Below are 121,896 nucleotides of genomic sequence, written 5' to 3' on the forward strand. Positions count from 1 at the left end.
CACAAACCTGTGTTTTGACAAGTGCTTCTGATGCACTTCTGAGTTTTGAGAATGACTGGGGTGCCAGATAGCACTTAGCTTTGTGCCTGGATCCTAGGAGGAGCCATGTCAACCTCAGATGGATCTCAATCTGAACCTGAACCCCACCAGCCACATGAACTTCAGGCACTTGTGAGCAAAGTGCCACCTGTTGGCTAATGCCCACTCCACATGCACACACGGGGATGCCAGGCTAAGACGGTGGTGCTGGACACCAGGGTAAATTACACAGGTGTCTTCTGCTCACTGCCCTCCTCTCCCTGGAGAATCCAGTTAAAGTGAATGTCAAGGGCAGCTTTAAATGGCCAAAAGAGGTCACCGAAAGACAAGTCACTCGGTAGGAAAAATAAGTACACAAAGGGCATCCCTCATTCCTCTGCCCAGCTCATGCACGTGCTCCCACAAGGGTCACAGGGCAGCAAGAGAGGACACCCACAAGGACAACCCAACAGTGCCCCATGTGGTCCCATGCTCTCTTGGGCCACCGGGCTCTCCTGGGTGGGAGAGCTTTGCATTCTCCTGCTCCAATTATTTGTGTGTATGTCCAATTATTTGTGTGTATGTCTGTCTTCCACACAACTGTGAGCCTCTTGCAAGGTTCCTTGGCTTGTACTGAGTGGCGCCCCCTCGCAGTGTTGAATTGCATTGGTGGAATTCTTTGCTGCCCTTAGCTATTAGAACAAATGCTAAAGTTGTGAACCAAAAGGCAGGAAGATAACAGATGGGGTAGCCCAGAGAGAGACAGAGAAAGCAGGAGCCTACCAAACCCTCTTGAATGGCTCAGAAAATAAACTAAGGCAACAATGAAAAGCGGCAGGAGATGCTCCTCTGCAGTGAGGAAAGCTGAAAGGAGTCAGAAGGCTCAGTCTGCAGAAGACAAGATTGAAGACATTCCATTTTCAAGAATGAGAAGGGAGTATAAGTGCGGTGGCTCTTGCCCGTAATCCCAGCACTTTGGGAGGCTGAGGCAGAAGGATTGCTTGAGCCCAAGAGTTCAAGACCAGCCTGGGCAACATAACGAGACCGTGTCTCTACAAAAAATCAAAACAAAAATTAGGCAGAGCATGGTAGCTCACGCCTGTAATCCCAGCACTTTGGGAGGCCGAGACGGGTGGATCACAAGGTCAGGAGTTCAAGACCAGCCTGGCCAAGATGGTGAAACCCTGTTTCTACTAAAAATACAAAAATTAGCCAGGTGTGGTGGTGGGTGCCTGTAATCCCAGCTACTCAGGAGGCTGAGGCAGAGAATTGCTTGAACATGGGGGGCGGAGGTTGCAGTGAGCCGAGATCACACCACTGCACTCCAGCCTGGGCGACAAAGCAAGACTCCATCTCAAAAAAAAAAAAAATTAGCCAGGCCTTGTGGTGAATGCCTGTAGTCCCAGCTACCTGCTACCTGGAAGGCTGAGGTGGATCATTTGAGCTCCGGAGGCTGTGACCTATGATGGCACTATTGCACTCCAGCCTGGGCGACAGAGCAAGACCCTGCCTCAGGAAAAAAAATAAAAAGAAAATGAGAAGAAAGTGTCCCACTTCTGAGAGTAGCATTAGGGCTAATGATCCTATGCTGAGATGGAAGAGATTCAAAACAGCAAGTCTACTGGGTCCCCACTCTGTGCTTAGACCCCTGTTAGGCCCTGAGAACCTCGTGCAGGGAGCTCACTCCTTATTAAAAACCAAACCTAGAACTGTAAGGCTTTCCTCTTGAAGGTGGGCTCTGCAGGTGGGGAGGGCTGGTGAACAGGTCGGACCTGGCTGGCTTTTGCTGCCCTGACCCCCAGAGGTGCTTTCCTTCTCAATTCTCTGGCCCACATGTAATGGAAACTTTACCCTTGGTCCACAGCTGAGATAGGCTGTGGCACCAAGTAAGTTTGCTGAAGACCAAAAGAGCTCAAAAGGGAAAAAGCAACAGAGTGCAAGTCACTTGGATTGTTGGAGCTGGCCGCCCCTGTGGCTGGCTCACTGGCGGGGTGCAGTGGGCTGCCTGAGATCCTTTGAGGACCAGGACTCCCTCATCTGGTGCCATCACATCCTAGCTCATGTCTCTACTTAGAAGATGCAGTATCTCAGCCCACCAGGCAGGAGCCACTCCAAGGCATCTGGACACCTTTATGATGAGACCTTAGAGACTCATCCCTAAAACTAAACCTTCCCGCAGCCTGATAACCTCAGCATTAGATTAAGTTCCACACCTTAGAAACAATAAGGTTAGGTATTCATGAGTCCACTAGAGACATGGACTTTGCCCTTGAGGAACAATTTTTTTTTTTTTTTTTGAGATGGAGTCTCACTCTGTCGCCCAGGCTGCAGTGCAGTGGTGTGATCTTGGCTCACTGCAACTTCCACCTCCCAGGTTCAAGCAAATCTCCTGCCTCAGCCTCCCAAGTAGAGTAGCTGGGATTACAGGCATGTACCACCATGCCCGGCTAATTTTTTTGTATTTTTAGTAGAGACAGGGTTTCACCGTGTTGGTCAGGCTGGTCTTGAACTCCTGACCTCGTGATCCATCCCTCTCGGCCTTCCCAAAGTGCTGGGATTACAGGTGTCAGCCACCGCGCCCAGCCAAGGAACTTACACAGTGCTTGATGATATTTAAGTACTAACTTGTATTCATCAATAAACTCAATATACTGAGCACTGCTAGTGCCAGGAGCAGCACTAGATGCTGGGGATACTGTGATGAGTGAGGTGTCCTTACATTGTGGAGCTTATAAGTTGCTGGGAGAGAGATGTAGACCAAGTAACACTAGTTGGGGGGAGGGAGAGCAGCAGGGACTGTGGGAAGCTTTGCAGGACCTGCTGTGGCCTAGCAGGTGAGGGATGTCTGAGCTGAAGCCTGAGGATAAAGAAGAGCCTGCCACAGAAGTGGGAGAGGTAGGTATGGAGGAGGAAGAGGTCTCCAACCAGAGCAGGGCTGGGGAAGGCTTTCCTGTAGAAGCTCCGATCCAAGCTGGGCCTTGAGTGTGAGCTGGCCTAGGGGAAGCCAAGGGGGCCCAAGCAGTGAGGCGGGGATGAGTATTTGGGGGTATTTGAGTATTTGGAGCCATTGCTCTGGCTGCTCTGGCCACACAATTGTGTGAGAAGGAAGTAGGGGAGAATCATTCTTTTTGGAGAGGCTGGATTTGAGTGGATGGCCAGGCAACCACGTGGACATGTCCAGGAGGCACTTCCAAAGTTAGAAATATGGACCCCTGGTACAGGTGAGCATGAGGGGCGACACTGTCTTCTGAGGAAGAAACTAGAGAAGGAGGACTGGAGAGCCGACGACAAGGTGGACAGGGAGACAGCTGGGGGGAGGAAAGGAGCCAGTGTGCAAGATAGAGGATCAGAGCACCTTGTTCTGCACAGGCTCAGAGAACGATTCTCAAGGGGAAGGAGGGAGGAGTGGCTCATCTGTGCCAAATGTGAATGAAGTTTCCAGAGGTGTGGGAATTGGGCAGAGGAGCACAGGATTATCCATGCAAGGGGGAGCATTCATAATAAATTGCCTGGGTCTCTTCCTCTCTCCCAGAAGAGCACCTTTTCTCACATCGCTGGCAAAAAGCATCCCAGAGGCCCCAACAGCAGGGCTCAGAATCTGGCCATACCTGGGGCTTCGGAGAGAGGAGGCCCAGGCTCTCTGACGGGTGCCAGTGTCCACCCTTCCCATACAGCTGACTAATGATGGAGCATGAGCATGGCCTTTGAGCTGCTGAAATGGAAGTGGCCACAGTCTGCCTGGGGTAGGCAGGTGGGGGCAGGCCTGCCTGACAGCTCAGCAATGAGGTGGCCTCTGCCTCATCCCTCCAGGTTCCGGAGTCACCTCTGTCCTACAGCTTTGCACAGAAGGGCTCACCTGGAGTGAGGGGAAGCCTCTCTCCTTGAACAAGCCTGGCCGTGACAAAAGCTGAGCTTGACCTTTTTCAGGACAGGCCCCTTCACATATTGCTGACGCCAGGCCCCAGGCTTCCAGCTCAGCTTTTCCCGGGACCTGTCCTAGCTGTTGCTTTCGGCCAGGCTGGGCTTCACAAGAGAGGTGGGGTGGGGTTCTGGCCCAGGGAACAGTGAAAAGGCTTCAGAAACCAAGGTGTGGTCAATCTGATCCAGGAACATCTGCCCCACCCATGCCCATTAACCTTTTTTGGCACCATGGTAGCTTTAGCCTACTTAGCCTCTCCTCCACCACCACTCTAATAGAGGTGAAGTTTGGGGGGTACAACTGGGAGAGGATAAGTGGATGGGGAGAGTGGTTACAGCTATAAGGGAGGCAGCTGTGATGATTCACGCAGAAAGAACAGGGTTTCCAGCCAGAGGGGTCATTCTGAGCAACTCACGTCTCTTCCCAGGGCCTTCATTTCCTCATCAACAAAATGCAATTAGGAGTATTACACAGCCGGCACATTTTAGAGGACTGTCACAGGTAAACGAGAGAGAGAAGGAACTTTGCAAACTGTCAAGGTTAAATAAGTGTTGGTGGGTACCTTGACCACTGTCACTTAAGGAGTTTTCAACATGAAGCCTGTGGAGCCTGAATCTGGGGGATCTGTGGGGTGCCCGAAATAGTGTGTAAAATGCACTTGCAGCCTCTTCAGAAGTGTGCATCAGTTTCTCAAAGAGGTCAGGGACCCAACAAAGTTTAATATCCAGACACGGCCCAAGTCCATCCTCCTCACTTCTCCGATGAGTCAGCTGATACCCAAGGTCACACAGCTTGTCAGAGGCAGAGCTAGGATGTGGGGCCCTTGTTCTCTGCCCTCCCTCCTGGGTTAACCATTGCCCCTTCCATGTCAGATGAGGGAGAAAATGTTAGAAGGGAGCAAGTGTGGGGAGAAAAGCCAGAGGAAGAGCCCAAGCCACTATCCCCACTCGGGGTTTCCAGAATGAGGACATCATGGTAGAGGTGGGGGGACAGTGAGAGGCAGGAAAATGAGGAGGCTCCAAGGATGGGAGAGGCCCTTCCTGGAAGCCCAAATTTCAGAGTAAGTGAGTCATCCTCCCTTTCCCATAAAGCCCCCACAAGACTCAGAGGAGGAAACACAACGCTTTCTCTAACACTGTCTCGAGATGACTTTTCTGGTTGTTTACTTTTCTGGAAAAAAAAAATTGGGGGCCGGGTGCGGTGGCTCACGCCTGTAATCCCAGCACTTTGGGAGGCCGAAGCGGGGGGATCATGAGGTCAGGAGTTCAAGAACAGCCTGGCCAACATAGTGAAACCCCATCGCTACTAAAAAATACAAAAATTAGCTGGGCGTGGTGGCACGTGCCTGTAGTCCCAGCTACTCAGCAGGCTGAGGCAGAGAATCGCTTGAACCTGGGAGGCAGAGGTTGCAGTGAGCCAAGATCGTGCCACTGCACTCCAGCCTGGCAAAAGAGCAAGACTCCGTCTAAAATAATAATAATAAAATAAAATATTCTAAAAGTATGACGTCAAAATGGCCTTAAAAAAAAAAGCTTTATGGAAAACTGTGACAGGCCACATACAAATGTGAGGTAGTCATCACCCAAAGATGCCATTTGCCGAGCAACTACTAAGCGCTAGGCACGTGCTAGATGCTTTGCCTAAATCAGTATAAATGTCACCACCACAAGAGGCCTTCCCTGACCACCCTGTTCAAGTAAATCCACTCCTCTCCCCACCTGCTATTTATTCTCACATTCCGTTTTTTCCTTCTTACTACTTGTAATTTATGATGTTTTTGTGTGCTTTTTCAATCCTCTCCTCCACTAGACAGACTATTAGCTTGCCATGAACAGGAGTCATGTGGGTGAGCTAATGGCAGTCTATTCATGCTAACCATAGTGGCTTGTATCCAGTAGTTACCCAAATCCTTGTTAGACAAACACAGCCACGGAGCTGGAGGCCAGTCCAAACTGGCCTGTTTATTTTCCAAGTCAAGTGAGACTCGGCCTTCCCTGCCCACCCCAGAGCAATATACAGCTGACAATCTACGCCCCACCCCTCAAGCCTTAATGGAGCAGATATATTAATGTTCTCTTTTATAAAACATTGTACAGGGAAAATACATACATACATAGAGAGCTAGTGCTGGGGCTGGGGTGGGATTTGCTTCTTGAACACAGATAACCAGACCCTACCCCATCAGGGTGGCTGGCCTTGGTCACTGGGCATCCACCCACCCCTGCACTTTCTTCCCTAAAGTGGCTCACCTGCTGTCCTGACAACGCAGTGCCTCGGCTGATTACCACAAATAATAAAGGTCCAACATCTTCCCCCAAAGGGAACTACTTTCTGGCTGGCCCCCACCAGCCTGCTCCTCTGAAATGGGCCACTCTCCAGTCCTTCCTTCTTACTGAGGCAGCCCACCTTGGCCTGGTCCCAGGAATTTGGCCCACCAGTACCTGAAGATAGGGAAGCAAGACCAAAGAATATTGTTTCCTGATATGTTTGGTGATCATAGCATCTAAACCAGGACTTTTTTAAAAAGTGGAAGGAGGTCTAATTCACTGGAAAACAAGCATTAACCTGGACTGCCCAGGCAAAGGACACGTGGTCACCATACTGATAGGTCTCCCTTGCTGGTTTTTTTTTTTTTTTTTTTTTTTTTGAGACAAGTCTCGCTCTGTTGCCAGGTTGGAGTGCAGTGGTACAATCTCGGCTCACTGCAAGCTCCGCCTCCCGGGTTTGAGCGATTCTTCTGCCTCAGCGCCCCAAGTAGCTGGGACTACAGGTGCCCACCACCATGCCCAGGTCATTTTTGTATTTTTAGTAGAGACGGGGTTTCACCATGTAGGCCAGGATGGTCTCAATCTCTTGACCTCGTGATCCAGCCGCCTCAGCCTCCCAAAGTGCTGGAATTACAGGCGTGAGCCACCGTACCTGGCCAGGTCTCCCCTGCTCTTAACTGGGCCAAACCTAGCACTCTTTTTTTTTTTTTTTTCCATATTTTTAGTAGAGATAGGGTTTCACAATTTGGGCAGGCTGGTCTCGAACTTCTGACCTCAAGTGATCCACCAGCCTCAGCCTCCCAAAGTGCTGGAATTACAAGTGTGAGCCACCGCGCCCAGCCAACCAATCCTACCACTCTTGGCTTTCCCACACACATTCCCCATCAGCAGCAAGCTTCTTCAGACCTCCATTCCCATCTCTGCTGCCTCCACTCTCCAAGGCTTTCTAGCATCTTAAGGCATCAATAGTATTGGTGACTTGTAGTATCAGTGTTAGGAAAAATGCCCTCTCCAAATCCCGTATGAGACCTGGCCACGTAAGGCCCCTAGTGTCAAGCCTAAGACTCATGACTCCTTGGGCCCAGTCCCCAAAATCAGGGCTGCACGGGTCTGAATAGCAAAGCCAGGCTTAACCCTGTTTCCCATCCTAAACTTGCCAAGTGTCCTCTCTCTAGGCCTCCCTGTAGCTAAGGGCTAGGGCCAAGGAAAAATGAACCATCAATCTCCCACCTCTGCCCTTGGCCAATGCAAAGGGCTTCCATTCCACATGTGGGAGCTTCACTCCCCACCCCACACATGGTCCTTCTCCACATGTTATACATACACATTCCTGGTCCCACCTCAATGCGGCTAGGAACCCCAGGTGTCCACTCTTGCTTGGGATGGCAGGTGATGGAGGCTAAAGATCTCCCTTCGGTGCCCTGCACACCCACCAGGACAGAGCTGGGCCTCAGCCCTTTGCAAGGGCCTGACAGGCAATCACAGCTATCTCGATGGGTTCCAGTTCAGAGTCAGTGCCCCACCCCTTGCTTTCAGAACCTGCTCAGTAGGCTGTGCTCGTACAATTGTTTTAAATAACTCTTGCTAAAGCAGATAGTACCAGAGCGCAGAAACTCAGAGCCCAGGTCCTTAATGGTTCCTTCTCTCTACCCTCCTTCCCCTCCCACCCCCTACGTGTAAACAGTCCACAGCCACACCAGCGCTTTGGGAAACAGAAGCCCACTCTTGGTCTTCCTGGGCCACTGCTTCTCATCGTTGGTCTTTGGGGATCAAAGACTCCTCTGTGTCTAAGTCAGGTCGCCTAACACCTGCTGTGTACCTCCCACCCCCCCACAAGAAACAAGTGCTCAGATCCTTAAAGACACAGTTTGTTGGAGTAGAGCTAAGAGAACCCCTGGCTCAGGAGGTGGCTTTCCGATGGGCCCCTGAGCAGGCATAGGAGATAGGATGGCGGGTCCCAGGCCTCACGGTGAACGTGTTGATGGGGCTTCCATAGCAGGTGGTGGTGTGGGGAGACCTGGGGGAGAGCAAGAGATGTGAGGTGAATATTTGCAGCTGGTTAGCCAACACGCCTCCCATCTCCCCCAGGGACCGAGAGGAAAAGATGCTGCTCATACTTCTGTATTTGCCCCCACAAGCCCTGGGCTTATCGACCCCAGGGAGGGACCGCAGACCATCACAAACAGGGCTCCCATTCTGGTCTGGGCCCTGCTGGCGGAAGAACATACCTAACATCCTTTCACTCAGAACTCTTTCACTCCTGGCCTGTATCTGGATCCAACTCTGTGTTGGGAAATCCCTCCACCCAAGGACCACTCAGTCTCTCCCCGCCCCACACTTAGCCTGACCTCTGGGATCTAGCAGGTGGGAGAGAGACGAGAGGAGCTGGTGGGGAAAGAGAACAAGGGAGGTCTGGAAGCAGGTGAGGAAGGCGCCAACAGCGCCCTCTCCCGGTAAGTGGGCCTCCCTCCCCCGTTCTACCTGCAAGGCCGAAGGGAGAAAACCAAATGTTTTCTCTTGACGGATGGCCGGGCCTCCTTGGCCCTCGCCTGGCTTTCCACCCCTCCTGGCTTCCCGCACCAGCCGGGCCCGCAGCTCACCTGCCGGCAGCTGGGGCGAAGCCGTAGTCGGCGCTGCCGGGCGCTTTGTGCTTGGCCTCCGCGGCGCCCCGGGCGGCGCCCTCCTGGGACAGCCTCCGCGCGTGCAGGCCTCCGGGGGGCGCGCGACCCGCCGAGTTCACGCGCCGCATCTCGGGGCCTCCGGGCTGCGACCCGAAGCAGTTGGGAGAGCTCAGGCTGCGGCCGGTGCCACCGTGGGGCAGCCCTGGGCCTCGGTGCGGCTCCCCGACGTACAGGCGCTTCTTTATGAGCGAGCGGCCCCCTCCCGAGAAGCGCTCCAGGCCCCCAGTCCCGGCGTAGCGCGCGCCCGCGGGAAAGCGCGAGAAGCCGAGAGCCGGGGGCGCCCCGGGGCCAGCGTTCGGGAGCTGCCTCAAGTCTGAGTAGTTGTTCCGGGGAGGGGAGCTCTGGCGACCCAGATACTGGAGGGCCGGGGCCGGGGGCTCAGGGTCATTGCTGAACTCTGGCGGCGGTGGGATGACCTCGAAGTTGAACTCCTCCTCCTCGTCCCTCTTGTTCGAAGGAGAAGGTGGGGAGGAGAAGGACTTGGGCAGCGGGTGGCCCTGGGGGAGGTTGGAGGGAGCTGCTCTTTCCCAGGCCACAGGGGCCTGGGGCTCTGGCTTTGTCCAGTTGTGCCTGCGGCTCTGTTCTGTGCCCTCTGCGTCTCTTCCCAGCCGCGGCCCCCACTTATTGGGTATTTCGGTCGTCAGCGGGGAGTCCTTCTCAGCCTCCTTAGGTAACTTGGGCACCACAGTGAAGGAGTTGGGCGTGCCCTGGTTGTGGAAGATGCTGTCAGAGCTGGCCTCGGCTTGGTGGCTGTGGTCACGGAGACTTCCTGGCAGAGAGGACCGACCCAGGGCAGCCCCTCCGGGCCTCCCCTTCTGCGCCCTCTGCCTGGCCGCCAGGAGCAGGGCCATCGGCGAGCCCCGCTCCACCACCTCCCCAGTCACCGGGTGCCTGAGGAGTTCATCAGTGGGCTGGGCCGAGGCAGGGGGCTTGGCTGGCAGCCCTGGGGGCTCCTTTACCTCCACGGGCTCCCCTGGCCCTGCAGCCCCTCCTCTGGCCAGGGTGGGCATCACCACAGCAACCTCACGGCTGAGGCTGCTCTGGTGGCAGTGGGGCTTGTAGAGACATGGCACCTCTCCTCCACCAGGAGATGTCTTTGGTGGGAGGGCTGGAGATGAGCGGGCTCCCTGTGTGGGCAGCCTAGTGGCCTCTGAGGGGGACCCCTCTCCCCTTGCCTGGGAGGAAGTGGAAATTTGTTGAACTGCTGGCTTCTCTGGCTGCCCAGCTGGGCCTGAGTCCTTCTCTGCCATCAGTTGGGATGTGGTGGTGGGCAGAGTTGTGGCTGTAGATGCTATGGCAGGGCCAGATGTGGCCTTGGGTGGTGTGGCTGGCCCAGATGTGGCCTTGAGTGGTGTGGCTGGCCTAGATGTGGCCTTGAGTGGTGTGTCTGGCCCAAGTGTGGCCTTGGGTGGTGTGGCTGGCCAAAGTGTAGCCTTGGGTGGTATGGCTGGCTCAGGTGTGGCCTTGGGTGGTATGGCTGGTCCCAACATGGCCTTGGGCTGGAGTGATGTAGTTGGCAGCAGGGTGGTGGATTGAGGTGGCAGATTCTTGGCCACAGGCTTGGAGAGTTTGTCATTATCCGCCCCGTTTTCACAAATTCTTCCCCCTTCTAGCCGAGGCTTAGGGGGCAGAGATCCTATGCTGGGCTTAGCCTCCTTCTCTGCTGATGAGGAGAGCCGGGCCTCCAGCTCATTCCGGATCTGCCGCACGCTGGGAGTTGGAGAGTCTTGGGGAAGGTAGTCCACAGGGGGCAGGGTCAGGCTGGGGGCAGCTTCTGTCTCTGTCAGGCTGCTGCTGCCAAGACTCTTTTCAGGAACACCTGGGGGAGTGTCCTTTGCTGGCAGGCTCAGGGGAGTCTCCTTCTCCGGCAGGCGGGGGCCCTTCTTGCCCTCCTTGCTCTGAGGGGCCACTGTTGGGCCTGGCCTGTGACTGAGGAATCGGTCCTCTCTCCTGGAGCCACAGAGATAGGCTGCCAGCTCGTTCCGCAGCTTTTCCATCTGGCTGGGGTCCCTCCAGTCCACAGGTGCTGAAGAGGCTGTGTTCTCTGGGCTGGGGGGGTTGGGTTTGGGTTTGAGAGCAGGAGAGCTGGATTTAGGGGTTTTTGTAAACCCAGCAGGTGAGTGGGCTGCCTTCTGAGCACAGGGCAAAGGAGGTGCAGCTGGGGGAAGTGGGGGTGCTGGAGGAGGGAGGGGGGGTGCAGGAGGAGGCAGGGGAGGGGCTGGAGGCGGAGTCCCAGCTTGTTCATCTGCTTGGGACTGGGACTGGCCAAGCCTTGGGCTGGCTGCTGCTGCGGCCTTGAGCTCCCCAGGGCAGTCTGGCTCGGGGGCCCTGTCTGGGTAGACCTGGGAGGCGGGGCGGATGTGGAAGCTAGGAGGCAGTGGGAGTCGGCTGGGAGCCTTCTTGGTGGTCCCCTCTTCCTTTCGGGGAGCCTCTTGTGCTTCCTGAATTGGGATGGACGAAGTCCTGACTGGGGTTGGGGGAGGCACTTTGAAAGAACGGGGGAAGGTGAGATGGGGCTCTGGGTTAGGTCCCAGGGCACTCCCCTTTGGCTCAGCAGGGCTTCTCGGGGGGCTGGCTCTGGTGGCCTCTGCCTGCCTGCCATTCAGTGCTATATCTGATTTCCACTTGGTGACACCCCCAGGGGGAAAGAGACGAGTCCCCACTGTGTGAGGAGATGCTGGAGCTGGGGGTGCTGGGGCTGGCACAGGAGGCGGTGGGGGGGCTAGAAAGGCCAAGGGTGGGGCAGGGGGAATGAAGTCAGGAGGGGTGGGTATGGATGGGGAGGAAAGAGTGTGTGGTGGGGATAGGGCCTCCAATACTGGGGGTGGAGGTGGGGCCATGCTGGGTGGGGGTGGGGGTTCCAGCAGCAGGGGAGGTGGTGGGGGTGCTGTGGAAGGTGGAGATGGCAGTGGCGACCCCCCTGGAGGTTCTGAAATGTCCTGAGGGGGCCCTGGGGCTGGGCCTGGGGGAGGTGGGGGGATGAGTAGATCCTGGCCATATTGTCCAGGCCTCAGGTCACCCACAGAGCTGTACAGTCGGAGGTTGCCATTGACTAGTGAGCTGGTACCTGAAAGAAGGAGAAGCAAAGATGGGGGGCAGGAACATGGCAGACCAGCCCTGCCAATTTCTGTTTACCCAGGGCAGGGCAGGGGCACCCAAGAGAATGACTGGATCATTTTCTCCTGAACACCAAGAGAGGGAGCAGCCCTGTGTCCAGTCTCCTGAGCTGTCCTGGAGGTGTCCCCCTTCTTTCTAGGGAGGGTCCCCTGCCTGTCCCTGGCACAGTCTTTGAAGCCTGTATGGAATGACCTCCATTTGCCTCCCCAGAGTCACCCTTTAACCTGTGCCGGGACTCCCTTGCCCCCTGAGATGGGGGGTGGGGACAAGAGGGCCAGGGCACTGATTCCTCTGGCTGCCTCCTGGCTGCGTCACAGGTTGGCAGCAGCTGTCTTTCCTGCCCCGCAGACATAGGTCCTGTCAGGGTGTCCCTCTCCCACTATGTTCAGTCCCTGGGTGTCACTGTCCCCAGGAGACAAGAGTCGCCTAACCAAGCTCACACTCTGGTATACTGTCCCTTTACTCAGCTCTCTTCGGTTATCCCCTTTGAGTACGCCATCTGCTTCTTGCTGGGACCTTGACCTTGGCCAAGCCAGAAAGTCCAGCATTCAAATCCCAGCTCTACCACTTATTAGATGAGTGACCTTGAACACACTAACCTTGCTGAGCCTCAGTTTCCTCATCTATCAAAGGGGCATGATGTCAGTGCTCGCTTCTTACAGCTGTTGTGAGGATTAAATGAGAGAAACCATGCAAATACACAGAAAGGGCTTGTCATGGCGCCAGGCCTCTAGCAGGCAGTTAATAAAATGGAACCACTTTGATTCCTACCATCTGTGCTTAACTTTTCAGACTGTGTGAGACAGGGAAAGTGGGAAAGAGATAGGAAGTCATGGGGCAGGGGCGAGAGACCTCCTCAGTGAGGAAGGCTGTGTGAGAGACCTGCAGGAGGGAGCAATTTGCACAAACTACTCCTGCTTTCTAAAGACCCTGAAACTATTAAGAACCCAGCTGTCCACTTCATAGAGAACAGAGGCAGATTCTGAACTGCAGAATAGAACAGGGGTATGCAGAAGGAAGGTGGCCTAGACAATCTGGGTGCTAAAGAGATGCTGAGAGCCCCTAGCCCCAGCAGCGCACATCCCTCTGTTGTCCTCGGACCAGGTCCCCAGCCCCTCTCCCGGAGTCTACTTCCTTCTTAGGGGCACCCATCCTTTGCTCCCCTCCTCTCAGTCCCTAACAGTGTGGCGAACCTGGGGAGTGTGCGGCTCTGAAGGGCTCCTCCCAGCTGCCTGACTTCAAACTGAAGAAACCAAGAGTGGGGAAGGGGAAAACTAACATTCACTGAGCACCCAACTGTCAGGCAGGAGTTAGGAGCTGGGGTACAGCAGCAAAAAAACCAACAAAACCAAAAACGGACAAACACTGGCCCTCCTAGGGAGCTTACGCTTGAACGGGACGATGAACATAATGTGTGAGTACATTATTATCACATTAGAGGATGAGTGCAATGGGAAAAAACACCAGCAGGGGAGGGGTGCAGCAGGTGCAATTTAAATAGGGCAGTCCGGCCGGGTGCGGTGGCTCACACCTGTAATCCCAGCACTTTAGGAGGCTGAGGCAGGTGGATCACGAGGTCAAGAGATAGAGACCATCCTGGCCAACATGGTGAAACCCTGTCTCTACTAAAAATACAAAAATTAGCTGGGCATGGTGGTGTACGCCTATAGTCCCAGCTACTCAGGAGGCTGAGGTGGGAGAACTGCTTGAACCCAGGAGGCGGAGGTTGCAGTGAGCTGAGATCACGCCACTGCCTTCCAGCCTGGCAACAGAGTGAGACTCCATCTCAAATAAATAAATAAATAAAGCAGTCTGAGAAGGCCTCGCAGAGAAGGTGACATTTGAGCAAAGAAGGGAGGAGTGAGGGAGACGGCCACACAGATGCCTCGCGGAAGAGCATTCTAACCTGAGAGGTCTGCAATGCGAAGACCCCAAGGCGGAAATGTGCCTGGGGTATTTCAGAAGCAACAGGAGATGCTTTGGCCGGGGCAGTGTGGGAGGGGAAAGCAAGCAAGCAAAGTGGCCAGACTCCGGTCAGACTCCAGCAGTCCTTGCAAGAACCTTTTCTCTGAGTGACACGGGAAGCCATTAGCGAGTTTGAAGCACCTCTGAGAGGTGTGACAGATGTGACATACATCCCATCCACCACTTCATTTACTCCTCCAAACTGAACTGTTGTTCCCATCGTTCGTTGGAAGATACAGAGGTAGGAGGGGTGAAGTGTCTTGCCCAAGGGAGCAAAGTGAATATGTGGGGAGCTGGGATTCAAAGCCAGGCCCTTCTCCCACTTTATGCTGTACTTGTTCCTGCTCTGGCCTTTTCCCCTTGCCATCCTTCCCCCGCCAGAAAGGGGCCTTCGCTGACCCTGGCTCTCCTCAACTCCCAGCCCCACTGCCCTGGCCCGCTGCGGCCAGTAATCAAGATGACTGAGGATGGCGGGAGTGGCTGTGCCTGGGGACTCTGGCTTTGTCACCAGCTGTGAAGATGAGGAGATGCTTAGCTTTTGAACTCAGGGCCCTAGGAGGAAAGAAAGATGGACAAGCCCCAAGCCCAGGGTTCACTTACCTGTCACTGCTTTGTCTGCAAAATCTTCTGGAACTGAGGGGGTGGGCACAGCCAGCCCATGGTTGTTTTCCTGGGCATTCTGAAAGAGACCAGAAAGAAATCAGGGGACAGGGAAAAATGGACAGATAATTCTCAAACTGCTGCTCTTTGAGGCCATTTTACTGCTTGAAAATCTGCAGTGATGGTCATGGTTGCATAACTTTGTGCATATACCAAAATATAAAAGGCTGATTTTAAAAAGTGAATCTTGTGGTACAGTCAACCAGTAATCACTATCTGTCATAGTTATGTTCTATAAAGTTGCAATGAACATAGTAAATACTGACCCGTTGCTCCTAGGGGAAATACAGGGTTAGGTTCCTATGAGCCTCTGGTCACAAGATTTTTGTCAACTGATCAATACATAACCATAACCTTGTTTTAGCTGTGTTTCTGCTTAAACACATTTTAATATATTTTGTTGGTTGGTTAACATTGAACTCATGGCCGATAGCACTGTAACACATGACACTAAACAGAAAAAGACATTTGTTTATGTATGACAGCTAAAACAAGAAGGCATAGAATCCTCTTGTTCAGCTGGGAACATGTGCATTGAGCAACTCAAAATTTTCACTGCTCTGTGCATGTCTGCAAATGACCACAGAAGCAACACAAGCATTGATTCTGGGGTTACAAATATGTTTTAGCCACTAAGCAAATTTGCAAATACAGAATCCATAAACAGGGAGGATTGACTGTATATGAATTCCATCTTGATGAAAACGACAAAGCAAAACAAACAAATAGAATCTGCATTGACTCTCCATGGAGGTCCACAGGTGAAAAGCCAAACTCCTCAGCCTGGCCTCCTGTGTATTCTTAGTTTTCATTAGGTGTTTACAGAAAAATAAGAAGTGATGAACTTGAATATTTTTTTTTTAAGTTGAGACAGAGTTTTATTCTGTCACCTAAGCTGGAGTGCAGTGGTGCAATCATGGCTTCCTGCAGCCTCGATCTCCTGGCTCAAGCAATCTTCCCATCTGTAGCTGGGACTACAGATGTGTGCCACCATTCCTGGCTAATTTTTTTTTTTGAGATGGAGTCTTGCTCTGTCACCCAGGCTGGACTACAATGGCATGATCTCTGCTCACCACAACCTCTGCCTCCTGGGTTCAAGCGATTCTCCTGCCTCAGCCTCCCGAGTAGCTGGGATTACAGGGGCGTGCACCACCATGCCCAGCTAATTTTTTGTATTTTTAGTAGAGACGGAGTTTCACCATGTTGGCCAGGCTGATCTTGAACTCCTGACCTCGTGATCTGCCCACCTCTGGCTCCCAAAGTGCTGGGATTACAGGTGTGAGCCACCGCACCCAGCCCTGGCTAATTTTTTGTATGTGTTTTAGAGAATGTGGCTTCGTCATGTCTCCAGGCTGGTCTTGAACTCCTGGGCTCAAGTAATCCACCCACCTTGGCCTCCCAAAGTGTGGGGATTACAGGTATGAGCCACTGTTCCCAGCCTGAACTTGAATATTTATAGCTCTACAGATGCCCTTCTGATCGCTAAGCTTAAGAGGCTATAATATGTTTACACAGCTGTCAGTTTGTACATACTATTTTGCATTCTATTTTTTTTTTTTCCAAACACACATTTCCATATGTCAACAAAGTCCACACACCTGCTGTTTTGAAGAGCTGTAGAGCATTTTAGGGTAGTTTTCAAGGTCCTCAATGACCTGGCCTCATGCTTCCCAGCCAACTGTTATTTCCCACTCACCTATTATACCCATCCCACATTGTAGCTTCACTGACTCCCTCCCTGCCACCTTTTCAACCACCCCATATAGTCCGTGTTCATCCATGATGCTGGGCATTGGTCAGCTGTACCTGTCATTCCCACTCTCCATTTATAACAATAATCATAATCATAATACTTGCACTGTGCTCTAACTAAACACATTATCTCAGTCACACCACTCTGTATAGAAGAGGATGTCATCATTTACCAGATGAAGAAACTGAGGCTCAAAGACCTTTGGTAAGTTGTCTAAAGTCACACAACCAGTACTACCAAACCCAGGTCTGTGGAGCTCCCACTCCTTAGTATTTTGCCTTCCTAAAATCCCTTATCCTTCAAGGATTAGCTGAGCCCCTCTAGGATGATGGAACAGGGGTAGGTAGGGGATAAGAGCATTGGCTCTGGCTTTCCAGCCTGTCTGGATTTGAATCTCAGCTCTGCTACCTATTAGGTGTATGACTGTGTAAGTTACTTAATCTCCCTGTGTCTCAGTTTCCCCATCTGGGAAATGGTGATAACAATAGAATTACCCGTTGTAGGGAAGCTGTGAGGATTAAATGATGCAATGCACAAAAAGCACTTGGGAGCCATCCCCTGTCCGCACCACACTGACCCACTGCTACCCAGAGCAACCCACAGCCAAGCTCCCAAAAGAGGGGAGACTCTTGTTTGCACTCCAGATTGTCCTCTAGTTCCTTCAGTGAGATCTGGGAGCTCCTTGGAACCCAGGGACCATGTCTTATGGTATCCCCCAAAGCTGGATGCATAGTAAGCCCAGTTGTTACTCAGTGATGGGCTGATGGTACTAACCCTCTGGACTTAATATACAAGAAGGGCACTCAAGGTTGATGTTACAGAAATATCTGTGAGATCCTGGGTTACCAAGGGCCATCTCAGAATTACTCTGTTCACTTGGGATCAGCAAACCACTCATCTTGTTCTTGAAGAATTCTGAAGCTGGAATGGCCTTGAGCCATCAACTTGCCTGCCTTTTTTTTCCCCTGCCTTTACTTGATTTGCATGGCCAGTAACATACCTGATCTCAACTTTTCTCAAACCCAGTGATTGGGAACCAGGGGCAGGTACAGGGACCCAGCCCATCAGAGGTGTGTCTCCCATGACATCCTGAGATGTGCCACACACACATGCAAATCACTGGTGATCTAACAACCTCCATCAAGTACACACACTCTGATTTTGATGAGATGGAGGCCAGGCCTTCAAAAGCCAGGGTTGAGATCTCTGATTAATTTCAACATAATTGAAAAGTGGAAAGGCTGGGGACTTAGCATCAAAAGTCTTGGGTTCCATTCATGCTCAGGCTTGCCAGTGGTGTGGCTTTGGATGAGCAGTGGAGATGCGGGATGGGGACAGTGATGTTGAGCCATTGTCCAGGCTCCTCCTGTGCAATAGCCCTATACTAAGAGTGTGACCAGTGTCACCTCAAATCCCTTCACAGAGCCAGGGTGCAAACCTAGGCTTTCCACCTTACCTTTTCTACAGATCACTGAGACCCATTTTCTTCACTTAGAAAACCGAGGCAGCCGGGCATGGTGGCTCACATCTGTAATCCCAGCACTTTGGGAGGCCAAGGCAGGAGGATCACCTGAGGTCAGGAGTTCAAGACCAGCCTGGCCAACATGGCAAACCCCATCTCTACTAAAAATACAAAAATTAGCCAGGCATGGTGGCAGGTGCCTGTAATCCCAGCTATTCGGGAGGCTAAGGCAGGGAGAATTGCTTGAACCGGGGAGGCAGAGGTTGCAGTGAGCTGAGATCATGCCACCGCACTCCAGCCTGGGCGATAGAGCAAGACTGTCTCAAAAAAAGAAAAGAGAAAAAAGAAAGAAAAGAAAAGAAGAAAATTGAGCCAATAGTTCCTACTTTGCAGGGCTATTATGAGGATCAAATGAGATAATATCCCTAACCCAGGAAACCAATGCTAGTTGAAGGATTATATCTTGTAATCCTCTCTTCCAGAAAAGTGAAAAAATCGTGAACAATCAAAGCTAAGCTCCCTGGAAGTCTAGTAGCACCTTCTGGGTTACCCTGAATGCTTAATGGTGTGTGTGGAAGGAAGACGGATAGACTTTATAGGCCTAAGGTAATATTACTCACTATGCCCTTTGATCTTAAAGCACTTGGAAAACACATTAGACTCCCAAGACCACAGGGCAAAAATCCATCTCTGGAGCGGCTTGTAACAATAGCTCAGTCCAAGCCCTGGCTTCTTAGGTCCCTCTCCTGACACAAGGGGATCCCACGGCACCCCCACCACCTCACCACCATGCTTACGGTGCTGTGACACACCATGGTCTGGCCCTTGGAGCAAGTCCCAAAGGCCAGCCTCATCCCTTCAGAAGCTTCCAGTATTGAACTGAACATAGTCTCTCTGGCTCTCCAAGCCCCTGTCTGGCCCTTTTCTTTCCCACTTGGGCCCACATGGGCTCGTGTGGCTTACTTAGCTGTCCCTTTCACTGATGTTTTTTCAGGGAAGGCAAATGCAAACTCATTTTAATCTTAGTCCCATAAAAACAGACTCAGAAGGTAAATTGCTTCCCACCCAGGTAGCTGGCATCAAGTGCACTAGCGTGGATGGTGACATATTTCAGTGTGCAAATGCACAGGTGTGGACAGCATCCATCTCCATGGGTGCTGAATTTCCTAACCTGCCTCTCTTCACCTCAGAGAACAAAGGAAAAGCCTCCTTAAGAAGAGGGCTTGAGGCAGGGCACAGTGGCTCACGCTTGTAATCCCAGCACTTTGGGAGGCTAAGACAGGCAGATCACTTGAGGTCACGAGTTTGAGACCAGCCTGCCCAACGTGTTGAAACATTGTCTGTACTGAAAATACAAAAATTAGCCAGGCGTGGTGGCAGGCGACTATAATCTCAGCTACTCGGGAGGCTAAGACAGGGAGAATTGCTTGAACCCAGGAGACAGAGGTTGCAGTGAGCCAAGACTGTGCCACTGCACTCCAGCCTGGGCGACAGAGAGAGACTCTGTCTCAAAAAAAAAAAAAAAAAAAGCTGGGCGTGGTGGCTCACACCTGTAATCCCAGAACTTTGGGAGGCTGAGGTGGGCAGATCACGAGGTCAGGGAGGCTGAGGTGGGCAGATCATGAGGTCAGGAGTTGGAGACCAGCCTGACCAACATGGTGAAACTCCATCTCTACTAAAAATACAAAAATTAGCCGGGCATGGTGGCAGGCACCTGTAATCCCAGCTACTCAGGAGGCTGAGGCAAGGGAATCACTTGTACCCAGGAGGCGGAGGTTGCAGTGAGCCAAGATCGCGCCATTGCACTCCAGCCTGGGCGACAGAGCGAGACTCTGTCTCAAAAAAAAAAAAAAAAAAAGAAAAAGAAAAAGGTATGTACTTAATGCCACTGAATTGTACACTTTAAAACAGTTAAAAGGCCGGGTGCGGTGGCTCATGCCTGTAATCCCAGCACTTTGGGAGGCTGAGGCGGGCGGATCATGAGGTCAGGAGATCGAGACCATCCTGGCTAACACGGTGAAACCCTGCCTCTATTAAAAATACGAAATATTAGCCGGGCGTGGTGGCGGGCGCCTGTAGTCCCAGCTACTCAGGAGGCTGAGGCAGGAGAATGGCATGAACCCGGGAGGCAGAGCTTGCAGTGAGCCGAGATCGAGGCACTGCACTCCAGCCTGGGCGACAGAGCGTGACTCCATCTCAAAAAAATAAAATAAAAATAAAAATAAATAAAACGGTTAAAGTGGTAAATTTTATTTTATATATATCTTATAATAAAAAAGTTAAACAAAACAGAAGACAAGAAATCAAATAAAAAGTGTCGGGGCAAGTTAGAATGTGTGTAACCTCTAGACATCACCTCTTTCTCTCATCCCCTAAACTCCCAATCTTAACAGTAGGAACAACAGCTGCTACTTGGCCAGCACTTATTCTGTACCAGGTACTCTTTCAGCACTTTCTTTTTTTTTTTTTTTTCTTTTTTTGAGAAAGTCTTGCTGTGTTGCCCAGGCTGGAGTGCAGTGGCAAGATCTCGGCTGACTGCAACCTTTGACTTCCGGGTTCCAGCGATTCTCCTGACTCAGCCTCCCAAGTAGCTGGGAGTACAGGAACCCGCCACCACACCTGGCTAATTTTTGTATTTTTGGTGGAGACAGGGTTTCACCATGTTAGCCAGGCTCGTCTTGAACTCCTGACCTTGTGATCCGCCCGCCTTGGCCTCCCAAAGTGCTGGGATTACAGGCATGAGCCACTGTGCCCGGCCTCTTTCAGCACTTTCTATCACTTAACTCATTTGATTTTCACAACAGCCCAATGAGACAGATGCTGTCATTGCTACCACCATTTTCCAGAAGAGGAAACGGAGGCTCAGAGAGATTCAGTGACATGCCCAAGGTCCCATGGCGAGTTATGGATCACTGTCTTTTCGGGCACCTTGCAAACCCAGCTTGTCATCCAGTTCTGCCCATCACTTCCTGACTCCTTCCTTCCTGCTGCCCCTCCACCTCAGCCCTTCCTCAGTCCTCACCATCCCTCACCCAGATGAACAGACTGTCTTTGATGCCAGATACTTTCCCAGTCTCTGCCTCACTCCATTCTCCAAAGCTGCCACAGGGATATTCTTTCTCGAAAGTATCTCAGAGCAGGTTACTTCCCAGCTCAGAATCCTTCTATTGGTCCAGAGGAAGAAATTCAAACACCTTCACATGGCCTGTGAGAACTTTCATAAGTTGGACTCTCTGCAGCTCCTACCATCTTCTCCCCACCTACTCCACAAACCCTGGGCTCCCACTGGTGGTTCTTGTCTTTTTCCCACCCCACTGTAGCTGGGAGAACCTGACCAACTCATGAACAAGTGTGCTCCCTGCAGCAGGGGTCCTCAGTGGGGCACAGAATCCACCCCTTGGAGGAATTGTGCAGAGGTTTCAGAGGTCCCAGGGGCAGATGGGTAGCTTGAAAAGCCCTCTAGATGATCCAGCTACTTCTGCCTCTCCCAACCCCCAAAAATCACTGCCCGGACTTGCGATCCATTTCCACATCTTCTGAAGCTTCCACAGCCTTGTTCTTGCTCTTACTTTGCCTAGGATTCTCTTCTTTTCCTGGCAGACTCCTAGGTATCCTTTAAGCCCCAGATTAAATGTCCTCCCTCTGTGAAGTCCTTCTTGGCAACCCCAGCCAGAGTTAATTCTCTTCCCTGTGTGATCCTCAGGCTCTATGTGCATTATTATTGCAGCTGACATTTATTAGGCATCTACTAGGTGCAAGGCACTGTTCTGAGTACTTCACATATAGCAACCCAGTCTTACTGTTAGTTTTCACAGTAACCCTAAGAGACAAGTTATTTTTATTTTATAGATGAGAAAACTGAAGCACAGAGAGGCTAAGTACATTGCCCAAGGTCACACAGCTAGTAAGTGCCAGGGCCAATATTGGGACCTGACAGCCTGCTTCCTTTGCCAGTACAGTGTTTGCTCTCATACTTTCCCTCTAACACAACTCCATGTCTATAGACATAGAGTTGATGACTGTAGTCCCTGCTGCCCAGCCCAGTCTACTTGAGGGCTTGGTGATGGCTGCTTCTTTGTATGTGCCTGACACAGACCGGGCAGTTAAACAAATGTTTTTTGAATGAATACGTTCCTGGATGAGTGAATGAGTGGCAGAAAGAATATGGGACAAGTGCCGGGCGCGGTGGCTCACGCCCCTAATTCCAGCACTTTGGGAGCCCAAGGCAGGTGGATCATCTGAGGTCAAGAGTTTGAGACCAGCCTGACCAACATGGTGAAACCCCATTTCTACTAACAATACAAAAAGTTAGCCGGGTGTGGTGGCGGGCACCTGTAATCCCAGCTACTCAGGAGGCTGAGGCAGGAGAATCACTTGAACCCAGGAGGCGGAGATTGCAGTGAGCCGAGATTGTGTCACTGTACTCCAGCCTGGGTGACAGAGCAAAACCCTGCCTCGAAAAAAAAAAAAAAAAAAGAATATGGGACAAAGATGCAGAAAACCTGTGTTATGGCTCCAGCTCTGCTACCAATTAACTTGGAGCAAAGTAACTTCTCACTCTGGTCTCAGTTTTCTGCCCCTTCTGTAAATACTCTCCAAGGATCACTTTGACTACAGCGTTCTGTGAGTCCAGGCCCAAAAAGTGTCCCTTCTGTGAGTCAGCTCACCTGCATCGCGTGGGCAGTGACCTGGACACTCAAGGTCACCCCTTGATGACAGGCTGTTGGGACAGATAACTGTATTGCCTCCAGGTTGTCCTCTGACTCCAGAGATGCCAAAGGGACAGTAGGATAGAGGCAGGGGGAGCTGAGAGGGAGAGTTCTCAAAGTTCTTTTCCAGGAGCCCCAGACCAGGCAGGCAGGGCTGGGCTTGAGGTCACTGCTGGCCTCAGATATGGGGCTCTGACTACTGCAGTGAGCTGGGGAGCCTGCTGTGTCCCAACCTTACACTGCTCCGCCCTCGGCACCAGGAAAATGACAGACTCAGGAGCCCAGCGTGCTGCTGGCAGGGGTTGCCATGTGCCTCAAACGTTCTCGGGAGTGGAGTGCATGGCCCTCCGAGTGTGGCAGCCCACATTGAAAGGGGCAGACCAACCTGTGTACAGTGAAGCAAAGAACATGTAAAAGAGCATCTGAGCGTGCCCCTGGTGGGCCGGGCTGCAGCACCTCCCTCTTTGGGCCAGCCTGGGCAGCTGACCACAGCCACTTCCTGCACTGTGGCTGCCTGGGGCAGAGTCCAGCCCTGGCTCTGCCAGCTTGGGAACTCCACGAAACTGGGCCTCAGCACTTCCTCGTCCTCACACCCAGACAACACCCAGAAGCTAAGACCATCGGTCACCTCACTCACTTCACAGAGGTGTACAAGCCAGCAACTCAGATCAGTTGAAGCAGCCCTTTAATTTTTGTGTTTTTTTTTTTTGGAGATAGTATCTGACTGTCACCCAAGCTGCAATGCAGTGGCAAGATCATAGCTTACCGCAGCCTCAAATTCCTGAGCTCCTGTAATCCCAGTACTTTGGGAGGCCAAGGCAGGTGGATCTTAGGTCAGGAGTTTGAGACCAGCCTGGCCAACATGGTGAAACCCTGTTTCTACAAAAAAAAAAAAAAAAAAAAAAAAAAAAAAAAAGGCAGGTGTGGGGCAGGTGCCTGTAATCCCAGCTACTCGGGAGGCTGAGGCAGGAGAATTGCTATCACTTGAACCCAGGGGGCTCGAAGTTGCAGTGAGCTGAGATTGTGCCACTTCACTCCAGCCTGGGCACAAGAGCGAGACTCTGTCTCAAAAAAAAAAAAAGGGGGGGGAGAATTCCTGGCCAAAAATTCCTGGCCTCCCCAAGTGTGGGACTACAGGTGCAAGCCACCATGCCCAGCTTTCCAGCTTTTTTTTTTTTTTTTTTTTTTTTTTTTGAGACAGAGTCTCACTCTGTTGCCCAGGCTGGAGTTCAGTGGTGCAATTTCGGCTTACTGCAAACTCTGCCTCCCAGGTTCAAGCAATTCTTCTGCCTCAGCCTCCCAAGTAGCTGGGACCACAGGTGTGCGCCACCACACCTGGCTAATTTTTTTGTATTTTTAATACAGATGGGTTTTTGCTGTGTTTGCTAGGCTGGTCTCGAACTCCTGGCCTCCAGTCATCCACCCACCTCGGCCTCCCAAAGTGCTGAGATTACAGGCATGAGCCATGGCACCCAGCCTGTCCTGCTTGTTTTTATATTTTTTGTAGGGACAGGGTCTTGCTATGTTGGCCAGGCTGGTCTCGAACTCCAAGGCTCAAGTGATCCTCCTCAGCCTCCCAAAGTGCTGGGATTACAGATGTGAGCCACCTCACTCGGCCAAAGCAGCCCTTTAAAAACCATCACAGCGGCCAGGGGCAGTGGCTCACGTCTGTAATCCCAGCACTGTGGGAGGCCGAGGTAGTTGGATCACCTGAGGTTGGGAGTTCAAGACCAGCCTGACCAACATGGGGAAACTTGTCTCTACTAAAAATACAAAATTAGCCAGGCATGGTGGCACATGCCTGTAATCCCAGCTACTCAGGAGGCTGAGGCAGGAGAATCGCTTGAACCCAGGAGGCGGAGGTTGCAGTGAGCCAAGATCACGCCATTGCACCCCAGCCTGGGCAACAAGAGTGAAACTCCATCTCGAAAGAAAAAAAAAAAAAACCCATCATCACAGCCTAGTATATTGAAAAGTTCCCAGCAATGATTAGGGAGGAAGCATGGGTGGAGAGAACTACCATTCCAAGAATATTTATATGTATTTCCTTCCTTGTCTCTATTGCGAGGTTCTTAACAATGAACTTTTGTTTCCTTTATAATTAAAAAAAAAATACCCAATACAATAATAGTGTGTTTTTTTGTTTTTTTTTGTTTGTTTTTGTTTTTGTTTTTTGAGATGGAGTCTCGCTCTGTCACCCAGGCTGGAGTGCACGATCTTGGCTCACTGCAACCTCCGCCTCCCAGGTTCAAGCGATTCTGCTGCCTCAGACACCTGAGCAGCTAGGACTACAGGTGCATGCCACTATGCCTGGCTAATTTTTTGTATTTTTAGTAGAGACAGGGTTTCATCATATTGGCCAGGCTGATCTCAAACTCCTGACCTTGTGATCCTCCCACCTCGGGCTCCCAAAGTGCTGGAATTACAGGCATGAGCCACCGCGCCTGGCCTAGTTTTCTTTTTAATTATTGTGATTGAGTGGAAAAAACATCAACTTAGGAGTCAGGCAGACCAGATTTGCAATCTTAACTGACTTATCTAAAAGGAGTCAGAGATAGTAGCTGACATATATAGATGGTGCTCAAGAAGTGTGTCCCTTTCTTGCCTTCTGAGGCTCAGCTTTCTCATCTGTAAAATGGGAATAATCACACCTCCCTTAGGTTTGCTGTGATACCAGAGGCCACTGCACACCTTAAGAGGTCCTGCAGAGTAGTGCTCAAGAAAGTTTATTTCCCCTGGATTCTAATCGAGGACTTGGGCCACTGCTCCGGGCACAGCCTTCAGGGTGTGTCTCTCTGGTTGCATCTGAGGAAATGGGTTCTTCCCCATGGTCAGGGACAGGTCACCAGGAATCCCCTATTGCCCTCTTGACTGCTAACATTTCAGAGTTGAGAAGGAGGAAGAAAGGGAGGGAAGAAGGCAGGGAAGAAAACACTTGCTATTCAAGGATGAGGCTAGTTTCCCTTTGAAGTTTTGTGGGGACTGGGGCCCACTGCTCACCTGTTGCACCCCTGAGAGTTCAGGAGGGCAGGGCTCACCCACTGATGGTCCCAGTCCACCCCACTGGCCTCCTCATGCCTGGGACACACACATCCTCATGCCTGGGATTCCTCAGAGCTCAGCCAAGTCTCAAGGGTGGGTTACCAGGGGCTGGGCCAGTGGGCAATGCATGGTTGACCCTGGGTGGCGGCCAGCTCGGAGTCTTAGCTACACATCGTGGAATACAAACTTCCTCACCAGACTCCTCCTGGAGCCTGGTCTGGGGCACTGGCCCTGTGGGGTGGCGTGTGGAGTTGCAGAGTGGGAGGGAGATGACCCTGCACCTGAGTTAGAGGCAGGCATGGTTGGGGGCACCACTGCAGGCTGGGAGAAAAGGAAGCTGGGAGCCTCCCCCCCCGCCGCCCTAGAGCAAGAGCTACACAGAAACCCCTCCAGGCACCCAACATATCCAACTAGATGAAGCCCAGCCAGTTGTTTTCCTGGCTTAGGGGTGCAGTATGGGGGTGCTGGCCTGGTGGACGTGGTAGAGGATCAAGGATCGAGAAAGGCTGTGTGTATCCTGCAGAGCAGCTGTGAAGTTGGGAGCCAGTGAGCAGTTTATAAAGGAGATGGTTTCCCCAACACAGCCCCACACTGTGCCACAGCTCAGACCCCTCCTAGGGGCCAGAAAAGAGTGTCCACCCATGAACCATCTTCCTCTGAACCTATCTACCATCTGAGAACCACCCTTAGACCCAGGTTACCACGGCTTCTGCCCTCCACTGGGTATTATGGAGGGCCCAGGTCTGCCCTCTCTCTGGGGCAAGAAGTCAGTAGGATCAAGGGGACATGCCCTCAGAGGGTGCACCACGTCCCTGGAGACCCTGCCTAAATGGCCCTGAGCCCATTTCAAGGGCTTCTTCTCTGGCCAGTCTTCCTGAGGGGGCACACATCTGTGAGTCCATGGGGACAAAGGGGTGGCTGTTTATGGGCCAGGATGAAGAATGGAGGTTTATGGGCCTAGATGGAGCTTTGGAGGTTCAGGCTGAGGTCCTTACTGAGAGGGAAGGAGCCAGGTGGGTAGAGAAGGGGGTGTGAAGCTCCATTTGCATTCTCGTGGCCGGCCTAACACCCCACACCCCACGACCCTTTGGCCTAACATCATCCACACAAACCAGCTAAAAGCCAGTCATGGCTGCCTTGCCTGGCTCACCCTACAGAGCTCAGATTCCAGCCCCAAAAGGTGCCTGGGCCTTGAGTTTAGAGAAAAGCTCCTGCAGCAGCGGGGTGGGTGGAAAGGAGAGATGGGGCTGACTCCAGCTGCCTCTTCAGCAGCAAGGACTAAGGGAGGGGTGCAGGGCAGGCGAGGCCTCCTGCCTGAGCCTAGGGATGCCTCCTCTGGCAGAGCCAGGCCTGTCTGACTCACAGGGTGGGGTGACCCAGGCAGCTCTCACCGCCCAGGGCACCCCTGGGGACCTGTTGGGCCAGTTTTCCCATATTTGCCACACTGGCATTTAATTTTTAATTCCTCATATGCATCACCCTGGAGATGGCTTGATTCAGACTGGGGAGGACAAGAGAGAATCCCAGAAAATACAACCCTTCTGCCACCCACTGTTCTATGGACCCAGCTCTCGGAAGCAGAGAGACAGGCCGGGTGTGGTGGCTCATGCCTGTAATCCCAGCACTTTGGCAGGCCAAGGCGGGCAGATCATGAGGTCAGGAGATGGAGAGACCATCCTGGCTAACACAGTGAAACTCTGTCTCTACTAAAAATACAAAAAATTAGCCGGGCGTGGTGGTGGACGCCTGTAGTCCCAGCTACTCGGGAGGCTGAGGCAGGAGAACGGCTTGAACCCAGGAGGCGGAGCTTGCAGTGAGCCTAGATCGCACCACTGCACTCCAGCCTGGGTGACAGAGACAGACTCCATCTCAAAAAAGAAAAAAGAAGAAGAGGAAGAAACAGAGGGACAGGCTCCAGCTTGCTCTCTGGGCCCAGTCTTCCCTGAGAAGGAGGGAGAAAGGATCACCCCTCGCTCAGCCAGCCTCCGATGTACCCGGGGCCAGCCTGGGGAGAAGGTCTGGCTCCTGTCCCTGCTTCTATTGAGCCCAGTGGCCTGGACAGGGCCCTCCCATCCCCAGGCCTCAGTATTCTCATCTTGACAACTGCTGTAGACCTCCTGCCTCTGAAGTTTGGTGGCTCAAATCCAGCTCCTCAGGGCTCCCCAAGCAGGAAGGTGGGGTTGCCCCAGTAGCTGGAAAACCTCCCTTTCTAGAGGCGGAAGCAGAGCTCAAGGAGGGGTCCATGTGTCATTACGGCCTGGCTTCTCCGGTGGCCCTCCAGGGAGCTGACCACACTGTCTACCCTTCCGTTAGGAAGTCATTTTAACACAGAAAGTCGTGGCTGGAGAGACCCTTCAGGACCATGCAGTGTGACCCCCACTGTTGGGTGAGGAGCCAGAGGCCCAAGGAGAGGAAGGGACTGGCTTGCAGCCACCCTGCATCCCAGCGGCAGAGCTGGGACTGGTGTCAGCTGCAGTATTCAGCTAATACTCAGCTGGAGTATTAGCCCCTGGTCCCATCCCAGCCACTGAGGGATCCCGAGGTCCTTTTCCTAGCTGGCCTTTGGCTTCTGGATGCCTGATAAACACTTCGTAATCCCCAGCACCCTCAGCACACAGAGCGAGGGAGCTCTGGGGAAGGGGGCAGAAGCACCTGTCGCTGCCTTGTCTCCTTCTCTCTAGCTCTGTCCCCTGGCAGGCTCCTGTAGGGCACTGATGAGGAGGGTAGGCTCAGAAGATGGCCCAGGCCTGGAGAGAGCTTGCAGGCCCTCGGGGGGCCTGTCACCTGACTTCTTGGGCACTGCTACCTCGTACCTCGCCTACCCACTGGGCAGCCTGGCCTGGGAGGTGCCTCTGAATGTGGGAAGGGAGGACAGGGAGGGGTGGAGGCCTGGCCGGCTAGGACAGTGTCAGGCAGGGCTAGGCACCAGCCCAGCTCCCCACCCACCCTGACTTGGCGGGGCTGGGGGACGGGGTGTGTGCGTGTGCATGTGTGTGTGAGCCCACACCCACACAGAGCTCGTCCTCTCTCTCCTCCCCATCCTCCCAGCCTTCTGTCCCTGCTGAAAGAAAGCAAAGGACCTGGCTAGGGCCTACAGGAGAGGAGTCAGAAGCTCAGACAGGAGAGAATTAAGCCGCCAGCCGGATTCTCCTCCACCCGGGAGCAGGCGATGAATGGCATGGAAGCTGCCCTATCTTGTGACCTGAGTGAGGAGCACAGAACAGTCCCTGTGATGCGGGCCACTGGGCCAAGGGTTCCTAATCTGAAGGCATATCATGGGTGGGCTTCAGTCGCCTGCTGAAATTGTAAGCAAAACTAGATGTATGTGGCTCACAGCCTCATCATGGTGTCAAAAGCATCTATGAGCTAAAAGTGGCAAGAGGCCTGGTGCCCAGCAGGCCCAGGCTGCTGGACAGGGATTCAGAGAGGCAGGCAAGGGAGGTGGAAGTGGTTTTGCCGCCTGGTCCTGGAAGGAGAAGGAAAAAGCTTCTATGTAGCGGGTGGAGGGAGAGTAGAACGGCCTGAATAGAACTTGGACCCTGGAGCCTGGCTTCAGGGATTCCAGTCGCGGCTCTGCCACTTAGCCGCAATACCTTAAGCAAGTTACTCCACCCTGTGCCTCAGTTTCTCTGCCTGTAACATGGGGATTAATGACAGCACCTTGCTCGGAGGGTGGCTTTGTTAACACACATGGTCCACGTGGAATGGTGTCTGGCACACAGTGAGTGCTCAGCATAGGTGGCCACGATCACAGGCTGCGCCACGGATAGGGTTGGCAAGTCACTCCATCTGCCTTTCCCCGGTTAGCCAGCACTGAGGGAACGAGTGAACTTCCCCTTCCTGGTTCAGTTCCTGCCTCTGTAAAATGAGGCCCCTTTCAGCCGTCAGTTCACCATGTGTCCATTCTCTCACCCTCACCCGTGAGGGGGTGTGAGTTTTTAGGGAGAAGCCCCCATTTCCTGGGACTGGTTCTGAGGCTTGCCCAAAAGAACTGTTCCCAGGAAGCATTTCCCCAGGACACCCTGGAACTCAGGCCTGACCAGCCAGCCCAGCCCACTCCAGGGGCCCCAGAGCCTTTGGCCAGGCCTGCCTGGGGTCTATGCAGCCCTTAAGTCATGTTCTGCCCAGACCAGATCCAAACCAGAGCCAGAGAGGGCTGGAAGGTGAGGATTTGCTCTGGTCTTTGAGGGGCCCATAGCAGATAGCTGGGGGGAGATAAGGATGCCCACCAATCAGAACAAACTCAGCTGGGCCCACATTAACTCTTTAGTTGCTGCTTTTGGGGGTGTTCCAGGTCTAGGCGAGGGGCAGGACAGCAGGAGCCACTCCAGGGGCAACAGCCGTTTCTACTGTGTAGAGAAGTATTTCTGTTCTTTTTTTTGTTTTTTGTTTTTTTTTTTTTGAGATGGAATCTTGCTCTGTCGTCCAGGCTGGAGTGCAGTGGTGCGATCTTGGCTCACTGCAACCTCTGCCTCCAGGTTCAAGCGATTCTTCTGCCTCAGCCTCCTGAATAGCTGGGATTACAGGTGTGTGCCACCACACTCGGCTAATTTTTGTATTTTCAGTAGAGACGGGGTTTCACCATGTTGGCCAGGCTGGTCTTGAACTCCTGACCTTGTGATCCACCCACCTTAGCCCCCAAAGTGCTGGGATTACAGGCATGAGCCACCACACCTGGCTGTATTTCAGTATTTTATTTTATTTTTTTTAATTCCCATTTTACAGATGAATGTTTTAGTATTTTACCGACTGGTAGAGGTGTGTCAACTCTGGGCCCACACTGCTATGAATCTGGGTATGTGTGTTGAGGGTAAGTGACAGGAGAGAATCTAATTAACCTCCCAATATAGAGTATTTCAGGCTGGGCGCAGTGGCTCACACCTGTAATCCCAGCACTTTGGGAGGCTGAGGTGGGTGGATCACCTGAGGTCAGGAGTTCGAGACCAGCCTGGCCCACATGGTGAAACCCTGTCTCTGCTAAAAATACAAAAAATTTGCCGGGCGTGGTGGTGGGCGCCTGTAATCCCAGCTACTTGGGAGGCTGAGGCAAGAGAATCGCTTGAACCCAGGAGGTGGAGGTTGCAGGGAGCCGAGATCACGCCATTGCACCACTCCAGCTTGGGCAACAAGAGTGAAACTCAGTCTGAAAAAAAAAAAAAAAAAAAAAATTTCAAACTGATTTTATCTCCATTTATGGGTGCAATCACTTCTATCAGAGTTTTATGCATTCTCTGGAAACCAAGTTAGGGGCTGACTCATTTGGTTTTTTTCTTTAAGACAGGGTCTCACTCTGTCACCCAGGCTGAAGTGCAGTAGTGCAATCATAGCTAACTGCAGCCTCAACCTCCTGAGCTCAAGCAATCCTCCTGTCTCAGCCTCCCAAGTAGCTGGGACTATAGGCACACACCACCACACCTCACTAATTTTTAAATTTTTTGTAGAGATGGGGTTGGGCTATATTGCCCAGGCTAGTCTTGAACTCATGGCCTCAAGTGATCCTCCCACCTCAGCCTCCCAATGTCCTAGGATTCCAAGCTGACTTATTTGATTTATATCTTGTTGTTGGTGGTGTTGCACTTTCTATATTTATCTATAATGTCCACGAATTGCTTTTATAAGCAGAAAATAAATTATTTAAAGTTGTATTCCCAGAGATCTGTGTGCTCAGCCCTCCACAGAGAGGCCTTAGAGATGCACCAAGGAGGATGTAAGACTGCCTCTGTCCCATCTAGAATCTTACGTCTGATTGTTGAAGTTGGACATAGCAGAAAAAAACTGGTGATGCGGAGAGGAAGGTGGTTGTGCCAGGCAGGCAGTGCTAGGCAGGAGGTATGGGGACCTAGGACCAATGTGTGGGGTGCCATGAAGTCTAACAGGCCCCTGAGAGCTCAGACCAGGGCAAGGGGCCTTTCAGTCCAGGCAATACTAAACCCTCATGGAGGCAAGAGGATGCCGTGACCCCAGTGACAGCATTGTGCCACCCATGACCCAGGTCTGACAGACAGGAGTAAGCCTCAAATATAGGAGCCTGGCTGTTTAGGCCTGGGCTGTCTAGTACAGCAGCCACTGGCCACAAGCAGCCATTGAGCACTTAAAATGTCTCAGTCTGTCAGAAGCAGGATGTGCTATATAAGTAGTACACCAGATTGTTAAGACTTAGCATGAAAAAAAAGAATGTAAAATAGCCATTAGTATTTTTTAATATTGATTAAATGTTGCAATGACACTCTTTTTTTTCTTTTGAGACAGAGTCTTGCTCTGTCACCCAGGCTGGAGTGCAGTGGTGCGATCTCGGCTCACTGCAAGCTCCGCCTCCCGGGTTCATGCCATTCTCCTGTCTCAGCCTCCCGAGTAGCTGGGACTACAGGTGCTTGCCACCACACCGGCTATATATATATATATATTTTTTGTATTTAGTAGAGACGGGGTTTCACCGTGTTAGCCAGGATGGTCTCGATCTCCTGACCTTGTGATCTGCCCCCCTTGGCCTCCCAAAATGCTGGGACTACAGGCGTGAGCCACCGCACCGGCCACAGTGACACTCTTTTGAATATACTGGGTTAAGCAAAATATATTTGTCTCCTCCAGTGGGCAGGGAGCTTCTTGAGAACAGCAAGGCTGGCCCAGTCATCTCTGTATCCAGCACCTAATGCAGGGCCTGGCACAAAGCAGACAGTCATCAGTGACTGTGGAAAATGAACCCTGCTTGGCTGAGGGTACCCACTGCTGTATCACTCCTGCACACAAGTTCTCCATAACTTCTCCATGGGCTTGGCCCTGAACGAGCTGGCATCCCTAATCCTAGACTTCCTCTGTGAGCCTCGGCCATGCCTCCTTCCAGTAGCCCCCCTTCCCGCTGGGTCAGCATCAGGAAGGAAGGGGTGGACGGAGGGTGCAGCTGATGTCCACTCGGGCTAGGGCAGCCTTGGTGTCCCCACCCAGAGCAGACTCTCCAACCTCAGAGCAGAACCATACTCACCAGCGGAAGGAAGGTCAGCAGGGGCCGGACTCTTGGCCGAGCTTTCAGCGTGGCTGTTCCTGACTCACTCACTGTGTTAAACCGATTGTCTTCATAATAGATGCCATCTAGAGAACACAAGTGAGGGGACACCATAAGCTGGAGATCCAAGGCATCCGGCCACCCAAGTTTAATCTGCCCTTCAGCTCCCAGTGAGGAAAGCCAGGGCCTGCGTGTCTCCCGGTGTTAGACTCAGCTAAGCGCCTCTAACATAATCAGATCTTATGGATGAGATGTGCGCTAATGGGGCCAGCTGAGGTGGCGCTGGGTGAGGGACTAGGTGTTCCTGGGGCTTTCAGCCCCCTGCAGCCATCTCTCTCCCAATCCATAACCACCATCCTGTACTGTCCTGAGCCTTCTCTCTCACAGCAATGGTCCCTCGTTTTTGGAGCCCAGGAAGCCCGGCTAAGGGCCCAGCCGAAGCTTATCTCAGAGAGGGAGGAAAACAAGCTGGCTTTTCCCTCGGGTGTTTGAATTTCTAATCTGAAACATGCAGAGCAGATGAGGCCACCTGCTGTCCCCAGTGGCCAATATCCCATCATCTGGACTCCCTAACTCAAGATTTCCCTGACCACCAAACCACAGATGGTTGTGTACATGGCTTGCTTTAATGCACCCTTGAGGGCAGAGCAGAAAAAACAGGACAGTAGTGTCAGTGTGACCTGGTTAAAAAATCCCAGCTCTGCCACTGACTGCCCACGTGGCTTAACCTCTCTGGGTCTCAGTTTTTCCCATCCGTACAGTGGGAGTGATGATAGTGCCGTATAGCACTGTTGTGAGGAGTGAGTGTGGCCAGGGCATAGTAAGTGCTCAGCAAACATGGTGGCTTCCCCTGTAGGAAGATGATATGAAGGACCTTCCTCTTCCTCCAGTTACTGAGTCTGTGCTCCGTGCTGCTCTATGGCAGTGGGAAGATGTGAGGGGCCACTCACATCACATCACATCCCTTTCTCAACTCCCTCATGACCCTTGATACACACTGACAAGAAATTCACACTCCCTTGGCAGGGATCGCTGTAGCCCTCCTGCTATGTGCCTCATGAGCAAAGAGGGCTTTCTTCCATTTAACGAAGTGTGGAGGACTTTCCTCGGTAGCCAAAGAGGAGAGAAGAAAGGTTAGAATCCCAGTTAGCCAGAAGTCTACTAACTGGGACATTGAGTTAATCATGATTACTTTTCTCCTTGTACATGACTTTAGGAGAAAATTGCAAGAAAGCCAAATGATTTATTTAAGAGACTGGGCTTGTCAGGAAGATCCTGGGATCAGACTACATCCATCCCAAATCCCTACACCGATAGCCGCAGCGCCCCATGGGAGCATCTGGGCTTTGGATGTGACAGGGAGGCTCCTGGGAGCGCTCCAGCAGCTGGAGGTGGTGTCCTCCATGTGCTGCCCTCCCAAGGCAGGAAGCTGGCTGGGACACTCAAGCTTCTCCACGTCTCAAAAGGGGCCCGAACGTCGGGTTCTCCGTGTGCTCTGCACGTCCCTGGAAACTCCAGTTCCCAGCACTGCCCTGCCCCATGCACTCTGGGCAAATATGATTTTCCAGTCCCAGTTGCCAGGCTCCATGCCTAAGGCTGCAGACCAAGATCGGACAGGGCATGGGGGAGGGGAGCTGTAAGATCTGACCCAATGGGAAACAACAAAAGTAGCTCACAAACAGCCACCACGAAAGCCCCCAATTCCCTCACTTCCAAGAGTCTGCATGTTGACACAAGGATCTCCTGGGGCATTCTCTAGAGAGTGCTGTGTGGATGCCAAGGCCCTAGACCTGACGTGATGTGGCTACCTGGACCCTTAACAGGACTGGGGTGGGGCAGGGATTGCCACAGGGACTGCATGAGAGCCACGCTCCTAGGCAAGGCCCTAATCATTTCATTTCATCTCTGCACCAATGTTGGGATCTAGGGAGCCTCCTTCCTACAGTTGAGTTATTGTCATATTAATGGCTACTCTTATCGGGTGCCTAGGAGCTTTAGAAGTGTTATATCTGAGCAACTTGGCAAGGATGATAACTGTAATAGTAATAATAGTAAAAGGTAAAAACTTACTGAGCATCTTTTTTTATCTTTATTTATTTTTTTTGAGATGGAGTCTTTTTTTTGGTTATATAGATGAAAGGTTTCTATGTTGCCCAGGCTGGCCTCAAAAGCCTTGTCTCGCCTCCTTATGCGCCAGGACAACAGGCCTGAGCCATTGTGGATCCCCTTGCTCTGTCGCTCAGGCTGGAGTACAGTGGCGTGATCTCAGCTCAGTGCAACCTGCGCTTCCCAGGTTCAAGCAATTCTCCTGCCTCAGCCTCCCAAGTAGTTAGGATTACAGGTGTGCACCACCATGCCCAGCTAATTTTTGTATTTTTAGTAGAGACGGGGTTTCACCATATTGGCCAGGCTGGTCTCAAACTCCTGAACTCAGGTGATCTACCCGCCTTGGCATCCCAAAGTGCTGGGATTACAGGTGTGCACCACGCGCCCGGCCTACTGAGCACCTTTAATGGTCTGGGCACTGTTCCGAGCATCTTACACGTTATTAATTCATTTAATTCTCAAAACAGCCCCATGCAAATTGGTAGTCATTATCCCTGTTTTACAAATGAGGAAACTGAGGCACAAGGAGGTCAAATAACTTGCCCAAAGCCTCATAGTAAGTGTTGAAGCCAGGGTCTCCCTAAAGGGCCTGACTTCTAAACCATCATACACACACCCCTAAAGGGAAGAGTCATAATCCCACCATGTATGGGGGTGAGGAAGGCTCGGCTCGGCTCTGGCCAAGGAGCAGCTCTGGGAAGCAATGGGAGGTGAGGCAGCTTGTTCGAAGCCTGCTGGTCAGGGTGGAGTCGGATCTGAACCGTGGCCGTCTGACCCCCAAGCAGGCGCTCTAACTGCCTCACAGATCCCATGACTCAGCCCTGACTCTGAGCCATTGTTGTTTTGCTTGCTTTGTGGTTGTTTTAAGCAGTGAAATCCTTTCTAAGAATATAATTGTTCTCTGTAAAACATATAGAAGGGTAGTGGCTGTAGTTGAGGCCGGGTTGGAAGGCCCAGGTGGCTCCTCTCCCTACCAGGCACCTCTGGAAAATCGGATTTGATTTCCCAGTCTGAAGAGGAGTGTGTAGGGGTCAGAGAGGGAAACGTGACACGGGAGCAGAGGTGGGGTGATGCGCTGTGAGAGGGGCTCGGCTGCCATGGCTGGCTTTGAAGATGGAAGGAGGCTACTGGCTGAGGACTGTGGGCTGCCTCTGGCAGCCAGAACAGGCAAGGTAACAGACTCTCCTGAAGCCTCCAGAGGAACAAAGTCTTGCCAACACCTTAATTGAGCCCACAGAGACCTGTGTCAGAGTTGTGACATGCAGAATTGTAAGATAGTAAATTTGTTATCAAAATAAGAAAAGGGGCTGGGTGCGGGGGCTCACACCTGTAATCCCAGCACTTTGGGAGGCCGAGGCAGGCGGATCACAAGGTCAGGAGATCGAGACCATCCTGGCTAACACGGTGAAACCCCGTCTCTACTAAAAATACAAAAAATTTGCTGGGTGTGGTGGCACGCACCTATAGTCCCAGCACTCAGGAGGCTGAGGCAGGAGAATCACTTGAAGCAGGGAGGCGGAGGTTGCAGTGAGCCGAGATTGCGCCACTGCACTTCAGCCTGGGGGACAGAGTAAGACTCTGTCTCAAAAAAAATAATAATAATAAAATAAAATAAGAAAAGGAGGTGTGGGGCCGGGCATGGTGGCTCACGCCTATAATCCCAGCACTTTGGGAGGCCGAGGTGGGCGGATCACGAGGTCAGGAGTTCAAGACCAGCCTGGCCAATATGGTGAAACCCTGTCTCTACTACAAATACAAAAATTAGCCGGATGTGGTGGTGGGCACCTGTAATCCCAGCTACTCAGGATACTCAGGAGGCTGAGGCAGGAGAACCGCTTAAACCCGGGAAGCAGAGGTTGTAGTGAGCTGAGATTGTGCCAGTAACTCCAGCCTGGGTGACAGAGTGAGACTCTGTCTCAAAAAAAGAAAAAAAGAAAAAAAAAAAGAGAAAAGGAGGTGTGGCTGGAATCAGGCCAACTCTCGGGGCCCCTCAGACCTGGCCCAGCTCCTGCTGGGTGGAGGCATAGCATGAGGTGAGGCGCGTGTGTCTGTCTCCATCAGCTAGATCCTCAAAGCATTCAAGGTCAGAACTGGGGTCTTCCCAGCCTCAACGTCAAGGCCCAAAACTAAACAGAAAGACAACAGAGCTCAACCTTGGGGAATTTCCTATTGGAAGTGATGAACTTTGCTCAGATCACAGGTCAGGGATGCTGAGGCCTTCCTGAGAAGCAGCTCCCTCCTCAGTCGAGGAGCTAAGGAGGGCTAGGAACATCCTGGTGTCCCTTGAGGAAGGAGGGGCGAGGAGGAGGTGAAGGGGGTGCCTGGAGAGGAGGCTGGATGATTTGCTCTCGGAACAAGACTGCAATGAGAAAGAGGGGCACAGCCCCATGTCTCATCCACTCTGAAACTTGCAAACTCCCTTGGTGTCTGGCTTTTTCTGGAAAGGTCCTTCGGGATCTCAGAGGTTTTATGCTTGCCACATGCATGGACCACAAAGGCAGCATTGGAACATCCAGGTGGGATTCAGAAAGCTGGAAAAGGAAGGGAGATGCCCCTGGACCCAGGAGCTTCCAGAGAAAGAGAGTCCTGGGGCAATTCCAGCAGCCGGGAAGCCTTGTGAAACCCCAGCAGCAGGTTCTGAGCAAGGCCTGAGCCCCAGATGGACCACAGTCCTGTCAAGATACAAACTTCTGACAAACTCACATACAAATAATGCAGTGATAAAATAGGGGTAAATCCAGGTCGGCCTCCATTGACCCAAACCTGATCTTTAAATGAACAAAATTTCCCCCCAGATGGAATCCTATTTATGACAAGATTATGCATAGGATTACTTTAGATTTTCTTCCTAACAATTTCTCCCTCATAGAAGGATGGGAAATAAAGGTAGGGCTTTGCTTTCATTTACACTCTCTCAAGGATTTGAGTTGACATAAATATTAATACCATCTAACATCCAAAAACCTGTTCCAAAAACAATTCCTGGTGCCAAGCAGGAGACTTCACCCCAGATTTCAACCTGGGTACAAGCAGCTCCCCTCCTGCCCCTTCTCCCTCAGGAGAACCTGGCTCTGCCATGGGCCGGAGGGCAGCAGAGTTGTGGCTGAGGCTGCCTGGGCTGTGAGGAGACCATGGCTGAGGTTCTGCCCTGGCCGGAAACACCCAGTAGTCGGACAGCTCCTGGCTGGGACGGGAGGCAGGACCTTATGGGGTCAAGGCTATGGGTTTAGAGCCCAGCTGAACTTGGGTTCCAGTTCCGGCTCCATCACTTAACTGTGGGATCCTGGGAGTCTCACTGGTCTCTCTGAGGCTGTCTCTTTATCTTTGTACATGTGAACAGTGGTCCCTGCTGGGCAGGCTGATGTGAGGCTGAGTGAGAGAAAGTGTGCAAAAGTCATCAGCACAGCGCCTAGCAGATATTTATGCTCAATAATTGGGAGGGTTGGCTGGCAGTGGTGGCTCACATCTGTAATCTCAGCACTTTGGGAGGCTGAGGCAGGTGGATTACTTGAGGTCAGGAGTTCAAGATCAGCCTGGCGGCTGGGCACAGTAGCTCACGCCTGTAATCCCAGCACTTTGGGAGGCCAAGGCGGGTGGATCACCTGAGGTCAAGAGTTCAAGACCAACCTGGCCAACACGGTGAAACCCCGTCTCCACTAAAAATACAAAAATTAGCTGGCCATGGTGGTGGGTGCCTATAACCCCAGCTACTCGAGAGGCTGAGGCAGGAGAATTGCTTGAACCGGGGAGGCAGAGGTTGCAGTGAGCTGAGATTGAGCCATTGCACTCCAGCCTGGGTGACAAGAGCAAAGCTCCATCTCAAAAAAAAAAAAAAAAAGACCAGCCTGGCCAACATGGTGAAACCCCATCTCTACTAAAAATACAAAAATTAGCCAGGCGTGGTAGTGGACGCCTGTAATCCCAGCTACTCAGGATACTCGGGAGGCTGAGGCAGGAGAATCACTTGAACCTGGGAGGCAGAGGTCGTAGTGAGCTGAGATTGCGCCACTGCACTCCAGCCTGGGCAACAGAGTGAGACTCCGTCTCAAAAAAATAATAATAATAATTGGGAGGGCTGGTTATTGTTGTCATCATCATTTTCTCTCTGCTCCACCTTACTTCCCTCCATCAAGAGTTTGGGCTGTGAGCTTGAGCTGGACTGTGTCACTTGCAAATCATGGTGACACCTGTCCCCATGGGGGAGAGCCACCGGGAGGCAGGCGGCCCTTTGGGCCCTTTGCTTTCTTGTTTGGGTTCACTCTGAGTCCTGATGCCTGGGGCTGAACAGCCCTCTTTGCAGCAACCCAGAGTGGGAGGGGCTGGATCAAGGTTGCCAAGCAGGGGTCAAACATGGCCCCTGACTTGCACTGCCTTACGCATGGCAGGGCATGTGGCTCCCTGCCTCTCCCCAACAGGCAGACCTGGCTCTCTCAGCCTGGGCTGGGGTGTGTGTTAAATGTGGCGGGTGGGCCAGCTCCGGGCGAGCTGAGAGCTAGGTACACGCTGCTGCAGGACGCCCAGCCCTTCTTTTCTCCCTTGCTCCCCGAGGGGAGGAGCCTCACTGAGTCTTCTGCATTTCTTTGCTTACAGAGTTCAGGGTTGGAAGAAATGTTCTTCCTCCCCCAGCCCCAAAGCTGCTCATGGATCTCCATGGAGGCTGAGGTCAGAAAGATTCTGGGACAGTTATTTAGTTCTTTCCCCAAATTCTAGCTAGGTCCAAACTAGAGAGAAAATTAATTTGATTTATTAAATACTTAAATGTCTAACATCTATTAAGCCTGTGTTATGAGCAAGGCACTATTCTAAGCCCTCACCACCCCATGGGGGAAGTACCCTTATTATTCCCAATTTGCAGGTGAGGAAACTGAGGCTCAGAGAGGTTAAGTCCCTTGCCCAAGGTCCCACAGCTGGTGAGTCAAAGGGGCCGGGATTCCAGCCCAGGCAACATGACTCTAGACTCTGATTCCCTCATGTCATAGCCAGCACGGCAGGGAAGGAATGTAGGGATTCAGCGTCTCTCCCCTCCATCTCTTGTTTTTCCTGAATGAGACTTGAAAGTTGGTAAGGCCTGGAGGGGAGGAAATGGGCCTAGGAATCATATCCGGATTCACATCCATATAATACCTGAGGACACTGAGCACTTTGTCGGGCTGTTTCCCCACCTGTAAAATGAGGATGATACTTTTCTGGAAGCCCCCCAAAATCAGGAGAAGGAAGGAAGCTAGCCGGAGTGGGAGGAGGGCTGGGGCCCCAAATTGCCAGGAGCCCCTAAATGACCTCAGGAGCACTGGCTACAGGTCTAATTGGATTCCTGGGGCTTAGGAGAATTCGGGCCTTAGCTTGGGGAGTTTTTGTCTTGACTAAGAGTAACCCAGAATCCCAAAACAGACCTCTTTCTACTTCTGCCTCACCGTAGATATAGAATGGGAGTGCTGGACAGTGAAGTATGAAGTGTGGCATCCAATCATCGGCCACCAGGGGAGCCCCTGCCTTTCAGGGAAGCAGCGGGGGCGGCCCCACGTGAATGTAACTCACAAATGGCGTTAATGAGGCCTTTCCTTGCTAATTAGCAAGTCCACAGGACAGGAGCCTAAAAAGGCCAGTCTTTCCCAGCAAGTCCCAGCAGGCCTGACCTGAGGACCACAGAGAGGCCTTTGTCCAAGGGCAGAGGGGACGCTGAAGATTCAGCTGGGGTGGAGGGGCAGGGAGCCACAAAGTAGAGGAGGAGGGAACAGAAATGGAGGAGTCTTGGGCGCCGCCCCCCCAACCCTGCAGGTGGGGACTAAGGGGGAGGAGCAGAGTGAACAGGGCCCTCTGCTTCCAAGCTAGGACTCACCAATCTGTGTGCAGACCCCAGAACTTGTGAGAAATGCTGACTCTCCCTTCATCCTGAAACTACCGAAACAAATCTAATCTTAACAAGATTCCAGATGACTGGGTGCACTTTGATGTTTGAGCTACCCCGGACTGGAATGACTGAGTCATTTCACCTATCTGAGCCTTCCTTCTGAATCTGTTTCCTCAATTGAGAAGACATACAAAGCTTTTAGTCCAGAGCCTGGTGATAATAATTATATTACTGTCATTACTCTATTGGCTAGGAGAGAACGGGCACCTTGTAGCTGGTCTGTAGGGGTCAAGGGCAGGCCTGGCTTTCTGGAGTTGAACTAGAGTGACAAGAGAAGCTTATATAATGGGGCAGCAGAGGGTGTATATGTGTGCACTGGACTGCCGGCAAACCACAGCACACCTCCAGGGAACAGGAGTAAACAAAAGTTGGTAGGCTGGTGCCAGCCTGGCCCTGGGTGGAAATATATGCTCAGCTCGTGGCTCCCAGGGTAGGAGGTGGGAGTTTCCCACTCTTTAGCCGGGCCTGAAACATAGGGTCAGGAGACCCAGGGAACAGGAACACCAGAACCTGCAGCCACACCAGAGGGCACTAGGGTCCTCCTGATAAGGAGCTGGTGATATTCTTTCCATATTTACGTAGAACCTACCATGTGCCCTGCAGGGAGTCCTAAAGGGAAAGAGAATAGCCTTGCTTCAGGTGGGGAAGGAAATACCAGGATTCTCATATCTGCCTGCACAAAACAATTCCCCTGGAGCTGGTTAAAAACCCAGAGCCCAAAGGCTGGGCGCGGTGGCTCACGCCTGTAAATCCTAGCACTGTGGGAGGCTGAGGCAGGGGCGGGGGCGGGGCGGGGTGGGCGGGGGTGGATCACGAGGTCAGGAGATGAGACCATCCTGGCCAACATGGTGAAACCGCGTCTCTACTAAAAATACAAAAATAGCCATGTGTGGTGGCGCAGGCCGGGGAGGCTGAGGCAGCAGAATCGCTTGAACCCGGGAGGTAGAAGGTTGCAGTAAGCCGAGATTGTGCCACTGCACTCCAGCCTGGCAACAGATCGAGACTCCCTCTCAAAAAACCCCCAGAGCCCAGACCCTAGCCCAGAGATTCTGACTTCCTGTGCCTGAGGTGGGACCCTAGGAATCTGAAATTAACTAATTTTTTTGGGTGGGGGAGGACAGGATCTTGCTCTGTCACCCAGGCTGGAGTGCAGTGGTGCCATCATAGCTGACTGCAGCCTCTATCTCCCAGGCTCAAGCAATCCTCCTGCCTTGGCTTCCCAAAGTGCTGGGGTTGTTTTTGTTTTTGTTTTTTGTTTTGAAACAGGGTCTCGCTCTGCCACCAAGGCTGGAGTGCAGTGGCGCAATCTTGGCTTACTGCAACCTCTGCCTCCTGAACTCGAGCAGTCCTCCCACCTCAGCCTCCTGAGTAGCTGCAGGTACAGGTGCATGCCACCAAGCCTGGCTAATTTTTGTATTTTTAGTAGAGACAACAGGATCTTGCCATGTTGTTCAGGCTGGTCTCAAACTCCCGAGCTCACATGATCCACCTGCCTCAGCCTCCCTAAGTGCTGGGATTACAGGCGTGAGCCACCGCCCAGCCCAGAATCTGCATTTCAAATAAATGTCTGAGGTAGCTGTGAGCTGTCCTATTTAGAGGAACGGGGTAGGAAAGAGAGTCCTCTAGCAAACAAGGGTGTCCCATTGCTGGTGGCGGGTGCAGCGGTGGTAGATAAAGAATCTTGGCTCAGCTAATCCAAGATGCAAGAGAGGAGTCCTGAGTGACTGGCAGCTTTGTCTCCAGTAACAGCCCAGTCCTTTATCTTGGGATTTGCGAAGATCCACATCTCTGCTTTCTCATGCATTTAAACACACACACACACACACACACACACACACACACACACACACTCGTGTGTCCTTGCTTGGGCTGGGAGAGGGCAGAAGACTTCATTAGGATTGCAAATGCATTCAGTGAAGCCCTCCTAATTGCTGGAATACATATTAGAGAAATTCTGTAAAGAAAAATTTTTTGCTCATTACCACTCTCAGATGACTGTTTGCATTTACCTGCTGTACCCAGCCTACCCTTGTGCAAACAGATTTTTACATGGCTGCAACCACAGAGCAAACAGTTGATTACTCCTTAATTCCATTACACATCCCTACATTGATTTTCCTCCCTTCCATTCCACTGCCTGTTCTCTAAGGGCTGGATATCGCCAGCATCTCACCCCAGGCTCGAGGGGAATGTCACAGACTCAGGGGCCCTATGGAACTCTAATCCCACTCTCTCTGAGACTTTGAAATAGTCTTTTCATGGCTCAGTTTCCTCTATTCTACAGCAGTGTTAGGAAGAGGAGCTGAAGCAGGCAGGGGCAGGAACTGCTCCATGCTGGGAATAATCCAACAATAATAAATCATGCCTTAGAGGAGGGGCCAGTAAACTTTTTCTGTACAGGGCAGATAGTAAATATGTTAGCCTTTGCAGGCCATAAGGTCTCTTTTGTAGCTACTCAACTCTAGCCATAGACCATATGTAAATGAGGGGCATAGTTGGCTATGTTCTAATAAAACTTTATTCCTCAAAGCAGGCATGGGCCAGAATGGAGCCAGGACTGTAGTTTGCCAATCCTTGCTTTAGAGCATGCAGCTTGTCCAACCCATGGCCCAACACAAATTAGCGAACTTTCTTAAAATATTCTGAGGGTTTTTTTCTGCGTTTTTTTGTTTTGTTTTTTAGCTCATCAGCTATCGTTAGTGTCAGTGTATTTAATGTGTGGCCCAAGACAATTCTTCTTCCAGTGTGACCCAGGGAAGCCAAAAGATTGGACACCCTGCTTTAGAGCTTTTCGTTTTAATGCTCTTCAAAGCACTACCATAAATACCGCTTCAGGCAGTTACCCTGCAGGCAGCCTGGACACTATCTCCTTTAACAGAAGAAAAAATTGAGGCCCAGAGAGTGCTTAGCCCCACGTATCGACAGAGACAGGATGCCAAGGCAGGGCTGCACCTGCATCCCATCACAGAATCCCCAACACTGGTCCCTCCTCTCCCTAACTCCAAGCAGAGCAGGGAGGAGGACTTCTGCCACGCCCAGTGGCACCCCAGGGAACACCCCGGAAACACTGAGGCGCTGTTCTGCTGGGTGCATGATGTTTTCCACCGCTCCTTGTGCAGGCAAGACCAAGCTGAGTCAGCTGGAGGCCCAGCCCTGCCTTGAGGAACGGGAGGAGCTGTCCTTTGGGCTCCAGCTCTGCCCAGGCTGATGAGGGCAGCAGCTGGCTGGAGGTGACAGGGCACCAGGCCCTCTTCCCTCACCAGAGGTGCTGATGCCCACTAGCAGCCTTCACAGCCTAGGCAAAATGCAGAAGTGGCTGAGAGGCATGGCTGAGGTCTCCCCTTGAGGGAGGAAGGGTGTGTTGAGAGGCATGGCTGAGGTCTCCCCTTAAGGGAGGAAGGGTGTGTGTGTGTGTGTGTGTGTGTGTGTGTGTGTGTGTGTGTGGTATTTTCCAGGCAGATGCCCCTCAAGTAAAATTCACCATTGGATCGCCTTCCTCTGCAGAGTTAATTCAGCAAACCCGCTGAGAGTGTGATCTCTGGAGCCTGACTACCTGGGTTCAAATATTGGTTCTGCCTCACAAGAGAGATTTTGGAGGTCATCGAATTGTTCTAAAACCAGATGGTGGTGATAGTGGCACAACTCTGTGTAAACGGTCTACTAAAAATCATTGAATTGTGGACTTAGAAAAATACTGCCTCCAGCATTGAAAGCTGTATGATCTTGGGCATATTACTTAATCTCCCTGTGCCTCAGTCTCTTCATCTGTCAAACAAGAATGATAATAATAGTGCCTGACTCTAGATGAGATTTCAATGAATCAGTAACACAAAGATTTTAGAATGGCATCTTGCACCTGAGAAAGGATTAATAAATGGTCGTTCCATGGTGCCTCTGTTGAGAGGGAAAGAAGTGTCCTGGCTCACAGGCACTTGCCCGCACACCTGTGTCTGGGAGTGCCTACACCATGCCTCCACTTGCCCTGCTCCTCCTGGTCTTTGCTTCTACTGTTTGTTTTGCCAGGAATGCCCTCTCCTGTCAGCTCGAATGCTAGTTCCACTCAGAGGTCATCTCTCTTCTCTGCTTTTATGCTTAATAATCGTTTATAGCAAAGGCTCAGAAAGGGCTAAATGGCATATGGTTAATTCTCTTCAACCCCTGATCTGATATCCTTGTGCCAGGAAGAGGCGACACTTTGTCCATCCCGCTCCTATCCATGGTGCCTTGTGTCCTGGCTGTGGCAACCTGCATACTGAACTGAGTCCAACAGCAGGCACCAAGGCTATGACATCCACTGTGGGTCCCAGCACAGTGGCTATAAAGATCAGTGAAGAGAATATGGTGAGAATGAAGGCAGGCAAGCTAAAGCAGTGATGGGTGACCTTCCTTGGGACCAGAAGCCCCCTGCCCCCCTTACCTGGGCCTTCCAGAGCCACATGTCATACACAAGAAATGGATTTCTGTCTCCAGCCACTGGCTTCCCCTAGTTATAGAGAATACAAATTGCAAAACGATGCAATGATAAGATGACCGACAACCAGAGTCTGGGGATGAGCCAGGGCGGTGCTTTTAGAGGCCTGCAGAGACACACCAGTGTGATTCCGGGGTCAGCGGCAGCTAGCAGTCAGGGAGAGGGTTCCTTGGCCTCCACTGTCCCATTTCTGGCTCCTCGGTCTTAGCCCAGAGACAGCCCAGGCCCCAGGTTGACCTGGCAGGAGCCTGTGGCCCCAATAAGTGACTTGGTGTCACAAACAGGCTGGTAACCTGGTAGCAGCTGCGCCTGTTGTTTTTTCCTGGGCCTCACCTAGCCAGAGCCAAGTTTGTGAGCACCCAGATAGCAGGCCCCTCTCTGCTACGTGGGCTGGGGAAACAGGGAGTGCAAAGGGTGAGGGAGGAGTTCTTAGCCCCTTAGCCCCCAGTTCTTCAGGAACACTTTTGCTTCAGCCAGAATGGGGGTGTAGCGGTGGGGGTCGGGGGAGACACCGCAAACCTCCGGAAGCCTTTCCGCTAACACAAGCATAGGATTCGCCAAGAGGGGCAATTAAACACCTCCGAAGAAGGCCTGGGGTCAGAGGTGGGGGCGGCAAAGTTCTCCCACCTCCCCGTGGTGCGCGGGTCCCCTCTTTCCTCACACCTCTCTCACCGCACAGCCCTTCCCAGACACCCCGGTGCGGTGCCTCCTCCCCTGCCCGGCGGCTGCTCTCGGCCAGTCCGCAGGTTCCAACGTGTCCCTCCCCTCCGCGCCTCCAGGAGACAGCACCGCCGGCCCTGCCCCAGCGCCCTCCGTCCCCGCCCCAGCGCCCTCCGTCCCCGGAGCACTCACCGAAGCCCCTGGTCCCCTCCTCCGGGGCCTCCTGGGTGAAGATCCAGGGCGGGTTGGTGGCGTAGAGGGAGGTGCTGGGGGTCGTGGTGTGCTTCTTCCCGAAGAGTTTGCTGAAGGTGCCCTGCACCGTCTGGTTCTTTTTCATGCTGCCGCAGCCCGCGCGGGCGCCGGGGAAGGACCTTCCCTCCCTCGCCCTGCCCTGCCCCGGACTGAACTCAGCACGGTCTCCCCAGGGGACTCTACCAGGCCATGTCCCCCGCCGTCCTCCCCGCCCGCGCACCGGGCAACAGGTGCTGAGGGCGCCGCCGCTTGCCGGGAAATGCGAGCTACCTGGCCAGGTAAGAGGCAGCCGCTCGGCCGGGCCCCGCCCCGCCGCCGCCCAACTCCCCAGGCCGCATTCCTTCCCGCCTCCTTCTACAACAGGCCATTGTTGGCACGGCCCGGTGGGCTGGGGACCTCGCCCGGCCCACGCCCAGCCTGGGAGACGGGCCACCCCCTCCCCCAGGTTCCCTCCCTGCACGCCTCCTTCACCCTACTTCCCCCTAGCCCGGGAAGGAGGCGGGTGAGTTTCCAGCCTCTCAAGGCGATTCGTGACCAGGTCAGTATGGGTACATCGGGGACAGCTCTAGTGTCCAACACGAGGGACAGGGATGGCCAAAGCGAGCATGCCACGGCATCGTATAGCCCCTCAAAAATGTGGGGCGTGAGGCTTCGGGGAACATCAGGAAGTGCCTGTAAGAGAAAAGTAAGCTGGGAAAAGCAAGAAAATGACAAACTAGTATACCAATCTGATGACGAGGGTGGAAAAACATCCTCATTGACAGGGCTCCGAAGAGAATGTGGGATGACGAAATCTTGGCATTCTGTGTCTGTACCTCACATTCTTTTTCTTTTTCTTTTCTTTTTCCTTTGGACGGAGTCTCGCTCTGTTGCCCAGGCTGGAGTGCGGTGGCGCCATCTCGGCTCACCGAAACCTCCCCGTCTCGGATTCAAGCGATTCTCCTGCCTCAGCCTCCCGAGTAGCTGGGATTACAGGCACGCACCACCACGCCCGGCTAATTTTTGTATTTTTAGTAGAGACAGGTTTTCACCATGTTAGCCAGGCTGGTCTGGAACTCCTGACCTCGTGATCCGCCGGCTTCGGCCTCCCAAAGTGCTGGGATTACAGGCGTCGGCCACCGCGCCTGGCCCACATTCTTTTTTTTTCTGTGAAGTTAAGTGAATATAATTTTTTGAAAACCTAAAGTGGATAGAGCCCACTTAGGGTTGGGTTCACTCTCCAGGGAGACAAGCAGTGGTACTTTAAGGCGCTTGGGGTAACATCCTAGCCAAGCCAGGGGTGGCTATCCATGGGGGAAGTTTCCTCCGATGAGGACGGGGAGAGCCTGCGTGAAGATGCTGAGAGCAGAGGTGCAGGCCAAGTGGGTGGAGTTTGATGTTTTCTGGGCAGCAGGGGGCATAGGCTGGTGCAAGTTGCCATTTCCACTGAGCTTCCTGGGGACGGGGCCCACTGCCACATTTCCCCTCAGTTTCCCCCAGATCTTACACCAAAGGCGTTTTCCCTCAACTTTTCATTCTGAAACATTTCAAACCTTCAGAGAACTTAAAAGAATTGTACAATGACCACTTGTGTACCCTTCTCCCTGGTTTCGCCAATTGTTAACACATTGCTAAATTCATCCCTCTCTCTCTCTCTCTCTCAGATTCTTTTCCTTTTCATTTTGCTGAAGCTTGGAAGTTGTAGATACCGTGGCCCATTTCTTAGCCTCCCCCAGTACTTCAGCATAGATGTCTAAGAGTAGGAACATTCTCCTACATGGCCACAATACAACTGTCACACTCAGGAGATCTAACATTGCCAGGCGCGGTGGCTCACGCCTGTAATCCTAGCACGTTGGGAGGCCAAGGCAGGTGGATCACTTGAGGTCAGGAGTTTGAGACCAGCCTGGCCAACATGGTGAAACTCCGTCTCTACCAAAAATATTTAAAAAAATCAGCTGGGCGTGGAAGTGTGTGCCTGTAATCCCAGCTACTAGGGAGGCTGAGGCAGAAGAATCGCTTGAACCCAGGAGGCAGAGGTTGCAGTGAGCCAAGATCATGCCATTGCACTCCAGCCTGGGCAACAAGAGTGAAACTCCGTCTCAAAAAAATAAAAAAACAGGCCAGGCACGGTGGCTCACGCCTGTAATCTCAGCACTTTGGGAGGCCGAGGCAGGTGGATCATGAGGTCAGGAGATCGAGACCATCCTGGCTAACACGGTGAAATCTCATCTGTACTAAAAATACAAAAAGAAAAATTAGCCAGGCGTGGTGGCGGGAGCCTGTAGTCCCAGCTACTCAGGAGGCTGAGGCAGGAGAATGGTGTGAACCTGGGAGGCGGAGCTTGCAGTGAGCCGAGATCGTGCCATTACACTCCAGCCTGGGCGACAGAGCAAGACTCTGTCTCAAAAAAAAAAAAAATAAATAAATAAATAAAAATAATTAAAAAAACAAAAAAACAAAAAAGAATTTCACAATTATCCCCTCAAATGTCATTTTAGTTTTTTTGTTGCTTTTTCGAGACAGAGTCTTGCTCTGTCACCGAGGCTGGAGTGCTGTGACGCAATCTTGGCTCACTGCCACCTCTGCCTCCCGGGCTCAAGCGATCCTCCTGCCTCAGCCTCCCAAGTAGCTGGGACTACAGGTACCCACCACAATGCCCAGCTAATTTTCATATTTTTAGTAGAGATGAGGTTTCACCATGTTGGCCAGGCTGGTCTCGAACTCCTGACCTCAAGTGATCCACCCACCTCCGCCTCCCAAAATGCTGGAATTATAGGTGTGAGCCACCTTGCCAGCCAAGTGGCTCCATTTGTTTGCAACTTCTACTATATAACTATTATTATTATTATATGTATATTTTTTAGATGGAGTCTTTCTCTGTCACCCAGGCTGGAGTGCAGTGGCACAATCTTGGCTCACTGCAAACTCCACTTCCCAGATTCAAGTGATTCTTCTGTCTCAGCCTCCCGAGTAGCTGGGATTACAGGTGCCCACCACCAAGCCCGGCTAATTTTTGTATTTTTAGTAGAGACGGGGTTTTACCATGTTGGTCATTCTGGTCTTGAACTCCTGACCTCAGGTGATCCACTGGCCTTGGCCTCCCAAAGTGCTGGGATGACAGGCATGAGCCACTGCGCCCGGCCTATAACGAATATTCTTGAGAGCCACTGTGTGCCGCATACTGGGCTGTGAAAGAGCCAGAAAAATTAAAGACATGGTTCTTGAGTCCAGGTTGCTATATGGTCTGTGGAGACACGCAACGACCTGTGGAGAGCTGGGCAGGGAGAGGTAACTGAAAGGAAGGAAATGAAGAGGGGAAGGTGCAGAGCAATTTGGGGGCTGCAGGATCTGGGGAGGGTAAGCAGAAGGCCTCTTCAGGGGCTGAGGGTGGGGGATCTGGGAATTACCCAGTGGGTGGGAGGTCACGGCAAGGTTGGCCAAGGTGTGGAAGGCTTAAAAAGGTCATCTGGGTGGCCGGGCACGGTGGCTCATGCCTATAATCCCAGCACTTTGGGAGGCCGAGGCGGGCAGATCACGAGGTCAGGAGTTCGAGACCAGCCTGGCCAACATAGTGAAACCTCGTCTCTACTAAAAATACAAAAAAATTAGCCATGCGTGGTCGCGGGCGCCTATAATCCCAAGTAGCTGGGAGGCTGAGGCAGGAGAATTGCTTGATCCCGGGAGGTGGAGGTTGTAGCGAGCCAAGATCGTGCCACTGCACTCCAGCCTGGACGACAGTGCGAGATTTTGTCTCAAAAAAAAAAAAAAGGGCCAGGCACAGTGGCTCACGCCTGTAATCCCAGCACTTTCAGAGTCCAAGGCGGGCAGATCACCTAAGGTCAGGAGTTCGAGACCAGCCTGGCAAACATGGTGAAACCCTGTCTCTACTAAAAATACAAAAATTAGCTGGGTATGGTGGCAGGTACCTATAATCCCAGCTACTTGGGATGCTGAGGCAGGAGAATCGCTTGAACCCGGGAGGTAGAGGTTGCAGTGAGCCGAGATCACGCCATTGCACTCCAGCCTGGAGGACAAGAGTGAGACTTTCTCTCAAAAAAAAAAAAAAAAGAAAGAAAGAAAGAAAGAAAGAAAGAAAAAGCCAGCTGGGGCTGGGCGCGGTGGCTCACACCTGTAATCCCAGCACTTTGGGAGGTTGAGGCGGGTGGATCACGAGGCCAAGAGATCGAGACCATCCTGGCCATCCTGGCCAACACGGTGAAACCCTGTCTCTACTAAAATTACGAAAAGCTGGGCATAGTGGCGTGTGCCTGTAGTCCCAGCTACTCGGGAGGCTGAGGCAGGAGGATTGCTTGAACCTGGGAAGTGGAGGTTGCAGTGAGCCGAGATCACACCACTGCACTCCAGCCTGATGACAGAGCGAGACTCCGTCCAAAAAAAAAAAAAAGAAAGAAAGAAAAAAAAAGGCCAGCTGGAAAAATGGGAATCAACCAAATGTCCACCAAGAGGTGAATTGTTAAATTTAAATAAACTATAGCTGGCTGGGTGCCATGGTGTATGCCTGTAATTCCAGCGCTTTGGGAGGCCGAGGTGGGCTAATCACTTTAGGCCAGAAGTTCGAGACCAGACTGGCCAACGTGGCAAAATCCCATCTCTACCAAAAATAAAAAAAAAAAATTAGTCAGGTGTGGTAGTGCATGCCTGTGGTCCCAGCTACTTGGGAGGTTAAGGTGGGAGAATCGCTTGAGCCCAGGAGGCAGAGGTTGCAGTAAGCCTAGATCACACCACTGCCCTCCAGCCTGGGTGAGAATGAAACCCTGTCTCAAAAATAAATAAATAAACAAACCATGGCACATCCTATCCACACAATGGAATAAAAAGGCAACCCTGGCCAGGCGTGGTGGCTCACACCTATAATCCTAGCACTTTGAGAGGCCGAGGCAGGTGGATTGCCTGAGCTCAGTCGTTCGAGACCAGCCTGGGCAATACGGTGAAACCCCGTCTCTACTAAAATACAAAAACTTAGCCGGGCATAGTGGCGTGTGCCTGTAGTCCCAGCTACTCGGGAGGCTGAGGCAGAATTATTACTTAAACCTGGGAGGTGGAGGTTGCACACTAAGCCGAGATCACACCACTTCATTCCAGCCTGGGCGACAGAGCGAGACTCCATTTCAAAAAAAAATTATCATAATGCAACCCTAAATACAAGTGAGTCAGCTAGCTGCTAGCTGTGTCCAGTTATCTCTAAGATAACCTGATAAACTTAGCCAAATGGTAAGTGATCCGCCCGCCTCAACCTCCCAAAGTGCTGAGATTACAGGTGTGAGCCACTGCGCAAAACGGTATAGTGTGCTACCATTTGTCAAGGGCAGGAGGTAGGGCAGAGTAAACATGATCTTATTTGTTTCTTTTGGCACAGAGAAACCTCAGAAAGTTACATAAAAAAACTAATAAAAGTAGTGGCTGGGCATGGTGGGTCATGCCTGTAATCCCAGCACTTTGGGATGCTGAGGAGGGTGGATCGCCTGGGGTTAGGAGTTCCAGACCAGCCTGGCCAACATAGTGAAACCCCGTCTCTACCAAAAATACAAAAAATTAGCTGGGTGTGGTGACAGGCAACTGTAATCCCAGATACTAGGAAGGCTGAGGCATGAGAATCGCTTGAACCCAGGAGGGTAAGGTTGCAGTGAGCTGGGATCACACCACTGCACTCTAGCCTGGGTGACAGAGTGAGACTCCATCTCAAAAAAAAAAAAAAAAAGAAAAAAAAGAAAAAAGGCCGAGCACGGTGGCTCATGCCTGTAATCCCAGCACTTTGGAAGGCTGAGGCAGGCAGATCACCTGAGGTGAGGTCAGGAGTTTGAGACCAGCCTGACCAACATGGAGAAACTCCATCTCTACTAAAAATACAAAATGAGCCAGGCGTGATGGTGGGCGCCTGTAATCCCAGCTACTCGGGAGGCTGAGGTGGGAGAGTAGCTTGAACCCAGGAGGCAGAGGCTGCGGTGAGCTGAGATCGCACCATTGCACTCCAGCCTGGGCAACAAGAGGAAACTCTGTCTCAAAAAAAAAGAAAAGAAAAGGCTTGGCATATAGGGGGAGAGCTTCTGAGTCAGCTTCTTTATCTGCAGCATGAGAGCAATAACACTGTCCCCTCTTGGGCTTGTCCATAGGGGTGGGAGGGGGAGTATCTAGAAGGTCTAGGTTCAGCAGTGAGCAGTCCCACCAAACCTGCCAGTTTCACCTCATCAGCCTGGCAGCTTTGGACGCTGAGCTCCCTGGGGCAGGGGCAGGGCCTCATCCTCTGTCCAGCTCAGCACTCTGTACTGTTGATACTCAGCCTCCACTCCGTCATCTAATAACCACACCTCACACCTGTCCCCCAGGAACAGAAGCAGCCAAATAACAGGCTCCCCTCGAAACAGACAAAAGCCCAATCCTATCATTACATTTCTGCTCAGCGATTACTCAGTAACCTCCTGAGAGCCAAATTTACTGGGCAGCTCTGGAATGCAGGGTGGGATTGGGGGCCCGTAGTTGCGGTCTCCCCAGAGACCCAATCAGGTCTTTGTCAAGTCTATTGTCTTTTTTTTTTTTTTTTTTTTTTGAGACAGAGTTTCACTCTTGTTGCCCAGGCTGGAGTGCAATGGCACGATCTCGGCTGACCACAGCTTCTGCCTCCTGGGTTCAAGTGATTGTCCTGCCTCAGCCTCCCGAGTAGCCGGGATTATAGGCATATGCCACCATGCCCAGCTAATTTTGTATTTTTAGTAGAGATGGGGTTTCTCCATATTGGTCAGGCTGGTCTCAAACTCCCAACCTCAGGTGATCTGCCCGCCTCGGCCTCCCAAAGTGTTGGGTTTACAGACGTGAGCCACTGTGCCTGGCCAAGTCTGTGGTCTTTCCTTCCGCAAAGCCAAGGGGTCCAGGCTGGGAGAGTGTACTCTGAGTAAGGGAAGGACAGGCCAAAATGTCCAGAGGTCAACTTAGTCCCCACCCTGGGTCTCTGCAGCTAGCCCTTCAGAAGCTCAATCAGAATTCTCAAATCCCAGATAATGAGGGGATGCAGATCATTCTGCTGGGCCTTTTGTTTCCGGGCAGGAGACACCTTATCGCAGATCAGCTCCTGAGGCTCTTTCTTTAGGCCTTCAGGGTAATCATCCATGGGCTCTTTGGTGGTATTATGATACTGTGGGGAAGATCCTTGACTGCAGACTAGGTCTGAATCCTGGCTCTGCTACTTCTCAAGGGAGTAAACTTGCAGAGTTACCACCTCTCTTGAGTCTCAGTTGGTTCATCTGTAAAAGACATGGTTGTTATGAGATTCAATGAAAGAGTGGGTTAAGGTGCTCAGCAGAGGGTCCAGCTCATGGTAGGTACTCAGTACCTGTGTGCTCCCTCCCCCTACCTTGTAGGTAGCCAAAGCTCCCTACCCTGCTTTGGGCATGAAGATGCTAAACAGAGAACAGCAAAAACAACAGAGACCATGAGAGGCTGCAGAAGAGCAGTGTCAATTCAACAAAGAACCTCAAGAAGGAAAATTCCACTGAGACCCAGGAGACAGGGTGGGGCAGATGTCTACAAGGTCACCTTGCAGGCCAGGTAAAAACATCCTGTGGTAAAACACGTCCCACAATCTGAAACAGTGTGTGTGCACAAGGGCATGTGTCTACATTTTAAAAAATGGATTGGCCAGGAGCGGTGGCTCATGCCTGTAATCCCAGCATGTTGGGAGGCCGAGGCGGGCGGATCATGAGGTCAGGAGATCGAGACCATCCTGGCTAACATGGTGAAACCCTGTCTCTACTGAAAATACAAAAAATTAGCCAGGCGTGGTGGCAGGTGCCTGTAGTCCCAGCTACTCGGGAGGCTGAGGCAGGAGAATGGTGTGAACCCAGGAGGCGGAGCCTGCAGTGAGCCGAGATTGGGCCACTGCACTCTAGACTGGTGACACAGCAAGACTCTGTCGCAAAAAAAAATTTAAAAAAATAAAAATAAAAAATGGATTAAGTACAAAAAGCAAAAATTAAATTAAATTAAAATTCTTTGTAGATTATAACCATAAATATATATTTGTGAATGGCCAGGGATTGGAAGGGAACAGAACTATGAAGATGGTCCAGCTAGAATGTCAGGATTACATATGGATTTTTGGGGGTTTTTGTTTGTTTGTTTGTTTGTTTGAGACAGAGTCTCGCTCTGTCGCCTGGGCTGGAGTGCAGTGGTGCGATCTCGGCTCACTGCAACCTCCGCCTCCTGTGTTCAAGCAATTCCCTTGCCTCAGTCTCCTGAGTAGCTGGGACTCCAGATGCGTGCCACCACACCTAGCTAATTTCTGTATTTTTTAGCAGAGATGAGGTTTCGCCATGTTACCCAGGCTGGTCTTGAACTCCTGGCCTCAAGTGATCCTCCCACCTCAGCCTCCCAAAATCCTGGGATTACAGGCTTGAGCCACTCACTGTGCCCGGCCACATATGAGTTTTTTAAAAACTTTTTAGTGATGTGCCCTGTTGCTCTATCATTTGTTTTAAGTTAAAAACTCAACAAATAAAAATAACGTAATTTAATATGGAATGTCTGTTTGTTTTTGAGACAGAGTCTCACTCTGTCACCCAGGCTGGAGTGCAGTGGCGCAATCTCCGGCTCACTGCAACCTCCGCCTCCCGGGTTCAAGCGATTCTTGTGCTTCAGCCTCCCGAGTAGCTGGGATTACAGGCACCCACATCACGCCTGGCTAATTTTTATATTTTTAGTAGAGATGGGGTTTCACCATGTTGACCAGGCTGGTCTCAAACTCCTGACCCCAGGCGATCCACCCGGCTCGGCCTCCCAAAGTGCTGGGATTACAGGCGTGAGCCACCGTGCCTGGCCCATTTTGTTTTTTTAAAAAGCCCTAGAGCAGGGGGCAGGGGGGCCTGGAGATGTGGATTCTAGTGCCACCTCTGCCACTAACCTCCTGTGAGACCATGAGCCTTCCTGTGCCTCAGTTTCTCCATCTGTAAAATGGGATGATGGGATCTAATACTCAGGTGTGGTTTCACATCTGTTCAAAATGCTTGTTGGCTGACAGGGCAGAGGAAGAACAGCAAATGAGGCTGTCTTTTCCCTCCTGTGTGAGGAGGCTACTTCCAGCTCTGAGGAAAGAGGGGTCAGGAATGGGAAAAACGTTTCATGGGAGCGTGGCGAGCCTGTCTTGGGCACAGCATCTCCTCTGTGTCAGGTTCTGTGCTCAGGCTGTGGGAGGTCCTACCATTCAGCTATGTAGAGCCTCAGGGAATCACACAGCCCCACACCTGTCTCACATGTTCTGGAGACCAAATTTTGAACTGGGATTTGAGGCCTGGGTAAATTCAGAGCTCAAAGTTCCAATTCAAGATGTGGGACAGTGGCTGGGCGTGGTGGCTCCGGCCAGGTGCGGTGGCTCATGCTTGTAATCGCAGAACTTTGGGAGGCCGAGGCAGGCGGATCACAAGGTCCGGAGTTTGAGACCATCCTGGCCAAAACAGTGAAACCACGTCTCTATTGAAAATACAAAAATTAGCTGGGCGTGGTGGTGCGCGCCGGTAATCCCAGATACTCGGGTTGTTGAGGCAGGAGAATCGCTTGAATCCGGGAGATGGAGGTTGTGGTGAGTCTAGATCGCGCCACTGCACTCCAGCCTGGGCGACAGAGCAAGACTACATCTCAAAAAAAAAAAAAAAAAGATGTGGAGGTCAGCTTACCCGAGAAGCAGCTTGTCTCCCTCTCTCTCTGGTACCTGGAGGCACCAGCAGCTATACCTGTCGCCCACTACAGCCATATCAGCCCTGTGAAGGAGAGGCCCATATGTTCATTTTATGGATGGAGAAAAGAAGACTTCAAATGATGCTTACTCAGACTCCATGACCAATCAATTCCGCTCTTAGGAACGTGCCCCAAAGAATCTTTCACCCAGGTCCGGAAGGGGACATGCATGTGACGTCATTGAAGTGTTGTTTGGGGATGGGGAGCTGGAGGCAGTTGGGGGCCCACATCCAGGGGAGTAGAGAGGTAAAATGGGGTGGGTGCACTCCGTGGAGGACGAGGCAGCAGCTGGAAGCGAGGAAGCAGATGCTTATGTGGCAACACGGAGGGTCTCATCAACAGCAGGGAGTCCCACAAGTAAATAACAGAATGACACCCAAAACACACAATACCACTTATGCAAATGAAAACCACCTGCATAAAAACAACAATATATATTTTGCAATAACACATATAACAAGTAGATACTCATTAAGCAGATGCAGATGGTTGCCTGTGGCTGCGGTGGGTGGGAAGTGTGGTTGGAAAATGGAGATAAGGAGAAAAATTAACACAAGAAGAGAGGAGCACCAGTGATGATAATGCATCACTAAGCAAGGAGTATGAATAACTCAGCCCTGTGTACTTGAGGTCCAACAAAGGAAAAACAAGTAAAGATCAGAGAGGTTAAGTAATTTGCCCAAATTACACAGCAGGTAAGGAGGGGTGGAGAGAATGTCCAGATAACCAGGCCTACTTAGGGCAAGGCAATAGCAGGACACTTAAAAACCATTAACCTGCACCTTAAGAGCAGAGAAGGCAGGAGAGGAGGCTGTGTGTGTGCAAGGTGTGGGGGTGGTTAGAGGATCCTTCTGTGCTCCAAGTCAGCCCTGAGTCTCCATGACTGTCCTCTTTCTTCCCAAACACCCACTGAGCACTGTGGGGTATTGGCTGCAGCCCTTACCTTCCAGGGACTTTGATGATGCATAAAATGAGGTCATCCCTGGAGTTGGCAGGAAAGTCAGAGAAGGAGGTGCCCCAGGAGGCAGGATTAAATCAGGAGTTATCAGGGTTTAGAAATTATAACATAAATCACAGCATCTACCAGGTAGTAGGCACTGCTCTAAGCTCACAAAGTCCTCATAAGCCTTCAAGGTAAATTCTATTATCATCCTCATTTTGCAGATTAGGAATTGAGGCACAGAGAGGTTAGGTAATTTGTGCAAGTCACACAGCTGAGAAATGGCAGAGCTGGGATTTGAAACCCAGGCAGAGTGGGTCTGGACGTCATGATCTTAACCATTATGAAATTTACCAATGAAATAAGGCAGATATGGCTTATCTGGCCAGGACTTCCTAAAGGCGATCTCCCCAGCCACTGCCTCTTGAGCTCCCCACAGTGAGGCTGACATGGCCTGGGCTGGGTACACTGCTGGCGGGGGCCTACCACCAAATGTCAATGCTTCCTGCCCCACACAAGTTGTCCCCACCTTGGACATCAAGTATCCAAGGCGGAGGGACCCAAGGTCCTCATGATACACATAAGACACTGAGCCTGGAGAGGGGACAGGACTTGTCTCAGGTCACCCAATTCTCCTGGTTATCAGCCCAGCACCTCACCCCACTTTGGCTGAGACAAAGTACAATGTGTGCTAAGCCGTGGCTCCCCCAAACCCACACCCAGACTCCTGGGCTCCCTCCCGAAAGCTCCTTCAGGCCATTTTCCCCCAGATGCAGAGATGGTGGCCACTCTGCCCAGAATGCCATGTCCCCAGCCTCCCTTCCAAACAAGACTCCACCCTCCCCAGAGCACTTGGAGATTGCCGGTCAGAGGCTCCGGCAGGGGAAGCCTGATTAATGCTCCGCTGCTCCTTCTCCTTCTCTCCTGGTCCCCCCCAGCCTCCTTAGAAATTAGGGGTCATTACCATCAGAGTGTGAGATCTAGGGACAGCACACAAGTCATCAACACCCCAATTTCCAGTCTGCCTTCGGCCCCAAAGTCCATCTTGTCAGCGTTGACTCAGGGCCAGGAAGAAAACAAATAACTCTGGGCCCAGCCCAAGCTGGTGTGGCAGGAAGGCACCCAATAGCTCTATCTACCTCCCCCTGGAACTCTCTCCTTCCCCTCAACCCAGGGAGAAGCCCATGTCACTCCTACATGTGGGATTTCTGACATTACTCCTGGGAGCTGCCTGCCAAGTGTGGTATTGGGGAGACAGGACCCTAGGGAGGTAGGGGAGCTGATTTTTGAAGATGGGGACGAGACAGCCCATTCAACCACCCACCCATCAATCCAATTACCCACCCACACATAATCCTAGCTGATGTTTACTCAATGCTTACTCCATACCAGGCACTGTCCTAAGTGCTTTGCCCAACTCTATTAGGTAGGGACTTTACCCATTTTACAGATGAGAAAACAGAAACATAGAGATGTCAATTAATTTTCCCAAAGTTACACACTAGTAAAATGGTACAGCCAGGATTCAAGCTCAGGCATTCTAGCTCCCGGACCTGCAATCCTCTATACCACAGCCATCACCATCTGTCCATTTACTGACCATCCATCCATCCACTCACACATGGTCACTCCTATTCAGCCATCTGTCTATCCACCTGTTCATCCATCCCTTTATCTCCCAACCCCCTGTTCAAAGCAATCCATGAGAAGGAATGGCATATGTAGAGGCTCAGAGGGGAGAGAGTGGGACATGTCTAAGAAACTAGCTACTGCATAGAGAATGAGGGAAAGATAGCAAGAGATGAGGCTAAGGAGATGAGCAGGGCTCAAATCACAAGGGTTGGCCCATCCACCATCTATCTGCCAACCCAGTCCATCCACCTGTCCATCCACCCTCCCACTCCTGTCCATCCATCCACTTATCCACTCATCTCTGTAATTTGGAAGGCAGACAGATGATAGACAGATGATAAATAGATGATTAATAGATGATAGATGATAGATAGATAGATAGATAGATAGATAGATAGATAGATAGATAGATAGAATGAAGAGTTGCCAGGGTACATTTCCTTCCTGACAGTGATATTGGGACATGGGGGGATATTAGGACTTCTGGAGGCACCTTGATAATTAGGATGATCTCTCTCCATTCACCTCCTGCCCACAGTTTTAGGTTTCTATGGGTTTTGGGAAGAGGGAATAGCATAGAGGGCCGGTGTCAAGGTTAAAAGACCCTTCCAGGTCCTGAAACGTCAGTCCCCAGCCCTGGCCTCATGTCTGCTTGGGAAGACAGAAGGAATTGTGTTGTAAAGAGGTGTCACAATGCCCCCTGCCCCATACAAGTTCTTCCCACCTTGGCACTCTCAGTATCTTGCCAAGAGTCCTCCCTGACTGCCAGAAGTTCCACCTCACCATCAAGAAAGGCCCTGGTCCAGGATGTGCAATCACAGGGCTGGGGAAGGTCAGCTCAGGGTCACAAGAAGCCTGATGGGCAGGAAAGAGCATGAAAACCCCAGCCAGCCTTACCTGTGTGGCTGGGAGGTGGGTCCTCTTACAAAAGGCTTAGTTGGGTGCTGGGGCCGCTGCCTGCCTTGAACTCCCCAGCTGTCAGACCTCTGCAGTCTCCCTGGGGAGACGGAGAGAGGTAACAGGACACCCTCCATCTTGCTTCCTCTGCCCCTTCACTGCTGCAAAATGTGTCCTGGACTGTTTGGTTCGTGTTACCCCATCTCCAAGGCAAACTTGAGATAAGTAATAATTGTAGCTAAAGTTTGAGTGATTAAGAGGTCTAGGCACCTTACATGGACTAGCTCATTAAGTCCTCACATTAACCCTATGAGGTAGAGCTCTTGTTATTCCCACATTATAGTTGGGAAAATTGAGGTACAGAGATTATAATTTGCCTAAGGATCAGGCAGCTAGTGAGTGAGAGGGCTGGAATTTTTTTTTTTTTTTTTTTTTTTTGAGGAGACTCCCTTTGTTGCCCAGGCTGGAGTGCAGTGGCACAATCTCGGCTCAGTGCAACCTCCGCCTCCTGTGTTCAAATGATTCCCCCACCTCAGCCTCCCAAGTAGCTGGGATTACAGGCACGTGCCACCATGCCCAGATAATTTTTTTGTATTTTTAGTAGAGACGGGGTTTCACCATGTTGACCAGGCTGGTCCCGAACTCCTGACCTCAAGTGATTCTCCTGCCTTGGCCTCCCAGAAGTGCTGGGATTACAGGCGTGAGCCACTGTGCTCAGCCTTTTTTTTTTTTTTTTTTTACTTTTTTATAAGATAGAGATGAGGTCTCTCCATGTTGCCCAGGCTGGTCTTGAACTTTTGAGCTCAAGCAATCCTCCCACCTCACCCTCCCGCTGAAATTACAGGTGTGAGCCACCGGGCCCTGCAGGGAACTGGAATTTGAACTGGGGTAGCTGGCTCCAGGCCCCCATGTTACCCAGCCACATGAGGAAGCTGAGGCCTACCCCCAGCCTTCCTAACCACTCCCTTCAAAGCCTCTGTGCTCCCCAAAAGGAAACATGCTGTCCTATAGGTTCAGACAGGTGTGTGTGTGAAACCACGGTGTAACTGCCCGAGAGGCTGATAGTAATGACTATTTGCACTGTGCCTTTACCGTTCCCAGCACTCATGGCACCCCACCACAAGCTGGTGAATTAGATAGCCTTATTATCCCCATTTTGCAGATGAGGCCCCCCGAACATCAAAGAGGCTCAGCAACTTGCCCAAGGTTGCCTGACCTGTAAGGCAGGGTCAGGCCCAGAGCTCAGACCTTCAAACACCAAAGCCAAGGCACATTCCACAGCACCAGGTGCCCCTGGGGGCCCTCACCAGCCTTCACACCCAAGTGCTATTTGCATTTCAATAAGGCACAAGGCCTTCCCCCAGAGTGAGGAGGCTACAGGTGGAAATTCTTGCTGGACAAAGCCATGTGCCTATGGCCCTGGAGGATTTGAGAGGACAGGGTGCCTTCCTAGAAAACCTGTAGTAACATCACAGATGAGATCTTCTTGCCCTACTCAGCCCCACCCTTGAGTCATGCACTTCCCCACTCTAAACCCCAGCATAAGGCACAAACGCATATTAGTATATATATACATATTAATACATGTGTACTGTGCATCTAAAAGGCTTTGTGGGGTCTGCCTGCGGGGATGGGGGTTATGAAGGGATATTTCTTTTTGAGACAAGGTCTCACTCCGTCACCCAGGCTGGAGTGCAGTGGCGTGATCTCAGCTCCCTGTAACCTCCTCCTCCCTGTAACCTCCTCCTCCCTGATTCAAGTGATTCTCCTGCCTCAGCCTCCCAAGTAGCTGGGATTACAGGCGTGCGCCACCACACCCAGCTAATTTTTTGTATTTTTAGTAGAGACGGGGTTTTGCCACGTTGCCCAGACTGGTCTCAAACTCGTGGGCTCAAGTGATCTGCCCACCTCAGCCTTCCAATATGCTGGGATTACAGGCATGAGCCACGGTGCTGGCTCTTTTTTCTTTTTTTTTTTTTTTTAATAGAGATGGGGTCTCACTATGTGGGCCAGGTTGGTCTTGAACTCTTGGCCTCAAGCAATCCTCCTGCCTTGGCCTCCCAAAGGTGCTAGGATTATAAGCGTGAGCCACCACGCTGGCCCAGTGAGGGATAATTCTATCTAGATTCCTTCTTTTGGCTTTAGCTTAGAACCCAAATGAAAATAGGATCATGGGATTCCCAAAGGAGGGGAGGGGCTGGTGAGACTCTCTACTTGTCCTGTAACTTCATCACTCCCTGTGGAATGGAAATGAGGGAAGCAGGTAGGGGAGATGGGGCTTCTTCCTTAACCCTCTAAACCAGGGTTTCTCAACCTTGGTGCTTTTGGCATTGGGCGCTGATGATTCTTTGTTGCGGGGGCTGTCCATTGCAGGATACGTAGCAGCATCCCTGGCTCCTACCCGCTGGAAGGCAGTAGCACCCACCCCACACTGTGTGACAACCCAAAATGTCTCCAAACATGCCAAATGCCCTCTGGAGGAAGAATCATCCCTGGCTGAGAACCAGTGATCTAAAGTCACATACACGGTGTGCGCACACCCAGCACACTTGACAAGGAGCATGTGAGCAAAGAATAGCCAGTTAAAAGAAACCAGATGTTAACCTGGAAAGTATGCAGTTAGGCCCCACCCTCAGCCAGAGCTGGCTGTGCTAGGCCCTGGGGGAGGTAATGGGGTGTCCTCAGCCCTCTGAGGTTAGTCACTTGGAGGCTGGCTTAGCCCCTAGAAAGGGCAGGGGAAGGCTAGTGCTGCCTAACTTCCTCTTCCTCCTCCTCCTCCCCTTCCACCTCTTCCCCTGGACTGTCTGTGTCCCAGTTTTTGTGAGGGCTTCATCCCTGGATGTTCCGGGGACCCTGGCTGTCCCCTACCCCTGCTGCTCCCAGAGTCCTGTATGTTGCAGCAGCAGCAGCATCCTAAACACAGCTGAGGTGTGGACCCAGGGCAGGTGGGCCCAAGCCAGGGCCTGGGCTAGGGCAGAAAGGGAGGAGAGAGTTTGAATCCTGGTTCCCACACTAACCAGTTGTGGGACTTCTGCAAGTTACTTACATGCTATTCTACAAACTGTGAACTCAGAAAAATGCTTCGATGCCTCTGAGCCTCAGATTCCTTATCTGAAAAGTGGAGGCAACGTCTCAAATGGCTCTTAGGAGCTTTTGCAGAGCTGAGTGGCTAATGCCTGACATTTGGCAGATCCTCAATCCTGTGAGTAAAGAGTGCCACCCTTCCATCTGTGGGCTGCTCTCTTCAGTTCCCCAGCCATTCTAAAAGCACCTGCCTCTGTCACCCCTGGCCCCAGCCCCATAAGCCCAAGATGGCCAAGAGGCTGATGCAGCCTTGGGGCTGAAGGGTTAGTGGGGAGCAGGGATGGGGGGTGGGGTCTCTGCAGCTCCCTCATCTTCATGGTCCTTCTGTGGTGTCAGGAGGACAAAACCCACACGCTTAGACTCATCCTTAACACGAAGAAACCTAAGCCACTTCTTGCAGCCCAGGAAAGGGAGCATTCTCTGGGCCAGGATGTCAGCCTCTATCAAGGATAAAGAGATTGCCATGGGTCCTATAGCACTGATGATTGTCACTGCCCTCAGGGGACATTGGGTGATGACTGGAGATATTTTTGTAGTCACAACTGGGAGAGGGTGCTACTGGCATCTGGTGGTAGAGGCCACCGCTATAATCCTGCAAGACACAGGACAACCCCTCTAACAAAGATTGTCCTGCCCAAAAAGTCAGAGGTACCAAGGCTGAGCCACCGTACTCCACAGGGACCCTCTTGTGCTCAGGCGTGGTGTCTTTGTCACCTTCACACCAAGAGCCTGGCATCCAAGAGGTGCCCAGGAATGGTTGCGAATGAATGAATGAAACAACTCATGTCCTATCCTCAGCTCTGCTAAGAGATGTGATTCATGGCATAGACCTCACACTTCCCAGTGTGTTGTTCTGTCCGTGCAGGGTCCAAGAACCCAGAACCCAAATCCAGCAGTCAAAACCCCACACTGTTCTTGCCAGACTGGGAAATCTGGCTGCCCCGCCCTCCAGTGAGCTGGAAGCTGTGCAGGGCAGCCTTGGCTAATCATCTGCCACACAGCACACCTGGCAGGAGCTCAATGGGTTGATGGAATGAGGACAGAAAGAAATAGAAGATGCACAGGCCCCTGGCAGGCCCTGCTACCATAGAGCAGTGGGCACAAGACACGTCATGGAGCACAGGGTGTGGAAAGACCTGGGTTCAAATCCCAGCCTTGCTCCTCACCAGTCATGTGACCCTGGACATGGGACTGACCTCTTCAGTTTTTTTCAATTACAAGTGGGGCTAATAACAGTAACACCTTCCTCAAAGGGTTAATGTGAGGATTAGAAGAGGTAATCCACTGACAGGGTTTGGTGTGGTGCTACAAACTGAAGTGGAAAAGAATCTTTTGGTTTTTTTGAGATGGGGTCACGCTGTGTCACCCAGGCTGGAGTGCAGTGGTGTGATCACAGCTCACTGCAGCCTTGACCTCCTGGATTCAAGCCATCCTCCTGCCTCAGCCTCCCAAGTGGCTAGGATCATAGGTGTATGCCACCATGCCTGGCTAATTTTTAATTTTTTTTGTAGAGACAAGGTCTCCCTATATTGCCCAGGCTGGTCTTGAACTCAAGCCTCAAGTGATCCTCCCACTTCAGCCTCTCAAAGTGTTGGGATTACAGGTGTGATCCACCACACCTGGCTAGAAAACAATCTTTGATGATCACTATCACAGTTCATTTCCAGTGCTTGCCCCTCTGCCTGTAAGCCCCTGTGCCCTGGGGCTGAGCCTGGAAGAGTCTGGGAAGGCTGTAGAACACTTGCTCATTCTTGCGGCTGTGCACCAGCACTGGGGTAGGCTCTAGGGACAAAGAGATGTATAGGACGCAGTCCTGACTGCTGGAGCCGTTTACAGCCTGCTGGGACTTTAGCAAAGGACTATATTGGGACTAAGATGAGACAAGACTGCAGCAAGTGGTCCCAGGGCACTTGTAGGACTCTGAATGACGACTTCTTCAAAATGTGTGTGCCTGACTCACCTTAGTCCCTCCAGCAAAGGAGCACATCCTGAGAGGGGGTCCAGAAGGCACAGAAGAGGACAAGATGGGGCAGGGGTTGCAGGAGGCTTCAGGGGTTCCTGGAGAAGGTTTCAAGTCTGCTGCTGAACTTGGAAGAATAGGAAGAATTTCGAAAACTGCAAATTTGCAAAACTGAGGGCACATATATACCTGGGTAGGAACCAATAGGAACAAAGCCTGCTTTGGAGAAAAGCCCTGGACAAGTTTGGGCTGGGCAGATAGTTTGTAAATTAAACCCAGTGGAGGCCGGGTGAGGTGGCTCATGCCTGTAATCCCAGCACTTTGGGAGGCCAAGGCGGGTGGATCACCTGAGGTTGGGAGTTTGAGACCATCCTGACAAACGTGGAGAAAACCCATCTCTACTGAAAATACAAAATTAGCCAGGCGTGGTGGCACATGCCTGTAATCCCACCTACTCGGGAGGGTGAGACCAGAGAATCGCTTGAACCCAGGAGGTGGAGATTGCAGTGAGCTGAGATTGCACCCTTGCACTTCAGCCTGGGTAACAAGAGCAAAACTCCATCTCAAAAAACAAAAAACAAAACAAAACAAAACACAGAGGAAATACATCATGATTTGAACAAAGGAGACTTCTTTTGTAAGAGGGCAGGAGCTCAACTTCCACTAACCCTGTACCTAGGGGTTATCTCACAGTGCTTAGAGGCTGAAGGGCTGTGAGGCTGGGGGAGAGGAAATGGATTCCCCTGACAGCTGAAGCCTGGGGGAGCAGAACAGATCCAGCCTGACACACACGCAGGATGGATGGTTGCCTACAGATGCCTCATCCTTTAGTGGTGCTGTCACGGTGAGGACAGTCCCTAGTAAAATGTACAGCTGGTACCTGAAACATGGTGTGGGGATTTGAAGGTGAACAGGATAGCTTGGTCACAGGAAGGCTAGTGACAGAGGAATAAATAAATGTCAATGTGATGTGCTAAATGTGGCAATGGGGGCCTCCTAGAGATTGAGTAGACCCCAATAAGTAATCAACCAAGAGTGGTGGTTAGGACGAGGTGGATATGGGTGAGTAGGAGACACATTTGGTAACAATGAGATATGTTCTAAAATAGAATGGGCTGGCTGGCTGGAAAGTGAGCGGGTACCCCTTACTAGAATTCAGTTCAATTGATCCAACATTTATCAAGCTTTCTCTAAATGCATTCGTCTGGAGTAAAACAGTAAATAGGATTTTGGAGGCTGTTATGTCAAGGGTAAGAGTATGAGATAGTTGCCATTAAGGAGCTGAAGCTCTAATGGGAAAGACAGAATTTCCCTAGTGCACAGGAGGGAGGGCACGCAAGGCTGGGGAACACCTGAGCCAAGGTACAGGCTCTGGAAATACCGATGTGAGCAGGGAACAAGAGGTAGACTGTGTGGCTGAAATGCTGGGTGGGTGGAGGGTTGGAGGGACTGGAGAGTGGTAGCCACATTCTTTTTTTTTGAGACAGAGTAGGCTGGATGCAGTGGCTCACACCTGTTATCCCAGCACTTTGGGAGGCTGAGGCAGGTGAATCACCTGAGGTCAGGAGTTTGAGACCAGCCTGGCCAACAGGGTGAAACCCCGTCTGTACTGAAAATACAAAAATTAGCCAGGCATGGTGGTGGGTGCTTGTAATCCCAGCTTACTCAGGAGGCTGAGGCAGAAGAATCGCTTGAACCTGGGAGGCGGAGATTGCAGTGAGCCGAGATCGTGCCATTGTACTCCAGCCTGGGCAACAAGAGCGAAACTCTTTTTTTTTTTTTGAGATGGAGTCTCACTCTGTGAGTGTGAAGCACAGCGTGACCAAGCAGGAGGGTGGGAGACAGGAAGCCCTGGTGGAGGGCAAGCTTGAGGGGCCCCGCAGGATAGAGAGGTCGAAGGCCTGACGGAGCAGTGGCAGAGAAGACGGAGGGGAGGGCCACACAGGAGCCATAAGAAGGACGCGGACAGACGATTGGATGCGGGGAAGGGGGGTGGGGAGGGACTGAAGATGATCCCCAGGTTCCTAGCCTCTGGGAGCTGGCAGTTGCCTCTGGTAGGTAGGCAGAGTTCTGCAGCAGCAGGGGGCCAGGTCAGGGGACCCTGATGGCTCTCCCCTGCTCTGGAGGTCCCTGGCTCCATGGTCAGCACAGCAGTGCTCCAGAGTGGCTCTGGGGGCTTCTGAGCAGTGGCTCCTTCTCCTCGCTTCTGCCCCTGGCATAGCAGTTGAAGTCCCAGTATCCAGTGCCTCAGCTCTCCCCTTCTTTCCCCCCTCCCAGGACTCACAGAAACCCTCTGTACCGCGTCATGGGCCAAAGACACCGTCATGCAAGGGGGTGAAGGCTCCACACCTGTCCCTGTCCTGGGCGTGGAAGCAGGACCGCGAGCAGTCTCTGGCAGCAGCCTATGTGCCGGTTGTGGTGGACTCTAAGGGGCAGAATCCGGACAAGCTCAGGTTCAATTTCTACACCTCCCAGTACTCCAACTCCCTGAACCCCTTCTACACTTTGCAGAAGCCTACCTGTGGCTACCTGTACCGCCGGGACACTGACCACACCCGCAAGCGCTTTGATGTGCCTCCTGCCAACTCGGTCTTGTGGCGCTCCTAAGCCTGAGCCAAACAGAAGCCCCTAACCCTTCACCCTCACCCCTGTGACCTCAGGTCCCCAAGGGGAAGGGCTGCTCACTGCAGGAGGAGCGACCTGTGTTCAGGCTAAGACAGCTGTGCCATGCCCACCTATTGACAATGATAAAGGGAGGTCTCTCTTCTCAGCAGCAGTTAAAGTTTGTCCTTCCTTTCCCTGGCATCTGAATGGGTGGCTGTGGGTGGGTAAACAGGCCATGGGGATGTTATACAGTAAGGTTATGTCCAGAGGTTCCTGAAGACTTGGAACGACTTGATTCTCAGTTTCCTAACCCCAAAAGTAACCTCAACCCTTCTCCAGAGCCTGAGTCCCAAGCAAAGCCCATTCTAGCTCCAGCCTCCCGACGGTCCAGGCTTGGACCCCTCCAAAAATAAGGAAGAGAGGGTGGGCGTGGTGGCTCACACCTGTAATCCCAGCACTTCAGGAGGCCAAGGTGGGCGGATCACCTGAGGTCAGGAGTTCAAGACCAGCCTGACCAACATGGTGAAACCCCGTCTCTATAAAAATTAGCCAGGCATGATGGCAGGTGCCTATAATCCCAGCTACTTGTGAGGCTGAAGAATGAGAATTGCTTGAAGCCGGGAGGCAGAGGTTGCAGTGAGCTGAAATCACGCCATTGCACTCCAGCCTGGGTGACAGAGTGAGACTCCATCAAAAAAAAAAAAAAAAAAAAAAAAAAAAAAAATTAAAAAAAAGGAAGAGATCCATCAACTGGCCATGACTCCTGCTCTCTTACAAGGTCATCTCACCCTGGTTGGAGCAGCTGCTGCAGAATGAGGAAGAATGCAGGGAATGAACACAGTCTTTAGGTCCCCTCCCAGACCCAGTTTTACATAAAGCTGCTGCTTCTGACTTGTAGGTTGGTGGGGGAAGAATTTCCCATCCTTCCTGTGTCCTCTGGTCTAGAAGAGCTGGCTCTGAGGCTAGTTGAGCTCATGGGTCATGGGGCATGGAAGAGGGGGATGGAGGCAGAGGGCACTGGATTCACAGCAGGGGCCTGAGTGAGTTCCCAGTCACTGCCATTCAGAGGGTACCCCAGTGGTGTGCTGGAGCCAGCTTGTACTGGCTTGTAAGAGCTGGTTGTGCCCATGTCTTCCCTACTCCACAATCAGTGACTTCCTTTTTTTTCTTTGAGACGGAGTCTTGCTCAGTCGCCCGGGCTGGAGTGCAGTGGCGCGATCTCAGCTCACTGCAAGCTCTGCCTCCTGGGTTCACGCCATTCTCCTGCCTCAGCCTCCCGAGTAGCTGGGACTACAGGTGCTTGCCACCACACCCAGCTTTTTTTTTTTTTTTTTTGTATATTTAGTAGAGATGGGGTTTCACCGTGTTAGCCAGGATGGTGTCGATCCCCTGACCTCGTGATTTGCGCGCCTCGGCCTCCCAAAGTGCTGCGATTACAGGTGTGAGCCACCGCGCCCGGCCCACAATCAGTGACTTCCTGTTGGCAGTTTGAAATCAGCTGTGGTGGGAGCATTTACACCACAGAAGTGAGCAAATGCCTACAAATTGGAGTTTCTTTTTTCCAGAGAGCTCATCATTGAACATTTACCAGCACACCACAGGGTGAATTCAGCTGGTTTCATTCCTAGGAGTCTCGTCCCTCTGTAGGTATGGTGGTGTATTCTGTGGGGCATAATTCCTGTGCAGGAGAGGTTGGGGTTGGTGTGGGAAGGAGAGACTGGTGTCCAGAGACCCCGACAAGCAGCCCACAACACAGGCCAGGCTGTTCTGTGGAGAAGATGGTAAGCAGTGTGGAGGGAAGTGGAGACCCCTTGAGGCAACCCTAACAGCATAGAATCCGCATTTTCCTCTTGGCTTGCTGTAGGCTCTCTTTCGAGTTAGAGGTTTTCCTCAAATGCCTGATGAGCCTTGACTGGCCTCAGACCATCTGGCATCTGTACCAGGTCTCTCCTTCTGCTTGGTCATCAGTGTTCAAGGAGCCAGCCACAGGAAGGAGCTGGGGTGGGGGAAGGCACATGGTGTTTTTCTCACTCTCCATATGTAGACTTTCTTTTAACGCTCCATTTACAGAATGGCACATGTCTCTTCCTGAGGCTGTGCATAGACACTAGGGCCTCTCTGGCCCAAATCTCCAGAAGAACCTTCAATCAGGGTCAGGAGGGGACTGATGCCGGGAGATGCCGGTTCTGCTGCCCGGCGGAGGGCATCGGAGAGGCTAAGTGTTCCTTATACAAACTTTGGCCCGTCCTATTTTCTGCTCCACATGTGCTGCGTCCCAGCCTTCAGGGGCACCTGGTACCTCTGCCTCCCTATTCCTGCGGCAGGAATAGGTTTGTCCCAAGCTCCGCAGCCTCCTTCTCTTTGAAAGCATTTAGGTTTCGACTTTCTCCACTCTCATAAGAAAGACAGTTACCACTTGTCCATCTGTCTTGTTTTCCAAAATTTTGTTAGAACCCCTGTATCTGCAGTCTTTTTTCCTCTTCTTTTCTTTTTTTTTTTTTTGAGATAGAGTTTCACTCTTGTTGCCCAGTCTGGAGTGCAATGGCGCGATCTCGGCTCACCACAACCTCTGCTTCCTGGGTTCAAGCGATTCTCCTGCCTCAGCCTCCCGAGTAGCTGGGATTACAGGCATGTGCCACCATGCCCTGCTAATTTTGTATTTTTAGTAGAGACAGGGTTTCTCCATGTTGGTCAGGCTGGTCTTGAACTCCTGACCTCAGGTGATCCACCTGCCTCGGCCTCCCAAAGTGCTGGGATTACAGGCGTGAGCCACTGCGCCCAGCCCCTTTTTCCTTTTTTGAGACAGTTTTGCTCTTGTTGCCCAGGCTGGAGTGCAATGGTGCGATCTTGGCTCACCATAACCTCCTCCTCCCAAGTTTAAGCGATTCTCCTGCCTCAGCCTCCCGAGTAGCTGGGATTACAGGAATGCACCACCACACCCGGCTAATTTTTGTATTTTTAGTAGAGACGGGGTTTCTCCATGTTGGACAGGCTGGTCTCCAACTCCCGAGCTCAGGTGATCCGCCCCCCTTGGCCTCCCAAAGTGCTGGGATTACAACAGGTGTGAGCCACTGCGCCTGGCCTCCTTTTGTCTTTAAAACATGCATTTATTCATATTTTAGTGGGATTTTGAAAAGAAGCAGAGCTAAGTGGAAGTTTTCAGTCTATGTATAACTAGAAGTCTTGCTCATTCAATCAGTCGGTCACCCAACAGACCCTGTGGGCTGTGTCCTTAAGATGCAAAGATATTAACACGGACCGTCCCTTCCCTCCCAGATCCTACAGCCTGTGTAGGGTGAGGGGCAGGGTCCCCATGACGAGCCTTCACTCCCACAACAGACGCCTCCTCCCTTGCCCTGGAGAATGGGCTCCCTCTTGAGGTTTAGTTTGGTAATGCAGCCTCCATGGACGCCCTTAGAAACCCTTTAAAGAAACTGGCCAAGGTACCACCTTGATTTGAGTGAAATAGGCCCAGGAGACAACTGAACCTGTGCTGAGGGTCCTTCTGTGTTTCTGCGGAGAGGAGGGGCAAGCAGGCAGCCTTGGAGGGGGATTAGTCTGGCCTGGATCGCTGCCCCTCCTGTCTCGTCTTCCTACCTCTCTGCAGCTGCCCCATCCACTCCCTCCCCGCGGCCCCATTCCGCCAGGTGGAGCCTCTTCCTCTGATCTGGCTTCTGTCCCAGGAGGGATTCTTGCCGACAGAGCAGCCGGGGAGGCAGCAATCTTTCTCCTTGTGTATGCTGTGTGACCTGTACTCTGGCCCTCTGTGCCCTCACGCATACCTTGTGCATACTGCTTCCTTGGGGCCTTGGTGTTGATCTCAGTCCTCCTTGCCTTGGCATCCTTGTCTCAGGGGATTCCATTCCCACCCTGGGCTGGAGACAAGGGGTGGGGGCCCTCCTCCCTCAAAGGGAGCAAGCTCTCTGTCAATGGAATTGTTGGGCAGAGGGCCACAAGGGGAGGGCTGAGGGAGATGGCGCTGGAGCGAGGGGCTTGTGGGGTCCCCCTGGCTCTATCCAGCCCTTATGCAGGGTGTGAAGGCTAAGGAGAATAGCATGATGATGAGGTGGGAAAACTTTGGTACCACCACTAAAAGGCTTGTGAACCTGAGCAGGTGATTTAAATTTTCTGCCCCAAGCCCCTTTTGTCTCATGTGGCAATGATAATACCTGCCCCACGGGACTTGTCCACCTATTGAACAAGCATAGTTTCATCCAGTTTTAGCTTTTCAAGAATTCTTTCTTTCTTTCTTTCTTTTTTTTTTTTTTTGAGACAGTCTCGCTCTGTCGCCCAGGCTGGAGTGCAGTGGTGTGATCTCGGCTCACTGCAAGCTCCGCCTCCTGGGTTCACACCATCCTCCTGCCTCAGCCTCCCGAGTAGCTGGGACTACGCCACCACACCTGGCTAATTATTTTTTTTTTTTTGTATTTTTAGTAGAGACGGGGTTTCACCGTGTTGGCCAGGAAGGTCTCGATCTCTGGACCTTGTGATCCACCCACCTCGGCCTCCCACAGTGCCAGGATTACAGGTGTGAGCCACCCTGCCCAGCCTAAGAATTCTTTTCTTTTCTTTTCTCTTTTCTTTTCTTTTCTTTGATGAAGTTTCGCTCTTGTTGCCCAGGCTGGAGCACAATGGCGCGATCTCGGCTCACTGCAGCCTCTGCCTCCTGGGTTCAAACAATTCTCCTGCCTCAGCCTCTGGAGTAGCTGGGATTACAGGCACCCGCCACCACACCCGGCTAATTTTTGTATATTTAGTAGAGACGGGGTTTCATCAAGTTGACCAGGCTTGTCTTGAACTCCCGACCTCAGGTGATCCACCCTCCTTGGCCTCCCAAAGTGCTGAGATTACAAGTGTGAGCCACCGCGCCCGGCCCCAAGAATTCTTTCTTTAATCATATGTGCGTGCATGCATGCACTCAATATTTTACTGGGCTCAAGCCTGTCAGTCAAATGTTACTCTCAAAAAGGTAATTTAGGAGAGTTGATGTGGGGACTATTAACAGGGAGGTGAGCATAGTTAAGGGAATGGTGATGTACCCAGACAGTAGTGACAGGGAAGCCCTTATCATGCCTGGTGGGGCAAAGAAAGGGAGCCGTGATTACAGGAGCCCAGAGAGCTATGGCAGGAGCAGTGGTTGAAGGTGGAAGGAAATAACCACTGCTCCAACCCTGAGCTGGCAGGGAGGAGTGAGGACAACAAATGTCCCTGCCCCTCTCCCTCTCCACCCTCCAGTCTTCCTCCAGCTTCTCAGCAGATGAACCCAGCCTGAAACCAGAGGGCAGCAGAGTCTGGGTGATGCAGTCTGTGGGGTCAGTCTCTTGGGGCTCAGAGCTGGAGGAGAAAGGTGGAGTATGAGTGGGGGCGGGGCAAACAGAATAACTAGCGCATGACAATGTGGAATGTGTGGTGCCAGGGGCTGGGGGCAGGCGAGACACAAATAACACAATGGTCTCCACCCTCTGTGAGCTTGCTGGGTTCCTTAGAGCAGGCTGGCAAGAAAGAGTTGCCTATATAATACTTCCGCAAAAGAAATGAATGTTATGTCCGTGTTATTGTAGAAGAGTGAATGTCGGCCGGGCGCAGTGGCTCATGCCTGTAATCCCAGCACTTTGGGAGGCAGAGGCGGGCGGATCACGAGGTCAGAAGATAGAGACCATCCTGGCTAACACAGTGAAACCCCGTCTCTACTAAAAATACAAAAAAATGAGTTGGGCATGGTGGTGGGCGCCTGTAGTCCCAGCTACTCGGGAGGCTGAGGCAGGAGAATGGCGTGAACCCAGGAGACGGAGCTTGCAGTGAGCCGAGATTGTGCCACTGCACTCCAGCCTGGGCAACAGAGGGAGACGCCATCTCAAAAAAAAAAGAAGAGTGAATGTCATAATAGACCCTAAGGTGACCCCAGTGATTTCTACCTCCTGTTGTTCCTGCCTTTGTAAAATCCTCTCCCTTTGAGTGTGGGTGAGGCCTGTGACTTGATTCTAACCCACAGAATATGGCAAAGGTGATGGGATGTCACACTATGGATTATGTTAGGTTATATAGACTTTAACAGATTGCAGAGAGACTCTTCTTGCTGAACTGATGAAATAAGCAGCGTGGTGAGGAAGTTGGTGTAACAAGGAACGGAGGGCAGCCTCTAGGACCTGAGTGTGGCCCCCAGGCAATGTCAAGTGAAAAGCTAGCTCCCTTGTCACATAGCCACAACAAAATGAGTTCTGCCAACAACCTGAATAAGTTGGAAGTGGATTCTTCCCCAGCTGAGCCTCCAGATGAAAATACAGCCCAGGTGACACCTTGAGAGGAGCCTTGTGAGACCCTAGGCAGAGGACCAGCTAAGCTGTGCCTGGACTCCTGGCCCATAGAAACTGTCAGATAATAAATGTGTGGCCATGCACGGTGGCTCATGCCTGTAATCGCAGCACTTTGGGAGGCTGAGGCGGGTGGATCACCTGAGGTCGGGAGTTTGAGACCAGCCTGAACAACATGGAGAAACCCCGTCTCTACTAAAAATACAAAATTACCCGGGCATGGTGGCGCATGCCTGTAATCCTAGCTACTCGGGAGTGTGAGGCGGGAGAATCGCTTGAACCTGGGAGGTAGGAGGTTGCCCTGAGCCGAGATCGTGTCATTGTACTCTAGCCTGGGCAACAAGAGTGAAACTCCATCTCAAAAAAAAAATAAATAAATAAAATAATAATAATAATAATAAATGTGTGTAGTTTTAAAACTGCTGACTTTGTGGTTATTTGTTATGCAACATAGGAAACTAATATAACACACACATTAGCCAGAGTTCTTCAGAGAGACAGAGCCAATAGGATATATATAGAGGTGTGAGAGAGGATTTATTAGGGGGATTGGCTCACACGTTTATGGAGGCTGAGAAGTCCCACAACATGCCGTCTGGAAGATGGAGAACCAGGGAAGCCAGTAGCGTGGCTCAGTTCAAGCCCAAAGGGTTCAGAGCCAAGGAAACTGATGGTATAACTCTGGGTCTGAAGCTGAAGGACTGAGAATGTGAGAACGGGGAGGGGTTGCTACTGGTGCAAGTCCTGGAGTCCAAGGGCAGGAGAAGAAGGGTGTCCCAGCTCCAGGAGAGAGAGAGAGAGAGACAGACAGAGAGAGAGAGAGAGAGAGAGAGAGAGAATTCACCTTTCCCCTGCCTTTTTCTTCTATCCAGGCCTAAGCCAATTGGATGGTGCCCACCCACATAGGCTGAAGGCAGATTCTCCTTACTTAGTCCATGAATTCAAATGCCACTCTCTTCGGCAAGCACCCTCACAGAAACACCCAGAAATAAAGCTTTACCAGCTTGCTGGGTATCCCTTCATCCAGTCCTAAAATTAACTGTCACAACACATAAGCAAAATGTCAGTATGCTGCGGGAGGAAGATATTTGAGAGAGATTTGGGAAGGCTTCACAGAGGAGGTAGCATTTACACTCACACATGAAGAGTGAGAGGGATTTAAATAGAAAGGGAAAGATGAGCTGCTGCCTTGTCCCCAACCTCTTCATTTCCCAATCTTGGGCCTGAGAGGCCTCAGCAAGGACACATTTTCCAGCTGGGCCCCAAGCAAGTTCACAGAAGGAGTCCTTCTCTCCCCGTCCCTTAACTTGTTGTAGAGAAGCTGACTGAAGCAGGGAGAACCCAGCTCCCCACCCCCGTGTACCCTTCGTCAATCAATTCATGTGGAGTAGAGGTACAACAGTCCCAGTTGGTCTCTTTTTCAAAAATAAATATCCTCTCTGATTTTGTGAGCAACATATGTTCATTATGAATAATTTTTTTTTTTTTTTGAGATGGAGTCTCTCTCTGTCGCCCAGGCTGGAGTGCAATGGCGTAGTCTCGGCTCACTGCAACCTCCGCCTCCCAGGTTCAAGTGATTCTCCTGCCTCAGCCTCCCAAGTAGCCAGAATTACAGGGGCCCACCACCACGCCCGGCTAATTTTTGTATTTTCAGTAGAGATGGGGTTTCACCATGTTGGCCAGGCTGATCTCGAACTCCTGACCTTGTGATCCACCCGCCTCAGCCTCCCAAAGTGCTGGGATTACAGGCGTGAGCCTGGATCTGATAAGGCTTAACAAAGGTCTCCACCTTCCCTAGGGCCTGACTACAGCTGGTAGGTGGTCTGTGTGAGGCAGGTTGGATGTCTGTTCATACACATAGCCCTTCTAGCCATCCAGGGCCCAGAGTGAATGGGGCTAAAGAGACAAGAGCACGATTGACTCTAACCTAGGGATGCTGCTGTGTCCAAGATGCAGTATAAGCGCACATAGATTGTAGTGAACAGCACACCAGACATGCTGCTGTAATAGATACAAAATCATAACATCATAGCCAAGATTTATGGGGCACTTACTCTGGGTCAGACCTCGTTCTAAATGCTTTTCTTATATTAACTCACATACTTTTTTTTTTTTTTTTTGAGATAGGGTCTCGTTTTGTCACCTAGGCTGGAGTGCAGTGGTGCGATCTTGGGTCACTACAACCTCCGCCTCCTGGGTTCAAGCGATTCTCCTGCCTCAGCCTCTGAAGTAGCTGGGATTACAGGAGTGTGCACCATCACGCCTGGCTAATTTATGTATTTTTAGTAGAGACGAGGTTTCACCATGTTGGCCAGGCTGGTCTCAAACTCGTGGCCTCAAGTGGTCCACCTGCCTCGGTCTCCCAAAATGTTGGGATTACAGGCGTGAGCCACCGTGCCCAGCCCCACTTACTCCCCTTAACAGCCCTATGAGATGAGCACCATTATTCCTATTTTAAGAATGAGGAAACTGAGGCCCAGAGAGGTTAAGTTACTTGCTCAAGATCACCCAGCCAGTAATGTAAGCAAGAAACAAGCTTGTGTTGTTTTCAGCCACTGAGATTTTAGAGTGGTTTGTTACTGTAGCATAACCTAGCCCATTCTGAGATATGTATGCACATATATTTGATATATGTTATATATTGTATAAACTGTATATTTATATAAATCGATTTACATGTAATTATATATTATTTATATAAATCATATAAATCATGTATCAGTGCACAACTTGACCAAGCATCCAAGCAGGGAAAGCAGAAATATGGGCAGTGGTTCCCTGTAGATGAGTTAGGAGACCTGGGTGTGGCCCATGTGTAAAGGAGGAAGGCAAACGAGAAAAAGACAGAGCAGGGCAAGTGCTGGCTTTAAGCTTTCCTGGCAGCATCCGGGTTAAGTGTGCCTGCACCCAAATGCTGGTTCCATAAATGAGCCAGCTTTTAAGTGTGTGGCCAGGGAATACGCATCCCACCAGGCATCAGAGAAAGCTGTTGCTGCATAGACAGGCCCCCAGGCTTGGCCTGGGAGCTTTCTGGGACCAGCAGGTAGCAGCTCACTCGTGCACCTGTGTGCCTGCACTCTCACACTCACACATACCCCCGGGCACCAGGCGCACACTCCATGTCCCCCGCCCTCTGCCCCTAGTAGGTGATGGTGATGATGTGAGGCTCAGAATCAGATGGAAGGATGAATTCAGGGCTCTCAAGATGGGAGAGATGCAACTTTCAGGAACATGAGAGTGTGGCCAGAACAGGACCAGTGTGTACGAGTGTGTGTATGTGTGTGCACGTCTCTGTGTACTGGTGCAGGCTAATGTAGGAGGGGGTTCTCTCTGGCTGTTCAAGGCTTATCTTGGAAGCCCACAGACTCTGCATCCACGCAGGTGCCCTCATATGTTAGCACATCCATGGTATGATTGGACCCCCTCAGTTGTGATGGCCAAGTGCAGTGCACAGCCTGAATAACTGTACACAGCAGCCCTGTCAAGAGCCCACAGTTGGCCATCTCTGGACAAGAAGCCAGCTCTATCTCATATATACCTCAATTCCATGATTGAGGGCAGAATCCAAAACCATTGTGAATCCACTCAAACCAGGAGAAGAAGGTCTCAAAGGTCATAGGATCAGAGCGGCTTCTGGCTGACACCCACTCCGTGGTGGTAAGAAGGGATTAGACGATTGCAAACTGGGTTAAAAAATCCTCTCACCTACAGCTCAAGGCTGTAATCCTAAGGACTCTGCTTCTCTAAGCCTTGTTCTATTTTCATCTCTCTTCTCCAGGGTACAGTCTCCACTGGGGCTGCAAGGATTTAGTGGAGACTCTTAACACCAGTTCTCTGGCATCTGTGAGTTTGAGTGTGGGCCATCATCTTCTTCCTTCTGTTCTCTTCCTCTCCACATTTCCTGGTACCATCTGATCCATCAGGCCCTTCTTTGCTCAGGCCTGAAGGACTCAGGCCTGTGAGAGAGGACGGCCCCATTGTCAGCCAAGACACCTTTGGGCGAGGAGCAGCGAACAGGACCTGTCCATCTCAGGCGTCAGCCCCCTGAAGTCCTGAGCAATGGGCAACGTGATGGAGGGAAAGTCAGTGGAGGAACTGAGCAGCACTGAGTGCCACCAGTGGTACAAGAAGTTCATGACTGAGTGCCCCTCTGGCCAACTCACCCTCTATGAGTTCCGCCAGTTCTTCGGCCTCAAGAACCTGAGCCCGTCGGCCAGCCAGTACGTGGAGCAGATGTTTGAGACTTTTGACTTCAACAAGGTGAGCAGGGGCCCAGTGGAAGGGAGGGGGGAAGAGCTGGAGGGACCCCTCTGGAAGCCTGACCAGCTGGGGGTGAGGAAGAGCAGAGAGGAGCATAGAAGTGTCCGCTGGGGAGCAACTTCATTTATACAGTCATTTGTTTATTTGAGAGGTGGGCTTTTGACACTAAGGTTTCAACGGATCTAATGTTTGTGCTTTAATGAGCACCAACTGTGAATCAGGCACTGGGGGGTTAGAAATGTACCAGACATTGTCCCTGCCCTCACTTACTAGGGCAAGACAGAGAGGCCCATACATTAGTGTAATCTGAGGCTGAATCCAGTGGCTTCCTCTGCCTCTGCCACAGGCATATCTTGGTTTACTCCAAAACCAGTGTAAACACTTCCAAGATGGTCATTAAACACCTGCGACGTGCTGGTCCTATACGTGGTGCTTTTGCAAACACCCTTTGAAGCTCCCAAGGATGTGGGTGGAGGGGCAGAGAGCAGGGAGCAAGATGATGATTCTCCAGCCTCGCTGTCTGGCATGGGCAGGCCACTTATAATGTTCTGTGGACATGAGGACTGGAGACAGACAGGGATGCCTGGTCCCTGGAGAATCCAGAATGCTCCCAACTTCAAAATACCCAGTAACCTCAGATCACCTTTTCTCAAGTGAGCCTGAAGGTCCACACAGTGGTCAAATTGTGTCTCCCCAGTAGCCACCTGGACGCATTAGGTAAGGACTTCCTAATTGATAAGCTAGAGGGGTCACTGAGATGCGAGTTTGGGACCGTGAGTTTGGGTCCCTAGCTTTCATCAGCTGGGTGACCTTGAGCCCATCATTTCCCCTCTCAGTCCCAGTATATTCATGATGCCGTGGATGTCGGGAGCATTAGTTAAGATGTTTGTTGGTTTTCATAGTAAATCTTCCATTCATTTGGAACTATTTGGTCAAGACATAGTTGTGGAAGAATTCAAATCTGCAAAAGTGGCTCCCCACCCTGTGGCCCCTCACTTGAAAAGTGAGGACGCAATGAGGCGCTGCCGCGTGTCCTCCGCAGACCCGGGAGAGGTTCTTTCCCTTGCTGCCCAGGTCTAGGCACCATCATGGGTGGGGCTTCTTGGGAAAGCTGGGGCTCAGTGGCTATTTAAAACTCACTAATATTTGAGGATAAGGGACCAAAGTAGATTATGGGCTTTGAGTCCCAACCTCAAGTGTGGTATGAGGGAGCCCAAGGGCTTTCCCAAAGTGGGAGCAGGTGAGCAGAGTCCAGAGCCTGTGTACGGAGACTGGGAGGGATGGCGTCATCACGTTCAACACTCAAAATGCTCCCGAAGAAGGAATAACTCCTGAACAGGAGGGGAAGGACGAATGGATGGTTGAGCCTCACACCTTACCCCCAAACACCGACATATCTCATCTTCTCACCTGCTAAGAAAACCCTTTGGGTTAAGACATGTCTGCAGAAGGACCCTTAGAGTCACACATATGACACCGGTGGGGGGTCGGGGAGGGCAACCCTGGGGCACATCGACCCTGTATTTGCTTAACCATGTCTTTTTTTTTTTTTTTTTTTTTTTTTTTTTTTTTTTTGAGATGGAGTCTCGCTCTGCTGCCCAGACTGGAGTGCAGTGGTGCAATCTCAGCTCACTACAACCTCCACCTCCTGGGCTCAAGCGATTCTTCTTCCTCACTCAGCCTCTCAAGTAGCTGGGATTACAAGCGCCCACAACCATGCCTGGCTAATTTTTGTATTTTTAGTAGAGATGGGGTTTCACTATGTTGGCCAGGCCGGTCTCAAACTCTTGACCTCAGGTGATCCGCCCACCTCGGCCTCACAGAGTGCTGGGATTACAGGCGTGAGCCACCATGCTGAGCCAACCATGTCTTAATGTGTGTCACATGCGAGCACCACCTGTACTGTCCCAAACCTGACCCTTGTCTTTCCACTGAAAGTAAATCAACCTCTTGTTTCTAGGCAGTCTGGCCTCCTCCCGTATGCCACACACACCCCCACCTTAGGGCTTTTGTGCTGCCTGGGACCCTGTCTGCCCCAAGAATTCTGCTCGGCTTACACCTTCCTCTGCTGCAAGTCTCTGCTTAGAAGTCTCCCCACTAACCCCTGCCCTGATCTTCTGGTTTAAACTCTGTTTAAAACTGGGACTGGTTCCCACCTATGCATTTCCTAGCCCCACCTTTCCACCCAAGCACCTGTCGTCTTCCAATACCAGATTTAAATAACATTTCACCATTACGTTTATCACCTGTCTCCCCCTGCTGGAATGTGAGCTCCATGTGGGCAGGGATTTTTGTCTTGTTCACAGTTGAATCCCTGGTTCCTAGGAGAGTGCCTGGATTGTGGCAGGTGCTTAATAATATTCATTGTATGAGTGAATGAATATATGAGAAATCATGAGTTTAATGGCTAGTTATTTTATAATACACATCAATTTAACTCTGCAAATACTGAAATGAAGAGTGACTTTGTAACACCCAACCTGCCTCATCTACACACATGGTACACAATCACACTTTGCATAATACTGTCTTTACCCATTGTCATCAGCATGGAGCAGTTTAGCAGATTGGCTAGGAGATGGAACACAGGATTGGGAAGTTTTGTTGTTGTTGTTTTGTTTTGTTTTGTTTTGTTTTGTTTGAGATGGAGTTTTGCTCTTGTCACCCAGGCTGGAGGGCAATGGCACGATCTCGGCTCACTGCAACCTCCACCTCCTGGGTTCAAGCGATTCTCCTGCCTCAGCCTCCTGAGTAGCTGGGATTACAGGCACCCACCACCACGCCTGGCTAATTTTTGTATTTTTAGTAGAGACAGGTTTTCACCACATTGGCCAGGCTGGTCTCAAACTCCTGACCTCAGGTGATCCAACTGCCTCGGCCTCCAAAAGTGCTGGGATTACAGGTGTGAGCCACTGCACCTGTCCAGAAGTTTTGATACAGAGAGGAGTTAAATAAAACAGGGATAGGCAAATGACAGCACACAGGCCTGTTTTTGTAAATGAAGTTTTATTAGAACTCACCACATCTATTTATTTACGTAGAGAATTGTCTATGGCTGCTTTCACGTAAAATGACAGAGGGTGTTTGGCTGCAAAGCTGCATATTTACTCTTTGGCTCTTTACAGAAAAAGTTTGCCAGCCCTTGCACTAAAAAAATTGTTGTATCTTTGGGTATTGCACCAGATGTGCAGGGCTGGGGAGTACAGAGTGTGAATGGGGAGTGAAACCTGGGGGACAGGCCATTTGCTTTGCTTACTTCAAATGTTTGTCTGGGCTTGGGTTTGTCTGACAATCACACAGGTGCACACAAATCAATGTAAATCTCCATCTGCATTTGAGTACTGATATAGGATGATTTAGGAGACCCAGTTTTCTAGGTGAGGCTTTGTCACTCACTAGCTGTTTGGCCTAATCTCTCTCAACTTTGGCTTTCTCATTCAAACTAGAGACAAAAATATTCACCTCTTGGGGGTGGCCGTGAGATTAAATGAGTAAAATGAATAAAGCATTCAGCCTAGGAAGTCCATGGAGAGCACTAAGAAAAGTTAGTATTGCTATATATTTTCATCGAATCTAATGCATACCACAATCTTGAAAAGTGCACACTGTCATTCCATTTTATAGCTGGGAATACGGAGACTCAAGGTCATGTGACTTATCCAAGGTGATTTAGGTCTTTCTGGCACAAAAATCCACACCTTTTCCATTGCCCCTTTACAGAGATTAAAAAAAAAAAAAAAACAAAACCTGCAAAAGCAATCCAGCTCATTGTAGAAATTTCCAGCAATACAGAAAGATAAAAAATGAAGAGCAAAAGTATCCTCACTCGTTGTCCCCTCCCCCAGAGGAAACCTCTTTAGCAGTTTTCTTGCTTATTCAAGCTGTGCTGTCTAGGGGCCTCTCTGGGTTCTGTACTGATGACAGGCCTGGGAGGTGGGTTGGGACTGAATGAGCCCACTGTGGGGTTCAGAGTGTTTAAGGTCTTCCGGGGGCCTAAGCCCCTCAGGCAGCAGGGTGAGAAACTCCCAAAAGCTCACCCAAACCACGCTCCCACCCCTGGGGGTGCAGTTCTTCCTCCTCCCACCTACGCACACGTCTCCCATTTCCCCTAACTGGAAAGGCTCATGCTTGACAATCACAGGGAAGCAGGCAGCGTTCGCTAAAACCCAGATGCCTGTGAACAGACAGCGCCAGCCATTCACACCCCAGTGGGTGCTGGCTTATTAGATTTGATTGGCAGCCTCTGGGGTAGGCAGGGTGGGCTATACAGGGCGTCTAGGAAGACAGTTCACGGCGGAGACAGGACTGGCCTCCCTGGCCGCATATCCGAGGGTCCGGGTCTCCCCTCAGCATCTCCTGGGGCTTGCCGAGATGGGCGGAGCCTTGGGTTATGATGGGCGGGGCCCAAGGCTGGAGTGGGCGGGGCCCGGGTGGGCTCACGGCGGCCATGCCCATCGCCCAGGACGGCTACATTGATTTCATGGAGTACGTGGCGGCGCTCAGCCTGGTCCTCAAGGGGAAGGTGGAACAGAAGCTCCGCTGGTACTTCAAGCTCTACGATGTAGACGGCAACGGCTGCATTGACCGCGACGAGCTGCTCACCATCATCCAGGTGCAGAGGGCCCGGCCAGGGCTGTGGGCAGTGGTCTGGGGTGGGACCGGAGCTGAGAGCCCAGGGTTAGAACAGCAATCTCGGATTGAGACAGGTTGTGGGACTGAGGATCCTGGTGCAGCTGTGGCCCTCACCAGCTGCGTGACCCAGGCCACGTTCCTTCCCTTCCTGAGCCTCAGTTTCCTCATCAATACCGAAAGACGATAGAAGTTTGACTCTTGAGTCCCAGCTCTGCCTAGGCCCCCGGGTACCCTGCACTCTACTCCTCACTGCTCTTGGGAGCCAGACAAGCTCTGACCGTCCCCACTCCCACCCCTGAGATAGAACAAGGATGGGCCCCTCTCACTTCTGCCCATTCTAATCCCTCCCAGGCCATTCGCGCCATTAACCCCTGCAGCGATACCACCATGACTGCAGAGGAGTTCACCGATACTGTGTTCTCCAAGATTGACGTCAACGGGGATGGTGAGGGGTCCGAGGAGGGGCTCCCCAGGGGAGGGGTCACCATGGATGTGGGGTCACCAGGGGTGGAAGGTCACTAGGGGAGAGGGGGAGGAGGGGAGGAGGGGAGGAGGAGGCCCAAAGGCGCCTGTGCTGGTCACCTCCTCCACCTGCCTCTGTCCCAGCCATAAAGTTGGCTTTTAGGGGCTCCTGGACCAGAATCTGGGCTCTGGGTTCATCTGCCTGCTGCACCCGCAGGTCAATTCTCCTCACGGGGGCTCTGTCCCTGCCCCTGGCAAGAACCCGGTTCTGTGCTCTGGACTGCAGAAATGAACACCCTCCTCCCCCTGATTCCCTTTTTCTCTATCCCAGGGGAACTCTCCCTGGAAGAGTTTATAGAGGGCGTCCAGAAGGACCAGATGCTCCTGGACACACTGACACGAAGCCTGGACCTTACCCGCATCGTGCGCAGGCTCCAGAATGGCGAGCAAGACGAGGAGGGGGCTGACCAGGCCGCTGAGGCAGCCGGCTGAGCGCACCGCCCGGCTGCTTCTGCACTAGCGGGTGGAGTGGTATGGTGGTGCCTGTTGGTGGTGTTCTTGTCTTAACCCTAGATAGAATCTAATGAACTCAGAGGCTTAGCTCGCCTCTTTGGGGTCCATGGTGGCAGCAGAGAAGCAGAAGGGGGAGTCCAGAGCCAGGAACAGTGAAGGATGGTTCCTGGCCCCTCTGAGTGACAGCTGGCTGCAGCACTCCTTGCTGGGGGGCACTGTTCAACATCCCTCTGCTGTCGGGTGACCCCCAGCCCTTCTGGCTCCTCTCCCAGCTTTTCCCAGCTTTCCCCACTGAGCTTCTCCAGTCCATGCTCTTCTGGACGTGGACTCTGAGGCAGAGCTGAGCTTTCCCAGGCCTCTTATGGAATCCTGCAGATCCGGTGGCTGCAGCTTCAATCCCAGTGCTGCAATCACACATCCATTCTGCCCTGGGGGACCCTGGAGCCTACTTGTGCGCTTTTCATTTCATTGATTGACGCCTCCCTTCAACAAGCATTTACTGAGCGCCTACTATGTACTAATGCTAGATGTTAGATGTACAAAGAAGACGGTTTTCATCCTCAAGGAACTCATAGGCTAATGGTGAGACACACAGACAAACATCATTATAATAAAATATGCTAAGAGAAGTTACGAACAGATTTCTGTAGAAGACACCTATAGGCGTCTGACTCAGAGGCAGCATCACAGAGGTGACCTTTGACTTTGAACACAAAAGAGTGCTTCGGGGCCAAATGTAGAGAAAGTGATGCATGTGGGGTGGTTGGAGGTGTATTCTCTGTGATGTGTGTGTCACATGTGGGGGGCTGTGTGATGTGGACAGGAGCATTCTTAGGTGCAAATTTGGGGTATCCCTTGGGATTTAAATTTTACCAAATTTAAAACATTAAGAATCACCATATCTGTTTTTAGGGAGTATCCCAGTAAGGGATAACAAACAAACGTAGCTCCTTCAAGAGATTTATAATCCTACTAGCAAGATAAGGATGGGATGTTTTGCCAGGTGTGGTGGTAAATGCCTGTAATCCCCAATACTCAGGAGGCTGAGGTGGGAGGATCGCTTGAGCCGAGGGATTCAAGACAAGCCCAGGCAACATAGTGAGACCCCTCTTCAAAAAGAAAAAAGGGGGCCAGGAGCCGTGGCTCATGCCTGTAATCCCAGCACTTTGGGAGGCTGAGGTGGGCAGATCACCTGAGGTCAGGAGTTCGAGACCAGCCTGGCCAACGTGGTGAAACCCCATCTCTACTAAAAATACAAAAATTAGCTGGGTATGATAGTGTGCTCCTGTAATCCCAGCTACCTGGGAGGCTGAGGCAGGAGAATTGCGTGAACCAGGGAGGCAGAGGTTGTGGTGAGCCAAGATCACACCACTGCACTCCAGCCTGGACAACAGAGTGAGACTCTGTCTCAAAAAAACAAACAAATAAATAAATAAAAAGAAAAAAAGGGTGGAATATTTAGATGACAGTGTAGATCTGAATCTGAATGCATGTGCATGCATTCACTCTGGGAAGGTTTGGTGTCGGCCAAAAAGTGAAAGAGGGTGGGTGGTTCTGCAGAAAATCCTCATTTCTCGAGAAGAAATCCATACTTTTTCAGAAGAGCCTGCGCAAGTCCCTCATACTTCCCCTCCTTGGTGACATGTGGTGCTCCATGGCTCCCCACAGATCTGCGACTTATCGCTCATCGCAAATAATCTATCCCTGGTCTAACCTAAATCCCTCATGCTGCAGTGACACCTGATACCAGTTGGGAAGTGGGGCAGTCTGTTACAGGTGGGCCCCATCCGCATCTTTGCACATCTCAACTTTAAGAATACCCAACTCAGGCCGGGCGCGGTGGCTCACGCCTGTAATCCCAGCACTTTGGGAGGCTGAGGTGGGCAGATCATGAGGTCAGGAGTTTGAGACCATCCTGACTAGCACGGTGAAACCCCATGTCTACTAAAAATACAAAAAATTAGCCAGGCCTGCTGGCGGGCACCTGTGATCCCAGCTGCTCGGGAGGCTGAGGCAGGAGAATGACGTGAATCCAGGAGGTAGAGCTTGCAGTAAGCCGAGATCCCGCCACTGAACCCCAGCCTGGGCGACAGAGCGAGACTCTGTCTCAAAAAAAAAAAAAAAGAATACCCAACTCAGAGATCTGCCTGTCCAAGGCAGGTTTTCTTGGCTCTGTCCCTGAATTACAGCTACCTGGTTGCTACAGGAACCCGGGGAAACACACAGGCTGGAGCAGTTGTGACCATTTTTTCAAAGATGCTCTTTCTTCTGGGCTTTGAGTCTTCACTTCAGCTGGGTGTGGGGGAGGTGTGGGGAGTAAATGAAAATTCGGGAGTGGAAGCCAGGTGTGGTGGCTTACCCCTATAATCCCAGCACTTTGGGATGGGTGCTGAGGTAGGCGGATCACTTGAGCTCAGAAATTTGTGACCAGCCTGCCCAACATGGTGAAACCCTGTCTCTACAAAAAATAGAAAAAGTAGCAGGGCATGGTGGTATGCACCTGTGCTCCCAGTTACTCAGGAGGCTGACGTGGGAGGATCGCTTGAGCCTGGGAGGTGAAGGTTGCAGTGAGCCGAGATTGTGCCACTGCACTCCAGCCTGGGTGACAGAGCCAGATCCTGTCTCCAATAAATAAATAAATAAATATATACATACATACATACATACATACATTCAGGAGTGGGAGGGAGAAAGTTAGGGGAAACATAAGTAAAATACCAAGTCAGAGAGTGCCCCACTGGGCGGATGAGGGGGTGCATTTTGCTCATGTCCTGTCCATCACTTGGACCTCCCCAGACAAGGAAGTCAGCCAGGGACTGAGTGACAGACATGGAGGGAAGGTAGAGGTTGGTGCTGTGCGCAGCCAGGAAGAAAAAGGGAGTTGACATTTCTGCTCCTTTGGCTGGCTGCCTGTTGGGAAATCCTGAAAGTCAGAGTTGGGAAGGTGTCTGCATGTAATTAGGACATCCCTCGATGTCAGTCACATACCTTCTTTATGATTTGGGGCATATCTGTGTTCCACCTGGATGTGTGTATATATATAGGTTGTTTTTTTTTTTTTTTTTTTTGGAGATGGAGTTTCACTCTTGTTGCCCAAGCTGGAGTGCAATGGCACGATCTTGGCTCACTGCTACCTCCGCCTCCCGGGTTCAAGCGATTCTCCTGCCTCAGCCTCCCGAGTAGCTGGGATTATAGGCGCCTGCCACCACACCCGGCTCATTTTGTAGCTTTAGTAGAGACGGGATTTCACCAAGTTGGTCAGGCTGGTCTCAAACTCCCAACCTCAGGTGATCCGCCTGCCTTGTCCTCCCAAAGTGCTGGGATTATAGGCGTGAGCCACCGCACCTGGCCTCCTGGCTTCCTTCCTTCCTTCCTTCCTCTCTCTCTCTTTCTTCTCTTTCTCTCCTTCTTTCTCTTTTTTTGATGAAATTTCATACTTGTTACCCAGGTTGGAGTGCAATGGCGCGATTTCGGCTCACTGCAACCTCCAGCTCCCAGGTTCAAGTGATTTTCCTGCCTCTGCCTCCCGAGGAGCTGGGATTACAGGCGCCTGCCACCGCACCCAGCTAATTTTTTTTTTTTTTTGTATTTTTAGTAGAGACGGGGTTTCACCATGTTGGTCAGGCTGGTCTTGAACTCCTGACCTTAGGCGATCCACCCACCTCAGCCTCCCAAAGTCCTGGGATTGCAGGTGTGAGCTGCTGCGCCCGGCCAATATTTTTCTAATCAATTATTTTTTACCTAAAATTGATGTCTAAAGGAAATTTTATATGAATATCATGAAATAACACACCTATAAAGTCTCAGGTTTAATAGGTTAGTTTTATTTCTTATACACCAACATAAAAACCTATCTATTCAAGGTAAAGCAAATGTTTTTCCAGGTCTCACTTTAAACTGTCTTATAGGAGTAACAGTGACCCAGGGCACTGGTTTTCAGTTTGCTTTTTTCAGAGGTGCCTCCTGTTCCAGAGGGTACTCAGCTCCCCTTTCAACCAGAGAGACTCCCTTTTAATCTAGTTTCTATATTGGGGTTACACATAAGAGTTTATATAACAAAAAATAATTCCATATCTAAAAACACAATAATCCAAAACTGTTTGCCTAGTCCGACCTGCTCACTGTGCCACCGAGACATAACCGAGGTTAGGGAGGAGAAGTGGCTGTCTTGGGTCACGCAGCAGTTAGAAGCAAAGCCCAGCCCAGAACCCCAGTCAACAGTCCCCCAATTCTTGCCAGAGACAGACAGAAGTTTTCTCCATCCTTTAAAGAGAAACATTCAGCTTATGGCTGGGAGTTGCGGAAGGTCCATACTGGGGGATGTGGATGGAAAGGGAGGATTGTTGCGGGAGTGGTGGGTTGGCAGCAGGGGGTCCCGGAGCAGCACCCAGGCAGAGCTGAAACAGCCCCTTTAAGTAGAGCCGACCCTTTCAAAGGCAGAAAGACCACAGCCTGAAGCGTATTTGCTACCATTTTTCCTGTTGACACCACTGATGAGGATGCCTTGGGGAGGAGGAGGCCAGGGTCTTCCCCATGAACGCCCCTCAGCATCCTGGAAGTTATAGAATTATTGCTGCCCCCTGCCCCCCAAACTCCTGCCTTTTTCTTTTTCTTTTCTTTCTTTTTTTTTTTTTTGAGATGGAGTCTCGCTGTTGCCCAGGCTGGAGTGCAGTGGCGCGATCTTGGCTCACTGCAGGCTCGGCCCCCTTGGGTTCACGCCATTCTCCTGCCTCAGCCTCCCGAGTAGCTGGGACTACAGGCGCCCGCCACCTTGCCCGGCTAATTTTTTGTATTTTTAGTAGAGATGGGGTTTCACTGTGTTAGGCAGGATGGTCTCGATCTCCTGACCCCGTGATCCGCCCGCCTGGGCCTCCCAAAGTGCTGGGATTACAGGCGTGAGCCACCGCGCCCGGCAACTCCTGCCTTTTCTTCAGTCTCAACACCCTCCCACCCCTGCCTCCTACCAGTCTTTGTGTTCTCATTTCTGATTTGGTCTGTGGGACCCTCACCCCTCAGTTGGCTCTTGCTTCCAACTGAGAACACCTAGAAACTGTGGGAGCCCCACGACCACCCAGCCAAGGCATAGTCCTCCCAGGAGCGGCTGAACAGGAAAAGTAACCGAATTTCCTTCACCATCCCAGGGAATCCTCCAAAATGGACTATGCCCTGTTGGCCACTTCAAACCCAGCAGCCCTTCCCCATCCCCACTCAGCCGTGCACAAGGGGTGCCAGGAAGTCCACACCAGGGTAAGAGTGGGCATGAGCAGGCTGAGCCAGGGACCCTTCTACTACCCTGGAAACCTGGGTGAGCCTGGAGTCGTGGAGGGGCCCCAGACTCCTCAGAACATGGCACTTTTCCGTCTCTGCTGAGCGAGCCAGCTGCTGGGATTCATGTCCATCTGTAGCATCTTCATCACCCACTTGTCCCGACGGGCACCTTCAACAAACTCGTTCAGAGACAGCTGGCCTGAGCAAGTGGGGAGAGAGGTGGTCACGCAGAAGAAGGGGAGACCTGGGTCTGGGGGTAGGAGGACAGACCTCGCTCCCAGGATGCGCCTACACATCTTATGACAACTATCCTGCGGTCTCAGACCCCAAGCTTGCGGCTTGTCAGGTGTCTGAATCTCCAGGAGTCTCCTGCCACCTTTAAGGGGCTTTCTTTGCTGATGAATTGAAGTTTTACTTTTGCGCATGGTACCATGGAAAAGCTGGGTGGAGCTGAGAGATCTGGAGGGCTCGTGTGTGTATTCCAAGCCAGCTCTCTCCCCACACAGCCCTGGGGCTGGGCATTGGGCTACAGGGAGGACAGCCCAAGCAGCCTGAATGGAGGTCTACCCTATGCCTGCTCTTAAACACATTATCCTATTCATTCCTCTCAACCACTATTATTATCCCCATTTTCCAGATGAGGGAATTGAGACCAGGATGAGAGGCTCAATATGTCACTCCCTGCCTGACTCCAAAGTTCCTATTCTTTCTATTCTGCGTGCCTGGCCTCCATCAGCAACTCCTGTAGGACTTTTAGTCACTCCTACAAACACGTGCTCATGAGTCCCCTTGTTAGTGCATGTCATCTTCTCCACAGCCTTCTCACAGATGAGGACCCCAGGGTTGGAAGGTGGAGGGCCTTGCCCAAGGACTTGCAGCCAGAAAGTGGCGATGATGCAGAGTGGACAGCACTCCCCCCCATCTCTGCCCCTCTTACCATCTCCATTCTCATCCACCAGGAGGAAGATCCTGTCCACGACCTCCTCGGGCGTGAGCAGCTGGCCTTGCTCAGTTTGTAGCTCTCGCCGGCAGGCTTTCTTCAGCTGGTAAATTCCCTGCCCAAGAAAACTCAGCTGCATTGACGGGAGACCCTGAAAGCTCCACCCTCACCCCAGTGACCCACATCCCTCAGCACCACTTCCCCAGTGCTGGCTTCCCAGGCTGTGCATCTTAGGATCACATAATCCAGATCCAGATCAAAACTGACCTGTCCTAAGGCGGTGCTCTCAGAATCCCACTGGCCTAATTCCAGCTGAGTTCCTGGCCTCACACCCCACCTGACCCCAACACCATTTGCCTTTCCACTGTGAGCTGCAAAGCCCAAATCCAAAACCTCTAATGAGGGAGGTTTAAGTCACCATGACAGTCTAAATCGCATTCTACACAGGAAGAAATAGAGATGCAGAAAAGAAAATTCAGTGTATCTATATATGTGTGCCTGTATATGTGTAAAACAGAATGATGGGGATACACATGTTCCCTCCTCATGGACTGGAAGGAAAAACCCAGGTTTCTCCTTTGCCCTGTTTCCTCTCCCAGTGAGACTACGTTTGTGAAAGCATCATGTAGTCTGGGAGCTGTGGCTCATGCCTGTAACCCCAGCACTTTGGGAGGCCGAGGTGGGTGGATCATTTGAGGTCAGGAGTTCAAGACCAGCCTGGCCAACATGGTGAAATCCTGTCTCTACTAAAAATACAAAAATTAGCTGGGCAAGGTGGCGGGCGCCTGTAATCCCAGCTACTCAGGAGGCTGAGGCAGGAAAATCGCTTGAACCTGGGAGGTAGAAGTTGCAGTGAGCCGAGATTGCGCCACTGAACTCCAGCTTGGGCAACAAAGTGAGACTCTGTCTCAAAAAAAAAAAAGAAAGAAAGAAAGAAAGCAAGCACCATATAAATGCGGAAGAGATGGACACATATGATGGTTCTCCTTAGCTCCCAGGCTGGCATTCCCTGAGGACAGAAGCTGTGTCTTATGCACCTCTATGGCCTCACTGCTCAGCCCAGTGCCCAGGACAAAACAGGCCTCATCGACGTGTCTTGGGAGACTGAGGGGTTAAATCCAGCCCCAGCACTTCCTAGGTAGACTAATTTGGGCCGATTACAGAATCTCAGCAGCTTCTTGCTCTGTGAAATAGGGCTAACGATGCCTGGCTCATAGCGCGGGTCTGGCTAACCCAGGGAACACGCCAGAGTCTGGGATGTACTAGGCACTTCTTTTCTTCCTTAATCATTCTTGCTAATAGAGAATGATTGTTAGTCTTTTAAAAGAAATAACTTCTGATATTCTTGACTTTTTCTCATGCATTTGTGTTTTCTATTTTATTGATTTCTGCTGTTTATTTTCTTTCTTCTACTATCTTTCGATTTATTTTATTTTACTTTTTTGAGACGGAGTCTTGCTCTGTCACCAGGCTGGAGTGCAGTGGCGCGATCTCAGCTCACTGCAAGCTCCGCCTCCCGGGTTCAGGCAATTCTCCTGCCTCAGCCTTCCAAGTAGCTGGGACCATAGGCGCCCGCCACCACACCCAGCTAATTTTTTGTATTTTTAGTAGAGACAGGGTTTCACCGTGTTAGCCAGAATGGTCTCGATCTCCTGACCTCGTGATCTTCCCGCCTCAGCCTCCCAAACTGCTGGGATTACAGACGTGAGCCACCGTGCCCGGCCAAGGGTTTATTTTACTTTTTTTTTTTTTTTTAGACAGGGTTTCACTCTGTTGCTCAGGGTGGAGTGCACTGGCACAATCACAGCTCATTGCAGCCTCAACCTTCCAGGCTCAGGCAATCCTTCCACCTCAGCCTTTGGAGTAGATGGGACCACAGGTGCATATCACCATGCCCAGCTAATTTTTTTGTATTTTTTGTAGAGATGGGGTCTTACTATGTTGCCCAGGCTGGTCTTGAACTCCTGGGCTCAAGTGATCCACTCACCTCAGCCTCCCAAAGTGCTGGGGTTACATGTGTCAGTCCCTGCGCCTGGCCTTAATTTACTCTTCCTTTTTTCTAATTTCCTGAGATGGCTTCTTAGATCATTGATTTTCTAATATATAAAGTCTTATTTTCTAATATAGTATGCATTTTCTAATTATTTCCTAAGATATCTTTTCTTTTCTTTCTTTTTTTTTTTTTTTTTGAGACAGGGTCTTACTTTGTTGCCCCAGCTGGAACGCAGTGGCATGATCATAGCTTACTGCAGCCTCCAACTCCTGGCTCAAGCAATCCTCCCACCTCAGTCTCCCAAGTAGCTAGGACTACCGGCATGTACCTCCAAGCCTGGCTAATTTTTAATTTTTTTGTAGAGATGGGGTCTCGCTTTGTTTTCCAGGTTGTTCTTGAACACCTGGGCTCAAGCAATCCTCCCACCTCAGCCTCCCAAAGTGCTGGGATTACAGGAATGAGCCACTGCACCCAGCCTCTATTTCCAAAATATATGCATTTTAAGTCTTATTTTCTAATATGTACATTTTAAATCTATAAATTTTTCTGCAGGTTCAGCTTTAGCTGCATTCCACAAGTTGTAGTATGTGATGCTTGCATTATTTTTCAATTTAAGATACTTGTCGTGTGTGTGTGTGTGTGTGTGTGTGTGTGGGTGTGTGTGATCCACGGAGTATGTGGAAGTCTACTGCCTAATTTCCAAACAGATGGGGATTTTCTAATAATCTTTTTTTGATTGATTTCTAGCTTAATTCCACTAGAAATTACACACTCACAATAAGAACACAGGAAACACACTCAGAATGATTTCAAGGCCTCTTCTTCAGTCCCCGCTGGCCACTTGTGGCCAACCCTCAGAGCTCCAGCAGTGCTCAAGTGCCCAGGTTGCTGGCCCATGGGCAGAGACACTAACCTCCACAATGTTGAGTAGCTCCAGGCGGTCGATGCAGCCATTGCCGTCCTTATCATAGATCTTGAAGGTCCACTTCAGCTTGTGCTCCAGGGTGCCCCTCAGCACGAGATTCAGAGCTGCCACGTACTCCAGGAAGTCGATGGTGTTGTCCTGCATTAGATGTGGATGCTGCTGAGGGCACAGCCCACTCCCCAGAGCATAGGCCATTCATCCCTGCAAACACAGGGCTTCTCCTCCTCCTTTTAATCCATGTGGCCTCTGCATCTTTGCTCAAGCCTTTCTCCACCCTTGGGGTAGAGAACATTCTATCTATCTATCTGTCTATCTATCTATCTATCTATCTATCTATCTATCTATCTATCTATCATCTACCCATATCTATCTATCTATCTATCTATCTATCTATCTATCTATCATCTATCTATCTGACTATCTATCATCTGTCTATTTATTTTTAGAAACAGGGTCTCACTAAGTTACCCAGGCTGGTCTCAAACTCTTGGGCTCAAGTGATCCTCCCTTCTTGGCCTCCCAAAGTGTTTGGATTACAGGCATGAGCCACCACACCCAGCCTAGAGAACATTCTCTCTTCTCATTTTCTATGATCACCCAAGCTTACCCATCCTTCAAGGCTGAGCTCAAGGGTCCCCTCCTCCAGGAAGCCTTCAGCCTCTGACCTCTTCAGCCATAGTGCTCTCTCCCTCCTCATTCTAACATCCACAGCATCTACGGTCTATTCTACACAGCTTGGGACTTTCTCTGGCATTGTCACTTAACTGTTTCCTAGATTTGTCTTGTTCTCCAACCATGTTATATGCTCCTGGGGAAAAGAGAGGGGTTGACATTGCTTGGGTTTCTCCTCCATGCCTAGCACAGTGCCACTTATGGCCAGAGTTGGAAGCCAATAGATATTCATGAATTAATGAGTCAATGATGGGCTTGATCTGAATTTGGGACTAAGACAGTTTTGAAGGAGTTAGAAAGCAGAGCCCATGTTGAAATTTTCCTCTGCATTCTCATTCACCCCAAGTCAGAGAGAGAGGTGGACAGGAGTGGCTCCAGCCCTACCCACTTCTAGGTCCCTGTGGACATTACACTGAACAACAGGCCTGTGCCTCCAGCCCACCCAGGAAGGCTGGGAGAACGCAGAGCTCAGGTGCTAATTGGGCAGAGTAAGGGGGAGAGGCACAGTCTACTTCTAAGGTGACTCTCACCAGGAAGCAACAGAACCTTCTTGTAACAGAAATGCGGCAGCAATAATGATTTCTAAAACAGTAAATAAGAAAGAGGATATATTCTTGCTTTCTTCTCCAGATGTGTTTGGGGTGACAGGCTGCTGCCGCCGCCGCTGTTGGTGGCTGCAGTAGGTTAGCTGTGCTAGTGTCTCACTTACAGGTGCTCACTTATTCCAGGGTTGGGAACTCCATTCTCCAAATCAAAAATCTGAGCCATCAGATCCCCCAGGAGTGCCTGTCATTCACATGACTTTGTTATCAGAAATGACACTGATGGCCCAGAGCAGAGCACTTCTGTCCCACTGGGTCAGGCCACTCAGGAGCCCCAGCCCCAGATCAAGGGGTGCCTGGGTGAACAAAGTTTGAGCAACAGGAGAAAATGGCAGAAAACGAGGGAAACAGCAAGAAGCCTAAGGAAAAACTAAGAAAACAAAACGAGCTTACCTGAGTACCTGAAGTGTTCTATTCATATCTTTTATATAATTCCTATAAATATATGGTCTCCATACTCCTCATCATATAGTTACCTAATTGAGGTCAGATTATATTTATAATTTTGTTTCCTTCATTTTCATGTAACATTTTCTTATGTCTTTAAAAATTATTTAAAATGTCAACTTCCATTTTTTTTTGGTGGGGAGGGGGTACTGAACATTCCCTTTGTTGAACATATTTCTAATATTTTCCATTACACAATGAACTTTTTTTTTGCACGTATATCTTTTCTTACATCTCTGGTATTTTTTTTTAGGGTAGACACTTAGCAGTGGTTGTCAGTTCTTTAAAAGGTTATTTTCTAGAGTAGTTGTTATTTATTAAGCTTATTACCACAAATCAATCTTGTGTTTCTTATTTAATGAGAATGAGTTATTATCCCCATTTTATGGATGAGGAGCCTGAGACCCAGAGGTTCCCAGGCCACCCCGCCAGCAAGTGGCAGAACTTTTCCAGGCATGCATCTCCTCCAGTGCATCAAGTCGGAAAAACTTGCAGTCTCCACTTAAGATCTATTTCTGTCCCGCAAATGAGCCTAGTGCTTGGGGGTGCCAAGAAAAGAAAAACAAAAACAAAACCTGAAACCACTCACAAATCCCCACTCTCTAGATCTCCAGAGTCTTCCTCATTCTTTGTCCAGAAGCTTCTGTTCCTACAACATCCTCTCTCAACATGATTCAGTTTCCATGACTCCTTGCCTTATATGAGACATATTCCAGAGTGATCTCTAGACAAGTGATCTCATCTGAGAGGTTACTGGAAACCCCAGGACCATTTCTGGGAAACGTCCAGCTGGGACTAATCTCATCTGCTATGCATGGGACCTTGTCAGCTCCAATTACCCACAGAGGCCTGAGAGTGATGGAAATGGCTCCGTCTACTCAGGAATAGGATGGGCGTGTCACCGGCTCTGTGGGATTATCTGCCCTGTTTCTCTTTGAATTGGCCATATTTGTGCACCAGCCCTAACTTCAATGCGTGTTATATAAGAATCCTAAATGACATTTGATCTTCACCCTCTCCTTTCTTCCATTCCAGGCGGTCATAGAGCAACCACCAGAGTTGCAAGGGAGAGTGGCAGAGACGAGGTGTTCCTACCTCTTTGTCTCCACCAAACCGGTTTCCATCACCTCAGATTTTCACGTGTGAACCAGATCTATAAACTCTTTTGATTTGATTTGCTTTAGAAATCTCAGACCGATTGTTCTGAAATGACACTCCTTGATATAAGGGGGAATGGAGTCAGGTGTAGGTTTGGAGACAAAGACTAAGTGGGAAAGAAGGCTCAGTCCCTGAGACAGGAACTGAAAAACACTTTCTAGGGAGGCTCTTCCTTATAGTGGAATGCCAACTAATAAATAGAGAAGGGGTGATGGCGTTAGAAAATTATCAACAGATGCCAAAGACAGTAGAAAATTTGACTGAACAATAGGATATTTACTTAGTCTCAAGATATATCCTTACATGTTGCTTATTAATTACAAAGAAAAAAATAGTAACTTTACAATGTTGAAACATGGCAGATACCACCTTAACCAAGTGATCAAAGTTAACTACGCCAGTGATGGGACAAACTGACGTCTTGTACCCGATAGTATGATGCACCGAGGACACAACATTACATCAGTGGCAATTCTACCAATTTAGACAAATGCCAGTTGTGGGGTGTCCCACAACATAATTCAGCTGCAGTCTTCAAAAATGTCACAGTCAAATAAAAAAGAAAAGCGGAGATTAAAGGTTCCAAGTTAAAGAAGGCTAAGGAGATACAAGTAAATGCAATGTATGATCATACAAAAAAAAAAAAAAAAAAAGAAAAAGGAAGGCCAGGCATGGTGGCTCATGCCTGTAATCTCAACACTTTGGGAGACCGAGGCGGGCGGATCATGAAGTCAAGAGATGGAGACAATCATGGCCAACATGGTGAAACCCTGTCTCTACTAAAAATACAAAAATTAGCTGGGCGTGGTGGTGCTCGCCTATAGTCCCAGCTACTGGGGAGGCTGAGGCAGGAGAATCGCTTGAACCTGGGAGGTGGAGGTTGCAGTGAGACAAGATCACACCACTGCACTACAGCCAGGGCAACAGAGCCAGACTCCATCCCCCCCACCCCCACCCCCAAAAAAAAGAGAAAAGAAAAGAAAAGAAAAAGGAAAAAAGAAAGAAAGCTGGCCGGGTGCAGTGGCTCATGCCTGTAATTCCAGCACTCTGGGAGGCCGAGATGGGCGGATCACTTCAGGTCAGGAGTTCGACACCAGCCTGGTCAACATGGTGAAACCCCGTTTCTACTAAAAATACAAAAATTAGCCAGGCATGGGGGTGCACACCTGTAATCCTAGCTACTCCGGAGGATGAGTCATGAGAATTGCTTGAACTCAGGAGGTGGAGATTGCAGTGACCTGAGATTGTGCCACTGCACTCCAGCCTGGGCAACATGGCGAGACTCCATCTCTACCAACATAAATAAATAAATAATACAAAAATTAACAGGCATGGTGGTGCACACCTGTAATCCCAGCTACTTGAGAGGTTGAGGTGGGAGGATCCCTTGAGCCTGGGAAATCAGAGGCTGCAAAGAGCTGAAATCATGCCACTGGGTGACAGAGCGAGACCCTGTCTCGAAAACAAAAAAGAAAAAGAAAATACACACTGTGATACTTAGGGATAAACGGGCATGATATCTATAGCTTTCTCTTAAAAAAAAGTATATGTATATATTATGTATATGTATAAATTATGTATCATGTATATGTATATATACTTATAGAATACATTATACATATGTATGTATACAGAGGTAGAATGATAAAGTAAATGATATAAAATGTAAATAACGCGAAATTTGGATAAATTGCACGTGAGTTACTTGTATCATTCTTATAACTCTTCTGTAAATTTAGAATCTTAACAAAATTAAAAAGTTATTCAAAAAGGAAAAAACATTGATGAACATGATATGCTGATTTATAAGAAGAGATGAGGTATAAGGAGTACAACTATATGCCTAGGGGCTTCATCAGCCCTTTTGGATCTTGAATCATGATTGTATTGATTTTTAGATGAATCTGGGGAAGATTGATGGACTTAAATGAGTCTTATTATTTATGACCTGATATATTTGTTTACTTTTCTTATGACATTTTAAAAAAATCATCAATTATTTTAAAAAGTCATATTCTCTCTTTAAAAAACCTGCCTTCTAGGCAGGAGCACTTAAGACCTTGGGCAAATCGATTCATTCCCTTTTGCCCAGCTTTCTCATCATTTAATTTGGAATAACAAAAGTCTGCCCCTCCCACCCAGGGTTGCTGCTGACTCAGAGGAGACCTAAGAGAGGAGAAGTGCTGAGAAGTCCGAAACTGGCTCTGTGCCCTGTGGGGTGGTCGATGGGGTTCATCTCTGAGAAGGTTCTGTTGAATTGAAGATGCTGACTTCACCCTCCTGTCCCGGGACAGGCACTGTGGGGATATGCACTGACTGGTACCAGCGACAGGATGAGACCTGAAGTGGCATTCCCAGTGATTCAGTTTAGAAAGCTAAGTCCTCCACGCACTGAGGAGTGGAGAACTGATGCTTTCGTCAGATTAAATTAGTATTTGAGGCAAATCCAGTAGTTTGCAGGATTGCCAGGGCACTGAACTGGATAACCTTAAATAATCAAGGGGTTTTTGACTGAATTGAAATTTAAAATTCAATCCCCTGGCGCATTTACAAGATGTGTTATCTTCTTAGCTGCTAGTGACATTGTGGGCTTAGAGAAACTCTAGTCTGAATGATTTAATGAAACCTTCCAAGACTTGAAGAGCTGAAAGGGGCTTTTGCAGTCATCCACCCAGTCTCCCAATACATGCAGGAGCCTCCTCCAGCATTCTTGACAGGGAGGATCTGACCAGTCTGTTTGAAGAAACCCAACAAGAGGGAGCTCATAGCCCATGCTAAGATACCTTGTCTCATTTGGAACATCTCTTTTGCTCCTAGTGTTTAGAGTGACAGGGGCTCTGGCAGATGCGAAAACCCAGTCATTGGGCTGCAGAGTCTTGGTCAAAAATACACAAAGAGAGGACCTGGACTGTCTGCCAGTCGTCCTTCAGCTCTCAAGAAGAGGACACAGGGAGCATCAGCCGACAGCTAAGAGATGGAGGGAGGGAAGGAGAGACAGAGAAGATGGAAAGGGACAAAAGGAAGAGAAGAGACAGAAGGGTTTGGTGAGTGAGACAGAAAAGGTAAAGAGAGATGGAGTGGAAAGAAGAGCAGAGAAAGAGCCGAGGAATGGGGAAATGGGAGCTCTCCCTGAGGACACTCGTGGAGGAAGGCGCCAGGTGGACTGGCCACCGATCCTTCCCTTCAGGGTGCCTTACCCCATTCTTGTCGAAGGCTCGGAACATGCCCTCTACATACTGGGAGGCCTCCTCATCGTCTGTGACCTTGAAGAAGCGCTTAAACTCATGCATAAAGAGTGTGCCGCTGGGGCACTCCATCACGAACTTCTTATACCACTCCTGGAGCTCCGCCACATCTATCTCGCCAGCTGCCTCCGCCTCCTCCCAGCTAAACTCCTGCCCCATGCTGGCCCTGAGGAGCGTCAGGGAGCAAGGGTCTGTGTCTCCTCCCTGGCTTCTGCTGATGGATCTCTCCAACTAGGGCCCTCTTCCTCCCTTTCCAGGAGGCCTGATCAGCCTCTCCATCATCTCCTGGGTGACTGAACATGATCGGTCAGTGCAGGGGGCAGGTGGCAAGGGAGGTGGGTCCAGGCCAGCTAAGCTGCCCTAAGACTATTAGAAGATTCCCCAGGCGGCCGGGTGCGGTGGCTCATGACTGTAATCCCAGCACTTTGGGAGGCTGAGGTGGGTGGATCACAAGGTCAGGAGTTTGAGACCAGCCTGGCCAGCATGGTGAAATCCTGTCTCTACTAAAAATACAAAAAATGATCTGGGCATGGTGGTGGGCACCTGTAATCCCAGCTATTCAGGAGGCTGAGGCAGGAGAATCGCTTGAACCCGGGAGGTGGAGGTTGCAGTGAGCTGAGATCGCGCCACTGCACTCCAGCATGGGGGACAGAGTAAGACTGTCTTACAAAAAAAAAAAAAAATGGGAGATTCCCCGGGAAGTTCTGACCTCCAGCCTAAACTCCTCCAGCCTCACCCCTTCCCTTAGACTTGTCAACAAAGTGGCCAAGCTGGCCCCGATAGACTCTGAAGAGGTAGAAGGGGAAGAAACTGAGAGGTAAGCAGAGACGCAGAGTGAAGAAAGAGTCGGGGTGCCAGTCTGGGATCCTCCCATCTCACTCACTCCCTCTCTCTTTAGCTGGGCCCCACATTGCTCCAGGGAGGCCCACCTTGGAGACAGGAGACTCAAGTCCAGAGAGGAAGTGAGATCAAGTCCTAGGCCATAACACAGAATCCGCTGGTGATCTGGGACTCGCCCCCCAGATGGTCTAGTGAAAAGAGGCAGAATCTATGATGGGAAGGGCTCTAGGTGAGCAACTCTCTTCCCAGGCTAACTCAGTCCCTGACGCTCCTTTCCAGATTACACCTTTGATCTTGGGAGCTTTTCACTTTCTGATTTAAACTACAAATGCCTCCCTCCAACCCTTCACACAAGACCTAGGGGTAGTGCCTTTTTCACATTTCCTCCAAAATACTAACATGTGAGAAGGATCTGGGAGCATGGCCTAAAATATCTTTGAAGGCTCTTACTTTTACTTTATAGGTCATGTAAAATTTGCTTTTGAAAAATTACATATACATGCTTATTTTAATGTAACATAAAAATGACACCTCCAAGAAATCAAAAGACCTGGGACACACATTTTTCTTTTTCTTTCCTTTTTTTTTTTTAATTTCTATTTTTTGAGACAGGGTCTTGCTGTGTCGCCCAGGCTGGAGTACAGTGGTGCGATCTCGGCTCACTGCAACTTCCGCCTCTGGGTTCAAGTGATTCTCATGCCTCACTCTCCCGAGCAGCTGGGATTACCGGTGCACACCACAACACCCAGCTATTTTTTCTTCTTTTTTCTTTTCTTTTGTTTTTTATTATACTTTAAGTCCTAGGGTACATGTGCACAACATACAGGTTTGTTACATAGGTATACATGTGCCATGTTGGTTTGATGCACCCAGCAGCCAGCTAATTTTTGTATTTTTAGTAGAGACGGGGTTTCATCATGTTGGCCAGGCTGGTTTCAAACTCCTGACCTCAAGTGATCCACCTGCCTTGGTCTCCCAAAGTGCTGTGATTATAGGCATGAGCCACCACGCCCAGTGACACTCATTTTTCTAGAAGACTTCAGAGGCAGCAGTTCCAGCGAATCTGTCCTTAACCGACCCATCTCTCACTGGGTGTTCAGCCTGAATTGTTTTGCACATCTCCAGGCCTGACCTCCTCTCTCACTGTTCTCTGCCTCCAGACATCACTGAGCTCTGAAAGCTCTTTTAACTTTCTTGCTATTCCTGAAGGAGAAATGTGATTTCTTCTGTCATCCTTTCAAGTGGTGGTGGGTTTTTCTCCCCCACACACCTCAAGGTCTAGAAAACAGGGCTAGTGTCTCCTCACTTCTAACTCTTGCCTCCAAATGGCCTTTTATTTTTTTCTCCCTAAAAAAGGCCAGTCCCTTTGAAGCCACATCTGACTCCTTGCCACTATTTACTTCTCCTCATTGCCGTCATTCACTGGTGACTTCCCTGCTTGTCTCAAAGCATCATGTCAGTCATTTCAGTGACTTTGAACTCCAAGTGGATAAACAGCCAATCCCACACACTGGCCTCAAAGGTCCTTGATCTCTTTTTTTTTTTTTTTGAAACAGAGTTTTTGCTCTTTTCACCCAGGCTGGAGTGCAGTGGTGCGATCTCGGCTCACTGCGAACTCCGCCTCCTGAGTTCAAGTGATTCTCCTGCCTCAGGCTCCCTAGTAACTGGGATTACAGGTGCCTGCCACCATGCCCGACCAATTTTTCTATTTTTAGTAGAGATGGGGTTTCACCATGTTGACCAGGCTGGTTTCGAACTCCTGACCTCAGAGGATCTGCTTGTCTTGGCCTCCCAAAGTGCTGGAATTACAGGCATGAGCCACTGCGCCCGGCCCCAATGAGATGTATGGGGGTCACACTGCCCTCTTAGTCTCTAATTGCTGGCAACCTGGCATGGTCCCACATGCGTAAGCCACCACGCCTGGCCTGGTCCTTGATCTCTTTAGTTCCAAAGAGCTTTTCTTCCATCTTACCTAGTAATTCCATTCACTTGTGGTCCCTTGAGCCACAAGTGCAGCATCTGGGAGCTTGTTAGAAATGCAGAGTCTCAGGCCCCACCTCAGACCTACTGAATCAGGAACTGTGGGCTGGGGCCAGGAGTCTGTGTTTTAACAAGCCCTCCAGGTGCTTCCAATGCGTACTGAAGTTTGAGGATCACCACCCTAGGCCTTGCTGTCACCAATCTCTACTACCTCTGAAACATTCAAACGCTGCCGTCTCTTATCACCACCCCACCCCTTCCATCTGTTACTGTAATACCTTCACTCCAATAATTCACTAATCTCATTGTGACTTCCAACCTGCTGATCTGTGTTTAACATCTGTCATCTTGCTCATCTCCTCACTCTCCTCATCTTCATTCCATGGCCCAGCATTCTCTCCATTTTGACTTTTGTGCCCCTCTCTCCTCCTAACGCCTCACTTGGCCTGGCCCTGGTTAAGGCTGTCCGCTAACTATGCAGTACGCTTCGCCTACAGTGGGGAGCCTGGACATCATTGGAGGACATCATAAATCATGCTGGCTGTATGCACTTCAGATCATGCCAGACAATGGTACTACATACTCTTCCTGCCGAATTCCCTCTCCCCCTCTCTGAGATGACTATTCCACAGCGCTTCCTGCCCTCAAACCTTCCACTCACTCCCACACTGTCGCACACTTCACAGAGATAGATGAGGCAGTGACTCATCTTCCCACCAGTGTTTACCAACTTCTCTGTATCTGTGCCCATGTCCTCTGCCCCCTTCCGGTCTCAGTGGAAGCAGCGTGCCCTTCCCCTTGTCCCCGTCAACACCGCCACTTGTTTCCTAGATCACATGTCTCTTTACCTACTCAAAAGCTTCATTCCCGCAGTTACTCCCTTTCTCTTCTGCAGCCTCCACTCATCCCTCTCTAATGGATCATTCCCGTCAGCATTCAGATGTGCTGTAATATTGCCTTTATTAAAACAAGACAAAAATCCTTCCTTGACCCCACATTCAGGGCTACATTATGACATTCACGGGCCCCACACATTTTTGCCTTCATGGGTCATAATACAAATATTGAAAAAATATTAAATAAGTAAATATTAATAATTATCACTGGTATAAAAAGAACATAATCTAGATTGGGTGTTTCTTTTAAATTATGATTTTATTTTTATTATTATTTTGAGACGAAGTCTCGCTCTGTCACCCAGGCTGGAGTGCAATGGCACGATCTCAGCTCACTGCAACCTCTGCCCCACCGGGTTCAAGTGATTCTCCTGCCTCAGCCTCCCAAGTAGCTGGGATTACAGGCATACACCACCACGCCTGGCTAATTTTCTATTTTTAGTAGAGACACGGTTTTAGCATGTTGGTCAGGCTGGTCTTGAACTCCTGACCTCAAGTGATCCATCCACTTTGGCCTCCCAAAATACTGGGATTACAGGCATGAGCCACCGCTCCCGGCTCCGATTTTATTTTAATTAACTAATTTATTTATCCTGAGACAGGGTCTCTGTTGCCCAGGCTGGAGTGCACTGGTGCTATCAGGGCTCGCTATAGCCTCGACCTCCTGGGCTCAAGCAATCCTCCCGCCTCGGCCTCCTGAGTATCTAGGACTACAGTTGTGCGCCACCATGCTTGGTTAATTTTTTGATATTTAGTAGAGACAAGGTCTCACTATGTTTCCCAGTCTTGAACTCCTGGGTTCAAGTGATCCTCTTGCCTTGGCCTCCCAACTGCTGGGATTATAGGCATGAGCCACCACGCTTGGCCTTTATTTTGGTTTTAAAAGAAATTTAAAATATTGGGCCCTAGGCACTGTGCCTACTGGGTAAACTGACCTGCCCACATCCCCCGCCCAGCTATTGTCCTAAATTTTGCTCCCCTTACAACAAAGCCCCTTGTGGCAGATATATCTTCAGAAAATGGCAGGACGATCGTTCTGGCTTCACGCATTCCTCCCATCAAAGGGAGGAGTCTATTATCTTTCTCTTCAACCCGGAGGAAACTTTCTGGCTGCCTTGTTGAAGATAACTGCAGAAGTGACACAATGTGACTTCCAGGGCTAGGTCATCAAAAGTGATAGGTTTCCACCAGGCTCTCTTTCTCAGAACTTGCCCTTGGAACCCAGCCACCATGCTGTAAGGAAGCCCAGAGCACACGCAGGGGTTCTGGCTGAAAGCCAGTCTCAACCTCCAGACATGGGTGAATGAGCCTTCAGATGACTCCAGCCCCAGCTTCTGAGCTACCCCAGCTAATACCACATGGAGCAGACACTATCCCTGCAGAGTCACTGTTTTAAGCTACTAAGTGTTAAGTGTTTTTTGAGGTAGCAATAGATAACTGGGACATTCTCAAACCTATTTTGCATCCTCTTTTTTAATCTCTTATTCTCTCCTCAACTTACTCCAACTGGATGTTCATCCCCATCACTCCACAGAAATGGCTTTTATTGTGGTCACCAATTATCTACTTTTTTTTTTTTTTTTTTACCTAACTTGCCACAGATTCATCACAGTTCACCAAACTGAATTCTTTCTCCACTCTACATTTCAAGGACCCACACTCCTCTGATTTCACTCCAGCCTCACTCATTACTCATTTTCTTTGCTAGCGCCTCTTGCTTTTAACCAAATCTCTAAAAGCTGGGAGCTTTCCAGGCTTGTCTTTAGTACTCTTCCCTTGTTTACCCACACTCGCTCCCTAGATGATCTCATTCATTCCCATGCCACTACACACCATTTACAGGCTGGCAGCTTCCAAATTTATATCTTCAGCCTGGACCTCTCCCAGGAACTCCAGATCCATGTATTCAACTGCCTACTGGACATCTATACTCAGATTGCAAACTTAGCAAGGCCAAAACCAAATTCCTGATTTCCTTCCCGAGTCCCACCTTATCTCTTCTCCACCTCAGTAATGGCACTGCCATTTATGCTTAGGTGAAAACCCAGGAATTATCCTTGAATGCTCTTTCCTTTAGATTTCACTTCAATCTACCAGTAGGTCATTTCATCAGCTCTTCCTGCAAACTATATTCTAAATCAAACTACTTGTCACCTCCATTCCTGACATTCTCGCCCAGACCAGCATCATCTCACCTGGTCCACCGCAGCAGATCCCTAACTGGTCTCCCTGCCCTCTCGTCACTCCTCTTTCACCCAGCAGCCACAGTAGCATACAGCAGATCCTGTCACTCTCCTGCTCAAACTCTCCTTTAGCTTTCCACTTGCTGAGAATAAAATCCACACTCCCGGGGCCGGGCGCGGTGGCTCACGCCTGTAATCCCAGCACTTTGGGAGGCCGAGGTGGGCGGATCACAAGGTGCGGAGATCGAGACCATCCTGGCTAACACGGTGAAACCCCGTCTCTACTGAAAATACAAAAAAAAAAAAAAAAAAAAAAATCCACGCTCCTCCCCATGCCTATGATGCATTACACAATCTAGCCCCTGCCTACATCTGTCTTCATGGTCTTCTACACTGCAAACTAAACTCCTTCTAGAATCAGTGTGTCTTTGCATGCATTGTTCCTCCTACTTGGACTGCTTTTCCTCCAGTTTTTTTTTTTTTTTTCAGATGGGAGTCTCGCTCTTGTTGCCCAGGCTGGAGTGCAATGGCACAACCTCAGCTCACTGCAACCTCCGCCTCCCAGGTTCAAGCGATTCTCCTGCCTCAGCCTCCCGAGTAGCTGGGACTATAGGCATCCGCCACCACGCCCGGCTAGGTTTTGTGTTTTTAGTAAAGATAGGGTTTCACCGTGTTGGCCAGGCTGGTCTCGAACTCCCGACATCAGGCGATCCACCCATCTCGGCCTCCCAAAGTGCTGGCATTACAGGCATGAGCGACCACACCCGGCTTCTTCCTCCAGATGTTAACACCACTGCCTCCTCCTCAGAGAGCTTTCCCAACTCCCCCTCAGGTAGCCACTCAAGTAATTCTGATATTATCCCATTTTATTTTCTTCACAGTACTTAACTGCATCTGAAACTATCTTATTTTTTTCTCTACTTATCTGTGTCTCTCACTAGAGTCTATGATCTTTGGGGAGAGGGACTTCACCATATACATTCCAGAATTCCCAGCGTTTAGAACAGTGCTTGGCATGTACAGGAAACTCAAATACTTGTTGAGTAACTGAGCAAGGTCCTTGGTACATGGTCAATGCTGAATTAATGTGAGCTATCACTCCTTCATTTTACAAGACAATTCCTTTTTGACTGTTTAGTGTCTACATTAGCAGGTATTTGTTGAGATAAAAATGATAATGGGATTTTAGAACTGGAAGAGGCCTTGAAGATTATTTAGCCCATTAATTTCCAATTACCCATCTCAACACACTTTAAGATAACACATGCCCATCAGCAGCCGTGGCTCTGTAACAGCAGCATCTCAACTGGCTTGGTGTGAAGGTAGTATTATTCCCATCCATCTCTTTTTTTTTAGACAGGGAGACAGGGTCTTGCTCTGTCACCCAGGCTGGAGCGCAGTGGCACACTCTCAGTTCACTGCAACCTCCATCTTCCGGGTTCAAGCAATTCTTGTGTCTCAGCCTCCTAAGCACCTGGAATGCCCAGCTAATTTTTGTATTTTTAGTGGAGGTGGGGTTTTGCCATGTTGGCCTGGCTCCATCCATCTCTTAACACTTATTATTTAAGCAGTATTGAAGATTGATTAAAGGACAGTATCTCTGCCCAAGTTAAGAAATTTTATGAGTGAAATGTAACTTGATTTAGCCTCTGGCTGAGGAATTTAAAATTCAATTGGCTTTTCATGTGGGTCAGTTGCCCATGACCTGCCCTATAAATAAATGTCGCTGAGCTACTGAGTTATAAATATATCATTTTAAAGAGGATTAGAAACCCAGCCAGGCACGGTGGCTCACGCCAGTAATCCCAGCGTTTTGGGAGGCTGAGGTGGGCGGATCACTTGAGGTCAGGAGTTTGAGACCAGCCTGGCCAACACGCTGAAACCCCATCTCTACTAAAAACACAAAAATTAGCTGGGCGTGGTGGCGGGTGCCTGTAATCCCAGCTACTCAGGAGGCTGAGGCATGAGAATCGCCTGAACCTGGGAGGCAGAGGTTGCAGTGAGCCGAGATTGTGCCACTGCACTCCAGCCTGGGCGAGTCAGACCCTGTCTCAAAAAAATAAATAAATAAAAATAAATAAATAAATAAATAAAATAAAGAGGATTAAGAATCCACAAAGAGAAATGAGAGCTTGAAGTGAGTAACAATAGAAAGGATTTAAAGAGGGCAGGGTTAGGAATTGAGCAGGGGATTTGGAAAGAGAGTCCTGGGGATTGCAGGCAGTCAGCCATAAGCCCGGCTCCAGGGGCAAAGAAATGCTTAAAAGCGACAAACCCATGTCTTCTGAGCCCTAGTCAGGCTGGACCTGAAGCCCCACTGTGAATCATCTCCATCCGAGTGTTCTTGTGACCGAGTAGGACTCCCCTTGCTGACGCCTAAACTCTTGTGTTGCCCCCTCCCTCAGGACCAGTCTGAGCAGTGGGACCACCTAAATTGTGCCGTGTATCTTGCTTCTTGCCTTAATTCATTAATTTTTCTTCCCAGTCAATCACTTTACTTCTAAGCTTTAGACCAGGCTTATCCAATTGGAGGCCCACGGGCTGCATGCGGCCCAGGACGGCTTTGAACGCAGCCCAACACAAATTCGTAAACTTTCTTAAAACATTGTGAGATTTTCTTTCATGATTTTTTTTTAAATTAGCTATCGTTAGCGTTAGTGTATTTTATGTGTGGCCCAATTCTTTCAATGTGGCCCAGGGAAGCCAAAAGATTAGACACCCCTGCTTTAGAGGAAATGAGTACATTTTGGTAACGTGAGAGGTGAACAAACCTGGAATTTAGCTTTGAATATTCTGCATTTAGTATGTGGACATTTGAGTACCTCATAGCCTGCTTACAAATTAGCTTCTAGGGCTGACCCTGTCACTAACAGCTTCGTCTGTAAGCTGAAAGGGTGACTGAGTGGGCAAATAACAACTCTCTAAGCCTTGGTTTTCTGTCCTGTAAAATGGGGACAATGGTAAGTACTGTAGTGTGTTAATAAAAATCAAAGAGTTTTTGGTTTGTGGCTGGGCGCTGTGGCTCATGCCTATAATCCCAGCACTTTGGGAGGCTGAGGCTGGCAGATCGCTTGAGCTTACGAGTTTGAGATCAGCCTGGGCAACATGGCAAAACCCTGTTTCTACAGAAAAAAAAAGAAAGAAAAAAAAAGAAAGAAAAAAAAAAGAAAAATTAGCCGAGTGTGGTGATGCGTGCCTATAGTCCCAGCTACTCAGGGGCTGAGGTAGGAGGATCATTTAAGCCCAGGAGGCGGAGGTTACAGTAAGCCAAGATTGTCACTGCACTCCAGCCTGGGTGATAGAGCCAGAACTGTCTGAAAAACAACTCTAAGGGCTGGGCGTGGTGGCTTATGCCTGTAATCCCACCACTTTGGGAGGCCAAGGCGGGCGGATCACGAGGTCAGGAGATCGAGACCATCCTGGCTAACACGATGAAACCCCGTCTCTACTAAAAAATACAAAAAATCAGCCGGGCATGGTGGCGGGTGCCTGTAGTCCCAGCTACTCGGGATGCTTAGGCAGGAGAATGGAGTGAACCTGGGAGGCGGAGCTTGCAGTGAGATCGTGCCACTGCACTCCAGCATGGGTGATAGAACGAGACTCCGTCTCAAAAAAACAAAAACAAAAACTCTAAAGGTAAATGTTATCCCTACCCTGGAGGTAACCTGAGGTCTTTTCCAGCTGGTTCTTGAACAGTATAGCACACAAGCATCTAAAGTATCATCAGATTGGTACTGCCATTTACTGAATGTCTGTTACCTGCTCAATACTGTGCAAGGTGCTTTATCAGTTATCGAATACTCCAACCTTATTAAGCTGGAGTATTAAATATATGTCAAATGTAAGTATGTAGGTATTATTTCCTACAGACTTATTATTACCTTTACTAATGAGTACACTGAGGCCCTGACAGGGTTAAATCTCTTGCCCAAGTTGACGGCAGTCAGTGGGTTTGAACTCTTATCTGACTCATGTCTGTTTGACTCCGAAGTCCATGTTTGCTCTATTCTGTTATTCATTAGTCTTGTAATAGAACTAACTTAATAATGTAATGTAAGACAGGGATGGTTGCAGACAACTAGAAATGTTAAGAAACTAGACTAATAATTTAAAATGATTGCTTTATGTATTCACTGTGGCATGTTTAAATGGTCATAGGGCCAGGAATATATGCCATTCTTTCAAAGCACTGAAACTTGGCACTGAACTAGTTTAGTCTATCTTACCAGAGATCTTAGTTATACTAAGACTCTTAGATGAGAACATGATTTTACTTAATATGAAGAAAATATAGGCTGGGCATGATGGCCGATGCCTGTAATCTCAGTATTTTGGGAGGCCAAGGCCGAAGAATCACTTGAGGTCAGGAATTTGAGACCAGCCTTGGCAACAAAGTGAGACCCCCATCTCTACAAAAAGATAAAAAAATTAGCCATGTATGGTGGTACATGCCTGGGGTTCCAACTACCTGGGAGGCTGAGGCAGGAGGATCATCTGAGCCCAGGAGGTCAAGGCTGCAGTGAGCTGTGTTCATGCCACTGCACTCCAGCCCGGGCGACAGAGCAGGACCCTGACTTCAAAAAATAAAAAAATTAGCTGAGTGTGGTGGTGCACACATTTAGTCCCAGCTACTTGGGAGGCTGTGGTGGGAAGATCCCTTGAGCCCATAAGTTCGATTGTGTAGTGATTGTACCACTGCACTCCAGCCTGGGCAACAGAACAAGACTGTGTCTCCACAAAAAAAAAAAAGAAAAAAGATCATCTCACTTCCTACCTGCCTTCTGGTTCATTCTATTTGTTTTTTTCTTTTTTTTGAGATGGAGTTTCACTCTTGTTGCCCATGGCGTGATCTCGGCTCGTTGCAACCTCTGCCCTCCTGAGTTCAAGGGATTCTCCTGCCTCAGCCTCCCAAGTAGCTGGGATTATAGGCATGTGCCATCACACCCTGCTAATTTTGTATTTTTAGAAGAGACAGGGTTTCTCATATTGGCCAGGCTGGTCTCCAACTCCCAACCTCACGTGATCCGCCCGCCTCAGCCTCCCAAAGTGCTGGGATTACAGGCGTGAGCCACCACTCCCGGCCGGTTCATTCTATTTTTTTTGGCCATTACTTTTAATGGCAAAAACTGCAATTGCTTTTGCACCAACATATATTATCAAATCCACTCTTCTCTCACCATCTCCCATACCCACCATGGACAGAAAGTGTGACCCAGGCATTAATTCTAATTTTCAGGATATACATTTTACTCAGAGGCCTAATTTAAAACCAACAAAAGAAAACCAAAAATCTTCTTAGCCTATCAAGATAGCTATATCCTGATAAACTTAAATGATAAGTTTGTATCATTTTTTCAGTACTGTACTTCATGCCAAACTTGTTTATATCAAGAAGTGGGCTTCAAATATGCCAAATACTTTTGTCAAAGAAATACTGCTAGTTTTGGGCCAGGTGTGGTGGCTCATGCCTGTAATCCCAGCACTTTGGGAGGCCGAGGCAGGCGGATCACGAGGTCAAGGGATCAAGACCATCCTGGCCAACAAGGTGAAACCCCATCTCTACTAAAAATACAAAAATCAGCTGGGCGTGGTGGCACATGCCTGTAGTCCCAGCTACTTGGGAGGCTGAGGCAGGATAATCGCTTGAACCTGGGAGGCAGAGGTTGCAATGAGCCGAGATCGCGCCACTGCACTCCAGGCCAAGTGACAGTGCAAGATTCCATCTCAAAAAAAAAAAAAAAAAAAAGAAAAAAGAAAAAAGAAATACTGCTAGTTTTTCTCACGTGCATGTGTGCACATGTAGTTCATTTGCTTATTTATCTTAAGCCGAGGTTTTAACACATAATTGGAAGTCCTAAACTAAGGACTTTAGTTTACATGGAGTGCTGTGGTGCAATCTCGGCTCACTGCAACATCCACCTCTTGGGTTCAAGCAATCCTCCTGCCTCAGCCTCCCAAGTAGCTGGGATTACAGGCGCGTGCCACCATGTCCAGCTAATTTTTGTATTTTTAGTAGAGACGGGGTTTCACCGTGTTAGCCAGGATGGTCTGGATCTCTTGACCTCGTGATCCGCCTGCCTCGGCCTCCCAAAGTGCTGGGATTACAGGCGTGAGCCACCATGCCCGGCCTGCTTTGCGCAATTTTCAAAAGCCATTATTTCTATTCAATTTTGGGTACTTACTACAGTGCTGGATGTAAAGTTTATGCAGTAAAAGCTTATTGAATGAATGAATCATAGGATAAATAATACAACTAGTAATTTCTTAAGATCATAAATTCCATTACAGTAACCCTGGTAGGCAACTCTATAAAGTTCTGGGCTCCAAGAAGACGTCAGCGCATGCCATAAATGTGTTTGATCTGTTGTGAAGTATATTCACAGTCTTCAAAATGTAATGCTTAAATGAGATAAAATCGGTTGGTTACCACCCCCAAATTAGCATATGCCAGCCTGCACAAAGGTAAATAGCAAAAACTTTAACTGCTCAATCTGAATTAACCAAAGATTCCTTCTAGGAATCTTAAAAAAAAAATAAGAGCACTTATTTTCAGCACTTCAAGCACTTATTTTCAGATGCATCAACTGACATAAATTAAAAATGGTACAAACTAATAATTGAACACCAGTAGCACAACAAAATAGAATTTTCACTCTTTCTGCTTTCAATAGAAGTGGTTTGCTCATGTTTGTTGAAATCAGAACTGAAACAATGAATAAAAAGAATAGATAAAAGTGGTTCTTCCATTAAAGTTCCATTCCCTGCCCTCAGCTGATAAGGGCACGAGAACTCAATGGAGCAGTTAGGGCAGACTCAAATCATCTCAGCTGGAAGCACTCTCCACTTAAACATACTCATCTGGCCCACCCTCATTTCAAATTCAGGCAAAAATGGCCTCCCTGAGGCTTTATGACTTGCTTTCTTCTTTTTCTTCTGATAGTGTTTCCCAGATTGGCTCCTTGATGTGTTCTGGTAACTGTTCTAATTGTGTCTAAAAAAAGAAAGAAACAAAACTATAATGTGGATTTAATAGAACTCTTTGACTACAAATCGGACTTATTAATTTGGTCAAATCCTCTTTACTTCTTTTTCTTTTAATCCCCTAGTCTTTCTATAGGGTTTTGAAATGGAAAGAAGGAAACTTGATGGTCTATAAAACACTCTCACATACATAATCTATTTGATCCTCAGTGATCTTCATGGACTGCCACTTAATGGGATCCCCAAGTCTAGACAACTAATATCGAGGAGGGAGAACTTCATAGGTGGTTCACGGAGGACTTGAGCTGAAATGGCAGGATTCTGTTGCAAGGGGTGGGTAGCCCCCAACCACTGTGGCAACTCTGTCTCCCAGTTTGCCACAGGTTAGGGCAAACTCTACTCAGTGGGCCAGGACCAGGCTGCAATGTATCAAAACAACAATACAGATACCACTCCCCACCGCCCCCCCGAAAGAGGTAGAAATTCAAGCTATACCTTTGTTACTTCCATGGCAACCCCTTCAGGTAAGTTTCGCTGAATATATTCCAAGTAGACATCTGCTGTGCTTCCAGTTAGATGTTCTAACTAAAACATCAAACATGAAAATGTTTCATGTATGCTGTTTGTTAAAGCACACTTTTTTTTTTTTGAGATGGAGTCTCACTCTGTCGCCTGGGCTGGAGTGTGTGCGATCTCAGCTCACTGCAACCTCTGCCTCCTGGGTTCAAGCCATCTCCTGCTTCAGTCTCCCGAGTGGCTGGGACTACAGGTGTGTGCCACCATGTCCAGCTAATTTTTTTTTGTATTTTTAGTAGAGACGGGGTTTCATCACGTTGGCCAGGCTGGCCTTGAACTCCTGACCTCAAGTGATCCGCCTGCCTTGGCCTCCCAAAGTGCTAGGATTACAGGCATGAGCTACCGTGCCTGGCCTCCCCTAAAGAATCTAACATAAAATCCCAGGCTCACAAAACAACTGAAGACAAAAGGACTAATTATAAGATATAGTTAATATAAGATTTTCTATGTGTACTATGACAGATGTTTCCCTCAGACACAGGTGGATAAAATTTGGGTTTTTCTTTTTAAAGAGTAGGGACTGCACAGGCACAGTGGCTCACACCTGTAATCCCAGCACTTTGGGAGGCCGAGGTGGGTGGATCACCTGAGGTCAGGAGTTCAAGACCAGCCCGACCAATATGGTGAAACCCCATCTCTACTAAAAATACAAAAATTAGCCAGGCGCGGTGGCGTACACCTGTAGTCCCAGCTACTAGGGAGGCTGAGACAGAATTGCTTGAACCCGGAAGGCAGAGGTTACAGTGAGCCTAGATTGTGCCACTGCACTCCAGCCTAGGTGGTGACAGAGTGAGACTCTATCTCCAAAAAAAAAAGAGTAGGGACCATGACTTTATCATATTTGTGACCTCAATGACTAGTACAGTACTTCCCATATAAAAGATGCATAAGTGCTTGTTTTAATATTTACCAATCACTTACTATGTGATCAAAGTATTCTGAGTGCTTACATAAATTTTCCATTCTAATCCTCACACTAACCTTATGAGATGAGTACCACTATTATGCCCATTTTATAGATGAAGGAATAGAGGTACATGTCACACAGCTGTTAAGTGCCAGGACTTGGATTCTGGCATTGGCAGTCTGACTCCAGAACCTATGCTCTCCTTAAGCACAAGACTGTGCTGGCACTAACGGAAGCACAAATGAGTAACAGATGAATGAAAAACCTAATGCTGTGCATCACTGACATGGAAAATCCAGCTAGTATGTGAAACAGTTATTAGAACTGTGGAAAAACTTCACTAGAATTTTTGAAATATGAGCAAAATTATTCCAATGCTATCTTTGCATAATCTGCATTCCTGAGTTAAGGTACGCACTACTCTAAAGGATGGCTTTATTTGAATTTACTTTTCCTACCATGACACCTCCATAAACACTAAAAGATATTTACCTTCTGTACAACCAACAGACATGGGCTTGCTGAAAGAAGTCAATCCAGTCAATGTTAAAGTAAAGTTATATGCTAGTGTGAATTTCTGGTATTTCAAAAATGCCAGAATTTCTCAAATACACTCACCTCTAAACATCTGTAAAGTGTTCTCATTTCATACTGAACTCTGTGCTTCTTGTAAATATGCACTGATTGGAGAAGAGTAAATCGCTCTATTTTCCTTGGAGGTTCGTGTCTGAAATTAATGGACAAAACAAAACCTGAGTCACTATGATAACAAAGCATAATTCCATAATTTTGTAGGTCAGACTCACACTCAATTATAGGCATTAACTATCATTTACAGACTTCCATTTGCCAAAACTGTCATCTGGAACAACAACTGCTATCATAAAACTCAGGCCAAAATAAACACTGCAGACAGCAATAGAAATTTTTTCCCACAGGCTCAAAAATAAGCCCTGGCATGTCAAGTGTGCATGCATACACACACACCTGCTGCTTTTACACCCTTTAGTCTTTTATTGACCAAATATATGAATTGTGAAGAGTAGCACCAGTGTGGTGGAAATAGTTGTAACACCTGCTATATGTCTGTTGTTTTAGGAAAATCTACAGATAAATCAAAATAACAAAACTATAGTCTGTTTTGGGAAACTGTGGCCTTCTGTTTTTGTCAGGAGGCCAGACTGCCAAAGCCCCAGATGGGGCCTCGTTCAACAGCAGAAGGAGCAGATGACAAGACAAAGGAGACAGTTATGCTTGACCCTGCAGTGACTCCAAGGCTTACCTTCTTCAAGCAAGAAATTACTGGGTAAGTGGTGTTTCTTAGGGAAGATTTGAAATGACGGATGTATTAGCCAAAAATCATCACATCCAAAGGGTCTAAAACGATTGTTCACTCACCTACTCTACCTCCCTGCTCCATGGAGATCCCAGAAACATGGCAGGAAGGCATGATCCTGATTAGGATAACATATGACAGGCTTAAACTCTACCCACCAAGAGTTTCTATCCCACTTTAAGAGCTCAGACTGGGCCAGGTGCGGTGGCTCACGCCTGTAATCCCAGCACTTTGGGAAGCCGAGGCGGGCAATTCACCTGAGCTCAGGAGTTCGACACCAGCCTGGGCAACACAGTGAAACCCTGTCTCTACTAAAATACAAAAAATTAGCCAGGCGTGGTGGCGTGCGCCTGTAGTCCCAGCTACTCGGGAGGCTGAGAACTGCTTGAACCCAGGAGGCAGAGGTTGCAGTGAGCTGAGGTTGTGCCACTGTACTCCAGCCTGGGCAACAGAGCGAGACTCTGTCTCAAAGAAAAAAAAGAGTTCAGACATTCCTGGGATGAGCACTATTTTCCTGGTTGATCATATTATAGCAGCAAACAGGTCGGGTCAGGAAAGGCCATACTCACACTTTAATAGAGATACCAAGTTCTTTAGCAGCAAGCACAGCAAAATATTCATAACTGTCCAATACAGCCTTATCGTGACCTTTCACTAAAACCGACAGGCGCTTATATAATATGTCTGGTTCATCAGAGATTGTTATCTAAAATCCAAAAGAAAATTTTCAGTTTTAGTTCCTCTTATATTTATAACTAGCAAATTTAAAACATTAGCCTCAACTGAACAACTTCAGAGTTTACTAATAAATGAGGAGAAAAACACTGAGTGACGGCAGTGTTAGCTGAAGTGTCTAGATACTTTCATGTTCAGATCTGGACAATGAGCCTCAGAATCTGTTAAAATACAGTGTAAATCAAAAGAATTTTCAAGGCAACCCATAAAATTACTAAAGGAAGTTTCCAACTTAAAATAATTATTCAGCTTCAAATTCACAATGAAAAAGGACTTCAGGGTCTGCTAATAAAAAGAGCCTGGTCAGAAGACTTGGACTGAGAATTAAACTCTGCTAATGGTAGCTGAATGACAACGGACAAATCATAACATCTCACTGCACATTAGTTTCCTCACATATGAAAGAGGGTAAACCGATGCTATTGCTCATAGTATTTCTCTAAGAAAAAAATAAGAAATCACAGATTAAAGTGCTTATTAATTATAAAACATTATTATACAAAGCCAAGTTAGTTCTATTCATATTTTTTATTAGGTTTTATTCACATACGTTTTGCCTGCCCTAATAAACAAATTACTCATTTCTAATTTAAATGATATGACACTAGCTATACCTATAACTTCAACCTCTTCCACCCTAATACCTAAAGACCTTAGAAATAATGGGTTTGACATTTCTGACTTTCTTCCAAGAGGTGAATTACCTTCATTTCATTCATCCATTAAACCAGTAAATTATACTACTAATCCAATGATTCAGAGTTAAATCACTTCACTCCTGAAAGATTTACTTACTAGCCAGAAAGCTAGATATCCACTCTCAGTTACTCCAAAAAGGGTTGTTGGACGAACAGAATATACTGATAGCCTGTGTCCTAAGTTGAGGGATGAGAAGGGGGAATATAGCCTCAAGATGTGTTCTGACTGATCCCTACAGGGTGTTAAAAGATACTTTGAATTTGTTAGGAATATTAAAGATCAGAAGATTTCACAAGAAAATCCGGATTTCGGTTTAGCTTGGAAGATTTAGACAGGCTGGCATCACTAGGTCTGATTTCCTACAGGGCAACAAGTGGCTAGAATAAGTAGCTGCTGTCTTGCTTATAAAGACAGTGGCACACCATGCCAATTCTGCCACCTTTTCTTATAGGCCTGGCTCCTGCAGGCATGTGAGTTGCAGACTGGCGCTTAAATGTACTATCATAGAAATACATCCAGTACTGGCCAGGTGTGGTGGCTCATGCCTGTAATCCCAGCACTTTGGGAGGCTGAGGCAGGCAGATCACTTGAGGCCAGGAATTTGAGACCAGCCTGGCCAACATGGGAAAACCCCATTTCTACTAAAAATACAAAAATTAGCCAGGCATGGTGGTGTGTGCCTGTAATCCAAGCTAGTCGGGAGGCTAAGGCATGAGAACTACTTGAACCCAGGAGGCTGAGGTGAGGTGAGCCGAGATCATGCCACTGCACTCCAGTCTGGGTGACAGAGCGAGACTCTGTCTCAAAATAAATAAATAAATATCCAATATCTATTAAGAGAAAGGTTAGAAAAGAAAGAGCAGTAAACTAGACATGTGCACAGACAAAGTGAGTACCTACAGACAAATGTCTAAAACTGTAATCCCAAACTGTTAAAGGGGGTTATTTTTGAGGGGTGGAAACAGAAGGATTTTTAAAAATTACAAGTAACACAAAAAACTGGATTGGTGAAATCATAGCTTCTACAGGGTTACCAAGTTCCTTCTAGATGTTTATTATTTGTGCTAACGCATTTTCTCACTGTGAACAATAAAGCACTGTCCAGGCCCACGCTCAATACACAGAATGAAAACAAAGACTTGAAGGCTACAAGAAAAATACTTTTCCATAACATAACATCAAGTATTCTACATCACAAATTCTGACAACTCTTCCATTATGCCAAGCTAAAAGTAAGAGACTACTAATTAACACAGTTATTTGAGGGTAAATAATTTATTCCTTTAGAACTTACTTTGATACCCTGAAGATAATACAATCCAGGGAGTTAAGAGAATATATGCATTGTGCATTTGCCAGTATTCTAGGACAAAATTTTTTTATTCATAGAGTGTTTGGGGAAAAAAAAAAACCCAATGAAATAATAAGGAAAACCTATTGCTAAGGTAGCTCCTTATACCAAGAAACAGGGAGTACGTACCACAGGTTTGGTCAAATCCTTTGGAACATCAACATGTAGGTTTGAAAACTGTACCCACTTCATATTGGTACTGCTATGTGTGGGAAAAAAAGAGAAATCTAAGTAAAATAGCACAAGAACCTATTTTGTTCAATTTAGCACATCCAATTGTATACTTACAGAAGAAAGCCACCATTTTTGGCTGTATTGCCCTTAGAAGTGTTTACAGAAAAATTCCCCAATCCCTAAAGAAAAAAAAAGTAGGACATGTGTTAGAATTAAAGTCAACTACCAAACCATTCATAATTTCCACTAACAACTAATAGGTTACTTCATTATTTCAGATGAAGATACTGGGGTAACTAAAATGGCCAAATTAGATTAAGAAAAAAGGAGGACAATGGTAGAGTTGATGATAAAAAAAGCAGTCTCAAAATACTAGAGAATCTCTATTTTAAAGATTAAGAATAAAAACTTTTTCAAAAAAACAATTCTCACATTTTAAAAAAGCTATGGATTATGTGGACATCAAGAAAAAAATGTGACTTTATTTTCCCATTATTTTTTACAAATTAATTGTACTTCAGTATAATATTTATTTTGCCTGAATATTTTTAAGTAATAAAATATATTGTTTTTATAATTTGTTAAGAGTTGGAATAAAAATTCTGAAGTATCCCTCTTTTGATGCTTTCATACATCTTTTAAAGCATACATATTTCTTAGCTTGGCTGGGATAACTAGCTTATAATGAACTGAAATATGTGCTGTGACTTATACCCATCATTAACTACTGTGCCACATGCTACAATGAACCCACATTTCCAAATCCTTTACCGTCAGCTCCCCCTGGTGGAACAAGACTTTCCAGTTTTAGGAAACAAACGATACTACTACATATAACAGCTGTTTTTTCCTTTAAACTTTTCTGAGATTTTGAAGTGTAACCTGAGAAAGTGGAAACACAATAGGATCCTTAAAAACACAATGAAGATGAAAATAAGGCCAGGTGCCGTGGCTCACACCTGTAATCCCAGCACTTTGGGAGGCCAAGGTGGGTGGATCACTTGCGGTCAGGAGTTCCAGAGCAGCCTGGCCAACATGGCGAAACCCTGTCTCTACTAAAAATACAAAAATTAGCCAGGCATGGTGGCAGCGCGGTTGTGATCCTAGTTACTTGGGAGGCTGAGGCAGGAGAATCGCTTGAACCCAGGAGGCGGAGGTTGCAGTGAGCTGAGATCGTGCCACTGCACTCCAGGCTGGGTGACAGAGCGAGACTCCCTCTCAAAAAAAAAAATAAATAAAATAAAATAAGTTTAGCATAAGTGAAGTTTCATTAATACAATGATGGTCACCTAAGTATGTTTTTGTTTGTTTTTTCAGGGCTTTTTTGAGACAGGGTCTCACTCTGTTATCCAGGCTGGAGTGCAGTTGCATGATCATGGCCTGGACTTCCCAGGTTCAGGTGGTCCTCCCACCTCAGTCTCCCAGATAGTTGGGACTACAGGCACGGGCCACCAGGCCCAGCTAATATTTTGTACTTTTGTAGAGATGGGGTTTCACCATATTTCCCAGGCTGGTCTTGAACTCGTGGGCTCAAGCGATCCTCCAGCCTCAGTGTCCCAAAGTGCTGGGATTTCAGGAGTGAACCACCACCTAGCCACGTTTTAAAAGCCTATTCTTAGCTTATTGTCCTTCCTCTCCTTACCCAAGATAGAGACAAATCATAACTCTATAATCTTCTTTGCACCAAAGGGGAAAAGGAAAAAGGAAATCAGGTACAATACAAAGCAGTAAGAGGTATGTGCCATTCTTCAGACAAAATTGCATAGAAAATTCCCTTCCAACAATTATACCAGTGACCCCACAATTGAGTTGTGCAAGAGGAGCAAGAATATTACACTTCTCAGTCACATTCTCCCACTATAAACCCCTGCTTTTTCTTTTCTTTTTTTTTTTTTTTTTGAAACAGAGTCTTGCTCTGTCGCCCAGGCTGGAGTACAGTGGAGCATTCTCGGCTCACTGAAACCTCCACCTTCTGGGTTCAAGCGATTCTCCTGCCTTAGCCTCCTGAGTAGCTGGGATTACAAGGGCCCACCGCCACACTCAGCTAATTTTTGTATTTTTAGTAGAGACGGGGTTTCGCCATGTTAGCCAGGATGGTCTTGATCTCCTGATCTCGTGATCTGCCCACCTTGGCCTCCCAAAGTGTAGGGATTACAGGCGTGAGCCACCGCGCCCGACCAAGAAGTTTTTAAATTGCATTTTTTCTTTGTATTTCTTGAGCGAGAGAGAGAGAGGGGGGGAGAGAGAGAGAGAGAGAGAGAGAGTGCGTGTGTGTGTGCGTGTGCGTGTGTGTTGGGGGAGTGGTGGTTTGGAAGGGAGGGCTGTCTGGGTAAATTTGTCTTAATAAAGCAGTTCAAAAATTTCAATCTCTAATACCATCTGACTTTTCTCAAGAACAGTGGTTTTCAGGCCGGGTGCGGTGGCTCAAGCCTGTAATCCCAGCACTTTGGGAGGCTGAGGCTGGCGGATCACTTGAGGTCAGGAGTTCGAGACCAGCCTGACATGGTGAAACCCCGTCTCTACTAAAAATACAAATATCAGCTGGGCATGGTGGCGCATGACTGTAATTCCAGCTGCTCGGGAGGCTGAGGTAGAAGAATCACTTGAACCCGGGAGGTGGAGGTTGTAGTGAGCCGAGATCGTGCCATTGCGCTCCAGCTTGGGCGACAAGAGCGAAACTCCGTCTCCAAAAAGAAAAACAAAAAACAGTGGTCTCAAAGTGTAGTCTGAGGACGTCTGTGGGGTCTGAGACACTTTCAGGGGGTCCGGGAAATAAAAACTATTTTCATAAAATCAAGACGTCATTTACAACTTTTCCACTCATTCTCTTACCAGTGTACAGTGAAGTTTTCCCGTGACGGCCTGAGGTGTGATATAGGAAAAGATTAAATACAGAAGCAGATTTGAATCTAGCTTTTATTAAGCCAGAAATTAAAGAGAGCTGCAAAAATGTAATACATTGCTGCTCCTTACTGTTCAGAAAATATATTTTTCATAAAGTATTAGTTGTAACATGTAATGAGTTAGTTTACTTTTAAATCAATATATATTCTTAAGTTTTATTTTCCAAAAAGCTAAATATAGATAGCAAAAACCCACAAAAGCAAAAGCTCTCTGGAGTCCTGAACTCCAAAAGTGTAAAGTGGCCCCAAGGCCAAAAAGCATGAGAACCGCTGCTGAAAAGTTTTTGCTCCTCCTCCAAATAACTGGGCAGAGGATATCTAACCCACTCCTCTGGCTTGAGACCTTCATCTAAATCTGGATGCCAGGAAAGCATCTCAATTTAGTTCCATGGGAAGAGTTTGAGATCTTACATCAACTCAGCCTCTAATTTTCGCGAAGCAAATTTCCTGTCTTCTCTGAGCCTCAGTTTATTTTACAAACGTGAAAGCAGGAGTTTTGGAACACAGGAAGTACAAAATCTTTTCCAGCTGACATTCTACGATTATTCTTGTTCCTATCTTTGCCTGGACTCATTAACTTATGTTTAATTCCATGAGAGAATTCTGATAAAACCAGCCCCTTTCTCGTCACTTTCCTGTAAACGGCGCGAGGTGAGGGATAAATATCAGGAAAAATCCTGATGGGAAGAGCGGCTGGTGACAGGGAAACTTAAAAGCAACTATCCCGATCAGCCCTCCTAGTCTCCCTAGCCCACCCAGTACCTGCCAGAGACGCCGGCACACAGCCCCGAACGCTGTCCGCGCCGCCATCTTGCCGGTCCCGACCTCTCAGGATTGCTTCCGGGGTTACAACGGCGCCCTCAGACCATAGAGTTCCGCAAAAGAAGAGAGTACATCCTTATGTTCCGACGGTGGAACAACCATAGAGACACAATCCTGTGCTTTTTGGGGGCGGGACAGTTGGCTGGCCGAGGCTGGTTTTGCTCCGGCCAGTGTCCGGATAGTTACCAAGCCCTATTAACGTTTTCATCTTTAAATTGTTGTGTGTGTATACACACACACACATTTATTTATTTACTTATTTTTTCCTTTTAGAGACTGGGTCTCACTCGGCTGCCCAGGCTGGAGTGCAGTGGCACAGTCATAGCTCACTGCAGCCTCAAACTCCTGGCTCAAGTGATCCTCCTGCCTCAGCCTCCCAAGTAGCTGGACTACAAGTGCGTGCCACCACAGCCGACTGATTTTTTGTTTTTTAAAATTTTCTTGTAGAGACAGGGTCTCGTTATATTGCCCTCGTTATTTTGTGGGCTGGTCTTGAACTCCTGTCCTCAAGTGATCCTCTGGCCTTGGCCTCCCAAAGGACTGAGATTACAGGCATGAGCCACAAAGCCCAGACTGAAACTAATGTATTGACACCATTTACTTCAGTACTGGAATAATGGGTGGTTTATTTTCCTATTTTTGCATTTTTCAATTTTTTTTGCATTTTTCAAAATTTTAACAAAATCTATATTTAACAAGAAAAAGAAAAGTCAGCCACTACCATTGGGTCCAGTTGCCACTCAGTTACTTTATTGCAACGGCTTTCTAATTATGGTTCTTAATCCTTTCTTCCTTCCCCACACCAATTGGAATTCCTGTGATCCAACCATTTTGTATACCGCTGTCCTACTGATCTTTCTAAATTATTCATTTCCTTATGTTACTCTAGTATTTAGGAATTTATAATGGCTAGCTTCACTTACAACAACAAGCCAAAGTGTTTTGTCTAGTTATTAATGTCCACCATAATTTTTTCCAAGTAAAAAGATGTATAACTGGGATTTGCTATAATAAAAACTTCTTCAGGCTGGGCGCAGTGGCTCACACCTGTAATCCCAGCACTTTGGGAGGCTGAAGTGGGCGGATCATCTGAGGTTAGGAGTTTGAGACCAGCCTGGCCAACATGGTGAAACCCCATCTCTACTAAAAATACAAAAAATTAGTGAGGTGTCATCGTCGTGTGCCTGTAGTCCCAGCTACTCAGGAAGCTGAGGCACGAGAATTGCTTGAACCTGGGAAGTGGAGGTTGCAGTGA

The 121,896-nt window shown here is 49.6% G+C and overlaps 5 protein-coding genes across 11 annotated transcripts; 2 read left to right on the top strand and 3 right to left on the bottom strand.

Annotated features, from left to right (window-relative positions):
* Positions 1-6,555: 6,555 nt before the first annotated feature.
* On the bottom strand, positions 6,556-58,926 carry C5H6orf132 (chromosome 5 C6orf132 homolog). Its single transcript, XM_002816887.5, has 9 exons — positions 58,779-58,926; positions 55,653-55,736; positions 52,928-53,228; positions 49,015-49,158; positions 45,931-47,136; positions 32,573-32,679; positions 14,568-14,646; positions 8,805-11,952; positions 6,556-8,221 (listed from the first exon to the last, which is right to left on the bottom strand). The coding sequence occupies exons 5-9, from the start codon at positions 46,073-46,075 to the stop codon at positions 8,104-8,106; spliced, it is 3,597 nt and encodes a 1,198-aa protein (XP_002816933.4). The 5' UTR covers positions 46,076-47,136; positions 49,015-49,158; positions 52,928-53,228; positions 55,653-55,736; positions 58,779-58,926; the 3' UTR covers positions 6,556-8,103.
* An 18-nt stretch (positions 58,927-58,944) lies between these two features.
* CIMIP3 (ciliary microtubule inner protein 3) lies at positions 58,945-66,996 on the top strand. Of its 2 annotated transcripts, none has more exons than XM_054557485.2 (2): positions 58,945-59,197; positions 66,504-66,996. In XM_054557485.2, exons 1-2 carry the CDS (start codon positions 59,093-59,095, stop codon positions 66,831-66,833), a joined length of 435 nt encoding a protein of 144 aa, XP_054413460.1. In that variant the 5' UTR covers positions 58,945-59,092; the 3' UTR covers positions 66,834-66,996. The 2 variants fall into 2 exon arrangements, with proteins under 2 accessions (XP_054413460.1, XP_054413461.1); XM_054557486.1 differs by lacking the exon at positions 58,945-59,197 and adding an exon at positions 65,322-65,476.
* Positions 66,997-76,922: 9,926 nt separating this feature from the next.
* Positions 76,923-83,656, top strand: GUCA1A (guanylate cyclase activator 1A). The gene is made up of 4 exons (XM_002816891.6): positions 76,923-77,401; positions 81,864-82,013; positions 82,385-82,478; positions 82,827-83,656. The coding sequence occupies exons 1-4, from the start codon at positions 77,201-77,203 to the stop codon at positions 82,985-82,987; spliced, it is 606 nt and encodes a 201-aa protein (XP_002816937.1). The 5' UTR covers positions 76,923-77,200; the 3' UTR covers positions 82,988-83,656.
* Positions 83,657-86,811: 3,155 nt separating this feature from the next.
* GUCA1B (guanylate cyclase activator 1B) lies at positions 86,812-103,342 on the bottom strand. The gene is made up of 4 exons (XM_054557488.2): positions 92,742-103,342; positions 92,123-92,272; positions 89,214-89,331; positions 86,812-88,475 (listed from the first exon to the last, which is right to left on the bottom strand). Exons 1-4 carry the CDS (start codon positions 92,829-92,831, stop codon positions 88,348-88,350), a joined length of 486 nt encoding a protein of 161 aa, XP_054413463.1. The 5' UTR covers positions 92,832-103,342; the 3' UTR covers positions 86,812-88,347.
* A 173-nt stretch (positions 103,343-103,515) lies between these two features.
* On the bottom strand, positions 103,516-120,681 carry MRPS10 (mitochondrial ribosomal protein S10). Of its 6 annotated transcripts, none has more exons than XR_010140184.1 (8): positions 120,582-120,681; positions 117,031-117,095; positions 116,872-116,944; positions 114,527-114,663; positions 113,240-113,348; positions 111,634-111,723; positions 110,276-111,148; positions 103,516-109,625 (listed from the first exon to the last, which is right to left on the bottom strand). XR_010140184.1 is itself a non-coding variant. In XM_024247787.3 (8 exons), the coding sequence occupies exons 1-8, from the start codon at positions 120,627-120,629 to the stop codon at positions 111,065-111,067; spliced, it is 633 nt and encodes a 210-aa protein (XP_024103555.2). In that variant the 5' UTR covers positions 120,630-120,644; the 3' UTR covers positions 103,516-111,064.
* Positions 120,682-121,896: the final 1,215 nt, after the last annotated feature.

The sequence above is a fragment of the Pongo abelii genome, chromosome 5 (assembly GCF_028885655.2).
Source record: "Pongo abelii isolate AG06213 chromosome 5, NHGRI_mPonAbe1-v2.0_pri, whole genome shotgun sequence".
Lineage (NCBI taxonomy): Eukaryota > Metazoa > Chordata > Mammalia > Primates > Hominidae > Pongo > Pongo abelii.

Excerpts from the sequence above, each read along its gene's own strand:
- GUCA1A (XM_002816891.6), top strand. The coding sequence starts at position 77,201 with ATGGGCAACGTGATGGAGGGAAAGTCAGTGGAGGAACTGAGCAGCACT. Across the intron at positions 82,014-82,384 it reads AGCTGCTCACCATCATCCAG|GCCATTCGCGCCATTAACCC; the intron begins GTGCAGAGGGCC and ends AATCCCTCCCAG. Across the intron at positions 82,479-82,826 it reads GATTGACGTCAACGGGGATG|GGGAACTCTCCCTGGAAGAG; the intron begins GTGAGGGGTCCG and ends TCTCTATCCCAG.
- MRPS10 (XM_024247786.3), bottom strand. The coding sequence starts at position 120,629 with ATGGCGGCGCGGACAGCGTTCGGGGCTGTGTGCCGGCGTCTCTGGCAG. Across the intron at positions 117,096-119,748 it reads GAAAACTTCACTGTACACTG|GGATTGGGGAATTTTTCTGT; the intron begins GTAAGAGAATGA and ends TTTTTTCTTTAG. Across the intron at positions 111,149-111,633 it reads TTGCCATGGAAGTAACAAAG|ACACAATTAGAACAGTTACC; the intron begins GTATAGCTTGAA and ends TTCTTTTTTTAG.
- C5H6orf132 (XM_002816887.5), bottom strand. The coding sequence starts at position 46,075 with ATGAAAAAGAACCAGACGGTGCAGGGCACCTTCAGCAAACTCTTCGGG. Across the intron at positions 11,953-14,567 it reads TGCAGACAAAGCAGTGACAG|GTACCAGCTCACTAGTCAAT; the intron begins GTAAGTGAACCC and ends TCCTTCTTTCAG. Across the intron at positions 8,222-8,804 it reads TTCGCCCCAGCTGCCGGCAG|GTCTCCCCACACCACCACCT; the intron begins GTGAGCTGCGGG and ends GCTCTCCCCCAG.
- GUCA1B (XM_054557488.2), bottom strand. The coding sequence starts at position 92,831 with ATGAGGAGGGAGAGAGCACTATGGCTGAAGAGGTCAGAGGCTGAAGGC. Across the intron at positions 92,273-92,741 it reads AGCTCAGCCTTGAAGGATGG|GACAACACCATCGACTTCCT; the intron begins GTAAGCTTGGGT and ends CATCTAATGCAG. Across the intron at positions 89,332-92,122 it reads AGCTACTCAACATTGTGGAG|GGAATTTACCAGCTGAAGAA; the intron begins GTTAGTGTCTCT and ends TTTCTTGGGCAG.
- CIMIP3 (XM_054557485.2), top strand. The coding sequence starts at position 59,093 with ATGTGCAATCACAGGGCTGGGGAAGGTCAGCTCAGGGTCACAAGAAGC. Across the intron at positions 59,198-66,503 it reads CTTACCTGTGTGGCTGGGAG|GACTCACAGAAACCCTCTGT; the intron begins GTGGGTCCTCTT and ends CCCCCCTCCCAG.